This window comes from Heteronotia binoei, chromosome 1, assembly GCF_032191835.1.
Source record: "Heteronotia binoei isolate CCM8104 ecotype False Entrance Well chromosome 1, APGP_CSIRO_Hbin_v1, whole genome shotgun sequence".
NCBI lineage: Eukaryota > Metazoa > Chordata > Lepidosauria > Squamata > Gekkonidae > Heteronotia > Heteronotia binoei.
In genome coordinates, this window is record NC_083223.1 from 21,196,889 (window position 1) to 21,340,703 (window position 143,815).

The 143,815-nt window shown below is 47.5% G+C and overlaps 2 protein-coding genes across 3 annotated transcripts; one reads left to right on the top strand and one right to left on the bottom strand.

Moving 5' to 3' along the window:
• Positions 1–16,598: 16,598 nt before the first annotated feature.
• LOC132566758 (uncharacterized protein DDB_G0272718-like) lies at positions 16,599–32,551 on the top strand. The gene is made up of 4 exons (XM_060232130.1): positions 16,599–16,753; positions 29,065–29,102; positions 30,926–31,257; positions 32,174–32,551. The coding sequence occupies exons 2-4, from the start codon at positions 29,084–29,086 to the stop codon at positions 32,210–32,212; spliced, it is 390 nt and encodes a 129-aa protein (XP_060088113.1). The 5' UTR covers positions 16,599–16,753; positions 29,065–29,083; the 3' UTR covers positions 32,213–32,551.
• Positions 32,552–33,967: 1,416 nt separating this feature from the next.
• Positions 33,968–113,935, bottom strand: COL6A2 (collagen type VI alpha 2 chain). 2 transcript variants are annotated; one of them, XM_060232143.1, is made up of 28 exons: positions 113,755–113,935; positions 100,654–100,785; positions 97,893–98,491; positions 95,130–95,150; positions 93,240–93,305; positions 90,199–90,252; positions 87,892–87,936; positions 85,898–85,924; positions 84,301–84,327; positions 84,167–84,211; positions 81,533–81,586; positions 80,469–80,531; positions 76,439–76,501; positions 75,210–75,299; positions 72,733–72,795; positions 70,489–70,551; positions 69,193–69,255; positions 68,288–68,350; positions 66,666–66,716; positions 65,266–65,301; positions 63,750–63,812; positions 59,119–59,181; positions 57,816–57,851; positions 56,871–56,916; positions 55,646–55,798; positions 52,782–53,234; positions 52,232–52,270; positions 33,968–37,192 (listed from the first exon to the last, which is right to left on the bottom strand). In XM_060232143.1, exons 2-28 carry the CDS (start codon positions 100,754–100,756, stop codon positions 36,585–36,587), a joined length of 3,057 nt encoding a protein of 1,018 aa, XP_060088126.1. In that variant the 5' UTR covers positions 100,757–100,785; positions 113,755–113,935; the 3' UTR covers positions 33,968–36,584. The 2 variants fall into 2 exon arrangements, with proteins under 2 accessions (XP_060088126.1, XP_060088134.1); XM_060232151.1 differs by lacking the exon at positions 33,968–37,192 and adding an exon at positions 46,433–46,845.
• Between the last annotated feature and the right edge of the window lie 29,880 nt (positions 113,936–143,815).

The window sequence follows — 143,815 nt, forward strand, 5'->3', positions numbered from 1 at the left end:
GAATTCTATTGTTTGGTCCTCCCAGTGGATGTCTGGCTCATGTTTCGCTAGCCATCCCACTCCTAGAACTACACCATACGAGGAGGAGGGGGCTATCATGAAGGCCTCTTGGTCCCAATGGTCTTTAATGCCCACGGGAACCAACTGAGTTTCCAGTATACAGGGTTCCACCTCATCAATGACCCGTCCATTTGTTCGAATTGAATGGGCCAGGGTAGGGCTGCAGTGGGTAGCCCCAAAGCATCCACTAATTTAGGGGTGATTATGTCCCTTGTGCACCCCAAGTCAATCACGGCTCTCACATGGATGAACCACCTGAGTTTGCTGTTTAGTAAAGACACTGGGACAAAAAATAATGACCCCGTTACTCTCACCCTGAGTGGTGCCGGTTTGTTGGCGACCTGCTGGTTGGCACCATTTAGAGCAGGACGTCCTCGTTTCCCGCCGGCTTGTCTTCCCAGGACATCTCACTCAGCTCATCGATGATGATGGTCTCCTCTTCCGAGATCAAGCTCACCGCCGTGCTGCTCTTCGCCGCATCCTTAGGGCAGCTGCCTGCTTCTTCGGTGTTGGGGTTCTTGTCTTGGTGGTGGTTGATGCCAGTCGAGGGGGGTTGGGGCAGTTGCTGGCCAGGTGGTTTGGGTGCCCGCAACGGAAGCATTAATGTGTTGCCGAGGGCTTCCCTACTCCTCCACCCACCTGGGACTTCTCCGCCTCCATCTTCACCCCAGCCTTCGGGTCGTGGCCCCCCTTTCCACTTTGCTGTTGGCGTTGTAGGGCCACCCTTTTTATGTTGGTCTCCACTTCGCCCGCCAACTGTATCCACCCTATTAGGGTGGTTGGCCTCGCTTGCTGTAGGGCCCGGTCCAGGACACTCGTGTTCAGCCCCCAGGTGAAATGCTCGATCTTCATCAGCTCACTCCACCCCCTCACTTTAGCCGCGTTGGAACGGAACTCGGCCATGTACTCGCGGATCGACTTGGATCCCTGTTGTATGTCCCTCAGGGTGGCCAGTGCGCGGGTCTCCTGCAGTGGAGCCTCGTACTGGGTCAGTAATGCCTGGAGGAAGGTGGCCACGTCATCCAGCTCAGGGCTCATTGCCTCATACATACAGGCTCACATACCAGCGTTTGGCCACTCCCTTTAGCTTCGACCCCAGGTAGTCGACTCGGCTGAACTCATCAGGGAAGGTGTTTCCCCAGTAGTGCATGTAGCTATTAGCTTGAATGGTGAAGTACTCCACCTCTTCAGGGTCCCCGTCGAAGGTTGCCTCCAACTCCCTTCCTCGACCACCTTCCCATGGGGGTAGCGGCCCCGCCGGTTGTGCTTGGGGCGGTATAGCCGAGGGTCTAGCCGCGGGCGATTGCGGGATTCTTCTCTGGTCCGCCGGCCTCAGGAGATGGTCGACCTGCCTGTTGAATTCTCTGGCCATCATGGTGGTCATCACTTGCATCTCGTCCCGTAACCCCTTGGTGACCCTTTCAACTTCTTTTCTCACCATCAAACGGAATTCTCGTGCTATTTCATCTTCCTCTTCCCCAGGACCTGTTGGTTCCTGGGTCCCTTCCGCCTTCACCTCCAACAGAGGGGGTTCAGCCTCTGTGCACATCGCTGCCGCGCTCCTCTCCTCTCCTTTCTGGGCTAGGTCGCCTCATCGGCCCCCATGGTCATTCTCACCCGGCGCATGTGCCTGGTTAAGATGGCATCTCTGCGCGCTGGAGCCTCATCCATCGTTGTGGTGGACATGCGCGGTTGCCACTGACAAGGGGTGACCGAGAGTTGCTGAATGTGGAGAGATGAGCCTTTCCCTGCGACTCTCCAGGAGTCCAGCACGTGCCATGGTGGTGTTGGTGCTCTCGCCCCTTCTTCGGGTTCTGGAAGTTCACTGCTCTCTGGAACCTTTTCAGCCATCCGGTTATAAAGTTGCGAGGGCCGTTAAACTTCTTATAGGATCACTCTCAAAATGTCAAGTATGCGGATTCAAAAACGAGTCAAGTGGACCGATATGCTCTCCTGGTACAGGTCCTTGAGAGTGATACTGAAAATACATTGATACAATTCTTTTAAGGCATACTTCAAAGGATTCCCAAAGGTGGGGGTGAGGGATGCTCTCTAACACATAAACTATCATAAATGTCTACATTCTCACAATGTTATCAGTGTCTCATCCTTGCTTTCCCCAGATGTCTCACACTCCATGCAGGAATGTATGGGAAGGTGTTGATTGTTCTTTCTCTTACTAGTTTCATTTCTCACTACTCTACTTCACAAGCAATAAAGCAAGAAGGGGGAGGGGGGAAAGAATAACAGAGCCAAAATACTTTGGTCCTCCATGATGTTTCACAAACCAGTTTTATGGAGGACCCTAAAACCATTATTTACCATTAGAATTTTACCATGCTTGACAATATGTGGGTGATTTGGAGTTGATGTGGAAGTGAATGTGGGGGTCATGTGAAGGTAATCTAGACTTGATCTGGAGGTGATGTGGAGGTACTGAGGATGTGATGGGGTGATGTGGACTGATATGGGGTGATGTGGAGGTGTTTTGAGGGTGATGTGTGGGTGATGAGGTGATGTTAAGGTGATCCCCTTCACATCACCTCCCCATCACTTCCACATCACTCACATATCACCTACACATCAGCCAAACATCACATACATGTGATCTCCATACCACCTTCACATCACCACATCACGCTCACATCATCCACACATAACCAACAGATAGCTCCCACATCACCTCCAAATCACATCTCCCCCAAATCACCACATTGTGGGGATCTTGTGTGGCTTATGTGGGTGTGATGAGGGTGTGATGTGGAGGTGATATGCGGTGATGTGAGGGTGATGTCAAGGTGATATGTGGTAATGTGGGGGTGATGTGAAGGTGATATGAAAGCGATGTGAAGATGACATAGGTAATGTAGAGGTAATGTGGGGATGATGTCCCCCATATGTCCACCACAAAACCAACACGACACCACATCTCTTCCACATCACCTTCACATCACCCCCATATAATTTCTGCATCACTGCCACATCACGTCCACTTCATCCACACATCACCCCACACCCCCACATCACGTCCTCAGCACATTCCCATCACCTCCACATCACTTCCACATCACCTGCCCATCACTTGCATGTTACCTCCACATCACCCTCACATATCCCATACATATCCCATGACCCCCTTAGCACCTACACATCACCTCCAAATCAACCCAGCATCACCTCCACATAGCCCTATACATCTCTACCAAATGACCCCCACATCCCCTATACATCAACCCCACATCACCCTCAGATCACCCCAACATCCTCCCCACATGTCCCTATATCACCCCCACTTGTCACCCATATCTTTTTCATAACCTTCACCTAATCCACACCTGACCCCCACATAATTTCCATATCACATCCATATCACCCTCACATCACACCCACATCACCTCCACGTCATCCACATATTACCACTGTACCATGTTCACATCACCCACATATAATCCCCAGAGCACCCTAACATCTTCCTATATCCCCTCCACATCACTCTCATACCACCTTCATGACACCCACATCGCCTTCACATCACTTCGACATCACCACCTTATCACAACATTACCCACATAACCCACACATGACCCCCACATCGCCTTCACATCAGCTCCACATCACCCTCAGATCACCCCATCACCCCCACATATCCCCCAGATCACGTTCTCATTACCTTGACATTGCCTCCATCACATCAATTTCACCCCCACATCACCTCCACATCAACTCTAACTCCTTCCCACATCCCCTTCACATCACCTCACCATCACTTCCACATCACTCACATATCACCTACACATCAGCCCAACATTACATACATGTGACCCCCATACCACATCACGTTCACAACATCCACACATAACCAACAGATAACCCCCACATCACCTCCAAATCATCTTCACATCTCCCCCAAATCACCACATTACCTTCACATGACCCCACATAACTCCCTTATGTTCCACACATCAGTAAGCATCAACTCCACATCACCCTCAGATCACCCCTTGATCACCCCCAGAACACCTCCACATATCCCCCAGATCATGTCCTCATCACCTCAACATCACCTCCAGATCACATACATTTCACCCCCATGTCACCTCCACATCACCCCACAGCACCTCCACATCAACTCTAAATCACACACACATGACTTCCACATCATCTCCAGATCAACCCCAAATCACTTTCACATCACTCTACTTCGCCCTCACATATCCCCACATCCCCTTCACGTCACCTCCCCATCACTTCCATGTCACCTCCATATCACCTACACATCAGCCCAACATCACATACGCATGATCCCCACATCATCTTCACATCACCATCTTGACATGACACCCACATCACGGTCACATCAATGCCACATAACCCATATATGACCCCCAATTCACTCCAGATCAACCCAATATCGATCCCACATCAACCCCAGATTACCCCACTTGACCCCATATCTTCTCCATCACCTTCACCTAAACGATACCTGACCATCACATCACTTCCATATCACCCCCACATCACTTCCATATCACCTCCAGGTCAACCCCACATCATCCCACATATCACACTTGCATCATCCCACATCACCACAACATCACCGGCACATTACCACTCTATCTTCATCCATCCATCCATCCATCATCTATCTACCCACCTACCAATTAACTATCATCTACCTACTTACCTACCTATATACCCACCCACTTATCATCCATCCATCTATCTTTCTCTCTCCTTCCATACAACTATCTACCTACCAACCTATATACCAATTTACCTATCATCCCTCCACCTCTCTCTCTCCATCCATATAACTAAATACCTACTTACTTACCTATCTACTTTTCTACTGATCCATCCATTGATCAATAGATCGATCCATCTCTGACCTACCTATCTACCCACCTACCTACCTATCATCCATCCATCCATCCATCCATCCATCCATCCATCCATCCATCCATCCATCCATCCATCCATCATCTATCTCTCATCATCTATCCATCCAACTACCTACCTACTTATCTGTCTACCCATCTACCTATCAAATATCTATTACCTACCTATCATCCATCCATCCATCCATGCATCTCTCTCTCCATCTATCCAACCAACTACCCATCCAACTACCTACCTACTTACCTATCTATCCCGCCTTCCCATTCCGAAACCTCAGTGCCATCCTACCTTTTGTGAAATGCTGGTCATCTTGTTCTTTCATTTTTGAGGAATCCCAGATGGGACTTCTGAGTTCACTCTGATCTTCAAGCCTGCTGGCTGCCAACTGAACCTATTGGTTTGTTTAGATGCCTGTAAACTGATCTGTCCCCATAGAGACCAGGAACTGGCCATTGTGACATCAGAGGTAGTGTCACAGAATACGTTACTGACTGGAAGGGGGTGATGGGGGAGGCAGTTTTCAGAGCCTACTGGTCATTGAAGATGCTTATATAATTCTCTGTCCCTAGAAAGTTGCCATTGTGACATTAGCTAACAAAACACAAGGCACCAAGTTGGACAAAAACAATGAGAAGACCATGCAATTCACAGCAAACATATATATAAGTATATTACAGTGTAGAACAGTAAGACAATATAGATGAAGTTACAGTCCATGAATGATGAAAAACCTTTTCAGTCCCAAAACAGGTGTTCTACTAATATAGTCGGTGTGGCAGGATTTATTTTGGGTTAGCCCTCTTTATGATCTTAACCATACTCTTTATAAAACTGGCTATAAGAACTCTTTCTGAAAGTAGCCATACTCTTATGAAATGGGCAGTAAGAGCTCATCAGCTCTAAGCTCTTCATTAAGCATCTCTGTTTCTCTCAGAGAAAAGCATGAGTAAAGAATCTAGGTTAGTGTGTGAAAGTTCATAGCTGTTTCTCTTGCCGGAAAGGCCTTATATGGTATGGTCCTTATTTGGTATGGCAGGAAGCAAGATAACTAGCCATTTGTAAAAGTAGGTTAAAAGTAGAAGTGAACTGAGGGCAATCGCAGCCTTAAATGTTTTCATTTGGCAGTATGATTGTTGATATTAAAATACAGCTGGAGAGATACTATCTGATAAGATAAAGATGGTAAGATACCTCCAAAATTTAAAAGCTCTGGATTTTGGGCAAAAACTGCACCAGAGGCTACCTCTGGGTTGGATCATGCCAAGTTAATTGGGTTGGCCTGCATGAGAAACAGTCTCTCTGCTGGACAATCCAACAAATGAACAGCATTTGCTGATTTTAAGTCATCTCCTGTTTGAGGCCTCAAAAATAGCCTAATGCTCAACCTTAGAATTTAGAGCATAGCTCTACTAGACTTGGGACTTAGATTTTAAATGGGAAAATGTAACTAATAAGGTGAAGTTCCTTGTTGGGACTTATATTTTTCATTATGCTCTTTGCTTTATTATAGAACTATGCTTTATGCGTGACTGAATTCTGACTTTGTAACTGTTTTCTGAAAGTTATCTAAACTGGTTTGCTTTTCTATCCATATATTTTAAGCCTTCTGTCTAAAGGAGAAACTTGGAGTCTAATAAAGCCTATCTGTTATTAAGTGTGTATTAGCCTTCTGATAACTGCAGGTTGTTTTGGTTTTGGGGTTTTTTGGTTTTGGGTTTGTGTTGCTGGGGATACAAAAATAATTCTGGCAACAGTCGCATAGAGAGTGCTTTTCTCCTTTCTTCCACTAGCCAATGGGACTTCTCTTGAACAAGAGACAAGCTTCCAAATAGGAGAGAAGGATCCCTGAGCCCAACTTACTATTCGAATATAAGCAATTTTATGTTTTCATTAAGAGCTCTGTCCTTTCTCATTTAGTGTCTCAACCAAGTTTCTTTCAAATGGAACACAGTAGCCTCCAGCAATCACACAGACCATAAGCTAGTATCCTTTAGGAGTGGACTGATGCTCCAAACTAGACTTGCATACTGTCAAACCTTGTAACTAGACTTTTGTTGTTGTTGTTCAGTTGCACAGTCGAATCCGAATCTTTGCGACCCCATGGACCAAGTCACACCAGGCCCTCCTGTCTTCCACCATCCTTCGAAGTCTGCTCAAATTCGTGTTAGTTACATCAGTAATGCTGTCCAGCCATCTCATCTTTTGCCGTCCCCTTCTTCTTTTGCCTTCTGTCTTTCCCAGCATCAAGGTCTTCTCCAGGGAGTGCTCCCTTCTCATTTGGTGGCCAAACTATTTGAGCTTCAGCTTCAGCATCTGACCTTCCAGGGAACAGTCAGGGTGGATTTCCCTTAGGACTGACTGATTGGATCTTCTTGCAGTCCAAGGGACTCTCAAGAGTCTTCTCCCGCACCACAGCTCAAAAGCATCTATTCTTCTTAATGCAAATTATGCAAGATACAGACACAACCCCAAGGCAGTATCTAACAACTTTAAAGTATCTAAAAGGGCAGTATAAGGTTGTTATTAAAAAGAAGAAACAGGAAGACATCCTGTTGATGTAGCCAGTCCTCCAAGAGTTTACAGGGCTCTTAATACAGCGCCTGCTGTAAGCTCCAGGAGGATTGGCTACATCAGAGGAGTGTGGCCTAATATACAAAACAGTTCCTGCTGCAAAAAAAGTCCTGAGTCTTAAAAGGCTACAGTTTGGCCTGTAGCCTTTGAGATCATTGGAGAGAGCTGCAGTTTCTCCACAGGCTGCCTCATGGCCTCTCTCTCAAAATGGCTGCCCTGCAGCCCAGCGCAGCCAAAGGCCTGCTCTCCTGGAAGGCTCTTCCCCCACCTTCTCCCTCTGTGGGGAATATCTCTTCCCTCTCCTTCCCGCCCAGGGACTGGTCACCTTTTCCCTGGAGCACTCTGGGAAGAAAAGTCCCAAAGCATGTCTGCAATTTCCTATTTACATCCTCTGCAAATAACTCCCTCCCTCCTCTGTCGTTAAGAAGGCAAGGAGGGAGAGAGCCCTTTGCTGCCCTTGTGAGCTGACTCCCTCTTACGGAAAAAAACAGTCCCTTTTAAAAAGAAAGTTCCAACAATGAAGACATTTTGTTACATAACCACATTTTTACTTGGTTCTATTTCAGCTAGGTTGTTGTTATTGTTGTTGTTTTAAATCACCCTGGTTCTCGTCAAGGCAGTCAAGTTGCTCTAATCTGAATTCTATTAACCAGTTGTCATGAGGGTCAAGATCCAGAACCTCGAACTTCCTTTCCTGTGGGAACGAATGGCTCCCTGCATATATGGAGTTTTTTCATCAGGACTCAGGGCTGACTCTGCACTAGGCAGACTAGGTGATTGCCTAGGGTGCCAGTCTCCTGGTGGTGCCAAATTAGGCACCCCCATTTGTGACATGGTGACATTATCAGTGCAAGGGGGGTTTGCCAGAAGTTAACCTTGCCTAGGGTACCAGGCAATCTAGGGCCAGCCCTGTCAGGACGTTTGTAGTGCTCTCATGGCTTATTTCCCCAGTCTGTATTATCAGCGAAGGTTCATTGAAGTTACCAATTGAGCAGACTTGTTTGAAACAAAATTGCATTTATTGTATACTCCAATGTTACTCCAGCATGATAGGGATTGGAACTGATAGCAGTTCACGTTGTTAGTATTTAACATCTAACATCAAAGCAATAGCATCTACACCCCAATTCCCATAACAAAGGCTTCTTTTGCATGTGAGAGTTTCACACGGCTTCCCCCCTTATGTTTTTCCGTTGGTGGTTACAGTTCCCGGCGGCAATGTCCTTGCTGCTTCTAGGGAGGAGGTGAGAGCCTGGCAGACACTTTCTACTTCAAAGCATGCCTGGCAACCTTTGATATTCCTGGGAAGCTACTCTCTACTTTCCGCCCCCCCTACTGTTCTATGGCTATATATTAGTGAGCATATATGCAATGATCAATATGGTTAGTAATCAGCAGTTAGCAACAACTTCAATGAACAGCACCTGACATACTGCCCCCCCCTAAGCTCTTGCTCAGGGTTTGTCTGGGTGCAGTAGGTAAAATTGCTTTAGCAGTTGCGGAGCGTTTAGATCAGAAGCTTTAACCCATTCATCACAGCTAGGTGGGAAATAGCGCCAATGTACTAGATAATACAGCACCCCCCTTTGGATCTTAGAGTCCAGGATTTCCTTGACTTCGTGGTGCTTCTGCCCCTTCACCAAGATAACTCTTTGGGTTGTTTCCCACCTGGAGGTTGGCAACTCTTGCTGTTGTGAATAATCACCCCCCCCATCCCACCCAGGCCCAAGCTTAGCAAGACCCCCGGCACAGACCACCAGGTACAAATACTCACGGGGGTGGGGGAATCAGCAGTGAAGCCAGAGAGATTCCATGAAGTAAGGAAGGAGAAGACAGAAGGATGATCCTGACGCTCATACATGCATTTCTGTTTTTAAAAACCCTACTGCTAACTATCAAACAATAAAACAAACAATAACAATAACAATAAACAATAAAACAAACAATAAAAATAACAAACAAAACTCATCGTGAAACATAAGAAGATTCAAACAAAATGTTTACCGACTCTCAATGAGGAAAAATCTCGCACAAATTTGTCTCTAAAATGGAACAGTAAGAATTGTTGAAGTTATACCTATGAAACCGATTTCAAAAGCCACAAACCAACCTATACCTCTCTCTAGAACAAAGTGTGAGTCCAGGGGCACCTTTAAGACCAACAAAGTTTAATTCTGGGTATAAGCTTTTGTGTGGACATGAAAGCTTGTACCCAGAATAAAGCTTTGTTGGTCTTTAAAGGTAGCACTGGACTCAACCTTTGTTTGTTTGTGCTACTGGACTCAAGCCAAGATGGCTACCCACTTGAATATACCTACCTTTTAAGCTTTACAGAAACTCAAAATAAAATAGAACTATTAAACTATAGCCAGAGAAGCTTTCCCTAGCTCTTTAACTGACCAGCTCATCTGCTGTCTTCTTGGTCCCAACTGCTCAGAAAGCGAGCAGGGGGCAATATCATAAAGGGGACATGTCACTGTTTCCTGGGCAACCAGATCAACAATGGACGCTACCTGGCCAACCTCACCTCAGTCTGGAGTCTCCACATGGCCTGTATTTTTTAAACAACTGGTTTCCTGTTGAACCAATTAAATTTTTTAAAAAGAATTTTACAAAGATTTGTGCCAATGTTGCTTTGCATCTTCCTGAGATTTCTGGCATGGCCAAGTGTTAGTGTGTGTGTTTGTCAGCAGGAGACTGTGGAGCTCTCCTTGATTCTAGTGGTCTCTTCCAAGGTGGCAGATGAATATCAAATGCTCCTCACCTGTCTTCAGTACCAGGAGGAGGGTGTCTCAGCCACGTTGTGCCATGAAAGAAATGGAGGGGCCGTTTTGTAGAAAAATAGGTGGTGGAGCTCATTAGCTAGGGCTGCCAATCCCCAGGTGGAGGCAGGGGATCCCCCGGTTTGGAGACCCTCCCCCCGCTTCAGGGTCATCAGAAAGCGGGGGAAGGGGAGGGAAACGTCTGCTGGCAACTCTATTATTCCCAATGGAGATTTATTCCCATAGAAAATCATGGAGAATTGATCCAATGGTATCTGGGGTTCGGGGGGGGGCTGTTTTTTTGGGGTAGAGGCACCAAATTTTCAGTATAGCATCTAGTGCCTCTCCCCCAAATACCCCCCATGTTTCAAAAAGATTGGACCAGGGGGTCCAATTCTATGAGCCCCAAAAGAAGGTGCCCCTATCCTTCATTATTTCCTATGGAAGAAAGGAATTGAAAAGGTGTGCCGTCCCTTTAAATGTGATGGCCAGAACTCCCTTGGAGTTCATTTATGCTTGTCACACCCTTGCTCCTGGCTCCACCCCCAAAGTCCCCAGATATTTCTTGAATTGGACTTGGCAACCCTATCATTAGCATATGCTGCCGCCCCCCCAGTCAAAAGCAACCCAATGCAAGAAAGGAGAGCCCTGGATGAGTGAGGTCTGCTTAGGCTGGCTAGAGATCCAGCCAGCCCAAGCAGGCCTCACTCACCTGGAGCTCTCCTTAGCTGCCCCAGTCAAAAGGTCAGCAAGCAACCTGTCACCCAAAATCACATAAGAAGTGGAGAAAGGGTGGCATGGGCTTCTCCGGGGTTTAATGAGGGCTGCTGGGGGTGTGGCAAAGCTCCTGGTGACTGGCTGGCTGCCCTGCTCTCCTCATCCAGGGATTGTTATGCAGCTGCACCTACTATTCAATGGACAAGGTAGGTGGGGAGGAAGAGGGGGAACCCTCAGAAAGGTTCAGGAGCTGTGCTCCTGTGAGCTCCTGCTGAATTCAAGGCCTGGATGAGAGATAGAAAGGCAGCAGAAAAGGAAACAGGATGAATGATGGGAATCAAGAAAGTACCGTAATCTATACAGGAGGGTTCTGATGAGGTGGGTTCCAGGCCACAGAAGCCTTGGCTAGATTTATCTCCCACCACTGTACCTTCTACCACACAGCTACACAGAAAAAGTAGTATCGTTGCCTTAGGGTTGCCAACTCTGGGTTGGGAAATACCTGGAGATTTTGGAAGTGGAACCTGGTGAAGATGGGGTTTGGGGAGAGGTTTGTCAAGCTGTTCAATATTGTTTAAAGTCTTTCTGCTGAGGCTGTTTGGCTCGCAGTGGGTGAGAGAAGGGATTGATGAATCTGCTCATTTCTCTGAAGGCCCAAGACAGAGCAAGAAAGCCTAAGGAGGAGCAGCAGGGGGAGAAGCAGCCCTGCACTTTTTTATGTTCACATTTTGGACTTTTCTTTGTGCTGCTGGCCACCATTTCTTAGGACGTGCCTTTGTTCAAAGTGCCCTTTCTGCAAAGTTCCTGTCTCTGCAAACATTGCTGTGTTCATAGCAATTATGATTCAATTATACCTGTGGGTATAAAGTTCTTATGATACATGTTTGTTACCTTGAAAACGAGAATATCCAGCTTCAGGTGGGGAAATTCCTAGAGATATGGGGGCTGATTCTGGGAAGGGTGAAGTTTGTGGAGGGGAAGGACCTCAGCAGGTTATAATGCCACAGAGTCCACTCTCCAAAGCAGCTGTTTTCTCCAGGGGGACTGATCGCTGTGGTTTGCAGATCCGTTGTTATTCTGGAAGATCACCAAGCCCCACCTGGACCTCAGCAATCCTACTTGGATGTCTTTTCTTTTTGAAGAAATGTCATGATCATTGGTCAAGCCACAACAAAAGTGCTATCATTTATTGACTTGAACCCTCCCCCCCCTCAGCTCCAATTGAAAAAAATACTTTAGGAAAGGGATGTCACCTAGTTCTGATGGATTACACGTATCCAAGCCACTGCTCAGTATTGGTCAAACCACCACATGGTAACAGTTCAGGGGTGTCAAACATGTGGCCCAGGGGCCAAATCAGGCCCTCGGAGGGCTCCTCTCAGGCCCCCGAGCAACTGGCTGTCATCTAGTTCCTTCTCCCTCTCTCTTTCTTCTTTCTGCATAACAGCTTGCTTTCTATGGCTTCCTCACTTGCACAGGAGCTACAGAGCAAAATCTCTATTTTCTCAATTGGCTGAGGCTCCTCCCTTGAGGAGGAAGGGGGAAGGGAGAGCTTGCTTTGCCAGGCTCTCTCAATTTTACAGCAGAGCTACTAAGCAAAGCCTCTCTTCCTTCTATTGGCTGAGGCGCCTCCCCCTCTTGGCTCCCTGGAGAAGGAAGGCACCAGAGCTTCCTTTGCACAGTTCCCTGGTTCCCATGGGAGAGATACAAAGAAAGCACCTTTAAGACTGAGTGCTAATGTTTTCTGCATATTTTATTTTAAGTTTTTTAACAAAATCTTTGTGTTTGTCTGTGTTCTTTATAACGTTTATATATCTTCTCTCTAACCTTAAATAGGTACACACACAGCCCAGTCTGACATGGCCCGGCCTGACAAGGTCTCATGTCAGATCCGGCCCTCATAACAAATCAGTTTGACACCCCTGACTTAGTTGATTCAACACAGGATAACTTAGTCACTCCACTTGATGTGTCCAGGTCTTCCACCCATATTTGGATTTCCATTTTCCCCTGAATATATACCTTAGTTTCTCATCCTTCTGGCCAGGGCTTGTTAAAAGAATCATTTGCATATTAGGCCACACCCCCAATGCAAAGCCAGCCGGGATTGCCTGCCTGCTTAAAAAAAAAAACAAAAACAAAAGAAACCCTGGCTGTTGCACTAAAAGTTTTTACAATTCACTTGTTCTTGAGCACTTATAATAAACCTGTTGTTGTTATACTGTCTGGGTCCTCGTGCCTCTTTAGTCACAGATAGTGTTTTGTTAAGATGGAAGACAGGGGTCAGAGGTGGGTGCTCTGGGCTCTCCCAGACAGACCCTTTTCAGAGTGGTGACAGCCAGTAAAAAGCCCTTCCTGGACCCCTGCTCGTGACAAGGATAAGAACTGAGAAGCCTTTGCAAATAGAAATGTATTCATCTGGCCACCAAAGTAAGCCCCAGGAAAACTTCTGAGAGAGCGTTCCGTTGGCAGCTGCCACCACTAAATTAATTGTTTCTGCATCTCTGGAGCCTCTTTGATTAGACCTTTGTACTTTGCTCGGTGATTTCTTGCCAGTGGGAGGAGGCACTTCCTGATACCTCCTGAGTAAACAAGAGAGCACAAAGTGCCACCCGACCCAGTCCCGGGCTGAACAGACTCCCACATCATCACCTGCTCTGATCTTCACTCTTGCTTAGGGTGTGTTAAAACAGGGATGACCACTGCAGGTTGGGCCTATGCTGTTGCTGGTCAGATCCAAGCCAGGAAGCCAAATCCCTGTGGCATTGCCGCACAAGGTGGAGATGGGCCCAGGAGGGTAGATCAGTCGGTCACCTCCAAGGCTGTGGATGTTTGAGAGCCCAGCAAGCCCCTACAGGGCACTGGTTTCCTCTTTGTTGTGCTGCCCCATGCAGTTTCTTGGATGTAGGGTTGCCAGGCATGACATGGCAAGCTGTGGGAGATGAGGGAGGTGAGGAAGCTCCCAGGCTGGTGATACAGTCAGCAGCTGCTAAACTTTTACTTGCAGCAAAGTGGAAAGACTCTTCCATATCTACTATTGAACAATGGGCCAATAAATTACGGGACCTTTTATAAAGGGAAAAATTAGTAATGCATCAATTCCTATTGAATTTGGTAGACAAAATAAATGTATTACATTGTGGTCTTCTACTGTTGAATATTTGTCTGCTGCAGAAATATTCCCCTCTCATCCTTATTTTCATAAAATGTGTTCCTGTGATAGACCTCTGTATGCAAAATGTTTTATATCTTCGGATGATGATAAGTTTTGAGCACGTAGATAGGTTTTTTTTTTTTTTAAATGAGTAATAAAAAAAGGAAGATCCCAGCATTTCTAGCACAACTTCGAAGTGACATCATTGTGTCAGGGGACAGCTCTAGCATTTGACCCAAATTTTATGGTTTCACCATAGAATTTTGGGCAAATGCTAGGGCGATGTGATGCCACTTCCGTGTTGCACCAGAAGTTGAGTTGTCATGCTGGAGACACCAAGCGTGTGCTAGGGTTGCCAGCTTTGGGTTGGGAAATTTCTGGAGATTTGAAGGTAGAACCTGGGGAGGGTAGAGGCCCAAGCAGGGTGCAATGCCATACAGTCTGTCCTTCAAAGCTGCCATTTTCTTCAAGGGTACTGATCTGTGTAGACTGGAGATCAGTTGTAATTCTTAGCCCCACCTGGAGGCTGAGAACATTAATTGCAACCTGCATTTTGCCTGCCATTTCTATCCCATAGCCCAGCTGAGTGGTAAAAGCAGGGGTCGCTTTGTAGAAAAATAGGTGGTGGAGCTCATCCAGGGATCGTTATAATAATAATAATATGCAGCTGCACCTACTATTCAATGGACAAGGTGGGGAGGAGGAGGGGGAACCCTCAGAAAGGTTCCGGAGCTGCCCTCCTGTGAGCTCCTGCTGAATCCGAGGCCTGGGTAAAAGGATAGCGGTGTGTTTGAGGGGAATCTCATGCTTTTAGGAGGAATATGGCAACTCTTCTTGGGTGGCTTGGCAAGAAAACTGGCTCTGTGTTTATCTTGGCTTATCCTGTCATTTTGGGCCAACAGCACCACTTCTGCTCCCCTGACTGCAGACGTTGCCCTTCTTCCTCTGCAAACATACTGAGAGCATACTGGAGATGTCAAAGGGGGTGGCTTCACACTGGGACCAACCCACAGAGAGCTATTTCTGTAAAAATGCCTGATGCTAATGATGTAGCAGTGCTTTGTGGTCTGAGGTACTACACATTTTTTTCCTGTTGTACCTCAGAGTCTGACTGTAACAACCACCTTAGAGGGAAGATTATCTAGTCGTTTTTAGGGTCTAGGATACACTCTACTAAAAAAAAAAAAAAAGGTAAAGGTAGTCCCCTGTGCAAGCACCAGTCGTTTCTGACTCTGGGGCGACGTTGCTTTCACAACGTTTTCACGGCAGATTTTTTACGGGGTGGTTTGCCATTGCCTTCCCCAGTCCTCTACACTTTCCCCCCAGCAAGCTGGGTACTCATTTTACCGACCTCGGAAGGATGGAAGGCTGAGTCAACCTGAGCCAGCTACCTGAACCCAGCTTCTGCTGGGATGGAACTCAGGTCGTGAACAGAGAGTTCAGACTGCAGTACCGCAGCGTTACCACTCTGTGACATGGGACTCTTACCCTCTACTACATATTTACAAAAGCATCCCCCCACTGGAGCTCAGGGCCTCATATCTGTCTTTCCTCTCTCCGCTCCGCTCCCCTCCCTTGTTTCATAGTGAGGTAAGGCTGGGTTGTAAGGCTGCCAAGCCTCTGGTCTGGGTGGGGATTCTTCCGCCTGGGAGGTTCCCAACCCACTGGCCCACACTGGGCCCGCGGGGGGAACCTCCCCTGTCGTCGCTGGTGCGATGACGTCACCCACGAGTGACATCATCATGCTGGTGATGTCGTGTGCCAGCTGCTCTAGGTGTTTTGGGGAAAGCTCTATGGTTTTCCCAGACGCTGTAGTAATTTGGGAGGGAAAACTCTATGGTACAATAGGTACCATAGAGTTTTTCCCTCCCAAAATGATAGAGCGTCTGGGAAAACCATAAGAGTTTTCCCGGAAACACCTAGAGCAGCCGGTGCGTGACATCACGGGTGTGGTGATGTCACTCACGGGTGATGGCATCGCACCGCGTGTGCCAAGTGCATGCGAAACAAGTTCCCCGCCAGAGGCTGGGGAGGACTTGGCAACTCTACTGAGTTGTGGGAGAGTGATGTACAGATCTCAGTCACCTGAGGGGTGGCTTTGGCCAAGACTTGTGGGGATTCTTGGGATAACAACAGTGTTGGGAGATTCCGCCTGATACCCTTACCCCGGGAGAGAAGATTTCTTGCATGACACTTTCTAGGTGAAGCATACAGCTGCTTGCCATACCATAATGCTAAATCTCCTTTCCAAGTCTGGGTATAGAACAGAGATGACTCATTGATCAAGTGATTTGCAAAAACATACCTCCCTCTGACAGATTTGCATTGCCACTGTGCTGAACACGCCCGGGTACCGTGCTTTTCACCTTTGTGCTTAGGCGTGGACTTTGATATGAAAGACGAGCTGTACAGGAGGAAAAGTCAATAAAGGCCCTTTCCTTAGTGGCGGTTCCCTCTCCCAGGGCAACCCGGGCACTCCCATTAGCAATCAAGGAGACAGGAGGTGCAGGCCGCTATATAAGCAAACACTGTTTCCTGCGGGGCCTGTCAAGAAAGAAGCAGCCCTGCAAAAGACTTCGCCTTTGGTACAGTATGTGGCTTCTGATTTGTTTGCTATATTAAGCTTGCAAAAAAAAAATGGGATGGGATGAAACAGTGGTTTTTTTTGTAGGGGGGGGCGGGCGTCCAGGGGAGGTCGCCAAACTGTTAGTACTAAAAGGATTTCGTTTCAGAAGTGCAAGGATTCAGAGGGCTGGTTCCAGGGGGTTTTTTTTGTAGCTGGAACTCCTTTGCATATTAGGCCACACCCCCCTGGTGTAGCCAATCCTCTTGGAGTTTACAGTAGGCCCTATACTAAGAGCCCTGTAAGCTCTTGGAGGGTTGGCTCCATCAGGGGTGTGTGGCCTAATAGGCAAAGGAGTTACGGCTACAAAGAAAGCTCTCACCGGTTCCATGTTTAAGAACATAAGAAGAGCCTGCTGGATCAGACCGGTAGCTCATCTAGTCCAGCCTCGTTTAATACAGCAGTCAGCTAGTTGCCCATTGTGTGAAACAATGGTGATGTCAGGGGGTGTGGTCTAATATGCAAATGAGTTCTTGCTGGGCTTTTTGTACCAAAAAAGCCCTAGGTGGGCTTAGTAACGGCCCTGAGAAGGCTATAAAGATCTGGTCACTCCCAGGTGAAGCAGATTTGATGCAGGACTTTCATGCTACTATTTCCTGTCTATCAATAAAATTAACCATTCTTGCAAACTGGAGGTCTGCTTGAATTGAAGATATTTCCAGAGCTGAGTCTGGGAGGTAGACAGGGCATTGCTTCCCTGCTGACTTCAAGCACTGGTGTTTGCAGGTTTACTGCCACTGTAAATGGAGGCTCCCTTCAGTCTAGTAACCATGGGTGGATCTTTCTTCCCTGAATCGTTTTAACCCTCTCTTAAAGCCATCTATGTTTATGGCCATCATAACTCCATTGGCAGTGAATCCTACCATTTTGTTACTCACTGAGTAAAGAAATATTTCCTTTTGTCTGTTCTGAACCTGTTCCCCCACAATTTCGTTGGGTGACCTCAAGTATTATGGGAGAGGGAGAAAGAGCTCTGGATATCCACTTCCTCTACTCATTTCTTTTGCTGATTGATAGGATCTGTTGATACACTGAGTTGAGTAGAAATGACAGTGTTCATTTAAGCTTCCTGTTGTTGTTGTTGTTGTGTACGCTCATCAAGTAGACAGAGAAGGCTGTGATTTTGAGGGGACAGTCATTTGACTCAGCCTCTGGATTCTTTCATACGAAAAGTTGAACGAGTATACAGCAGCTCTAGCTTTGGGTCTGTTGCTGTCTGGGACATGAAGAACAATAGCATTATAGAGAAATGTGATCTTTCCAGTTCATGTGTGGCTGTTTTTTTTCTTTTCGGTAACAGTGAATTTGTGGATGTCACTGTACTTTTTTCCAACAAAGAATACATGTGAGATCCTATGCTATCTTTTATCGGTTCATAGCTGGGACAACAGAAGGTGCTTTTGAACTTCAGTGACGTCATCTTCCCCCTTGATATTGGACTCAAAAAAAGTATCGCCAGACTCACCTTGACTATCTCCAATGTTTATTCTTAGGCTACAGTTGGCTGGTTATTTTCTTATTTTCCTTCTCTTTTAAAACCCTGCCAAACTGACGATCATGGGGATTCAGTTGCAGTGGCTTTGCTGATCCAGACATATCTGAAATATCACAGAGGTTGATGGAACTGAACTTATTTATTTGTTTATTTGTGTCCCACCATTCTCCCTGGTTGGGATGCAAAGCGGCTTACACCATTCACCTCTCCTCTATTTTATTCCCCTCCCCAAAAAAACTGTGATGTAAATTAGACTAAGTGTGTGGCTGTCCAAAGGTCACCCAGCAAACTTCCATGACAGAGCAGGGATTTGAACCTGGGTCTCCCATATTCACATCTGATATTTTAATGCTGGCTCTTTTCCCTCCAATAATGATAATTATCTGTGATCTAGAGGGCCCAGGCTAGCCCAATCTCATCAGATCTTGGATGCTAAAAAGGATTGGCTCTGGTTAGTATTTGGATGGGAGACCACCAAAGAAGCCCAGGGTCACTACACAGAAGCAGGCAGTGGCAAGCCAACTCTGAACGTCTTTTGCCTTGAAAACCCTGAAAGGTCACCATAAGTCAGCTGCAACTTGATGACACTTTGCCTCTACCAGTGCTGATATGTGTACATTCAAACCTTTGCATCCATTTTGTTCCACACCCAAGCACGATATTTTTGGTTTTTTTTAAAGTTCGAAGTCCACACACTTTCACTGTTAGGCTAGCAAAAAGAAGATGACGACATTGGATTTATATTCCGCCCTCCACTCAAGAGTCTCTGAGCGGCTCACAATCTTCCAAGGACAAGCTCTGTGATAACTATGGCTGACCCAAGGCCATTCCAGCAGGTGCAAGTGGAGGAGTGGGGAATCAAAGCTGGTTATCCCAGATAAGAGTCTGCACACTTAACCACTACAACAAACTGGCTCTCAAAATAGGGTTGCCAATCCCCAGGTGGGGGCAGGGGATCCCCTGGTTTGGAGGCCCTCCCCCCGCTTCAGGGTCATCAGAAAGCAGGGGGAGGGGAGGGAAATGTCTGCTGGGAACTCTGTTATTCCCTATGGAGATTTATTCCCATAGAAAATAATGGAGAATTGATCCACGGGTATCTGGGACTGTGGGGGGCCTGTTTTCTGAGGTAGAGCACCAAATTTTAAGTACAGCATCTAGTGCCTCTCCCCAAAGTATCCTTCAAGTTTCAAAATGATTGGACCAGGGGGTCCAATTCTATGAGTCCCAAAAGAAGGTGCCCCTATCCTTCATTACTTCCTATGGAAGGAAGGCATTGAAAAGGTGTGCTGTCCCTTTAAATGTGATGGCCAAAACTCCCTTTGGAGTTCAATTATGCTTGTCACAGCCTTGATCTTGGCTCCACCCCCAAAGTCTCCTGGCTCCACCCCCAAAGTCCCCAGATATTTCTTAAATTGGACTTGGTAATCCTATCTCAAAAGCATACTTATATCAGTTAAGTGTATGTTTTTTACAGACATTGGTTCTGGGAAATGTGGTCCTATGAATCTCCTAGGGTTCTCTCACAGAATCTTCTCAGCACCTGGCCCAGAATATCACCTTCAGTTTTCTCTGGAGAAAGCCAGTTCAGTCAAACTGGCATAAAGCTGGTGTAAGATTATTGTAGCTATGAGGACCATAACTATGGCCTCTCACAGATATGAATGTGATTGTTTGCTTGAGAAATTTGCTTGCCACAGCCTTGGCAGTTTACAAAACCATTAAAGATACACAGTCAAGAGAGAAACTAAAATAAAACAACAGAATAAAAACACTAATTGCAGACTAAATCCCTTAAAAGTCCTCAGAAATAAGTATGTATGTTTTTCAGGCCTGCCTGAAAAAAGAGGGAACTCTGCACTTCTTCTGGAAGATTATTAAACAGTTTGCAGCCATGTTGCCAAGTCCTCTTCATCCCCCAGCGGGGGACATTTGTGCGCACGCTGCGTGATGAAATGATGTCACCCGGAAGTGACATCATCAAAATGGCGGTGCCCCTGCGGGGCTGCTCTAGGTACCTATTGTACCATATTTTACCTCTGAAATGGCTAGAGCTTCTGGGAAAACCATAGAGTTTTCCCAGAAATGCCTAGAGTGGCCTCAGTGTGTGCCCCCATTTTGATGACATCACTTCCGGGTGACGTCATGGTAGGGTTGCCAAGTCCAAATCAAGAAATATCTGGGGACTTTGGGGGTGGAGCCAGGATACTTTGGGGGTGGAGCCAGGAGACATCGGGGCGGAGCCAGGAACAAGGGTGTGACAAGCATAACTGAACTCCAAGGGAGTTCTGGCCATCACATTTAAAGGGACAGCACACTTTTTAAAATGTCTTCCTTCCATAGGAAATAATGAAGGATAGGGGCACCATCTTTTGGGGCTCATATAATTGGACCCCCTGGTCCAATTGTTTTGAAACTTGGGGGGTACTTTGGGGAGAGGCACTAGATACTATACTGAAAATTTGGTGCCTCTACCTCAAAAAAACAGCTCCCCCAGAGCCCCCGAAACCTCCAGATCAATTCCCCATTATACCCTATGAGAAACGATTTCCATAGGGAATAATAAAGACGTTTCCCTCTCCACAAACACACACACACACACACACACACACACACACACACACACCTTCTCGCAAATCTGATGTAGGGGATTGCCCTCTCTACTCACCAGCCAGCTTATTTCAGGCACAGAAAGTTGAAGCCTTTCACCACCTTGGAGGTGCAAAGTCACATGGTCCTTTGGGGCGGGGCAGGAAGCAGCCTGGGAAAGCTCCGGCTGCTGCGATAGAGCTGGGTGGGAAGGGGAGGGGCAAAGAGAAGCTGCTGCAATCGAGGTGAGAAGAGAAGGGAAGGGAAGGGAGGAGGAGAAGCATTGGGGATCGGTGGGAACTGGAGATAGGGTGACCATAATGTCTGAAGGCCAGCCAGGGACACCTTGGGGGGGAAGGGGGGAGGCAGGGGTGCGCCGCCGGAAACAGGAAGTGACGTCACTTCCGGTGACGTCACTTCTGGTGATGTCATGCCACCGCCGGAAACAGGAAGTGACACCACTTCCTGTGACATCATTTCCCCGCGTCACCTGCCGGAAATGGGAAGTGACATCACTTCCTGTGACATCACTTCCCCCAAATGACATCATTTTCCCCAAATGCCACTGCCGGAAACAGGAAGTGACTTCACAGCACTTCCTGTGACGTCCCCCAAAATCCCCCAAATATCACCGCCGGAAACAATTTTGTTCTCAAATCCTGTATATACTTCATCAGTATATGGGATAAGGCACTTTCTCAACTGTGCTGCATAATGCAGCCTATTTATTTTGTCCTGTTTGCTCTGTTGGCTCTATCTGCGCCACCTTCATCACTTTCAGGGTGTGGATCCCCCAGTGGGGTGGTCTCCCGACTCCCTCCGCCGGCTGTTTCTGATAGCCCTGCGCCCCCTCTTTCATTTGATATGTGTCCCGTGCGGGTGCCACCCTCCCATCGGTCCCATCATTGTGGGACCCAGGGGGCCGGCGCAGCGGCCCGCCGAAGCAGCCTGTCACTAATAACACAGGTCGAGATGCAGGACAGGAACCCGGAAGTGACCGACAGGCTGCTTCAGCGGGCCGCTGCACCGGCCCCCTGGGCCCTACAACGATGGGACTGATGCCACAGGGACGGGCTCGAAACACTCTATAACCCCTCAAAAGAACAGCAGTCTAGCTCGCTTCCCCCGAGCCCTGCCGCCATAAGCCTCAAGGGGGCTCATTTTGCGGCATCTCCCGGCGGGAGGGTGGCACCCGCACGGGACACATATCAAATGAAAGAGGGGGCGCAGGGCTATCAGAAACATCCGGCGGAGGGAGTCGGGAGACCACCCCACTGAGGGATCCACACCCCGAAAGTGATGAAGGTGGCGCAGATAGAGCCAACAGAGCAAACAGGACAAAATAAATAGGCTGCATTATGCAGCACAGTTGAGAAAGTGCCTTATCCCATATACTGATGAAGTAAATACAGGATCTGAGAACAAAATTGCACCAGAAGACACAAACACAAAGCTCCCTTACACTGAATCAGTGCTTGGGTCCACCAAAGTCAGTTTTGTCCACTCCAGTCACAAACACAAAGCTCCCTTACACTGAATCAGTGCTTGGGTCCACCAAAGTCAGTATTGTCACATAAGAACATAAGAGAAGCCATGTTGGATCAGGCCAATGGCCCATCCAGTCCAACACTCTGCGTCACATAAGAACATAACAGAAGCCCTGTTGGATCAGGCCAGTGGCCCATCCAGTCCAACACTCTGCGTCACATAAGAACATAACAGAAGCCCTGTTGGATCAGGCCAGTGGCCCATCCAGTCCAACACTCTGCGTCACATAAGAACATAAGAGAAGCCCTGTTGGATCAGGCCAGTGGCCCATCCAGTCCAACACTCTGCGTCACATAAGAACAAAAGAGAAGCCCTGTTGGATCAGGCCAGTGGCCCATCCAGTCCAACACTCTGCGTCACATAAGAACATAACAGAAGCCCTGTTGGATCAGGCCAGTGGCCCATCCAGTCCAACACTCTGCGTCACATAAGAACATAAGAGAAGCCCTGTTGGATCAGGCCAGTGGCCCATCCAGTCCAACACTCTGCGTCACATAAGAACATAAGAGAAGCCCTGTTGGATCAGGCCAGTGGCCCATTCAGTCCAACACTCTGTGTCACATAAGAACATAAGGAGGAAGGAAGGAAGGAAGGAAGGAAGGAAGGAAGGAAGGAAGGAAGGAAGGAAGGAAGGAAGGAAGGAAGGAAGGAAGGAAGGAAGGAGGGAAGGGAGGGAGGGAGGGAAGGAAGGGAGGGAGGGAGGGAAGGAAGGGAGGAGGGAGGGAGGGAAGGGAGGGAAGGAAGGAAGGAAGAAAGAAAGGAAGGAAGGGAGGAGGGAGGGAAGGAAGGAACGGAGGAGGGAGGGAAGGAAGGAAGGAAGGGAGGAGGGAGGGAGGTAAGGAAGGAAGGGAGGGAAGGAAGGAAGAAAGGAAGGGAGGGGGGAGGGAAGGAAGACCGCCCCCTCCCGCCAGCCCCCCCCGCTTTCGGCCCCCACCCTCCCTGCTTACCTTCTTCCAGGGCGGGTGACGGCCTCTCCTCCCGGCGGCTGGTGCTGCTGGCGAGGCTGGCGGCGGCTGCGGAGGCCGGGGAGGGCCTCCGCTGGTCTCTGGAGGACCTCCAGCGACCAGCGCCGGCCTCTCCGCGGCCTCCGCGGGTCGGCGCTGGTCGCTGGAGGCCCTCCAGAGTCTCTGGAAGGCCTTCCGGGACCAGCACCGGCTGCTGCGCGGCCTCTCCGCGGCCTCCGCTGGTCGCTGGAGGCCCTCCAGAGTCTCTGGAGGGCCTCCAGCGACCAGCGGAGGCAGCGGAGAGGCCTTCGCTGGTCGGCGCTGGTCCCGGAAGGCCCTCCAGAGTCTCTGGAAGGCCTTCCGGGACCAGCGCCGGCTGCTCCGCGGCCTCTCCGCGGCCTCCGCTGGTCGCTGGAGACCCTCCAGAGTCTCTGGAGGGCCTCCAGCGACCAGCGGAGGCCGCGGAGAGGGCTTCTGGTCGGTGCTGGTCCCGGAAGGCCCTCCAGAGTCTCTGGAAGGCCTTCCGGGACCAGCGCCGGCTGCTCCGCGGCCTCTCCGCGGCCTCCGCTGGTCGGCGCTGGTCCCGGAAGGCCCTCCAGAGTCTCTGGAAGGCCTTCCGGGACCAGCGCTGGCTGCTCCGCGGCCTCTCCGCGGCCTCCGCTGGTCGGCGCTGGTCCCGGAAGGCCCTCCAGAGTCTCTGGAAGGCCTTCCGGGACCAGCGCCGGCTGCTCCGCGGCCTCCGCTGGTCGCTGGAGACCCTCCAGAGTCTCTGGAGGGCCTCCAGCGACCAGCGGAGGCCGCGGAGAGGCCTTCGCTGGTCGGCACTGGTCCCGGAAGGCCCTACAGAGTCTCTGGAAGGCCTTCCGGGACCAGCGCCGGCTGCTCCGCGGCCTCTCCGCGGTCTCCGCTGGTCGCTGGAGACCCTCCAGAGTCTCTGGAGGGCCTCCAGCGACCAGCGGAGGCCGCGGAGAGGCCTTCGCTGGTCGGCGCTGGTCCCGGAAGGCCCTACAGAGTCTCTGGAAGGCCTTCCGGGACCAGCGCCGGCTGCTCCGCGGCCTCTCCGCGGCCTCCGCTGGTCGCTGGAGACCCTCCAGAGTCTCTGGAGGGCCTCCAGCGACCAGCGGAGGCCGCGGAGAGGCCTTCGCTGGTCGGCGCTGGTCCCGGAAGGCCCTCCAGAGCCTCTGGAAGGCCTTCCGGGACCAGCGCCGGCTGCTCCGCGGCATCCGCTGGTCGCTGGAGACCCTCCAGAGTCTCTGGAGGGCCTCCAGCGACCAGCGGAGGCCGCGGAGAGGCCTTCGCTGGTCGGCACTGGTCCCGGAAGGCCCTACAGAGTCTCTGGAAGGCCTTCCGGGACCAGCGCCGGCTGCTCCGCGGCCTCTCCGTGGTCTCCGCTGGTCGCTGGAGACCCTCCAGAGTCTCTGGAGGGCCTCCAGCGACCAGCGGAGGCCGCGGAGAGGCCTTCGCTGGTCGGCGCTGGTCCCGGAAGGCCCTACAGAGTCTCTGGAAGGCCTTCCGGGACCAGCGCCGGCTGCTCCGCGGCCTCTCCGTGGCCTCCGCTGGTCGCTGGAGACCCTCCAGAGTCTCTGGAGGGCCTCCAGCGACCAGCGGAGGCCGCGGAGAGGCCTTCGCTGGTTGGCGCTGGTCCCGGAAGGCCCTCCAGAGCCTCTGGAAGGCCTTCCGGGACCAGCGCCGGCTGCTCCGCGGCCTCCGCTGGTCGCTGGAGACCCTCCAGAGTCTCTGGAGGGCCTCCAGCGACCAGCGGAGGCCGCGGAGAGGCCTTCGCTGGTCGGCGCTGGTCCCGGAAGGCCCTCCAGAGTCTCTGGAAGGCCTTCCGGGACCAGCGCCGGCTGCTCCGCGGCCTCTCCGCGGCCTCCGCTGGTCGCTGGAGGCCCTCCAGAGTCTCTGGAGGGCCTCCAGCGACCAGCGGAGGCCGCGGAGAGGCCTTCGCTGGTCGGCGCTGGTCCCGGAAGGCCCTACAGAGTCTCTGGAAGGCCTTCCGGGACCAGCGCCGGCTGCTCCGCGGCCTCTCCGCGGCCTCTGCTGGTCGCTGGAGACCCTCCAGAGTCTCTGGAGGGCCTCCAGCGACCAGCGGAGGCCGCGGAGAGGCCTTCGCTGGTCGGCGCTGGTCCCGGAAGGCCCTCCAGAGTCTCTGGAAGGCCTTCCGGGACCAGCGCCGGCTGCTCCGCGGCCTCTCCGCGGCCTCCGCTGGTCGCTGGAGGCCCTCCAGAGTCTCTGGAGGGCCTCCAGCGACCAGCGGAGGCCGCGGAGAGGCCTTCGCTGGTCGGCACTGGTCCCGGAAGGCCCTACAGAGTCTCTGGAAGGCCTTCCGGGACCAGCGCCGGCTGCTCCGCGGCCTCTCCGTGGCCTCCGCTGGTCGCTGGAGACCCTCCAGAGTCTCTGGAGGGCCTCCAGCGACCAGCGGAGGCCGCGGAGAGGCCTTCGCTGGTTGGCGCTGGTCCCGGAAGGCCCTCCAGAGCCTCTGGAAGGCCTTCCGGGACCAGCGCCGGCTGCTCCGCGGCCTCCGCTGGTCGCTGGAGACCCTCCAGAGTCTCTGGAGGGCCTCCAGCGACCAGCGGAGGCCGCGGAGAGGCCTTCGCTGGTCGGCGCTGGTCCTGGAAGGCCCTCCAGAGTCTCTGGAAGGCCTTCCGGGACCAGCGCCGGCTGCTCCGCGGCCTCTCCGCGGCCTCTGCTGGTCGCTGGAGACCCTCCAGAGTCTCTGGAGGGCCTCCAGCGACCAGCGGAGGCCGCGGAGAGGCCTTCGCTGGTCGGCGCTGGTCCCGGAAGGCCCTCCAGAGTCTCTGGAAGGCCTTCCGGGACCAGCGCCGGCTGCTCCGCGGCCTCTCCGCGGCCTCCGCTGGTCGCTGGAGGCCCTCCAGAGTCTCTGGAGGGCTTCCAGCGACCAGCGGAGGCCGTGGAGAGGCCTCCGCCACTGCCGCCGGGCCCCGCGCGCGGGCGGGGAAGGCGGCGAGTGAGGGAGGGAGCATCCCTGCGCGTGCGCAGGGGCCCTGCGCACACGCAGGGACGCTCCCTCCCTCACTCGCCGCCTTCCCCGCCGGCGCCCGCGGCCCACCGCCTCCGGGGCTGGCTAAACCGGGACCTCTAAATGGTCCCGGTATAGCCAGCCCGGGAGGCGGGAATAGGGGGCCAGAACCGGGACATTCCCGGGCGCCCTGGACGGTCTGGCCACCCTAACTGGAGAGGAGAAGCTGCTGGGATCGGGGCTGGGTGGGAAGGGCTGCCATTCCTCCCGCTTTCTGAATTTTTGGCCAGCGGGGGGAGGATGCTCCAAATCGGGGGTCCCCCGCCCAGGCGGGGGATTTGGGAAGTCTATGCCATGGTGCCAGCGACGCAGGGGGAGGTTCCCCTCCGCCGGCCCAATGTGGGCCGGCGGGTTGAGAACCTCCCGAGCATGAGATTCCCCGCCCGGACTGGGGGTTTGGCAGCCCTATGTTGGAGGATTTTTTTTTAAAGTAAAGTTGGAGACATTTTGAGCATCTAATACCCAGTGAACAATGACACAACCTGCTGTGGACAGGTCCATATGGCTTCAAGCTGAATATTTGAAAGGAAAGTGGGTTTCCAGCTTTTAGCAACCCCTGGGAAAATGTGTTGGCAGAGCAGGACTCCCCAAAATGATTAAGCCTGTAGGCACTTTTGGAATTCTGACAAAAGATGGTGGGTGTAACCACAAAATGGCTGCTTCAGGTGGCAGAGCCAACCACAAAATGGCTGCTGTGGAAGTTGGAGTCACATACACAGAGGAAGCCCAAGTGCTGGGGAGAAGAAGGTACTTTCAAAAATAGACTGGGAAAAGCCAACGTTGTGAGTAAAGTTGCCGCTGAAACACCTTCACTTCAGTCTGCATAACCAATCAGAACTTCTGTGGCCAGTCAGAAGACCTGTTGGGTAACAGCCTAGGGAAACCATTTCCCATGTGGGGTGGCCCCTAGAGCTGCCAAGCTTTTGGGCCAGGCGGGGGTTCTCCTGCTCGGGAGGTCTCCAACCACATGGCGGCCGCTCTAGGAGCTTCCAGGAAAACTTTATTGTTTTCCTGGATGCTCTAGCAATTTGAGAGGGATACTATGGTATTTAGCCCCCGCTTTTGCAGGCTTTTGCCTGCCCCCGGCCACTGGCTGGCAGGAGGAAATTCCCCCATATCCCAAGTATTAACTCTGCCATCGTGTTAACAACACCTGGAAGTGATGTCACACATGGGTGACGAGGGGGAGGGGGCAGCAAGCTCAGTTTTTCGACCAGAACTGCGGTTTGAGGCCAGTTTTACCATAGAGTTTTGTCCAAAAACCAGAGCATTGCCCCCCTACATCGCCAGCGGGTTGATGTGACTTCTGGGTGATAGCACTTTGCGTGACATCCCCACCCACTGCCGGAATGCTCCCCAAATCTCCTCACTGGTGTGACAGAGACTGGGAGCAACAGCCTGACATGTCCCACTACTAAAACCATTAGATGGACACTGAGAAAGGTGTTGGTGGGCACCATGGAAGCAATGGCCCTCACATTAGGGACTCCTGGGGCAGAAACTCACCAAAAAGGCATCCCACGTCGCTGCAACATTCTTCCAGGCTGCTAACCTGGAAGTGACATCATCACATCTTGGGAAATAAAGGTTAAAAAAAAAAGGTAAAGGTAGTCCCCTGTGCAAGCACCAGTCATTTCTGACTCTGGGGTGACGTTGCTTTCATGTTTTCATGGCAGACTTTTTACAGGGTGGTTTGCCATTGCCTTCCCCAGTCATCTACACTTCTCCCCCCACCCCCGCAAGCTGGGTACTCATTTTACCAACCTCAGAAGGATGGAAGGCTGAGTCAACCTGAGTCGGCTACCTGAACTCAGCTTCTGCTGGGATCGAACTCAGGTCGTGAGCAGAGAGTTCAAACTGCAGTACTGCATCTTTACTACTCTGTGCCACGGGGCTCTTGGGAAATAGGAAACCCTTAGCAATACGAATCCTTTTGAGATTAAATTATGAGAAAAAGGCAGTTAATCCTATGCAGAGAGGGGCATGCAACAAACCAATTAGTTTTAACGAGAGCCAGCGTGGTGTACGGAATAGAGCGGTGGACTAAGACCCTGGGGGACCTGGGTTCGAATCCCCACTTCTAGCAGGGAAGCTCACTGGGTGACCTTGGGCCCATCTGAGACTCTGTCTGGGCTACTTCACAGGGATATTGTGAGAAAATGGAGGAGGGGAGAACTCTGCGCTAAAAGCTGCTTTGTGTCCTGACTGAAGGGGAAAGTGGAAATAAACAAATTCATGCAAACAGAAATAGATCCAGGCTTACTTAGAGGGTAAGCTGATAACGTTCAAAAGACCCCTGACAACCATTTGCTATGATGGAAGTCACCCTGAGCCTGCACTGCAGAAAATGGTGGGATATAAAATAAAATCAAATAAAAATAAACAAACAAACAGATAGATAAAAGAAAATGTAAACTACCCCTTGAACTACCATTTAGGAGGGAAATATGAATAATTTCCATTTCAGTGATAGACAGAAAATAATCACAGCAATAATAAAGAGCCTAACCTCGTGGATCCTGTACTTTTCTCTCATCATTGCATCTCTCCATGCTGGAAATATTCACGTAAAGCCCAGGAGGAGCCCAGGTAGGGAGGGAAAAGGTGGTAAAGAGAAAGGGGGAGAGGGAAATCCTTCTAACCATGTGGTGTTTCTACATTGCAGACTGAGACCATCTCTTGACATGTGGAACCCTAACTCAGGTAAGAGTTGCATGTCTAAGGCTGCCAGCTCCAGGTTGGGAAATACCTGAAGTTCTGGGGGGGGGTGTGTGTGGAGCCTGAGGGGGCAGGGTTTAGGGGAGGGGAGGGACTCCAGTGGGGTATAATGCCATACGGTCCACCTTCCAAAGCAGCCATTTTCTTCAGGTGAACTGATCTCCAAACACCACCTGCAGGCTGGCAGCCCTATAGCATGTCCCATATCTGACTTGCTCCTGGGGAAAGTGAATTTGGCAGACTGCGTGCTATTGGAATAGCGTACAAAGAAAACGACTGCATTCCAATATTGTTTGGGGTGTTAGCCTGTCACTAAGCATGCTGCATCTGTGCATGCAGATTACAACATAAGGCCTAAAGTTCTGAAACCAAAAATAGGTCTGACTTCCACCATTCTTAAAATGCCTGTGGAGTATGTTAGTATTACGACTGAATAGGCTTATTCCCCCTGCCAACAGTGATGCATTCCTTCAAATATGAAGCTGCAGCTTTTGCCCCTTCTCCATGGCAGGGCCTGTGGTTCAGTGGTAGAGTATCTGCTCAGGATGCAGAAGGTCCCAGGTTCAATCCCCAGCCATCTCCACTAAAACGATCAGGTAGTAGGTGGTGTGAAAAACTGCTGAGAACTTGGAGAGCCACTGCCTGCCTGAGTAGACAGTATAGACCTCGATGGACCAATGGTCTGAATCAGTGTAAGGTGGCTTAATGTGTTCATGTGATCCCTAAATGAGGGTCATTGGGCTTTGCACAGTCAATCAAATTTTCTGTGGCCAATCAGAAGCCTTGCTGGGCAAAAGATTCACCTTGCCCTGCCCAGTTTCTAAAAGCACTGGGCAAGCATCATGTTGGAGACCCCTGATCTAGAATTAGGTCCTTGATCCTGCTAAAATCTAAAGAGCTGCATCGTCCTCCTGTGAGAGGCCAGAGCATGGGAGACCCCATGCTGCCAAGCGTGCACTCCTCTGCATAGTTCTGACTTCAGCTCTTGGCAGCCACCCTATCTTCTGAGAGCCAGTTTGGTGTGGTGGTTAAGTGCATGGGCTCTTATCTGGGAGAACCGGGTTTGATTCCCCCCTCCTCCACTTGCAGCTGCCGGAATGGCCTTGGGTTAGCCATAGCTCTCGTAGGAGTTGTCCTTGAAAGGGCAGCTGCTGTAAGAGCTCTCTCAGCCCCACCCACCTCACAGGGTGTCTGTTGTGGGGGAGGAAGATAAAGGAGATTGTGAGCCACTCTGAGATTCGGAGTATAGGGTTGCCAAGTCCAATTCAAGAAATATCTGGGGACTGTGAGGGTGGAGCCAGGAAACTTTGGGGGTGGAGTCTGGAACAAAGGTGTGACAAGCATAATTGAACTCCAAAGGGAGTTCTGGCCATCTCATTTAAAGGGATCACACACCTTTTAAATGCCTTCCTTCCCTAGGAAATAATGAAGGATAGGGGCACCTTCTTTGGGGGCTTCACTACCTGAAGGAGTCTCAGAGCAGCTTCCAATCTCCTTTCCCTTCCCCTCCCCACAACAGACACCCTGTGAGGTAGGTGAGGCTGAGAGAGCTCTGACAGAACTGCTCTTGAGCAGAACAGCTTTGAGAGAATTTGTGGCTGACCCAAGGTCACATCAGCAGGTGTTTGTAGAGGAAGAGTGGGGAACCAAGTTGTCGCAGACAAGAGTCCACGCACTTAACCGCTACACCAAACTGACTCTCATAAGCATTAGCCTGTCCCATAATCTTGTAGTGAGAAACTAGATTATCTGAAGAGTTGCACAGGTGACTTGCCCTGATTCTATGGCTTTGTTTTGCTCTCTTCCAGGGATGCCGCCTCCTTATCCTGGACAACCTGGGCCATATCCTGGTCCAGGCATGCAGCCATATCCAGCTCCAGGGTTCCCTCCCCAGCCTCCTCCATCCTGTGTGCCCCATCCACCTGGACCACATCACCACGGACATCACCATGGGCATCACCCACCACCCCCTGGCCCACCTGGAATGTTTCCTGGAGGGCCTGGATGCGTTCCAGGAGCACCACCACTACCTGGTTGCCCTCCCCCAGGACACCACCATGGGCATCACAAGAAGCACAAGCATCATAAGCATCATGAGCATGGCGGCCATCATGGGCATCATAAGCATCATGGCAAGAAGGTAAGGGAGGGATTTGGCTGTTATTTGGAGGTGTTGAAGGTGGGCTGCTAGACTAGGTACTGATAAATTTAAGATTTTATTCAGTAGGACTAGGTACTGATCAATTAAGATTTTATTCGGTAGGACCATTAAGCCATATGCTCTGTGTCCTGCTTTGTATGTTCACAAGTGAGAACAGCCACCCAAAAAGGCAAAAATGAAAATCGAGATGGGGTTGAAAAAAGGGAAAGCTGTGTTTTTGTATATAATTATTGATGATATCTGTAAACTTTTTTACGAATCATCTTCCCTAATCCCTCTTTCCTTTCGAATCCCAAAGTTTTGGGGGTTTTTGAGGAAAATATATATTTTTTGAGGAAAATAAAAATTTATACCTGGGAGTGGGGGGCACAGCTTTCCCACATTCTCCTGTGGGGTTTTTTTTTTTTTTTGGTTTTTCAGGGAGGGAAACTGTTCCACAAATGTTTTGCTGCCTCTATTGGCTGATCTGGTATTACACAAGTTTGTTTCCAGTATATCTCTCTGCAGATTTAAACTGCAGGTTTTCATGTTGGAAATAAACCATTGCAATATCAAATTGACCCCTAGAGGGAGCAAAACACATGCAGAACAGAATATCCCTCAAAGAAACAGGTACTTAGAAGCAAGGAAAAGGAGAATGCTGAAAAGCCAACAAATTTGGGTCAACAAAAGAGTGATGGTGGTGGTGGGGCATAATAGAAATGATCTAGTACAGGAGTGGCCAACGGTAGCTCTCCAGATGTTTTTTGCCTACAACTCCCATCAGCCCCAGCCATTGGCCATGCTGGCTGGGGCTGATGGGAGTTGTAGGCAAAAAAACACCTGGAGAGCTACCGTTGGCCACCCCTGATCTAGTGAAACAGCCTGAATGTGCTTCTCTTTATTTTTCTTCCAGCACTCAAGCAGTTCCAGTAGCAGTTCCGACTCAGACTGAAGGCACCTTTTGCAACACCTCAGCCAACCAGTGTGAAGTGCTAGGGGGCTAGGACGTCCTTGAAATTCCCTCATCTCTTTCCTTACATTGTCTCTTTGTTCACATGCACTGTGAATGGCACCATGTTACTTTTCATGGTTCTCACAGTCACAACCCTAGTATGAAATCATACATATGACAAGTTTAGCTGCCCATTTTCATTCATCTTCTTATTGCATTCATCTTCTTATTCATGCTGATTTAGAAGTTTAGCTTGGCTAAAGAGGATAGCATAGCACCTTAGATAAAGAGTGTTAGAAACTCTGCAACCAGAGCAATAAACTCATTTGCACAAACAGGCCACATGTCCCATGACTGTATTACATGCGTCACAGATTCTTTTGCCCTCTTGTTGAATTAAGGAATTACTGTTTAATTTTCATTTATACCTCACCTTTCATCCCTGTGGGAACCCAAAGTGGCTTACCTTGTTCTCTCTGCTCATAACAAGCTGGAAAGGTGAGTCAGGCTGAGAACATGTGACTGCCCTAAGGTCACCCCACCAGCTTCCATGGCAGAGCATGGATTTGAACCTGGGTCTCCCAGATTCCAGTCCTGCAATCTAACCCAGAGATTCTCAACGTGATGCCTGTGTGTGCCATGGCGCCCACCAACACTGTTCCTGGTCCCTGACAAGTTTTTAGCCAGTGGGCTGGGCGAGGTAGGGCTTTTTCCTGGCAACACTTCTAATTGGCTAGTGGAGATCAAATGGATTAAAAATGTTCCTTTGGCTGCAGCTGCCACCAGGGGTAGAATTCTAGCAGGAGCTCCTTTGCATATTAGGCCACACACCCCTGATGTAGCCAATCCTCCAAGAGCTTACAAATAAGAGCCTTGTAAGCTCTTGGAGGATTGGCTACATCAGGGGTGTGGCCTAAAATGCAAAGGAGCTCCTGCTAAAATTCCATCCCTGGCTGCCACCATCGCGCAAGTCATCTTCACTGTGTGACTGAAGGTGAGCTGTGGCAGCCATTTTGTGGGTGGCTCTGCTTCCTGCGGCATCTTTTTTGTGGCAGCCATTCAGTGGCTGTGCCCCCCACCTAATAATAATAATAATAAATTTATTCTTATATCCCACCCTTCCCTGCTGAGGCGGGCTCAGGGCGGCTCTCTGTCAGAATTCCCTACCCTCTGCCAGAATTCCCAAGGTGCCCATAGGCTCAAAAAGGGTGGGGACCCCTGCTCTAACCACTGCACTACACTGTGCTGAAATGCCACATGTGCTGAAATGGTAATCTCTGCTGGTTCAATACTTTAACATGGCTGTCAGGCCTGATCATCGCACTGGTAGAGGAATTTGGGGGGGGGGGATTCCAGGAGTGGGTGGGGATGTTGCATAATGAGCATATGTCACCCGGAAGTGACACAGGCACATCAGTGATATCAGGGGCGACACTATAGTTTTTGGGCAATACTCTATGGTAAAATAACCATCAAACCATAGAGTTTTGCCCCAAAACCAGAGCATCACCCCCAATGTCACTGATGCATCTCTGTCTCTTCCAGCTGATGTCACTGCATTGCACACGACATCACTGCTTGGGGTGGGGCAGGTGGAATATTCTCCCAGTGGTCAGCTGGCTGCCTGTGGGAAGGAGCCTGTGAAAGTAGGGGATTCCCTGCCCCTGCCTGGGGAATGGTAACTCTACTTTAACTTAACATACAGTTTTCCTTCCTTTAAAATACGTTCTAGTGCAAAAATGATACATTTCACCATTTTTAAGGTAGTGTGAAAAAAAGGAATTTATTTAACGAGAGTGCAATTTTGGCTCAAGTCAGGATGTTGTTCCAGAAACAGCAATCCCAAGAATACACAACAGTTTGCAGTTTCCTTGCACACATCAACAGACATGGTCTTGCGCCTTGCCTGACCTGATGCTCCACACCACGTTCCAGAGGAGGAGTGAGTGGCGATTAACAGGAGGGAACGGCTGGGAGCAGACAGAAGGGGGAGATCTATTTTCCACAGGTTGATTGCATACGTTTTAAAGGCACTGCATGGGATGTGAGCAAAAAGCTCCAATCAGAAAATCTGCCTGTGGCCCAGTTCAAATCCAAACTAACAGTGTTGTGATTGGGGAATGGAAAACAAGAGCCTGAAGCAAATAATAAAGGAACTTCCAGATTCTTAAGGGAGACAGTTGCAGAAAGGGAAACCGCATTGTGGTGGTGAAGTCACAGGGGCAGCTGGAAGACAATCCCACCTGATCCTTGTGCTGTTATCTGCAGCGGAAGCCCCACAGCACCAGCATACGAGGCCAACCACATTACCCATTTCCTTTGCATAGGGAAAGATTCCCTTCCATCGCTTGCTGCAGCCCAACCAACAAGGTGCATTTAATGCACGTGCCACCAGGGCTTTTTTTGTAGCAGGAACTCATTTGCATATTAGACTACACCCTGCCCCTCCCCGGTGAAGTAGTCAATCCTTATGGAGCTTACAGTAGGCCCTGTAAGAAGAGCCCTGTAAGCTCTTGGAGGATTGGCTACATCGGGGGGGGGGAACGCCTAATATGCAGAGGAGTTCCTGCTACAAAGAAAGGCCTGTGTGCCACCATGTGCCAAAGAATGGCCTGTGTGCCACCATGTGCCAAAAGCTGTTTGTGGCTGCAACCACTGGGAAGAAAATAACACCACAACAGTAGTAGGAAAAAAGAAGCACAAGGTGACAGGGAGAGCAGTTTACGAGCCAGGGAGGTTTTTGTTTGAGATCTCCTGACGAAGCTTATCGCAAAATGCGTCGGGATCAGAAAGGCGGGATAAACTGCTCTCCCTTGCACCTTGCTCTTCTTTTAGCTGCAACCACTGGTGCGAAAGGAAGGGTGGCGAGGTGGCGATGAGTGGCACAGACCAGAGTCCAGCACTCACAGCTGCTAACAAAACTTTCTGTTGCTATGTCCACCTTGGATTCCTCAGGAAGGTGGGAGCCATTAGCACCTGGGTCGGAGCAAAAACTAAATTATCCCTGCCAGCCAATAAAGGAGTAGAACTTCAGAAATAGATAGGACTGAGGGACAGAGATCCACTGGCAGCTAGAAAGGATTTATCTGTGATAATGTCTGTTCTAACTGTTTAACTTGAAAGGGGCACAATACACACATGCCGTTTCTGTGGAGAATTCATATGGCTTCATTGCTAACCCCTTGCATTGCAGTGATTTCTGCATTTTTGGTGACTTTATTTAAGACCTGATTGGGGTGGTATTTTTTGAAAAACTGAAAACACAAATACAAGTACCACTGATGGGCAAAATGCTATGAAGGCATCCAGAGGTTACTGTCCCTTTAAAATTTGGTTCTTCCCTCTCTGCTTTATATATCATTGTCCACTTCCTGTTCACCTGAGTAGCTAAAGTATTCCTGAACTGTTCTTTAATCAGTTTTTTGGGGGGAGGGGTTTTAACCATGACTTCTCTTTGAAGCCAAAGCAGCTGTTAATTTTAAAAACACATACACACATGACTGCAGAATCAGAAAATGATTTTTCACAAAAAGAAAACATTTTTTTAAAAAAAATTAAAAATAAACAATTGTTTTGGCTACAAAGGGCAAAGCAGTAATTAAAGGCACATTAACAATTAGTTTAGGAATACTCAGGAAAAATAGGTGGTGGAGCTCATCCAGGAATTGTTATGCAGCTGCACCTACTATTCAATGGACAAGGAGGTGGAACTCTCAGAAGGAAGAGGTGGAACTCTCAGAAAGCTTCAGGAGCTGCACTCCTGTGAGCTCCCACTGAATCTGAGGCCTGGGAATACCACAACTAATTCTAGTTAATGGGAAATAACTAAAAAATGAAGCTGGTAAGTGGAAACGACTGTACAACAACCAAGAGAGAGGAAACGAAATGCAAAGGGATAGTTTCAGGCAGACACGGGGCAACTGCTGAATAGAACTTACTTCTGAGTAAACATACAGTAGGCTCTTTCCTGTGGAGATGGGTGTGCCTGGATTTTTGGGAAGAGCAGAATGTGCTATCGTGCTGTGTGGAGCCAATTTAATTCCGCTTGCAGACACTCAGCGTGCTCCTAGAGCAGAAGCAACCTTGGTGTTGAATACGAATCCTTTGCCATTTCTTTGTTTAGTACTTAGAGGATTACAGTACGAAAACTGTTTAAACGAACTAAAGCTTTTAACACATGACAAAAATTACACTGGGTGGGTTCTGGCTCCTTTCTCTGTCTTGGTTTTAATTAGCACCATAAGCATGACTTTTCATCATGATGAAATTTAAAATACGCCTACAGGTTTTTGGCTATAAAAATAAATCCTTTGCGGACATTTAAGGACATTAATATCTGTGGTGCTTGGCGGGAGACTGCATTTCCCTGAAGCTAACAGATCCACCTAACGAATCTGTCAAAGAAACCAGGCTGGGAGAGGCTAGCATAGTCCTTCTCCCGGAAAATGGCCGCCCGGTCCCCTAGACCGATCTTCAGTAGGACATCCATGTCCACATCACTGCCTAAGGCCACCACAGTGGGTACGACGTTCTGCTTCTTCATGGAGTCGATGGCCTCGTCCAGATTTTTGTTGCCTGTGATGCCGTCTGTGATGAAGACGAAGGAGAGCTCTGCATTGCGCCGGGCTCCCCTCGCCCTGTCTCGGGGGTTGATGACAAGGTTGTTGACAGCATAGATGATGGCAGAACCCAGGTTGGAAGAAGAGTCCAAGTACTTGATTTGTGCTATAGAATCAGAGATGTCCGTGAGGTTGTACGTTAACGGGAAAACTATCACGTGTTCATTCTCGCTTCCGTACTGTAGGAGGGCAAGGCGCGCGTTCATGTTCTCGGTGTCGCTTCTGGCCAGCGTGAGGCGACGGGCCACGTTTTCCACAAAGTCGTGGGCTCTCTGGAAATTCAGCTCGCCAATTCTTTCAGAGCCGTCTAGGAGGAAGACAACATCAACGGGCCGTTGTGTGCACTGAGCAACAGCGAGCTCTGTGAGAAGAAAAGAAACAGACAGTGAGCATTCCGGGATAGAACTGCCTGGCTTAGAGCTTTAAGATGGTCCAAAGGAGAGACTGATTCAGATATGTAACTGACAGCCACTTTTTCCGACCAGAAGTGTTAAACAGGATTCACCACCAGAGAAGTCAGAGCCAGTAGGTTAGCCATCCAGTCCAATTATTGATTCGTTGGCTTGTAAGGACTTTGAATCAACGTAGGTCCTTGCTGTTCGTTACTTTCTGTTATGTTATCATTGCTGCCTTGCCTGCCAGGCATAGGGGAAAATATTCTGTTTGTGCACCTTCACATACAAACAGTGCTGAGGTGGATTGAGAGAGAGAAACATTGTATTTACACTGCCATTGTTGTGGGCAGTGCAGCAGAATGGGGATGGGAGGAGATAAATACTACAGTTCAGGGCTTTTTTTGTAGCAGGAACTCCTTTGCATATTAGACCACACACCCCTGATATAGCCAATCTTCCAAGAGCTTACAGAAGGCCCTGGAATAAGAGCCCTGTAAGCTCTTGGAGGACTGGCTACATATGAGGGTTGTGGCCTAATATGCAAAGGAGTTCCTACTGCAAAAAAAGCCCTGCATACAGTTTTTGCCTCCCTGACACAAATCACATACATTGCCTTCTTTCAATGCCCCTGCAGTCGGCAACAGAGCAGGCTGCTATCTCTTTAAAACTGGGGGCCTGCCTGAAAACATTTTATTACTGTCAACAGTATTTGCATCCATTCTTCCATGATACCTTTCTTCCGTTGCCAACTGCCTCCTTCTGTAAAACGCTGCCTGGGTGTAAAAGAACTTACATGGCGGATTTAATGAAATTGACTAGAGCTTTTAAAAAGGCCCCCCCCCCTCCAAAAACAAAAGAAAACACACTCCTCTTGACTTTAATCTTTTCCTTTGTGACAGATCAATGGACAATTCAAGGCTTCCTGGTGACTTGCATTCACACAATTGATTTTTGCTCTTGTGGTAACAAACCTTCGTGCTTGGATATTTGCAAGAAGTAAATGTGAAACTGGCAGAGATATATTGTTCCTCATTTGTTATGTAATGAGATGAAAAGGATTAAGGCATAACAGGGGCTGTGTCACTGAGTTCCTTTTCACCTCCTTTGCACCTTTGTGAAACCACATTTAGAGAGAGAAAGAGGGTAGTTTCAGCATTGCCTTTTCCCTTCCTTCCTCCTGCTAGCTGAAGAGCAATAAATATTCCTGCCTAAAGTTTAAAAGGAGAATGGAATGCACTTTTCTTAGCAAGTGGGCAGTCTGGGGCCTGCCACTTAAGTGCTACGGATGTGTTTAAGTCGGGGCTTTTTTTGAGCAGGAACGCACAAGAACACAGTTCCGGCTGGCTTGGTGTCCTGGGGTGTGGCCTAATATGCAAATGAGTCAGTGTTGGGCTTTTTCTACCCAACCACCCAGTGCAAAACAGTGGTGTGACCTAATATGCAAATGAGTTCCGGCTGGGCTTTTTCTACAAAAAAGGCCCTGGTTTATTTATTTATTTTATTTATTTATTTAAGATTTATATCCCGCCCTTCCCACAAGTGGCTCAGGGCGGTTTAAGTGAAGGATATCACAAAACCCAGGAAAAGGTGCCACTAGAGCCCAGAGGGGGGCTTCAATGTCTGTTAAACACCCCCTTCGACACAAAGAGCAGAGCTTTCTTTGAAACTTGGAGAAGGAAAGAGCTTCGTCTCCTCCCAGCCAAGACATTTTGTCTGCAGAAAGGACGGGAAGTTTGCCTGTGGGCTCCCGGCACAGCACCGTTGCCAGCATACAGAAGACCAACTTCTTTTTCACCCCAGACTATAAAAAAATACGTATTCTGGCATTTACAGAGCTGCACAGGGAGAAGCAACAGTTCTGGAACAGGGGCTAGCAAATTGGAATGGGGTTGGGGGAGTCACAAGTGACTTTGCACACAGCTTCAGAGCTTACTCATGTGCAGAGCAAGGAATGGCCAAACACAGCCATGCTCCAAATGAGCAATATGTGGGCTATCGGCAGGCCAGTCAGTTTAGGATGAGATGCTTGGGAGGTCTTGGAGTTAGGCTCCAGCACTTGGCCTCCTGCAGGACTTGATGACTCTTCCTCAAGGAAATTACAACAAGATATAAGACCAACTCCACCAAGCCTGAAAAGCTTGGTGTTCAGGCAGTGGTCCCCAGCTCCACCAAGCCTGAAAAGCAATGCCGGATTAAACCCCGTGGAGGCCCTAGGCAGTCGCAAATTATCTCAGAGTCTGAGCGCCTGCCTACTACCCATGTCCCCTGGTGCAGCCTGCTGTGGGCGAGAGGCAGAGAGAGGCAAATGCAGTTGCACCAGGCAAGCTGGGCAAAGAACAGCTCAGTTGTAGACTGTGCATGCAGGCTGGGAGGACTGCGAGCAGGGGGGAAATCAGGGAGTGGGGAGCTGGCCCGGGGCCCCTAAAGGCATGGGGCCTATTTGGCCTAATTGTTAATCTGGCTCTGCTGAAAAGACTCTTGACTCCTGGTTCTTTGTTCCAACAACAGTGCTACTGGAGAGAAGCCCACTAGAGCCAGGGCTTGCCTATGCCCCTCCTCCACATGGGTGCCTTCAGGTCACCCTTGATTTCAATACCTGCTTCTGGTTCTTCTGTTCTGATCTTTGCTTGCTCTTCCTAGAATCTGACTTCTGGCAGTTCCAGGCTGCACAACCCTTAGACCCAGAGCTGACTTTTGGCCTGACTCCAGTGGAGACTGGCACTAATTTAGGATGCTTTGATGGCATTAAACACGGGTTGGGTGAAGCAGGCAGGACCCCAAAGCATTAGAAGTTCCCAGCTGTAGATTCTTCAGGGCCTTGGGTTGGAGAAGAGGTCTACAGCAACTGATTGCACAGGAACACCTAGTTCTGTAGCTTTCTTAACTTTCCCTTTCCCTCAGCATCAAGTTCTTGCTTCGAAAGCTTGGATGAGGCTAGAAGCTACAAAAGGAAAGGCTGGTCATTGGTGCGAAGCTCAATTCCCCCAAGTTCCATGTTGTGCATTTGTGAGCTCTCACACTTCCCCTTCTCATGTTTAGAACTTGGATGAAAAGCAGACCAAATACCAAGGAGGCTCTCATACCTAAGGTTGTGCACCTGGAAAATAAGGTATTTTTCAGACTTGAATTTTGGGAAGAGCATAAATAATGGTATCTGAAGTTATTGGATTTATATCCTACCATATACTCTGAATCTCAGAGCGGTTATAATCTCCTTTACCTTCCCCGCCCCCACAACAGACACCCTGTGAGGTAGGTGGGGCAGAGAGCTGCCCTTTCAAGGACAACTGAGAGCTGCCCTTTCAAGGACAACTGAGAGCTGCCCTTTCAAGGACAACTCCTGCAAGAGCTATGGCTGACTCAAGGCCATTCCAACAGGTGCAAGTGGAGGAGTTCTCCCAGAGAAGAGTCCACGCACTTAACCACTACACCGAACTGGCTCTCAAAGTTTAGTTAAGGTTAGGCCGTGTCCCTGTCTTGGTTACATCGTGTCACTCCAAGCTATCTGCGTGGTGCCACTGATAAACCTATTCATGATCTTTGATAAAGGCAGGCATGCTTTTTGCGAAAGCAACTTTGTCTGTTCCCGAGCATCTGGTTTTGAGTGGCTCTTGAGAAAAGAGGATGACTCCTCCTTGGCTAGGATGTTTCCTACTTCTTAACCAGGTGGGTTCCTCTCTATCCATCAAATCAAGGGTGGCCAAACTTGCTTAACATGAGAGCTGTAAGACAGGAAGGGAAGGGAAGGGGAGGGAGGGAGGGAGGGAGGGAGGGAGGGAGGGAGGGAGGGAGGGAGGAAGGAAGATGGGTGAGAGAGGAGGGAAAAGAAAGCAACTTTAATTTTAAATGCATTTTCCAAGCCTCCAGCTGGCTTGGAAAAGTGATTTAAAGAGAGAAATGCCTTCTCCAAGCTGGCCAACAGGGGTTTTGAGAGCCACACAATACGAGCCACATGTGGCTTCCAAGCCACAGTTTGGCCCCCCTGCATCATTTGCTTCCTATCTTCTCTATTTCAGAAACTGCAGTGTGTGTTGGATATATATCCAAATGCAGATTCTGTCCATTTCTATCTGGGAGAGACACATTAAAATACATTTTCAGGTTTCCATCAGCTTGAATAAGGTAGTTACAGAAGATAACCATGTTGGTTCTACAGTAGAAGAGGTAGATTCAAGTCCTGTGGCAGCTTAGAAACCAACAAGATTTTGGGGGATCTGAGCTCTTGAGAATCAAATTTGAAAGTTTATACCTTGAAGAGCTCTAAGGTGCTACTGGACTCGACTTTAGCTTGAATGCTCGTGTATTCAAACAGGGGTTTCCCTTGATGGAAAGTGAGGCAGAGAGAGGGTTTGGGAACCATTGGGTGTTTTTACATTGTTTGATCCAGAGTTTTAGAGTCTTCAAATTGCCTGCCACCATTCCGCTTTAATTATTTTCCTTTTACATTGGTAAATTTACTCTGCTCATTTTGCGTAGCCAAATTTCTATCTTTCCTGCTGAAAGTGTTTCAATTTGGGGGGGAGGGTCTCTGATCAGAGGGCAGCTGGAATACCAGCGCTTAGTTAAATGTATACGATTGCTTGGAAATCGTGTCAACACTACAAAAACAATACAAATTTAAATTACAAGCTGAGGCAAGCAATGATATGTGGATTTCAAGTGCTGTCAGTTCCCATGCAAATTACTGCACCTTGTGGCTTTTGGAGGAGTTTTTTTAAAATGCATGAAAACTTCTACAATACAAGAAATGACCAGATCAAAACTAGTTTCAAGAAAAACGTTGCAGAAGCAGCACCAGAACTCATCTCACTGAAACAAATGTAGATGCTTTGGGCAGCAACAATGCAAAACTGTTGTGAGAATGTTAGGTAATGTAAAAGATGAGTTTCCAATGCGATGACAGTCACAAACTGTCAGTATAAAAACACCCATTATCCGCACCAGCAGAATGACAATATCTGCTCTGAGAATCAAACCTTCTGGATTCCAGGAGAATCTCTACTCAGTATGCTAAGCCAGTGATGGAGAAAGTCACTCAGCACATTCAACACATGTTGTAACCAATGTTCCCTCTAAACTGCAGAGTCTTGTGAGTAAAAATTCTACTTTGTGAGCTACTGGTATTAAAGTTGTGAGCTACTGGCATTAAAGTGGTGAGCTGCTGCATAAATTAGTTTGCTCTGGGGCTATCCTTCCTGAGCTAAGACAAAAATGTGTGAGCCGGAGGCTAAAAATCTGTGAGCTTGCTCATGCTGACTCAGCTTAGAGGGAACACTGGTTGTCACTGAGACGCTTCTAGAAGAGTGAGGGAAAACACCAGTCCAGACCAGCACATTGCTCTCTTCACATTAAAAGTTTAATTGGAATATGGTTTCTTCTCATATACTTTATACAAACAAGATATGGGATATACCATCAGCACTAGTTTGTACAGGCCCACAGAATTCTACATAATAAGGATGATCTACAACAGAATTGCTCCAAGCAGCTTGCGCTCTGCGAGTCAGCTCACACTAGGCACAGGTCCAATGACTACAAGAGGAGGCCTTCTTCTAAAAGTGGGGAATGACCGGGCAGATCTCCAGTTTCACAAATAGCTCAACATGTATTCTGATCTAAAGCCACTCGCCATTCAAGCATTCGAATGACATGGTGCATTGGCTACCACTATGCATTGTGAATTTGCAGGAGGAAAGTCTCATTTGTGTGTGTGTGTGTGTGTGTGTGTGTGTGGAATGTCAATGAACTTGGTTTTTGAGTCCATCCTCATTTAACAGAGATAGGTCAAGATGGGTAGCCATTTCAGTCTGTCTACAGCAGTACCTGAAGAAGAAAGTAGTAACACGCAAAAGCTCATACCCCCTGCCACAAATTTTGCTCATCTTTAAGGTGCTAATAGAGCTAATGGAAGAAATACAGAGAGAGAGAGAGAGAGAGAGAGAGAGAAAGGGTGGTTTCACACTGTGAAATTGACGCAATATTATCCCATCGCCAAAAAACCCACTTGAATTTGGTCCATTTCCGGCAGGGCTTTTTTTGTAGCAGGAACTCCTTTGCATATTAGGCCACAACCCTCTTATGTAGCCAATCCTCCAAGAGCTTACCGGGCTCTTCTTACAGGGCCTACTGTAAGCTCATGGGGGACTGGCTACATCGGGGGTGTGTGTGGCCTAATATGCAAAGGAGCTCCTGCTACAAAAAAGCCCTGGTTTCCGAGTTATCCAACAGCCGCTGTTGAAGTGGCAGGATCCCGGCAGCGGTCCGTGGTTGCCTATTCACACTGCTAGTGCAGCAACTACGGACCCGTGCCAAATCTTTCTTTTACATTATACAGTTCAGCAGCATTCCAGATTCCATTGATAATTTCCCACCGGGACTATGGGTTGTTGTTGGGTTTTTTAAAGTCATCCGGTGTGTGTGCTCAAGCAGAGAAGCGCACAAGCGCTCATCTGAGAGGGGTTACGGGAAACCCCCCCCCCCGACCATGCCAGAAACGGTTTGGCTTGATCAAACAGTTCTTCCGCTTATGAGTTGCACCCGGGCATTCAGACAGCTACTGATTATGTGACCTAGATGCAATTCAGAGGGAAACTACCGGGAAAATCCAGCTGGCTTTTAAATCTGGATAGGAGACATCTGGAGACGGGGTGAGAATGGGTGCGACTCAGAGGGCAAATGTGGTGTGATCATGTGCTTTTAATCCGAATGGGTGGCGGGGCTAGGTTGGGCCAAATCTCTTGTGTGAAACCACCCAAAGAGAGAGATTGAACTAAATTACTGACAATGAGAATGGACTTGAAGAGCCAGTATTGAATTTTGGATTCCCCGAGCAGAGGAAGGTCATTTGAAATTAGGTTGTCCAGCAAGCAATGGATGATCTGACGATTCCACTGGACCACTTCCTGTTAGTGATGGCTGGGAAACCCATTGCTGCCTGGATCCCTTCAGAACACACTTGCTTCCTCAACACTCACCAAAATCAATGCTAGTTAGAGAAGAAACCACTTGTTTGACTCCATGCTGGCTGTTTTTCACTTGCTCAGAAGCCACGTGACATGAAATGAAACACATACTGGATGATTGCCAAAACGAAAATTCTGGAAGATTTTGGCTGACGCATTTGTGGCTTCCAGTTCCTTCCCAATGTACTATACATTATTCTGTTGGAAGGCATAAATTAAAAGCCCCATCAAGGGGCTACTTTTGCTACAAGGTGCAAAAATATACACTTGCTACGACAGCACTGCTGCGAACTGCTAATATCCGAGTTAGCTTAATTCTTACTGGCTTGTTTGGGCCGCCCCAGCTACAATATCCTGTTTATATTTTGCTTACTCAAGGGATAGCTCTAGTCCCCAAGATATAAATTTTCCATGGAGAAGTTTCTCCCCCACAACCCAAATCGTTCTTTTATATTATGCAGTACATCAACAACCACTGAGATTCCAGCTTCCATTGATAATTTCCCACTGGGACTATGGGTGGTATTAACTAACAGGAAGAAAGTGCAAAATGGGAACACCCATCGATACAAACAGAATAGCCAATGGACAAAGAGGAATGTCTAGAGTTTGCTAGGAATGGTCCCTTTTGCTCCCCCCAGTTCTCTGTTTCAGTGGATTCAGAGCTGGGCTTGGATCAGGGAGTTTTGGATTGCAGTTTTGAATTAGAAGCTCTAAAGACCACAGAGAGCTTTAGCATGAAGAGAGAAAAGTGTTCCAGGCGTGTTGGAGGTTCAGTTGAACACACATTTCCAAGCACCTTGGAAGGCAACAGGTGTGTGTTCAAAACCACTTCTGCAGCAACTTAAAATCTTCCACCTGTCATCTCCTTTAGCATCATGGATTCCATTGAATTAGCTAGGAAAGCCCTTGCAGCTAAAACTGGCAGACCCAGCAATTTCCAGGCAATAGAATAAAGGAACACCCTGACCTGGATGGCCCAGGCTAACCAGATCTTGTCTGATCTCAGAAATGAGGCAAGGCTGGCCCTGGTTAGTATTTGGGAGGGGGGTCACTAAGGACATCCAGGGTTGCTACATAGGGGCAGGCAATGGCGAACGAACCACCTCTGAAAACCCCACAGGGTCGCCATAAGTCAGCCGTGACTTGACAGCACTTTCCACCTCTAGCTTAGAACCACATTGCCATGCCTGCAGCTCTGAAAGACCAGCTGATGGCATGGCAAGGCTCTTTTTCTAGCAGGAGCTCCTCTGCATATTAGGCCACGCCCCCCTGATGTAGCCAGTCCTCCTGCAGCTTACAGTAGGCCCTGTACTAAGAGCCCTCTAAGCTCTTGGAGGATTGGCTATGTCAGGGAGGCGTGGCCTAATATGCAGAGGAACTCTTGCAAGAAAAAGAGCTCATTGGCGCCCATGCTGCTGATGTCATTGATTCTAAAAATCTTGGCCACAGTGGCCCCTGAGCAGCTTTCCATCTGGTAACTGTGAGGGTTTAGAGAAGTAGTCTTGGGCAAGTATGTCATGAGTGCTCCTGTGTTCCTCCCACTGCTTGGCAATCCAAAGAAGTGAGAAGCAGGTGTGGTTTGTGTGCATGGCTGCTACTGCCACATGATCAGAGCCTGTGAGGGGTCATGGAAACAAAGAGAGCAACCAGTGTGGCTTATGGCACTATTAAAGAGCTCCCCATGCAAGTGTCCTTATTCCAACCTCCATCCAGGGAAGGTCAAGGAAAAATGCTGACCCTTATACTTTTTGCATTGTGTGTGTGTGTGTGTGAAGTGCCATCAAGTAGGAAGGTTGCCAGCTCTGTGTTGGAAAATACCTGAAGACTTTCAGTGGTGGATCTGGGAAAGGGTGGGGTTTGGGGAGGGGCCACAGCGTGGTGCAATGCCATACAGCCCACCCTTCCAAGCAGCCATTTTCTCCAGGGGAGCTGATCTCTGCCAGCTGGAGATCAGTTGTAAAAGCCGGAGATCTCCAGGCCCTACCTGGAGGCTGGCAACGCCACTCCCATCCAAGTACCAACTCTGCTCAGTTTCTGAAATCTGACAAGATCAAACTATACCCTACCATTCCACATCCTTTCTTTACATATTGTGTTGCGTTATTCAACGAATGCATACGGTCTTTAGCACAGCCTAAATCCTAGGGATGGAGCTGAATTGCTACTCTACAGTCAGCTTGCCTTCCTGCCCCTATAAACTTCATTTCCTCAAAATATAATAGCTAGAAGTTCTAGAAGTTTCCACTGCTGTAATGCCCTAGTACTAATGGGAGTTCCAGGAAGATTTCTAATAGTCAAGTAGCTCTTCTGACTAGCTTTATGCTGCACAAAGCCAAACCAAGAAGCACAGAAGCAGTCTCAACAGAGGCCTAGTACAGTTTCTGGATCCCCCACAATCTCTCTGTGCACCGTTTTGAAAGTGTCAATGAACAGGTCCATCCATTCCTGCCGCTCATGTCCTGTGGCAAACTTGGCTTTTTCGGCCGTATAGGCCAAGATGGCCACCAGCCTGGGGTACGAGCTGGGGTCCTGGGCCACCTTCGTGAAGTCCAAGTACTGGGCGATCATGGGTTTGCTGGTGGGAAAAGTTATCTTGATTCCCTCTTCCATTGGGCGGGAAGTAACTGGGTTTTCGATCCCAGGGTTCCTCCCACCTGCAAGTGAGTTCCAAAAGAATATTTTCAGGGCTTTCGAGAATGCCACGGACCTCTGATTTCTACGCACTTTGATTTTGCTAGTGGGTTTAAAAAGGACAGGGCCTCAGATGAAGCCAAGGCAGGTATATCCAGGGCAGAACCTAGTGGGTTATGGTCAACCTGGCACTAGGGGTGTGCAATCAGATAAACAGTTTGCAAGCCCATTCTTTTGTGATCTCACTGGGGCAATTTACTCACAGGAGTCGCAAGACTTCAGACTAACAGAAAAATGAAAGTAGTGAGCAGAGCAGTGTAGGGGTGGAGTTTTCCTTCATCACATAATCAGGTTCTAGTTAACTCTTTATTCTCTCTTTTACTATACAAATGACTTCTGAAAGGAATGCAAAACAAACAGAGGGACTGATCTCCCTCTCTCTCTTCCTCTCTCCTGGACTCACTGGGAAGAGTCACTTGGCTCTGCCTGCTTGCCCCTCCCCCAGCTTTAGTCTTGCTGAGATTTAAAGGCACACACCCCCCTTCCAAAACACAAGCAGTTTGCAAGTTTCTAAACCTGCCGAGATGGAAAGGCACATCATAGCACAGGGAAGGGTCTGCAAAACCGGGGGATCCCCCACCAGGACCTGGGGGCTGGCAAGCCTACCCAGCCCTGTCAGACCAGTACTAGCTGATTATCAATCCTGTGCAAGTGATCCTACCAGCTTGTCTGATTTGTAGCGTTCCAGTATATATTCCGATTTACAGTATTCTGCAATACCTGGATTCCCAGTATTTTTAGCCTGTGGGAACTTTTGGAATTCTGACATAGAGTAGTGGTTAGGGTTAGGGTTTGTGGACACAACCACAAAATGGCTGCCGCAGGAGGCAAAACTAATGACAAAATGGCTGCCACAAGAAGTAGTGCCAGCCCCAAAATGACAGGGAATGGGGTCCTGCATAGCTGAAAGCCCTGCCCACTTTCTAAAAACAGTTGGGGGTAGAGTTACCAGCTCCAGACTGGGAAATTCCTGGAGAGATAGAACCTGAGATTTGGAAAGGGCAGGGCTTCAATAGACTTGGGGATGGGAAGACACCAAGGGTGCGGGGGAGTGAATGCCTTCACTTGGGTGGGTGGGAAGGCAGCAAGGGTGTGAGAGCACTTGCCCAGAGCCTCCTTCTAGAGCCCGTTGTATTTTTCTCCACAACAGGCCTTATTCCTAGTATTTAATAATGAGGCTTCTACAATGACAAGGTAAAATATTCCTAACAATCACACCCCATGCAAACTCTATGCCCTTTCTATGTCTTTCAAACATTGAGTTGTCCAGTCCATTATTGTCCTTTCCATGTGAAGGAACAAAGGAGGAAATATCCCCCCCCTCCCATTTGAGGAATGGCAATTTAAGGAGCAAAACGTACCCCATTCACTGGATTAACTGCGCAACTGACAATGCTGTCCCAAGCAGAGCTATAGCTTTCTAAAGACCCTGAAGTCAGTGGCCACAAAAGGGTGCAACTCCACTTAGGACCCCAATATTCATGGCATGCAGACGTTTTCAGTGCAGTTTTGCTTTGCTTAATTCCACTGTTGAGCTTCACTTTGAATTTTGCATGTGAACAAATACTCAAGTCAAAGCAAAACTGCTCTGAAGCTGGTGGTCTGCTGGAAAGAAACTTGCATGGCATCTCCACTGAATTGCAGGCTCCACCCCCTCCACCCAGGTTTCCTTCTTATCCATTCCAACTTTGGACTCATCAAGGTTAGCCAGTGAGAACAAAAGACTTGCCTTCCACTGCATCATTACAAGCCATACAGGTGGAGCAAGTTGTTCAATGCCCTCTAGTGTTTGGATAAAGTACTTCTTCAGCCCCTTCACTGTCACAATGGCCCATTTTAACTAGCAAGCCCTCAACATTCTGCCCCTTCAGCTGGCAAATCCTCAACATTCTGCCACCAACTGGCAAACCCTCAACATTCTGTCCCTTCAGTTGGCAAACCCTCAACATTCTGCCCCTTCAGCTGGCAAATCCTCACCAACTGGCAAACCCTCAACATTCTGCCCCTTCAGCTGGCAAATCCTCACCAACTGGCAAACCCTCAACATTCTGCCCCTTCAGCTGGCAAATCCTCAACATTCTGCCACCAACTGGCAAACCCTCAACATTCTGTCCCTTCAGTTGGCAAACCCTCAACATTCTGCCCCTTCAGCTGGCAAATCCTCACCAACTGGCAAGCCCTCAACATTCTGCCCCTTCAGCTGGCAAACCCTCAACATTCTGCCCCTTCAGCCAGCAAACCCTCAACATTCTGAGCACTTCCTTGCTCTCCAAAAAGGAAACAATGATTTCGTCCATTCCTTGAAGGAGAGAAGGCAAGATGCTCCGATATGCTGTTCCCCTCCAGTGCACATCTATCCTGAGTTCCCCCCTAAAAGCAGCAAATGATTGACTCTCCTTTCCCTACTATAGGAAAGCCATCCCTTGATATGCTGGGATTCTGGGGTCAGACTGGAGCTAGAACAAATATAGCAAAAAGGACATGCTTCTGTATAAGGAGTCTTTATGGCTAAAAGGAAGGCACAGCATCTTCTGTATTCACCTTTAGAGGTCTAAAGTTTAATTTTTTTTTAAAAAATAACAGTAATATATATACAAGAGCAGGGACAGAAAACCTGATTGCTTTTATGAACAAAGAAAGGGTTAAATTCAAAACCTAAATAGCAATTGCACTTTTGAGAGAAAGACCAGTTGAAATCCTGGTTAGTTAAAATCCAATAACTGACATAATTTGCATCCCTTCTTTTAGCAGAGCAGCGTTCTGATCTCATCATTTTTGTCTCTTTTTTTCTGTCAGTTATAAAATTCAGAGTTTCTCCTAAACTGATCCCCCCCCCCCCCCAGGCTTATGCTCCTCTTCTCTGTGGGGCTTCCGTTGGATTTCACGCTATCTGCCCTGGGGCGGCAACTTGCTTTGTCTTTTTCACGCGGCAAACAGAAATCGTTTTTTAGAGGATCTTGCTTGCTGCGCGAAAGAGGCGGAGCAAGTTGCAGCCCCGGGGCAGAGAGTATGAAATCCAATGGAAGCCCCATGGAGAAGAGGAGAGTGAGAGCGGCATAAGGATAGTGGGAAATCAGTCCTGCTGTTCATTCATAAGGTATCAGCAAAGACAAGTTCCTCATACACCAATCAATCACTCTGATTTTACAATGCTGAGCATGCTCCCCCCTCCCTTGATTGAGAGTTGTGACTGTGTTGTGTGGCCAAGGACAAACTGCATTCTAGGACAGACCATGAGGTTTGCTAAAATAAATTCAGGAGTTTATGTAAGTGGGTCCAGCCAGCAAGATGCGGAAGACAGAAGAAACTAGGATTGTTCTGTTCACCCTGGCAGTAGACAACCACTAGCTGTAAAAATGGCTGTTCTGAAAACTGTCAAAACTATCTGCCCCAAATCCACCTTGCAGCCATGGTAAATGCAACAATCCTTACATTTGCCCAAATGTAGTACGCACCACAGCTGTATCTATTAAATACTTACCTGATGTCAATCTCTGGCCCAAGAGGACGGGATGTTACCCCCAGAAATGGAGCCAGTTTGAGGGTAGAAAACCTAAGGGCCAAGCTAGCTGTGATGGCGTCCTTGTGGCCACCACCATTCTAAAGCCATTTTAAATGTTGTGATTCCTCCCCCACCCCCGGTGGCTGATGGGACCCCCGATATGGTTGCCATTCCCTGGTTGGGAACAGGGGATCTCCCTTTTGAGGGGCTTCTGCCCACCATCACCCAGCTAGCCAGTGGGAGGAAATCCCATTCCCAAATAGCATCGGTGCCGAAAATAAACACAATGTGCTGATGTCACACGGAAGTGACATCAGCAGGGGTGGTATTCTAGCAGGAGCTCCTTTGCATATTAGGCCACAGCTCCCTGATGTAGCCAATCTTGGCGCTTACAAGGCTCTTTTTTATAAGCTCTTGGAGGATTGGCTACATCAGGGTGTGTGGCCTAATATGCAAAGGAGCTCCTGCTAGAATTCCACCCCTGGACATCAGGACACCAGGGATGTCAGCATGGTGATGTTCTTTTTTGGGGATAAAACTCCATGATTTGAGGTTGATTTCGCAATACAGTTTTGCCCCAAAACAACCGCTTTGCTGAGGCAACATCCTGAACATGCTGACATAACTTCTGTGTGATGTCAGCACATCGCGATGCTCCATCCAACTCCCAGAAGGTTCCCTCCCAGCTCTCGCCGGCACAGCATTTGGACCTGGCAACCCTAGACCCACAACATGGCGCTCTTGTTTCTCCCACCCTTTCAAGCGTTGAAATGGCTGCCGGGCGGGGGGGAGGACAATGTGGCCATTTTGACACTTGATAAGGTGCAGTTGGGGAAGGAAACAAGAGCACCTCAGCCCACTGCACTGCGGACTCAGTGAGGACAGGGCCCTCATGGCATTTCCAAATGACTCTGAAATGTGGTTGCCAAGTCCCCTGCAGCTTCCGGTACCATAGTTTTCCCTCCCAAATTGCTAGAGAGTCCGGGAAAACCATAGAGTTTTCCCAGAAGCTCCTAGAGCGGCTGGCGCACGACGTTGCTGGTGTGATGACATCACTGCAAGTGACATCATTGCACCAGCGACATCGGGGGAGGATCCCCTCATGCCGACTCAATGGGGGCCGGTGGGTTGGGAACCTCCAGGGCGGGGTAATCCCCGCCCGGCCCGGGAACTTGGCAGCCCTACTGTGAAACGGTGGCAATGTCTTCATGACAGTCATGTCTAGTTTGGCCCTGAGTGATGAGGAGTGGAAGGGTTTTTTGGGGGGGGAGGGAATGCCCTTGTGGTGTCAAGTTTGACCTGGCAGAACCACATCAGCAGAATGGGTCATAATGCAAAATATGTACTTGCTTATGAAGATAACTTGCAAAGACAGATAACTGACTGGGAAAGAATAATGGTGGAACAGAAAGTTCTAGTCAAAATAAATTCCCCCCTTCCCTTTTCAGAACCTCTCACACGAGCCCTTTTCAGTCATTACAGTGTTGATCTTCCAGCCTCCCATAAAGGGAGTACCCACAATCCTCCTAATATACCTATTTTGTATGAACAGGACAATAATAACCCATAATATCCAGCTGAGGTATGCATGAACTCTTACCTTTCATAATATTGGTTTCCAACTGTGTATGTCTGAAGCTGGAAAAACGTATGCCTTGCCTTACTCACACAAAATGGCAACTGTACCCTTTGAAAATATGGCCCACAGCAAGATCTCTTGAACTGGGCAGTTGGACTGGCAAAACTGTACCAACTGAAAAGGGCTAGTTTGACTTCCTTGGGCGCTTTCCACATTCTACAACAACAACTGTGGTGAACGTAGGACTGGTCATTCCTGGATTTTTTACCTGTTTGGCAGGGCAATTCAGGACAGACAATCTGAGGATCTGAAATGAGAAGTGAAAACATTAGACAGGGCTGTGAGGAGAAAATGTCTCCCTAACTGCTGCAAACAAAACAGAACATTCTGGCCCAGTAACACCTGCGACGTCACCCCAGAGTTGGAAATGACTGGTGCTTGCACAGGGGACTACCTTTACCTTTTTACACCCCCCTCTCCTCCCGCTGTGCCCACACAATCTTATCCCATGCATATGATCTCATAAACTGTGAAAAAAATATTTCTTTTCTGAATCTGAAATGATGTCAAATAGAGTAAGGCCTAGTAATGGACTTGCAGAATCACACAGACACCCCTCTCCCCCCCCCAAAAAGTGCACTCTTTCCCCTCACCATTTCTATCTTTTCCAAACTAGGCCTGATCCGCTGGGCATGTTTTAACTATTATTGTAAGCTGCCTTAAACCAAGAGGGAAGGTGGGATATAAATGTTTTCATAAATAAAAACAAATTAGATCTATTCTCTTCAGTGGGACCCTCGGAGGCAGTGATGACAGACCTGGACAGAGTTCGTGCTCCATGTTGTCAATGAACTCTTCGGCCACCAGCTCCGTAAACAGCTTCATCTTCTGGACTCTGCCGGCGTTGTCACAGGCGATGGATGTCAGGGTCTCGTCCTCCTGGGCCTTGTGGAACATGTCGCCAATCCCGATGGCGGTGACGGTGACATCCCCGCCACAGAGGGCCTGCAAGTGGGAGTCGTTGTCCCGGGGGTCGTGGCGCCCATCGGTCACCACCACAGCGAAGACCCGGGCTTTCTCCCGCCGGCTTTCCTTGATGAGCTTGTTGTAGGCAAACTGAAGCGCCGAGAGCGTCCAGGTGCCCCCTGCGATCCACTCAAGCCTCTTCACCGCCTCCTTGAAGCTGGAGAGGGAGTCGATGTGCTCGTCATTGAGCTGGATGGCTTCGAAGGTGCCCTCGTGGCTGTACTGTACCACCCCGACCCGGGCCCCTGTCAAGGAAACCACACCGTCCTAAGTAAAAACAGCTTCTTGGCTTCCTCTCCAGGCATTCACCGTCACACCGCCCCACAAGGCAGCCTGCCGAAATCTGTACTCACAACTACCCTGCAGCCTGCTGAAATCTGCACTCACAGCCAATGTTCCTTTTAAGCTGGAGAGTCTTGAGAGCAAAAAATTCTACTTCATGAGCTACTGGCATTAAAGTTCTGAGCGAGCAGTTTGGCTACTGCATAAATTAGCTTGCTCAGGGGCCATTTTTCCTGAGCTAAGACAAAAATTTGTGAGTCAGAGGCTAAAAAACTGTGAGCTAGTTCACACTAACTCAGCTTAGAGGGAACACTGCTCACAACCCTGTTCACACCAGGGGCAATAATCAAACTGAGCAGGATGGGTTTATCAGCTTAGGGAAGAAATGAAGTATTGACAGTCTTTTTTAAAGTCTATCCTTGATTTTGTGCTAAATTTAGATGTTTATTGTTTTAAATGGCATTTTCTTTTATAATATAATTGTATTGCCTCCTACTTCCTACTATCAGGATTCTTATCAACAAATGCCTAATAAAGGTTTCAGTATCAGTAGGCAGGGGTGGAATTCTAGCAGGAGCTCCTTTGCATATTATGCTACACCCCCCTGATGTAGCTAATCCTGCAAGAGCTTACAATAGGGGAGGGACGGTGGCTCAGTGGTAGAGCATCTGCTTGGGAAGCAGAAGGTCCCAGGTTCAATCCCTGGCATCTCCAAAAAAGGGTCCAGGCAAATAGGTGTGAAAAACCTCAGCTTGAGACCCTGGAGAGCCGCTGCCAGTCTGAGAAGACAATACTGACGTTGATGGACCGAGGGTCTGATTCAGTATAAGGCAGCTTCATATGTTCATATGTACAAGGCTCTTTTTTGTAAGTTCTTGGAGGATTGGTTACATTAGGGGTGTGTGGCCTAATATGCAAAGAAATTCCTGCTAGAATTCCATCCCCGAGTATCAGCCAGGGGGCAGTCATGTCATTTGAAAAGGTGTCTGGAACACGGACTTTGGATGGGTCTCTTGCTACCCCAGCATCTCACAAATCCAAAGAGAGTGGCATGCAATAGAGCCCACCTGCATTTCAGGCTCATTTCAGACACACAAGGGTGGCAACTGCTTTGCCCAGAGCCACAGTCAGGTGGTACAGAGAGAGGGTAGCATAGTGGCAGAGGCCAGATGGGAAGGCTGCCTTCAGGCAGAGGCAGGAAATTTTACCTGTCCTTCATGCTGACACTTGGAGCAGACAAGAAACAAGAAGAGATGCTCCAAAGATTAATTTTTTCAAATGTCATTGCAACGTCATTGCAAATGGATCCCTCATGATCTTTGCACATGCTCAGAGAGCTCAGGGGCAATGCTGGATTAAACCCTGTGGAGTAAAAATCTCCCCCTTGTAAATTATCTCCTAATATGCTTTTAATTTTATCAACCAACAATTTTAATTAACCAATTTTATTACACAAAACAAACATTAACAACCGGGGAAAACTGGGGGCGGGGAGCCAACCCGGGCCCCCTAAAGGTGCGGGGGCCCAAAGGCCAGTGCCTACTCTGCCTATTTCTTAATCCGGCCCTGCTCAGCAGAAGATGTGGGTTCGTTTGTTACATGCAGTGAAGTCTGGAGAAAATAAGAAACAGCGAGAGCATCTCCCGCTATTTCTCCCCTTCTCCCTTCACCAGGCCAAATGAGAGAAGTTCAAGCTTCTCCCACAAACCCTTTGCGCATGGGGGTGAGCACAAACAGAGGCTAGCTAGGAGGCCAAGCTTTCTGTGGATCCATGGCTACAAATGAAGATGATGATAGTGATTAATAATAACCAGGGCTTTTTTTGTTGGAGGAACTCCTTTGCATATTAGGCCACACACCCTTGATGTAGCCAATCCTCCAAGAGTTTACAGGGCTTTTAGTACAGGGTCTACTGCAAGCTCTTGGAGGATTGGCTACATCAGGGGTCCTAATATGCAAAGTAGTTCCTGCTACAAAAAAGCCCTAACAACAACAACAGAAAAAGTACATTACATACAGAATAATCTCTTTTTTGGTTTTTTCCCTTCCCCATTAAACAATACAAACTTCCAAAGCAGAACAATCTCATCCTTTCTTCTGGCTTCCAGGGTTGTCACAAGGTGAGTCAGGAATATCCTGAGAGTTTCAGAGAAGCTAAGAAGTGTCCTAAAACCCACATTAGAGCACACAGCCCAGTGCAAAGGCAAATAGCCTGCACACCTGGAAGCTCAGAGGTTTCCCTTCACAAAAAAACACACAACAGTAAAGCTCCCAGATCTTTCCATCTGAGAGGCCTCTGTTGTGGTTGGGGAAAGAAAACATGTACCAGCTCCTGATGTTTCGCTGTGGCATCCAATGCCGTCGCACCACTGACCTGTCTCCGATTTGGGATCTTTGGCAATGGAACCCAGCCTGCTCACGACGTTGATGACAAAGTTCTTCTCCAGGGAGAAATTGGTGTAGCCGATGCTCTCTGAGCTGTCTATGATGAAGACTATGTCCAAGGGGCCACAGACCTTCTCACAGTCTATGGAGAAGAGAGACCAAGTAGTCAGAGGCCTTACATGCACGGGCCAGAAAGTCAGGAGGTCAAAGACAAAGGAGAGGTCACTACCAGGGCTTTTTTTATAGCAGGATCTCCTCTGCATATCAGGCCACACTCCCCTGATGTAGCCGATCCTCCAAGAGCTTACAGGGCTCTTCATACAGGGCCTACTGTAAGCTCCAGGAAGATTGGCTACATCAGGGGTGTGTGGCCTAATATGCAAAGGAGTTCCGGCTACAAAAAAGGTCTGGCACTACATCCTTCTTTACAGACAGGGAGATGCTTTGCCTCAGTTACTTGCACCTGCTGAAATCCAGCGGAACAGAGATTGGCAGGGAAACAGATGATTTGGGCAGGGAAATGGCGGTGCTAAACCTGGCTCATCTACAATCCCCAAAGCCCTCTCTAGGCCGCTATGATCCTAAGCAGGTCTACTCAGAATCCTGCTCTATCAAATGGAGCTTCCTTCCAGGAAAGTGTCCTTAGAATCGCACTGCAAAGGACAGATGAGACCAAGAAACATGTGGAACTGGCAGTGACCAATAGAAGCCTCCCCATGACCCTTTTCTGCTAGCAAAATTGCATGGAGAGGGAATGAAGAATCCCTTCCTACTGCTGTGTTGCACTTGGGAGCAGATTTGGGCTCCCATCCTCCACTATTTTTCTTGGGAGTAGATCTGGCCCCACACACTAGTTTTCTCCTACCCAAGTCGCATTTAATGTCTAATCTGATCAGACCCTAAAACCCAGCCAGGGGCCTCCTAATCAGAGTTATGCCCTTTTAAGTCCCTTGACACCAATAGGCTTCGACAGGTGTAACTCTGCATAGGATGGCAGAGTGTGCAACCATTACTATGCACAGAAATTTATCAGCACCGTCTTCTTTGGTGCTGTTTCTCGACTTGTTAACATCCAGTTGCACGTCTCTATACCACAGAATGGCTTACGAAAATTGACTGCATAACGACAATCAACCGGTTGCACGTCTTCAGCCGAAGGGATGGGTGGGTCTCAAAAGCGAGGGAGTTCTCAAAAGCACAAAAGGGAAACTAACCGCAACAGCCACAGGTCTCTCGGATGTAGGTCATCACATCACAATCCTATCAACAGAAGACAGAAAGGAAAGCATTGTGTGGGCTGAATCTCACCTGGTATGCTGGGTGTGGCATCAGGACACCTTCCAGTAGGACCTACATCCTACTGGGTTAGCTGTGTGGCCAAAGACATGGCTCCTTAAAGACTAATACATCAGCCTTTAAGGTGCCACAAATTAACTGCATAACACAAGGCCCTTCATGTTTTTGTTTCTCTACAAGGCCCTTTGTGTTTTTGTCTACCTTCACAATTTCTATTGAAATTCAACGGGCCAAAAGAAATTACACCAACAATGTCTCCAAATTCTGCTTATGGTTATAAATGGAGGCTTGCTACAGATTTCTTGGTGCTTTGGGGGGGGGGGGCAACAGTGGGAGGGCTTCTAGTGTCCTGGCCCCACCAGTGGACCTCCTGATGGCACCTGTATTTTTTGGCCACTGGGTGACACAGAGCGTTGGACTGGATGGGCCATTGGCATGATCCAACATGACTTCTCTTACGTTCTTATGATTTTGCCAGGAATCTCACCCACATAGAATGAGAAGCAGTGTTTGGGATGCCTTACGAATTACGATTACCGTTTTCGCACACAGCTTACCTCGCAGTCACAATCCTGTTCCCTCCGCAGCGTCTGTCGGATTTCCCACCATCTGCGCCGGAATTACAGGAAGTGCCGCAGCTTTTGCGCAGCAAACGTAAACTGGGTTTTAGCGGTTTACGTTTGCTCCGCAAAAGCTGTGGCACTTCCTGTAACTTCGGCGCAGATGGTGGGAAATCCGACCAGACACTGCGAGTTAAGCTGTGTGCGAAAACAGTTGATATTCCCCAACCAACTAGCACCAATGTGAAGTGGACAGTCTCTGAGGAGGAACTGTCAGTCAGAGCAGCCAACTGGGAAACCTACCGTTAGGCCGGGATCTCCAGGAGAACCGGGGCCTCCCTGTAACGAAAGGAAGAAGAGAACATGGATGCTTTTGCAGCAGGGGCTATGCTTCTGCCAAGTTTTTGCAAGTAAAGGTGAAATGACCCCTCAGAAGTCACCCAACTAATGGCAATCCCAGGAGCATGGAGTTTTCAAGGCAAGAGATAAACACTGGTGGTTTGCCATTTAACTTCAGCAGCTATAGTCTTCCTTGTGATCTCCCATCCAAGACCTAGTCCTAACTGACCCTACTTAGCTTAGATTACAGGGGTGGCGAAACTGCAGCTCAGGAGTCCCATGCAGCTCTTTCACATATATTGTGCGGCTCCTGGAGGTTGAGGAGGAACTTAATACAGGCTTACTCTCAAGTAGGCGTACTTAGCATTGGGGCTTTAGTCAGCCTCTGAGCGCTGTCCTATAGGTAAGCGACTATTTCTGCCATGTGTGAAGTGAGCAAGGAGGGGGAAATAGGCAGGCTCATAAGCTCTTTTCCTCCACCACAGAGGTCACCTGGAGACTTAGAGCAGGGAAAGAGAGTGCAATAGCCAAGGGAGCCATTCAAAGGAGAGACGAAATTAAAGAGGGCTGCACAAGGTTTCCCTGAGTTTCATAGCATTTGTAGGAGCTATATTTACTAACCTTAGTGTCAAGGCAAAGAGACATGCATAATGATGCAAATGGTGGTCAGTGATTTATATCGTACACATGTATCTCCTTTTCCCACTGGTGCCAAAAAATAATTCCCTAACCTTTTCCTATGCTGATCTTATGGGGACTGTTACTCCCAGCTTTTTTTTTTTTTTTAAAAGTCTCCTTCTAGCACGGTCGTGTTGTAAAGTGCATACATGTGTACTTTATCTTTCTGTGCTAAGAAAGTATTTGGTTATGCCAATAAAGGTGTGATTGACTGATTGATTCTTTTGGTCATACTCTTTTGGTTCAAGCAACGTTCCCTCTAAGCTGCAGAGTCTTGTGAGCAAAAATTCTACGTTGTGAGCCACTGGTATTAAAATTGTGAGCTACTGGCATTAAAGTTGTGAGCTACTGCATAAATTATTGTGCTCTGGGGTCATCCTTCCTGAGCTAAGACAGAAATGTGTGAGCTGGAGCCTAAAAATCTGTGAACTAGCTCATGCTAACTCAGCTTAGAGAGAACACTGGTTCACAGGTGTCCATTTTTCTACACAAAGCTGGTGAAAATCCTGAGAATCAACCCCAGAACACCCACGAAGAGGGGGCACAGAATGGTTCTCATGACCTCCCCCCTAACACAGAGCTGGAGTACCTCAGGGCCCAATTCACCAGGAGGTCCTCTGGGTCCAGGTTCACCTTCTGGTCCAGCATCAGCCTAGAAAGACAGAAGTGGATTAATGGGTATCCATATTAGTGTCTGCAAATCACAAATGCATTCAAGTGAAAATTGAAGGCTGTTGACTTCCCTGGAGAACAGTTGAATTTCTGCATTTCTGCCATTCCTTCCCCCCCTCCTCAGCCCATTTACTTCTGGTGGTGGAAAGTACCATCAAGTTGTGGCCAATCTATGGCAACTCCATAGGGTTTTCAAGGCACGAGACATTCATAGGTGGCTTGTCATTGCCTGCCTCCTGATAGCAGCCCTGGACTTCTTTGGTGGTTTCTCATCTAAGCTGACTAAAAATGACTGACTCTGCTTCGCTTCCAGATCTCACGATGTTGGGCTAGGCTGGGTTATTCAGGCTGAGGCCTATTTGAATCTATGATGTCTAAAATATTACCAGGTTCAGGTGGGTAGCCACGTTGGTCTGAAGCAGCAAGACAAAGTTTGAGTTCAGTTTAAGACCAGTTCTGTAAACCTCCATTCCAATTAGACTGAGGAAGTATGTGTACATAAGAAAGCTCACGCTTTGAATAAAACCTTGTTGGTCTGAAAGGTGCCACTGGACTCCCAATGTTTGATATGGATGAAAAGCCAGTTGTTTTAAAAAAATACAGGCCATGTGGAGACCCCAGACTGAGGTGATGTTGACTAGGCCCATTGTTGATCCTGGTTGCCCAGGAAACGGTGACACATCTGGCTTTGTGATGCTGCCCCCTGCTGGTTTTCTGGGCAGTTGGGACCAAGTAGGCGGCAGATGAGCTGGTCAATTAGAGAGCTAGGGAAAGCTCCTCTGGTTATAAGTTTATTTATTTATTTTATTTTATTCGATTTATATCCCGCCCTCCCCACCGAGGTGGGCTCAGGGCGGCTTACAACAGAAAAAAAAGCTAACAGAGATCAGTTTAAATACGTTAATAATTATACAATAAAATACACAAAAACCTAAAAATACATAAAACTCACATCGATATACACTATGCTACCTTTCCTTAAATCAGTCTTTCAAATTTTCCAGTATTCAATAATCTGATGTTCGAGATTTAATATTCAGGCATTCCGATCACAATTAATTATATGCCAACCGGAAGAGGGTTGTTTTACAGGCCCTGCGGAACTGTTCAAGGTTCCGCAGGGCCCTCACCTCCTCCGGGAGCTGATTCCACCAACAGGGAGCTGCAATCGAGAAGGCCCTGTCCCTGGTCGCTTTCAGACGGGCCTCCTTTGGCCCAGGGATTGTAAGGAGGTTCTGAGACCCCGACCTCAGCACTCTCTGGGGAACATGTGGGGAGAGACAGTCCCTAAGGTAGGCAGGTCCCAGACCATAAAGGGCTTTAAAGGTCATAACCAGCACCTTGTACCGAACTCGGTATGTTATCGGCAGCCAGTGCAGTTCCTGAAGCCCCGGCTGAATATGCTCCCGTCTAGGGAGCCCTAACAACAGCCAGGCAGCGGCATTCTGCACTAGCTGCAACTTCCGGGTTCGGCACAGGGGCAGCCCCATGTAGAGGGCATTGCAGTAGTCCAGCCTCGAGGTGACCGTTGCATGGATCACTGTTGCCAGGTCGCCGTCCTCCAGGAAAGGGGCCAACTGCCTTGCCCGCCTAAGATGAAAAAATGCGGACTTGGCAGTGGCTGCTATCTGGGCCTCCATAGTTAGAGTAAGCTCCAGTAGCACCCCCAGGCTCCTAACCCTGTGCGCCGCTGACAGAGGCACACCGTCGAGTTGAATAGCTTTGTTTTATTTTGAGTTTCCTTAAAGTTTAACAGGTAGGTATATTCAAGTGGATAGCCATGTTGGTTTGAGCCCAAGGGCACAAACAATCAAACAAAGTTTGAGTCCAGTGGCACCTTTAAAGACCAACAAAGTTTTATTCTGGGTTTAAGCTTTTGTGCACATGCACACAGTGTGTCTTGGCAGTAGTAGGTGTAAAAAGGGATCTAGGGGTCTTAGTGGACCATAAACTGAACATATCAGCAGTGTGATGTGGTAGTTCAACAGGCAAATGCGATTTGGGGCTGTATCAACAGAAGTAGCAGTCATTTTGTAGAAAAATAGGTGGTGGAGCTCATCCAGCTGCACATACTATTCAATGGACAAGGAGGTGGAACTCTCAGAAAGGTGCAGGAGCTATGCTCCTGTGAGCTCCCACTGAACCTGAGGCCTGAACAGAAGTATAGTTTCCAGATCTTGTGAAGTGATGGTTATCTCACCTAAAGTATTGTGTTCAGTTTTGGGTGCCACAATTTAGAAGGATATAGGCAAGCTGGAAAGTGTCCAGAGAAGGGCAACGAAGATGGCGAGGGGTCTAGAGACCAAGTCCGATGAGGAAAGGTTGAAGGAGCTGGGTATGTTTAGCCTAGAGAGGAGATGATTGTGATATGACCACCATCTTCAAGTACTTGAAGGGCTGTCATACAGAAGAATTGTTTTCTGTTGCCCCAGAAGGTAGGACCCATGGTTTGAAATTAAACCAAAAGAGTTTTTGGTTAAACATTAGGAAGAACTTCCTGACAGCTAGAGCAGTTCCTTAGCGGTTCCTCACAAGGTGGTGGGATTTCCTTTTAAACAGATGCTAGATGGCCATCTGACAGCCATGCTGATTCTGTGAACTTAGGCAGATCATGAGAGGGAGGGCAGTAAGGGTTGCTTCAGTGCTTAGTTCTTCTTGCTCCTTTTTACATGCCGAAGGAAATGTTTTTCTCCAGGCCTTTTCTCCAAGGGATTCTGGAGGGTTTTTTCTTTTTTTTTTGACAACTTCTGGGCATGGAACAGGGATCACTGGCCATGTGTGTGGAAGGAATTTGTGAATTTCCTGCATTGTGCAGGGGGTTGGACTAGATGACTCTGGAGGTATCTTCTGACTCTGTGATTCTAAGGCAACTCATAGAATCCATAAACACAATAAAACAAAATTAATAACGAAGAAAGAGAAGGAAAATGTTTGCCTCTCTCATTCTTGGCCTGTCCTCAAAGTGGTGACATCTCACAGTGTTCTAGAGTCCAATGGAGCAACAGAATGCTTTTAAGGTGAGTTCCCCAGTTCACGCATATCTGTGAGTTGGGTCAGGCACCCCTTTCATTTAATAGACTACAGGGCTTTTTTTTTTTAGCAGGAACTCCTTTGCATATTAGGCCACACACCCCTGATGTAGTGAATCCTCCAACACCTTAAACAGGCCCTCTTGGAGGATTGGCTACATAAGAGGGGTGTGGTCTAACATGCAAAGGAGTTCCTGCTACAACCCCCCCCGGCTAGTCTGTAAATACTGGAAACATAGACTAAATGGAAGACTTTTACTGGTAAACAGCCCCCCCCCCCCTTTTTAGCAGGAACTCACAGGAACGCACTTACAGCTGGCTTGGTGTCAGGGGTGTGTGACCTAATATGCAAATGAGTTCCTGCTGGGCTTTTTCTACAAAAGCCCAGGGTAAACAATGGTGATGTCAGGGTGTGTGGCCTAACATGCAAATAAGATCCTGCGGGGCCTTTTCTACAAAAAGCCCAGCGTGAACAATGGTGATGTCAGGGGGTGTGGCCTAATATGCAAATGAGTTCCTGCTGGGCCTTTTCTGCAAAAAAAGCCCTGCGCAAACAATGGTGATGTCAGGGTGTGTGGCCTAATAGGCAAATGAATTCTTGCTGGGCTTTTTCTACAAAAAAAGCCCTGCTGGTGGTAAGTCTGTTGTCTCCACTGAGGGGAGAGTAAACAACTTTTAACCTTTAAAACAAAGCCAGCAAATAATAAACAGGATCAGAAATGCTTCTCAATCTTAGGACCTAGAAAGGGTTAAAAGTAAGATTGGGTGAAGAAGGGCGGCTCAAAATACTGTTGGGGGTGGATGTGCGATAACAATATTTTTTGTAGCCAGCACAATGTGTGACTGCACAGGTCTTTAGACACCATCGTAAGCCAGTCTGGAACAGGGCATGCCCAGATTTCCTACAGACTCATGTTCATAAAGACGTGTGAACCTTATTTGTGTAACACTGGTGCCTTCTGAATCAACTGTCCCAAAGCAATTCAAAATCCATGTGGGAAGGAGAAATGTCTGTGGGAGACATGGGGGTATTCTCTTGTTTTCCAGAGTAATCTTGAGCCAAATTCCTGACAAGTGGAATGGCTTCATGCAGTCTTTTCCTTTGGACGTGGCTTTTTGTGTAGCAGGGACTCCTTTGCCTATTAGGCTGTATACCTCTGATGTAGCCAATCCTCCAAGAGCTGACAGGGCTCTTAGTACAGGGCCTACTGTAAGCTCCAGGATGATTGGCTACATCAGGGGTGTGTGGCCTAATATGCAAAGGAGTTCCTGCTACAATAAAAGCCCTGACTTTGGGATATATTCTGAGATGAAGGGTCACTTGCACCATTGAACCCCCTCCCTCCCTCATGTGCAAACAAAGAGAGGTGCATGGCAACATGAACTGGGAAGCAGCTATCAATGCCTTTTGCATATACAAAAAATGTCCATGAGGTCTAGATGGCACTCAGCCTCATCAAAGGTTGATACTGCCTTACTGTCTACAACAAATAATGGGATTGTAAAAGGATCTACTTACAGGTTCACCTTTCTCGCCTTTTGAACCTGGAGGGCCTTTTAGTCCAAAGTCGCCTCTTCCGCCCTGTTTCAAAAAATGGTATCAAGAGTTAGGATGTCTCTGGGTTTTATTTTCTGCTCCCCACGCTCCTCTGTGTCAAACCACCACATTGTTTCCTTTCACTCATCGAGGGACATTTCCATGGGTCTGTTCTTGGTGCTTCTACATTAATAGGGTCAAGCAAATTGGAGATACACCAAGTGTATTGGATGGAGAAGGTAACTTTTCATGAAGAAGAAGAAGAAGAAGACTGTAGATTTATACCCCGCCCTTCTCTCTGAATCAGAGTCTCAGAGCAGCTTACAATCTCCTTTATCTTCCTCCCCCACAACAGACACCCTGTAAGGTAGGGCTGAGAGAGCTTTCTCAGAAACTGCCCTTTCAAGGGCAACTGCTGTGAAAGCTATGGCTGACCCAAGGCCATTCCAGCAGCTGCAAGTGGAGGAGTGGGGAATCAAACCCTGTTTTCCCAGATAAGAGTCAGCACACTTAACCACTACACCAAACTGACTCTCCAATTTGGTGATGGAGGGAAAAGGTCATTTATGTTGATGGCACAATCCATGCCAATGCTGGTTTATTGAATATCACAGTAGTTGTGGGAATCTTTCTAACAGAACTAGCATGAGTACAGTCTAAGTCTGGGGTCCCAACATTGTGCCCATGGGCACCATGACACCTACTGACAACTTTCATGGCACTCACCAACTTTTTTTAGAAAGTAGGTGTGGCCAAGTGGGGCACTTGCCCTGCAGATCTTATGACTATCCACTGGAGATCTGGTCGGCTGGGCAGATTAAAATAATGTTTCAGCAGCAGCTGCCCCCACAGAATTGGTTTTACTGTCTCACTCCTCTTTCCCAGTGTATTTTTTAAAAAAACATATCCCCCTCCTCCCCTGTACTTACTTCCTATGTGTGGTTGGCTCGGCATCTGATGGCAGCCATTTTGTGGTTGGCTTGGCCTCTTGTGGCAGCCATTTTGTGATTATGTGCGCCACCTGTGTCAGAATTCCAAAGGTGCCCACAGGCTCAGAATGGCTGGGTACCCCTGGTCTAAGAAGCAGTCCTGCAAGCATTGTATGCACTCCCATGAGAAGAAGAATTGCAGATTTATACCCCGCCCTTCTCCTTGAATCAGAGACTCAGAGCGGCTTACAATCTCCTATATCTTCTGCCCCCACAACAGACACCCTGTGAAATGGGTGGGGCTGAGAAGGCTCTCACAGCAGCTGCCCTTTCAAGGACAACTCCTGCGATAGCCATGGCTAACCCAAGGCCATTCCAGCAGGTACAAGTGAAGGAGTGGGGAACCAAATCCAGTTCTCCCAGATAAGAGTCCGCACACTTAACCACTACACCAAACTGGCTTTCGAGTTTGAGGGCTGTACAGAGAAGTTTATCAGCTACTCATTGAAGAACATCATTTGTTATCATAATTTTCAGCTGAAGAAACAGACAAATATATCATACTCTACCTCCAATCCTTGTACACCTTTCTCGCCCTTTTCACCCTGAGAACAAAGAAAAGCTAGTTAGAGTTTACTTTTGTGTGGCCATGAGCCTACTCTGAGGTAACACCAAAAGGCTCGTGAATAGACAGAACTCATGGAATAAGGGGACATGTCCTCTTACACAGAATAGTATCTGGTGAAACAACAGGAAGCAGAAGAGAGGAATAAATTTACAATTTTCATAATGGATTTTTATGGAGGCTTGAACATATGAAGCTGCCTTCTACTGAATCAGACCCTGCGTCCATCAAAGTCAGTATTGTCCACTCAGACTGGCTGCGGCTCTCCAGGGTCTCAAGCTGAGGTTTTTCATGCCTATTTGCCTGGACCCTTTTTAGTTGGGACTGAATCTGGGATCTTCTGCTTACCAAGCAGATGCTCTACCACTGAGATGGGATTGGTTTTGAACTGGTGCTATTTGGCTGGTTCATAAATGATCTGGAATCAGGAGAGGACTGTAAAAGATGCTACATTTGCAAACGTCACCAAATTATTCGGGGCAGTGACGACCAATGTAGAATGTGACAAGCTTGAAAATAATGGCAAACTTCACGTGCAAGGATGAGGCCCCAAAGGCTGGCAAGTCAGAGCTGTAATGTGAGACACCCTTGGCTAGTTAACCCTCTATGGGAGGTGGGTCCCTGCACTCTGCACTATTCTGCTGACTGAACATTCTTCAAGTGTATGACTAACAAACAGAATAAAAATACTCATAGGAAAGGTAGTCAGGAAACTTAACATTGAAAAAACATAGTTCAGCTTATTTTGTACATTTGTCAGTTAACACAGTGTGGTTTATTCCCATCTCCCCTTTTGCTGAAAAAAAATCATGAACAGGATTATAAATAATACACATAAGAATGTCAAACGAAACATAACCAGTGGCATTTCTGCCTCTAAAGTCTTCTTCAGTGGCCACTGATAAATTGTTACACAGCCTGTAGCAATTTATCAGGGATGAGTGAAAGAGGCTATACGGTGTGGTGATTATGATGTTTGTTCCCAAACAGGACCTTTCTGGCATGTGATTCAAATGACCCAATAGTTGAACAGCTTTTCTCAGCCTCTACCAAGGAGCAGAGCTGGTCTTGATGGAGAGGACAAACGAAACATCTACATAAGCTGGGGGTGTCTAGGTACCCCAACTGCAGCTCTTATGCCTCATGGGCAAAAGGAAAATGGAAACAGTGGAGGACAAAATCTGGAACCTTATCTGTACTAAGTACACCAGATGAGCTCACTCTCTTTCAGTGGCTTGCTGGGTCACAGTCTACAAGACGGCTTTCCTTCTGTTGGCCAGTGTGCTTCAGTTGCTGTGGAAGCTTTCCGTGCAAGCTGAAATATAGCATGTAAAAGAAACCTACCGGGAGTCCTCTGGTGCCAGGATAGTTAAAGCCAGGTCTTCCTCGGTCTCCCTGGAGTAAAACAAAAAAGCAAAAAGAATGAGCTGACTCTTCAGAGAAAATGTAGTGTGCCAGAGGCTCCCATTTATTGACAAAACTAGCCATGTATCTGTTGTAGGGCACAATTAATAAGCCATTATGGAAAACATGTATGAAGCAGCTGCGGAACACCAAGAACTTAATTCAGGTGGTTAAAAACAGGACAACAAGAGCATGTCAATGGGCAGACCTGGCCTCTGCTTCCCATTTCAACTCAATGCGTGGACCCGGTGTTTTAAATCATATTAAAATCCATGTTTAAATCATATTAAAATCTCCCTGGAGTAAAGAGAAAAAAAATAAGACCTGACCCTTCAAAGAAAATGTAGCATACCAGAGGCTCCCATTTATTGCTCCATATTGGCCTAAAATGGCCATGGATTTGCTGTAGAGCACAATTAATAAGCCACAATGTATACAGCAGCTGCAGAATACCAAAGACTTAAATCAGGTGGTTAAAAAAGGGAACATAAGAAGAACCCTGCTGGATCAAACCAGTGGTTTGTCTAGTCCAGCATCCTGTCTCACATGGTGGCCAACCAGTTGTCCTCGAGGGCCAACAAACAGGGCATGGAGACCAAGCACTGGGATTCATAGTGTTGTGTATGTGGACTTTGTGTTTCATGCGGAGTGACAGTTCCTGCCTGGCTCATTGGAGCCTTTAGGACCGAGCTTGGGGACTTGGGAACAATGGGAAGCAGGATTCAAATCTCTGCTTCCCCAGTCCAATCACCAGCCCCCTGCTGGTTCAAATGAACCAATGGCATTCTAGCGTGGGGACTTTGGTGTGTATATAGTTGGCCCTGTTTAGCTGTCTTAGTCTGCTTATTACCAGGCCTCAGATTCAGCAGGAGCTCACAGGAGTGCAGCTCCTGAACCTTTCTGAGGGTTCCCGCTCTTCCTCCCCACCTACCTTGTCCAATGAATAGTAGGTGCAACTGCATAACAATCCCTGGATTAGGAGAGCGGGCAGCCAGTCAGCCACCAGGAGCTTTGCTACACCCCCAGCAGCCCTTATTAACCCCTGGAGAAGCCCACACCACCCTTTCTCCACTTCTTATGTGATTTTTTTTGGGGGGGGGGTGGCTTGCTGGCCTTTTGACTGGGGGGAGGGCGGCCCAGGAGAGCCCCAGGTGAGCGAGGCCTGCTTGGGCTGGCTGGATCTTGAGCCAGCCCAAGCAGGCCACGCTCGCCCAGGGCTCTCCTTTCTTGCATCGGGTTGTTTTTGGCTGGGGGGGGCATGGCATATGCTAATGAGTTATGCTAATGAGCTCCACCGCCTCTTTCTCTGCAAAACGACCCCTGCTTATTACCACGCTGTAATCACAATAAAAGAGCTTTGATTCACTGCTAGCAGTCTCCTCATGCATCGAACCCACTATTTAACACATAGGTTTGCTGCCTCTAGATAAAGGTGTTCCCTTTGGTCACCATGGCTAGCCACCATGGTAGATCTCTCCTCCACATAGTCTAAAGTGCATGAGGAGGGAAAAAAGAGATCCTCCATTAAAGCAGGCTTGTGCTGACATTCGGGTCCACGTTACCTTTGGTCCGGGAAGGCCTGAGTCGCCTCTTGGACCTGCATCACCAGAATCCCCTCGAGAGCCCTGCAATTGAGTAGGAGAAAGTGAAGAAAGTAGTGAGCACATGAGTGTGGAAGTGTTCACTGGTCTCCAAGAACTGGTCCCCTGTTTACTGATTTGCATTTTTCTCCTACAGACTCTTCAATGAGAAAGTTGCTCAGACAGGAGCAGGGTTTCTTTTTGTAGCAGGAACTCCTTTGCATATTAGGCTACACCCCTCTGATGTAGCCAATCCTCCAAGAGCTTCCAGGGCTCTTAGTACAGGGCCTACTGTAAGCTCCAGGAGGATTGGCTACATCAGGGGTGTGTGGCCTATTATGCAAAGGTGTTCCTGCTACAAAAAAAGCCCTGGACAGGAGTCTCCTGTTCACAGGTAACATTTACTGCCAATTTTCACAATTTTCACATTTACTGCCAGCTCAACGATCGTGAGATTCTTCTCTGTTCTGTAGTACCATTCTGCCATACTATTCTGTTAGGCCATCTTGCTGGACTATCCTATTGTACTGTCACTAAATGTTGCAATTAGTTTTATTATGATGCTATTGTGATTTTACTGTGATTTTATTACTATTTATGATGTACTCCGCTCTGAGCCCCCAAACAGGGGAATGGGTGGAATATAAATAAACTAATAATAACATTGCAGATATCTGGGAGAACACAGCAAGGACTTCCCCTGGTGAACTGACTCCCAGAATACTCAGGATGGGAGAAGGGAGCAAAGAATTTAAATCCAAAATGCTGTTGGACACTGAATAATTTGGTGGCCGCCAGAAAAGCTGGGATGATAAAATACATGGTTTTCTGATTCAGGTTCGAGGAGAGAATGTTGATACATCCAGATGGATTCGGATGAAACTTACAGGTTTGCCCGGCTCTCCCACATTCCCTTGTGATCCTCGTGGGCCAGGCAGCCCCCGTTCCCCCTGTGAAAAAAAGAAATGAAGACGGAGTTAAAGAGGATGATGTACTCGAAGATGTAGCTAGGAAGTGCTAGCATCTGTAGGGTTTGTTATAGCTACCCTGCTGACAGGGGTGGAATTCTAGCAGGAGCTCCATTTCGTATTAGGCCACACACCCTGATGTAGCCAATCCTCCAAGAGCTTGCAAAAAAAGAGCCTTGGAAGCTCTTGGAGGATTGGCTACATCCAGGGGTGTGTGGCCTAATATGCAAAGGAGCTCCTGCTAGAATTCCACCCCTGCTTACTGATCCGATTAATTCAGGACCACGTTGGGAAAATATCAAGAAATATCATAGCATATGAATGTTACTTGTCTGAATTACTAGGATGTCTGTACTGGCTACTGTGCTCTCACATTGCCAGTTCAGCTACCTTTGCCAGCTGTGATTTCATAGGACATGTTTGTAGAACTTGAACCTTCCTTTGAGATCCCAACTCAGCTGCATGTGGAGTAGTTAACTGAAGCTAGTTCCAGTCAACAAGGAATAATGGTTAGACTGACTTAGTGGTAGGGACCAACGGAGATGACACTCAGAAGAAGAACTTCACAGGCTGGCAGGGGGGAAATTCAGGGTTTTTGCCAGCCTCTTGTGTCACCAGAAATGACATCTTTGCATCATGGCAAACTCTAGGATTCACCCAAGCCTCTATAGTTTAACCACAGAGTTTGAGGGGGATCCTAGAGCACCACCCTGACGCAAAAATGTTGCTTCAGGTTTTGTGCTGGAAGTGAGGTTATTTGTCAATGCAATGCCAGCATGACTATTTCTGCCCTTCAGCATTTCTCATCTGCAAATGGCAACCCTAACCCCCACTGATGGAGTTCAGTACTCCCCCAGACTTCTGGCTTTGAATTGTTCATTGATTCACTGCTATACTTAACTCAACTTCAACTGATGAGAAAGATGAAGGGGTGGAATTCTAGCAGGAGCTCCTTTGCACATTAGGCCACACACCCCTGATGTAGCCAATCCTCCAAGAACTTACAAAAAAGAGCCTTGTAAGCTCTTGGAGGATTGGCTACATCCAGGGTTGTGTGGCCTAATATGCAAAGGAGCTCCTGCTAGAATTCCACCCCTGGAAAGATGGAACTATTCCTACTGATGCCAGTGTAGAAATCTCCTGTAAGCTGCCACCTGCTTGGAGAAGAAAAGAATGAGCAGAAGAATTGGCTGGAATCCTGTCATATTTCCTCACCCTTCCTCCTTTGCTTCCAACTTCTCCTGCGAGCCCTCGGGGACCTTCAGGACCAGGATCACCCTATGAACAAAGAAAAAGTGATTTAGATTTACTTGCCAAAGAAAGGAGGCGGGGCCTCCACACATGAGCCTGAACAGTATCAAATATTAGGAACTCCTTTGACACTTCTTTGGTGATGGAGAGTGCATGTGAAGTCCAAATCTTTACTATGGTTACTCATAGCACCTCCCCAGAATTTGGGTTTTTAAAAACGTTATATGGCCAGGGGCCAGCATACCTACGGGACTGCCTCTCCCAGTATGAGCCCCGTACGTCTTTAAGATCAGCAGCTCAACAACTTCTGGTGATACCCGGCCCCAGAGATGTCCATCTGGCCTCGATGAGGGTCAGGGCCTTTTTGGCCCTGGCCCCTGCCTGGTAGAATGAGCTCCCCTTGGAGATCTGGGCCCTATGGGATTTGCTTCAATTCTGCAGGGCCTGTAAAACAGAGCTTTTTCAGCAGGCTTTTAGTTGAGGCAGTGGACATCACTTGTTATCGGCGTCCCCCCTTCATTCCATCCCACCGCTATAAGACTTGCTGGACCTGGACAACTGGCCATGTCTGTAAGGCAGAATTTGACATTTTAGTACCTATTGTTCTCTGTATATTCATATTGTTCATATATTTTAATTTTTTTTTTTACTGTTGATTGCTTTTATGATGCAGCCCACTCTGAGCATGTTCTACAAGAAGTACAGGCTAAAAATCAAATAAAATAAATACATAAATAAATCTTAAAATGTTGAATACTACAGAAAACAGTATTATATATTAAAAAACAGTCTACATATTAAAAGTTATATTTCTAACAAATAAAGGGACACTATAAATAACAGCAAGTACAGTGGATATTTAAAAAAAAATGAGATGTTTGTTTCTAAGAACTCCTAGCGGGTACAGTGATAATAAAGAATTAAAATAAAGCCAGAGAAGCGGAAAGCTAATACTGTCAGAGAGATCACAATTTCAGTTTTGGAAACGTGTCAAATTTCAACCAAATTAGTTCAAACATAACAAAACGCATGGTCATGGGTCCATCTCTGTTGAAAATTTCTTTTTTGTTGATATTTATAAGTAGCACAATTTGATGCCGTGTTTGCTGGTGAAAAGTGCCATCAAGCTGCAATCAATTTATGAACTCTTTACGGGGGTTTTCAAGGCAAGAGACATACAGAGGTAGCTTGCTATTGCCTGCCTCTGCACAGCAACCTCCAACTTGCTCGGTGGTCTCCCATCCACATAGTAACCAGGGCCAGCCCTGCTTAGCACTTCTGAGGTCTGACAAGATCAGGCTAGCCTGGACTGTCCAATTAAGGGCATGCCTCATTAACAGACACACAAACTGTATCCAGCAGCAGTCACCCACAAGGCTGGGCAACTGTTTGTGACAGATTATGAGCAGCAAATCCATTCTGTGCCCTTTTTAAAAGATAGGTCCATGTCTGGCTTCAGGGCATCTGGCACCCGAGATGAGGTCCCACCCCACCCCACCCCTTCTTCCACCTTCGCCCTCAGTGAGGGTGAGCACCATGGTGATGGTGCAGCATGATTCCTGCACCTCAGAGCACATGTGCCGCCCACCTGCCATCATTCAGCCTCCCCTGTGCTTCTGGAAGTGCAGCTCCGGGAGGCTGAGCGACAGCAGCCAGGCGGCTCTACTCAGTACCCCCCCAGGACTGTGCCCTAGGCAGCCACCTAGGGCTGCCCAATGGATGGGCCAGCCCTGAGTGGTTCTATTTCCACATGTAATCCCCTCCTATACCATTTAGTCATGGGAGCACAGCTGCCGCTAGACTGGGAGTATATAGCTGACTATAAGACAGAGATAACGGAAGTTTTTTATAGTTGAACTGCAGTGGGAACCTTGCCTGGAAGTGGTGTAGAACAATCTGGAAGTGACAATGGGTAGCTCTAGGAATAGCCATAAACTCCATGATTAAAACCGTATGGTATAGAACACTCTCGTCCCAGCAAACAAACAAGAGGTTAATGAATTGTATAATTGCCCAGTTGCTCCTGGAGTTGCAGACGTTCAATTGTGCCTGCCTTTAACAAAAGCCCACCCCTGCCAATATGCATTCACATCATTTGGGACTCCCTAGACTTGGAATCCAAATGCACAGGGATGCATTTCTCTCTTTCTCAGCCCTGTCAATGAGATGGGAACTCCTAACATAGCTTTGGAAAGCTGCCAAACTTACCCTCTCTCCTTTAGTTCCAGGACCTGCAGGGGTTCCCTTTGGGCCCGGATCACCTCGACGGCCCTTGGGCGAAACAAGGAAACAGTCAAAGCAAAATCCAGACATTGGTTCATTCGTTGGTGTTTCACTGGTCTCTCCTCACTTGGTTCTCCCAACGGAACTGTGTGTTATGAGGTAGGGATGAGGCCTCTAGCCGAATCGACTTCTTGATGGAAAAGCAGAGCCTCTGAGCTGAACCAGGAGTGGCGTGGGAGACCCATGACGATATCCAAGTCCTGATTATTTTTAAAACAAGCTGTGCTTTTAACTGGGAACAGGTGTCTGATGACCTGATTGGGGCAGCAGCGCTGGAGCCAAGGATATTTCCTGGTTTTAAATTGTCTCCTGAAGTGAAAAATATGGGCTGGACATGCCCGTTGTCTCACTGCTTCTCTCACATACAAACCTTGCTGATAAGAAAAACATGTCACACCTTAAGATTGTGGTCTTTGTTGCTCCCTTACACTCCTGGCGAACAAATGCACTCTTAGATGGCGCTGTTCCCAAGATGCACAGCAGGAAAGACATAGACTAGTTGAAAGGTCACCTAACCACAGTGGACAGGTTCTGTAGAACCACCAAAGGAGCAAGTTCAGGGAAGAGATTTTTTGATCCTTCCTCCTTCCCACTTAATTCATCTATGCATTCCCTATTCCTCCCCCATGCTGATCTGGAGGGAACAGTGTGTGTGTGTGTGTGTGTGTGTGTGTGTCTATGGGAGCTGCAGCCAGATGGCAGAAACAAGGGAAATCATACACCCCACCTTAGGGTCCCTGGTCAGAGTGGGGGTTCCCCCGATTTCTGCTGGCTGGCGGGGGAAACCCCACCCCTAAACAGCCCCCTCCTGTGTTGACTTCATCAGTGCAGTGATGTCATCATGCCAAGCACATCAACGCAGTGGCCCTCTAACATTTTGGCCAAAACTCTATGGTAACCATAGAGTTTTGACCAACACGCTAGAGTGCCACCACACGATGTGCCCGGTGTGATGTCACCACACCAATGGCATTGCACACAATGTCGCCCTGCTCTCCCTACACCCAGAAGGCTCCCTCCCATACCCTGCCAGCTGGGTAAGTAGACCTAGCAATCCTCCCTCCCTGCCAGCAGGAGTTTTTGGGATTTTTGCAGATTGTGTCAGCTGAAGTGATTGCTGTTGACGCCCTCTTCTTTTCTTCCACCCTTTTTCTTGGACACAGAAATGCAAAAAGGAAAGGAAACAACATGCAGGACTGTGAATTCGGGCTTCCAAGTCCCTGGGCCAGCAGGGGAAAAGCACAAAAGCATCCACGAACAACCAACAACTCTGGAAAACTTGTGCAATGATATATTCAATACAAAAACATATATGATAAATACAGTGTACAAAGTCACACCAAGCACATTCCCCAAGACACAGTCTTATCTTTCACGTGCAAAGTTCATAAATAAAGTGAATGTCCGGGGAAAACTTTCCTGAAAAGCTGGGAGCAGGGATTCCAAGAGTGGTCTTTTCCATCGAAATTGATATATAGCTGTATTCCGCTGAGGCGACACAGCGCACTCTGAAATTTTAGAAGCGGCCTCTTTCTTCTGCAGAAAATGTATTAAGCTAATGCTTTCTATGAACTTTAAGGATTAGTGAAGCTTGTTAAAGCCTCCGGTGAAACAGGGTTATAAGCGCCTCCCTGTCGCTCCAATGTGCTCTGCTGCTTTTGTGTAACAGTGATTTATCGCTTTTTGTTCATAAATCTGCCGCTTCTAAAATTTTGGAGTTGTGCTGTGTCGCCTCAGCGGAATATCGTTATATATCTATTTCGACGGAAAAGACCACTCTTGGAATCCCTGCTCTCGGCTTTTCAGGAAGGTTTTCCCCGGACATTCACTTTATTTATGAACTTTGCACGTGAAAGATAAGACTGTATCTTGGGGAATGTGCTTGGTGTGACTTTGTACACTGTATTTATCATATATGTTTTTGTATTGAATATATCATTGCACAAGTTTTCCAGAGTTGTTGGTTGTTCGTGGATGCTTTTGCCCTGCTGTACCTTTCCACGTTGCACCCTGGGCCAAGCAGGGGTTCTCCTGCTCTGGAGGTTCCCAACCCACCAGTCTACATTGGGCTGGCGGGGGGAACCTCCCCCGATGTTGCCGGAGCGATGACATCACTCGGAAGTGAGGTCATCACACCAGCAATGTCACGTGCCAGCTGCTCTAGGCATTTCCGGTAAAACTCTATGGTTTCCCTGGATGCTCTAGCAATTTGGGAGGGAAAACTCTATGGTACAATAGGCTAGAGGATATGAATAGAAACCAGTAGACAGAATGTTCTACCATCTCCATTAGAACCTAAATCCATGCCAAGAGTTGACACTCAGCCACCTCCTGTGCACAGCCTGCACTGAGATCTCCTTCTCTGAACAAAGCAGTGAAACAGGAACTGCCAAAAGTCTTACAGGTTCTCCTTTTGGCCCAGCAGGTCCAGGGCCGCCTTTGCCTCCCTTGTTGCCAGGACTACCAGGGGCTCCATTGGTTCCTTTTGGTCCCTTTGGGGAAAAACAAACAGAAGGAGAAATCAGAATCCGTGGAGGGGCAACAAAGACCATGTTGTAGCTTCGCCAGCACTGGACACTGGCAATTGTCAGGAACGCAATCCATCCCCAAAGGCCTTGGCACAATTCATGGTCCCCTCTCCTGCTTTCTCCCTGACTCAGCCACTAAGTCATTTTCACCACAGCAGCAAGACGAGAGCAGCCAGGCAGGGCACATTCTCCTCCAAGCCCAGCTTGCCTTGCAAGGGAAGCCAACCTTGGAGGAGAATTCCTGCGAGTGCGCTCTCAGAAGTGCTCTGACTCGGATTGCTTCTGAGAGCACAGGCGTGGCTCACCCAGAGCCCTCCCTCCCCTCCCTGCCATGCTGCTGCCCTCCCCTACCCAAGGGCGGGGCTGCAGCGGCAGGGCAGAAGGGGGGGGGCAGGTGCCAGCAAGGGCACCCGAGGCCCTAGTGCCGGGCCTGCAAGTAGGGCTGACCCTGCTTAGCTTCTAAGATCTAATTGGATTGGGCTACCCTTGGCCATCGTGAGCTTTACCTCAGGAAAGATTATACCTTGGGAAATTCTGCTGGCCTTAGGGTGTTAGAGGGCTCAAATGCTGCTCTACCTGGTCATGTTAGAACGGATAAAAGGAAGTCCTTCTTCATCCAAAGGGTGATTAACACGTGGAATTCACTGCCACAGGAGGTGTTGACGGCTGCCAGCACAGACAGCTTCAAGAGGGGATTGGATAAGCATACAGAGCAGAGGTCCATCAGTGGCTATTAGCCACAGCTTATCGTTGGAACTCTGTCTGGGGCAGTGATGCTCTGTATTCTGGTGCTGGGGAGACACAGTGGAAGGGCTTCTAGCCCCACTGGTGGGCCTCTTGATGGTACTTGGTTTTGGGGGTTTTTGGCCACTGTGTGACACAGAGTGTTGGACTGCATGGGCCATTGGCCTGATCCAACATGGCTTCTCTTATGTTCTTATGTGACACAGAGTGTTGGACTGGATGGACCATTGGCCTGATCCAACATGGCTCTCTTATGTTAGTTGCCTAAGTCCCTGTTCTCATGAGCTTGGTAATGGTGAGGCAGCTACTGAGCATATCCTGTGGATTCCAGCAATGTAAAAGCCCCAAATGATGCATACCCTGCCTCCTCTTTCTCCAGGAGGTCCTGGTGGTCCACTACGGCCTGGTCGGCCAGGATAACCCTGAAAAAGAGATGCAGAGGGCAATGGTCACACACACCATACCAAATTTATAGATACATGCAGACGAAAATGACTTTGCATGCCAGCACATACAGGCCAGAGGGCAGATTAAATCACTTCGCTGAACCTCCTGTTTGGGTTCTGGTGTCAAATATTCAGTGGCTGTTCACAGACTGGACATCTGACACCCGCTTATCAAGAAGAAGACGAGAAGAAGAGTTATTTTTATACCCCTCCGCTACCCCCAAGTTATCTCAGTTCAGCTTCCCCCTGATTCTCTTCCCTCCAGTGCTTATCAGCTGACCTCGCCTGGTCTTCTTAAGACTTCTAATCTTGCTACAACGAATGCCCATTCAATGACAGGAGAGCCGGTTTGGTGTAGTGGTTAAGTGTGCGGACTCTTATCTGGGAGAACCGGGTTTGATTCCCCGCTCCTCCACTTGCAGCTGCTGGAATGGCCTTGGGTCAGCCACAGCTTTCACAGAGGTTGTCCTTGGAAGGGCAGCTGCTGTGAGAGTCCTCTCAGCCCCACCCACCTCACAGGGTGCCTGTTGTGGGGGAGGAAGGTAAAGGAGATTGTGAGCCACTCTGAGATTCTTCGGAGTGGAGGGCGGGATATAAATCCAATATCTTCATCTACCTCACAGAGTGTCTGTTGTGGGGGAGGAAGGGAAAGGAGATTGTGAGCCGCTCTGAGACTCTTCGGAGTGGAGGGCAGGATATAAATCCAATATCTTCATCTACCTCACAGGGTGTCTGTTGTGGGGGAGGAAGGTAAAGGAGATTGTGAGCCGCTCTGAGACTCTTCGGAGTGGAGGGCAGGATATAAATCCAATATCTTCTTCTTCATCTTCTTATGAGAGGCTGCTTTTTGCATCTTCCCTTCTCTGAGATGACACCCAGAAGGGCAAAGGCTGCCTGGGAATTGCTTTTTAATGGCATGCATTTAAAAAAAATCACCCAATCTACATCACAAAGGAGATGAGGCAGGCAAGGAGGTCAGAAGGGAACCCCCCCCACAGTAGAGACAACTAGTGAAACTCCTTGACAACAGATTATCTCTATGATATCAGAGGCCCTATAACATCACAAAGGAGGTAAGGCAGGCAAGGAGGTCATAAGGGGAAACATCCCTCCTCCGCTCTGAGTAGTGACAGCTAATGACACCCTCTGGCAACACACATGCGCTATGACATCAGCTGCCCAGTCAACATCACAAAGCAGATGAGGCAGGCAGGTGGTCAAAAGAGAAAGTGCCCCCTGTAGAGACAGCTAATGAAACTCCCTGACAACACAAGCTCTCTATGACATCAGGGGCCATATTGACATCACAAAGTAGATGAGGCAGACAAGGAGGTCAGAAGGGAAAGCCCCCCACTCCCAGTAGAGACAGCAAGTAAAACTCCCTGACAACACATGCTCTCTATGACATCAGGGGCTTGGTCGACATCACAAAGGAAATGAGGCAGGCAAGGAGGTCAGAAGGGAAAGGGCCCGCCCCACCAATATCCCAGTAAAGACAGCTAGTGAAACTCCTTGACAACACACGCTCTCTATGACAGCAGAGGCCCTGCTGACATCACAAAGGAGATGAGGCAGGCAAGGAGGTCAGAAGGGAAAGCCCCCCTCCCATTACAGACAGCTAATGACACTCCTTGACAACATAACCTCTCTATGACATCAGAGGCCCTCTTGACATCATGAAGTAGATGAGGCAGGCAAGGAGGTCAGAAAGGAAAACCCCCCTTTCCAAGTAGCGACAGCTCCCTGACAACACAAGTATGATGTCAGAGTAACAGGGACAAAAGTGACCGGAGCATTCAAGCAGGGCTCCCTTCTCTCTCATCCAGCCTCCTGCTTCCCTCATTGAGTGTTTTTGCACTGACAGTTTGTTGCTCTCTATCTCCGCATTGGAAACTCACCTTTTACACTACAGAATGTGCTCACAATTGTCTTGTATTGGGGAGGGACGGTAGCTCAGTGGTAGAGCATCTGCTTAGTAAGCAGAAGGTCCCAGGTTCAACCCCTGGCATCTTCAACTAAAAAGGGTCCAGGCAAATAGGCGTGAAAAACCTCAGCTTGAGACCCTGGAGAGCCGCTGCCAGTCTGAGTAGACAATACTGACTTTGATGGACCGAGGGTCTGATTCAGTAGAAGGCAGCGTCATATGTTCATCGTTGCTTCCTAAAACATCTACATTTGTTTAGGCGAAATGGGTGCTGATTCTGCTGTTGCCTTGTTTTTCTTGAAACTAGTTTCGATCCCGACATTTCTCAAGAGGTCTATCAAATAAATGGTTGTAGAAATTTTCCTCTGTATTTTCAGACCCCACTCCCTGTCCCTCCGAAAGCCACAAGGCGCCATCAATTTGGATGAGAATTGACAGCACTCATTGCTTGCCTCATCTTGTTACTTGCCTCAATTTACATTTGTATGGTGACTGTAAGCAATCATATACATACCTGTACTAAGCACTGGTATTCTGGCTGCCCTGATCAGAGCTCATACTGTAGCTCACAAAGTTTAATTTTTGCTCACAATAATCCATATCATGGATTAATAAGGAAACTGTGAACATTGGAAAGATCTGCAGAATGTAGCAATCAGGCTTCAGGATAAAATGTGATGTCTCAGAACCATCTATCTGCAGTACCTGTAACTGACATCAGCAGTCTGTGCATGAGCTGCAATACAGAAGTTTAGCTCCGCAAAATGAGCAGAGCAAATCCACAAATGTAAAACGGAAATAAAGCGGAGCAGTGGCAGGCGATTTGAATACTCAATATCTCTGGATCAAAACTGAATGTAAAAACACCCATTGACCAGCCTGGTGCTTCTGGAAAGTCACAGAGGCCACACCCTCTGCCACAACTGGGGTCTGGAGCTGTGCTGCCTCTGAATCTGGAAGCTCCGTTTATAAGCTTGCCTGTCCTCCTGCTGATCTTCTGCGTGGCCTGCAGCTACTCTGAGCAGCCACAGGAGAAAAGTAAAGGAAAAAATAGCTTCCAGCCTCTTCAACAGTAAGTCACCCGGAAGTGACAAAGGGTGGCTCTAGGAATTGCTGGAAACTCTATGGCAAAACCACGTTTGTAACTGGAAGTGACATAGTGACATCTATGACATGGCTTCCTGTCCCCACCCCTCACCTCCTGCTGGTTACTGAGTTCGGCAAAGCAACCCTATCCATTTGGCTCTGATGGCTTCAAAGGGCTCAGAGTCCTGTCTTCTAGAAGTTTGGTCCATCCCCTTTTGTTGACTGCCATTGACTGTAGCCCTGTGCACGTGATACAGTGAATGCACCTACAATGCATGCATATTGCATACAAGATTTTTTTTTAGCATGGTGCAATTCTTAACATTACACCCGAAGTGCATATGACAGAAAACACACGTTAAACCCTTTTTGTTGCTGTTCAGTTGCACAGTCGAGTCCAACTCTTTGCGACCCCATGGACCAAGTCACGCCAGGCCCTCCTGTCTTCCACCAACCTCTGAAGTCTGCTCAAATTCGTGTTAGTTACATCAGTAACGCTGTCCAGTCATCTCATCGTTTGCCATCCCCTTCTTCTTTTGCCTTCTGTCTTCATCAGGGGCTCCTCCAATGAGTGCTCCCTTCTCATTTGGTGGCCAAAGTATTTGAATTTCGGCTTTAGCATCTGACCTTTCAGGGAACAGTCAGGGTTGATTTCCCTTAGGACTGACTGATTTGATCTTCTTGCAGTACAGGAACTCTCAAGAGTCTTCTCCAGCACCACAGCTTGAAAGCATCTATTCTTCTGTGCTCGGCCTTCAACATGTATGTTAAACCCTACATGTATCCAGATACTGGATCCAGGTTTTATATACAAAGCAGATACACATCGGCTCTTTCTGACAAATAGTGCACATAGTTGCATGTGCCCTCACTACTATGTTTGGAGTGGCTTCTAAGGCACTATCAACCATCTCTTTAAGGAATGGTCCATACCTTGACTCCTGCATCTCCTGGTGATCCTTGATCCCCCGCCTCTCCTGGATAGCCATCAGCACCCTAAGGAGGAATTCAACAGAAGCCCAATCACAACACTAATCACCACCTATCATTCTCAGAAAACAAAACAGCAGCAGCAGGAATGGGCTCTGGGATATCACAGAATATAACATGGACATCCTGTGGTTCAATAAACCTTAGGGATGCCAGCTGCATTGTGGGAAACTCCTGGAGATTGGGGGATGGAGCCTGAGGAGGACAGGGAGCTCAATGGGGTACAAGGCCATGGAGTCCTCCCTCCAGAACATCCATTTTCTCCAGGGCCAGGGTGGCAAAACTGGGGCTCGGGAGCCACATGACACTCTTTCACATATATTGTGTGGCTCTCAAAGCTCCCACTGCCTCATCGGCCAGCTTGGAGAGGGCATTTGTCTTTATAAATCACTTCTCCAAGCCAAGTCAGCCAGTTGGAGAATCCATCTAAAGTAGCTTTCTTTCCACCTCCCCATCTATTTGCCTTCCTTTCCTCTTTCCCTCAGACATTTGTATCTTGTGGCTCTCAAACATCTGACATTTATCTGTGTGCCTCTTACATTAAGCAAGTTTGGCTACTCTTGCTCTAGGGCAGGGGTGGCCAATGGTAGGTCTCCAGATGTTTTTTGCCTACAACTCCCATCAGCCCCAGCCATTGGCCATGCTGGCTGGGGCTGATAGTTGTAGGCAAAAAACATCTGGAGAGCTACCATTGGCCACCCCTGCTCTAGGGGACCTGATCTCTGTAAGTCTGGAGATGAGCTGTAATTCCAGAGGATCCCCAGGTCCCATCTGGAGGCTGGCATCCCTACCCCCTTCCATCCTTGTTTGATGTTCACATCTCTTTTTCTCTTGCCATGAAGCTCAAGGGGCATCACATACTGAGTTTAAACAGGGTCCAAAGTGCTCACTCTGTGTGCTCTTTATTGTTAGAATAACCGCTACCATCGGACTTCATCTCAGTTATTCAGAGGGACCCTGTGGTCAAAGACCACAGCTGGAGAACATGTCATTGTGCTTGTTCTTACCCTGTCCCCTGGGTCGCCCTTACAGCCAGGAGCTCCAATACGTCCAAGCTTGCCCTAGAAAAATCCAACAGAGGACAAAGACATATGATTAGAGAAATAGTTGTAGATGTTTGAACACACATATGAACCTGCCATATCCTGAATGAGACCACTGGTCCATCGAGGTCCATATTGTTTACTGAGACTGGCAGAGGCTGTTCAGAATCTCAGGCGGACATCTTTCATATCACCTACCGTCTCGTCTTTTTAACTGGAGAGGCCAAGGACTGAACCTGGGACCTTCTGCATGCACAGCAGAGGCTTTTCCTCTGAGCCACAGCCCCTCCCTTCTGTCTGTTCACAAAAAATCCTGTCACAATTAGTTATTTGGACTGTTTTCTACCAAGGTGTTCAGGGAAGACATTTAGGGATGTGACCAGGGCTTCTTTTTGTAGCAGGAACTCCATGGCATACTAGGCCACACACCCCTGAGGTAGCCAATCCTCCAAGAGTTTACAGGGCTCTTAGGCCTACTGTAAGCTCCAGGAGGATTGGCTACAGTAGGGGTGTGTGGCCTAATATGCAAATGAATTCCTGCTACAAAAAAAGCCCTTGATGTGACTGAATTTTGTGACAACTCTCATTCAAGTTGAAAACTCAAGTCTCCTTTTATGGTTTCTACACACTAAAGAGGAAACTGCAGGTTTTTTCTGGCCCGTGTTATTAAAGGAAACTTGACAGAAGATATGGCTTTGGATATATTTGGGTCCACAATGTGGCCCAAGGCGGGGAGCAGGCAGAGGGGAAGCACACTGTCAGCTCCATTCCAGCAGTGAGTGGTTTTGAAGAAAGGCAGGGCCGCAACAGGCTCTTCCTCAGGTGGGCCAGAGGAGAGGGCGGAGCTTCAAAACCACCTGGCATACGGAGGCTTGATGCTGGTCTGCCCTCAACTGGCTCCTTGCCCTCAACTGGCTCCAAGTTGCCCTCCCACCCACCCCTTGAGTCTCGGTTGTTACAGGCTGTGTTTCAGTTTGTTTTGTTATGGTCTCTATATTCTGTCACAGCTTGGTTGGTGGTTTGGACATTGGGACAGATCCACTGTGGGAGGAAGCTGTGTCTGTGAGCCTGCCTTCCCCATTTTGGGGATTCCCTTTAGGGGTGTTGGAGGTGGAGCCATTCAGCGGCATGCCCAGATCAGGGGCTGTTGGCTGGCTCTCACCATCACGTGGCAAGGGAACCATGCAGGGGCTTGTACCCATTTGGGGTCCCAAGCCTTGCCACTTTGTGGTTTCCTGCCAGCAGACATGCTGGAGGTTATATTGGGTGGCAGGCTGGTCACACAGTGCTGGATCCACCCCCTTGCTGCCCCAATAATCCTACAGTTGTAATCAATATTTCCTCTAAACTGTGGAATCTTGTGAGCAAAAATTCTACTTTGTAAGCTACTGGCGTTAAAGTTGTGAGCTACTGCATAAATTAGTTTGCTCTGGGGCCTTTTTACCTGAGCTAAGACAACAATGTGTGAGTTGGATGATAAAAAACTGTGAGCTAGCTCACACTAACTCAGCTTAGAGGGAACGCTGGTTGTATCCAATACAGCCGCGGCCTATTTTTCCCAATCTGTTTGTGTGATGGTTCTCTTCCTTGCCCTCCCTCCCTCCCTTGTCCCTGAGTTCACAAATATTGACAGTCAAAGTGATACCTGTTTGTCAGTTAAACATATCAAGTGTAAAATTGTGAATAAATGGCATAACATAAACACACAGAGACACACAATGGGAGATTTTGCAAAGAAAACAGGTTATGGTCTTCTTTAGCCTTCTTCACCATGCACAAAATTGACAAGTGGAAAGAAAATACACATTTCTACTTCCATCCAAAATTGGCACACTTGAGGCAGCTTCCCACACTGATGGGTGTGCAACTGAATAAGAAACTGAAAGAGCAAGAATGCCAGAACCAATGTTCTCGCTAAGCTGCAGAGTCATGGGAGCAAGAATTCTACTTTGTGAGCTACTGGCATTAAAGTGGCGAGCTACTTCATAAATTGGTGTGCTCTGGGGTCATCCTTCCTGAGCTAAGACAAAGAATGCGTGAACCGGAGGCTAAAAATCTGTGAGCTAGCTCACACTAACTCAGCTTAGAGGGAACCAGGTCTCGGATTCAGCAGGAGCTCACAGGAGCACAGCTCCTGAGCCTTTCTGAGGGTTCCCCCTCCTCCTCCCCACCTTGCCCATTGAATAGTAGGTGCAGGTGCATAACAATCCCTGGATGAGCTCCACCACCTATTTTTCTACAAAGCGACCGCTGGAGGGAACACTGGTCAGAACACAAGAAGAGTACTGCTGGATGAGAGCACTGGTTTATCTAGTCCAGCATCTGACCCTGCTTAGCTTCCAAGATCTGATGAGCCTGGGTCACCCAGGTCAGAGTCTCTTGCCGACTATCTTACATAAAGCAAGGAGCAGGGTGATGAAGCACGCCAACCTCAAGACTGGTGTCTGAGGAAGGTTCAGAGGTGCCCAGTGATGCAACAAGGTGATCTTCTTTAGCAGCCATGTTCCCTTGCCCTATGCAGAAGGAGCAGCGGACTAGCGCTTGAAAGGATAAATGGTACAACTCCCAACACAAAAGAGTTATCCCAACTTTTCCTACCTTCTGTCCATCTGTGCCATTCCTTCCTGCTAAGCCACCGGCCCCCTGAAATAAAAGAAGCAGGGCATCAGAAACGGCCTGTCCCAAAAATTTAGAGCTGGAGTAGCAGGTAACATTGGAAGGTTAGGCCTTACCTTTCGGCCGTCTCCACCAAATTCACCCTGCAAAAGAAAAGGGGGAGAGCAATGAGTCTGGTTGAATTACTTGCTTAAGGCCAGTCCCAGTGGAATGGCAGACTGTCGAACAGTATCATGTCATTTCTACAAGTAAAGAATGATCTGGAAAATCAGACCAAAAATGAGATACACGGTAATAACTATTGATATGGAAATAATGCGTAACAGAGCCTAAACGAACATCAAATATCTCATATGAGAAATGAAGAATATTAGCGAAAACTGATACACTTTGTATCATTTATAAAAATGGGAGAAATATAATTCCATCTCTAGGTATGTAACAAACATAAGGGGAAAACAAATTATGGCTGCTAACCGACGGGCAGTTAGGGGCAATTCAGAGATGCCTTAGAAACTAACTTGGAAAACCCGTCCAAACGCGCACATCTGCCATCTGTCCCCGTTCCGTACTCACCCTGTCCTCCAGCGTCCTCAGAGCAGCTCAAAAAGCTACTGCTTTTGAAATGGTAGCAAATTTCTGAGCTGCATGCCAGTCACCTCTTTGGCATCTGGCCATGGAAGTGTGCAAGCGAGAGGCGCCTTTTAAAAAAGCTGCACGAGTGTGCATATGCACATGACCACTAAAATGTATGGAAAAAAAAGAAACCCAAACTGCGCCAAGGGAATGGGGCACTACAGCCATCTGACCATGCCAAGGCACCTCATGGGTGGGATGGGAATGGCTTGCAGGGGAGCATGTGGGCAGTTCGGGATGGTTCTTTCTGAGCCGGCCCAATTTGGGATGCCTCCCGTGCACCCCCAAATCCCTGACTGTTAGCATCCTATGTGAGTCAAATCAGTACAAAAAGTTTTCCCATGAAAAGCCCATTTAGTCAGAGACCCCGCTTAACAAAATCCAATGAGGATTAATCCTTCTCTTGCACAGAGAATTAATTAATCCTTTTTTTGCTCTCTGGTACTTCCTACCAGTGTAGGAGCCCCGTGGTGCAGAGTGGTAAACTGTAGTACTGCAGTCCAAGCTCTGCTTTCAACCTGAGTTCGATCCCAGCGGAAACTGGGTTCGGGTAGCTGGCTCAAGGATGACTCAATCTTCCATCCTTCCAAGGTCGGTAAAACGAGGTCTCTGATAAACAGGTGATTAGGAAATTGGCAAAAACTATCTTCCAGCACAGACTTGCAAACCGATTTCCATGCATACCCTGCCATCACATATGCCCCTTAGTTGAAAATAACTCAAAGGAAGCCTTTCTTCCAGTACTTGCTCCCACAAAACATTCTGGAGTAATGACAAATTGCCAGTTGCAAAGTTCTTGGTAGAACAACACTTCACCTAGGAATCGTTTCTATTTCCTGTTTCATCTGTGATGACTGAAACATTAATTACATTTGCCACACAGGCACAAACAAAATCTCACTTCCAAGATTTATGAAAACCTATTATCTGATTTCCCTTCTGTTAAAAAAAAAACAGTGACATTTATATTGACATCTTCAAAGACACCAATCTTGAAACGAACAGGGTACAATCTCTTTTTGAAAAGCACAATGTACATTCCAGAATTTTCTGAAAAACAAGGAAAAAATGCTTTACCTTTTCTCCTTTTAGCCCATGAATTCCCTGGAAGAGAGGAGGGAAAAGTCAGTTAGTGCTTACTGAAATGAATTAATGATACCATTCTTCATGTCTACAACAGATATAGTATTATGACCAGGCTGGATGGATTTCAGCCAGGGATTTAATACATACATACATAGAAAGAGAGGGAAAACAAAGCCCTCTCAAGATCTAGGTGCATTTTCCACTAGGCATCCAGTTTGCAAACCTCATCCGAGGCCACTCCCACACATCTAAGAGAGCCAGACGCAAGGGACTTGCAGGCTTTCTACTTCATCTCCTCCGTCATGCCCAAATACGTGATTCACTCTGAGTATGTGAAGTCTAAGCTTAAATAAAGATTATTTCAAAATTAAAAAAAAAATATTATTCCTTTTCTAGCAGGAACCGACTGGTTCTGCTGATCCTCAGTTCTGTATGCAAATATTCATAACATGAACTCTTTAAGTAGCGGTGGACAGTGACCGCCAACTTATCCCAACCCCCATCATGGGGCTTTCAAGGCAAGAGACATTCAGAGGTGGTTTGCCATTGCCAGGAGCGGAATTCTAGCAGGAGCTCCTTTGCATATTAGACCACTCCTCCCTGATGCAGCCAATCCTCCAAGAGCTTACAAAACAGATCCTTGTAAGCTCTTGGAAGATTGGCTACATCAGGGGTGTGTGGCCTAATATGCAAAGGAGCTCCTGCTAGAATTCCACCCCTGGCCATTGCCTGTTTCTGCATAGTGACCTTGGGATTCCTTGGTGGTCTCCCATCCAAGTACTAACCAGGGCTGGATCCTGTTTAGGTTCTGAGATCTGACAAAATCAGGCTAGCTTGGGCCATCCAGGTCAAGGCAATATTTATAAGTTTTGTGCTGAACAGTCATATTTTTAAAGATGAGACCATCATGTTCGCAGCTCGTATTTATTTTACGGCACATCAGCACATGTAGTTTCTTCTTACAAACCACCTTTCTTTCTGGGAACTATCTTGCATCTCTTGGACTGCTTTCAATCTCGTATCAGGATTGGTCTCACTTTTCCTCTGGATTTCAGAACTTTCTAAATTCTGATTCATTTGTTTGAAATTCTTCTGCCTTCTCTTTCTCCCCTAAAGTGGCTTATCGCAAAGTTTAAAAACCACACTCCTAAAACACAATTGCAACAGCACAAGGACAGTTCAGGTAAAATGAAACCTGTGGCCTCCAGGGCACCTCAAAAGCCTTCTGAGTTTGATCTCACAAGCCCTCCTCAAGGTGAAAAGGCAACCGTCCACCTGACCTACCCACAGGATACTGACCGGAGGGGATGGCAGGGAGGCACAGGTAAGAAGACTGGAGGTACATCCTGGATTGATACAAGGAGAGATGACCTTTTGTTCACCCAGATCGACTCAGCTTGGTGTAGGATTCATAGGGTAGCTCTGCAGCCCCTTCCAATGTCTCTCCTGCCTTTCAGTGTTCTGTGGGTTATTTTCCTCAGATTGTTCTCATATTCCAAATCCAGTACAAAGCCTGGGTGTAGACCGGACTGCAGTGAACTCTGATTTGGGACCCTACTTGGGTATTGGTCAAGATCATGAAAGTGTTGCATCAACACGCAGGGCCGGCCCTAGACTGTCTGGCACCCTAGGCATGGCTAACTTCTGCCCCCCCCCCAGCACTTATAACGTCATCGAGTAACATGGGGGCACCCAATTCAGCACCCCCAGAAGGCTGATGCTCTAGGCAATTGCCTAGTTTGCCTAGAGGCAGGGCCAGCCCTGTCAACATTGCAGCCATTCACAGCGGGATATTTTCTTACCACAGTTCCTGTTGAAGGGCTAATTCTTTTCCTCCTCATTTGCCACATGGGAGTGAGAGCGTGATGCCACTGAACAAGGGCTAAATTGGCGATGGGTGAACTGCTGAGATGAGTTTAACCCCCCCCCCCCTCCATGTTCCCTTGCTTAGTAAAGAGAGAGATGACAAGAACAAAATTCTGTACCTTGGGACCGGGATGTCCAATCGGTCCTTCAATTCCTGGATCACCCTATATTAAAAAGATACCATGTTATTAGTGGTAGTCATTTAAAGAGCATTTAATGCATTTCTCTTTCATCACTTGCATACTTTGCCTGTCTGTCTCAACATATGAACAACATATGAAGCTGCCTTCTACTGAATCAGACCCTCAGTCCATCGAAGTCAGTATTGTCTACTCGGACTGGCAGAGGCTCTCCAGGGTCTCAAGCTGAGGTTTTTCACGCTTACTTGCCTGGACCCTTTTTTGGAGATGCCAGGGATTGAACCTGGGACCTTCTGCTTACCAAGCAGATGCTCTACCGCTGAGCCACCATCTCAGCTTTCATTCTGTAAGTGATGAAGCTGGGAACATGCTGGAGACACAACACAGTTCTGGAGAGATTCTGAAGAGGTTTGAAATAGGTCTGGCTTTCCTCAGGGCTTACCCGTTTTGGCTATCCTCTTTAGCCAGAGCAAATGAGGGATGACTGTTTGTATCAGCAGCTGAGCTCCCTCTTTAAAATTGGATTCAGCTTTCCGAAAAAGCCATCATCTGTCTCCAGTGCAATGCTTTCTGGGAGAGACCACCCTCAGCTTCTGGATGCATTTGTAAAAACACCAGCATGTACCCACTCAGGATTACAGATTTAGTATCAGTAGAGTAGTTGTGTTGGTCTGCACTGAAATAGCTCAATTCAAGTCCAGTCATACCTCAAGGACCCACAAGATGTTTGAGGTATAAGTGCTCAATAAAGGGAGCTCTGACACTTGAAAGACTTATATTTGTTGGTCTCTGTGGCAGGGTGTCGAACTCATTTGTTATGAGGGCCAGATCTTCACCTTATTGGGCCGGGCCATTTGTGTCATAAAATGTAATGCCAGGTAGGGGAGATAAAAACTTTATAAAGAACACAAACACACACACTCGGCCTAATCCACCTCATTGACTTGTTGAGCCTCAGCCAATAGAAGGAAGAGAGGCTTGGCTCAGTAGCTCTGCTGTGCAATTGAGAGAGCCTGGCAAAGCTAGCTCTCCTTCCCCCACCTCCTCCCCAAGGGAGGCTCTGTAGCTCCTGTGCGATTGAGCAAGCCTGGCAAAGCATGTCATGCTGCAGAAGGAAGCAAAAGAGAGGGAGAATGAAGCAGACAACGGTGAGTTGCTCATGGGTCTAATAGGAGCCCTCTGGGGCCCTGATTTGGCCCCTGGGCTGCATGTTTAACATCCCTGCTCTAAGGTGCTACTAGATTTGAGTCTAGATTTGGTATCAATATAGTGTGTTCTGTAATCCTGTGTTACTTGTAAAAAATTTTTTCAAGCAGGTTCTGTGCCTGGTTGAATTGTTCCATTTCTGTGCCACAGCACAGGTGTGTGTGGGGGGGGGGGAGCAGGCACAGGTAGAGATGGGAGTTTTGCTTCAGGATAAGACCCTCCCCATCTGCAATAGGAGAGTCAGTGTGAGGGCCACTCAGCAAGGAGCGAATGTCAAAAAATCTGGAGCTCTCTAAAGCTCTCAAATACAACTTCCCTGCCTCAAGGACTTTCTCTTGTTCATTGAATAGAAGTATAATAGGGTCTATAACAGCGTCCGAGAAAAAATACATCAGAATCTCTGTTAACCCTGTGGATTTGGTGTTCCTTGCTTTTATATGCTGAGAATATACAATTACTATACACCACACCACTACATGACATTGTTAAATTCCGGGGTTTTTAGACTAACAATTTTATCACCAGATCCAAATACCAGATCTGAGGATTACGGGCTGATTGTGAGACTCAAATACCAACCCCAAACTGGAATGGAGGGCTATGTCTGACAGGGTTTTCTAACCCGGGTTGGGAAATTTGTGGAGATTTGTGGGTGGAGCCTGGGGAGTGCGGTTTGGGGAGGTGAGAGGGCTCAGCAGGGTATAATGCTATGGAGTGCACTCTTCAAAGCAGCCATTTTCTCCAGGGAAACTGATTTCCGTCATTTAAAGATCAGCTGCAAATCCAGGAGATCTCCAGGCCCCACCTGGAGGCTGGCTGGCAACCCTATCATCAGATATGATCCTAATACCTGAATCATAGAATCCTAGAGTTGGAAGGGACCTCCAGGGTCATCTAGTCCAACCCCCTGCACAATGCAGGAAACTCACAAATACCTCCCCCTAAATTCCCAGGATCTTCACTGCTCTCAGATGGCCATCTAGCCTCTGAATGTTCAATGTCCAAAGTGGCTTCAGTGGTTCATATAGCATATGATCAATGGGGGAATCATTTGGATTTTTGCATTTTCCAGTTACTCACCTGTCGTCCTTTCACACCGGGAGCTCCGGGGGCTCCCATGTTACCTTTTGCACCCTAGAAGGAAAAAAAAAAAGCCAAAACCAGTAAGTATAACATTTCTTCCTTATTTCTACTGCAAGAAAATGGCAAATAAATTTTGTAGTGGCCTTCAGCAATATTACACTGAAATGCAGAGCTAATATGGCCACATGGTCAGATTCCACAGGCAATTGAATCAGTTCCTGGTAGGGGCACAACACTACTTAGCAGCAGGCAGGAAGAAACCCGCTCTTCCTGTAACCAGAGTCAAACCACTGTGGTGAGTGAGAATGTCACTCTACAGATGTGGGTTTCTGGTTCCTCCTACTTCAAGAAGACAACAAGTTGGATCCAACTGGCTTCCCTACTGATGACAAACTAGAGGAACTGATCCCATTTGACTGCTGAAAAGGCTATGCCAGGCATAAAGGGATCTACGTTGACAAAAGCCATGTGGGATGGGGTGGTTGTGTAATAAGGATGGGAACTGGATGTGATTGGGCAAAAAATTGGTGGGATCCAACCAGCGTTCCCTCTGAGCTGAGTTAGTATGAGCTAGCTCACAGTTTTTTTTAAGCTTCCAGCTCACATATTTTTGTCTGCTCAGGAAAAATGGCCCCAGAGCAAAATAACTTATGCAGCAGCTCACAACTTTAATGCCAGCAGCTCACGGAGTAGAATTTTTGCTCACAAGACTCCACTGCTTAGAGGGAGTATTGGATCCAACCCATTTTTCAGATAATGCACAGCAACAGTGAAATAATCATGGCCAATTATGGAAATTACAGAAATCAGTCAATCAGAGACTGTCTGCTCTGTGCCTCAACAGCAAGGTCCCACCAAGGGCCAAGGTTCTCTGAGTACATAGTTGTGTTATGCCCGTGGGTCAAAACACTCCTGAGCAGATTGGCCCCAGGCCTCTCGAAAGGCTGTGGCAGCCCTTCAGCAGGGACCACTCCTCATTCTTTCTTTTGATATTGAAAAATGTATGGGGATACAGAGAGTTTGCAAAATGCTGATGCTGCCCTTGCAAACCTGCCTTTCCAAAGAGCACATGAGACGGTCAATAGGACTTGTTCATTGGTGGCTTCCTAGTTTACTAGCTTCAGCAGCCATGGCCTCACATCAAGGAGCAAACATGGGGCCCTGGAAAAGTCACAGGTAAGAATGTGTGCTGTCATCCACATCATCCTTCTACACAAATTTCTGCTTTTAAAATGAAGCACCCAGTAAACATTCTATTATTCTGCAGAATCAAGCTGGTTTTTTCCTCAGACATGACTGGGTTTTTTTCCCTCAACTGAGGTGAATGAAATAATCTTGGCAGTCAATAATAATAATAATAATAATAATACTTTTTATTTATATCCCGCCCTCCCCGCTGAAGCAGGCTCAGGGCGGCTCACAACATATTAATTCAATATAATACAATAAAATCATATAATTCAATAAATACTACATTATAAAACCATCGTTTAAATCAATGTTCCAATTAAAATTAACATTTATGGTGCTAAATTTCAGGTTTTTAATAAATTGATGGCGGAATACAACAGCAGCGAATCTATCATTAGCTCAGCATTCAGCGAAGGCCATCTTAAAAAAGAGTAGTCTTGCAGGTCCTGCGGAATTGCTCAAGACTCCGCAGGGCCCGCACTTCGTCTGGAAGCTGATTCCACAGGTGTGGAGCTGCGATAGAGAAGGCCCGTTCCCTTGTGTTCTTCAATTTGGCCTCCCTCGGCCCAGGGATGTTCAGCTGGTTCTTTCCCACTGACCTCAGTGCTCTCTGGGGTTCGTATGTGGAGAGATGGTCCCTCAGGTAGGCAGGCCCTCAACCATATAGACCTTTAAGGGTAATAACCAGCACTTTGTACTAAACCCGGTATGCAACCGGCAGCCAGTGCAGCCCACGCAGCCCCGGCTGTATGTGCTCCCACTTCAGGAGCCCTAACAATAGCCTAGCCGCTGTGTTCTGCACCAGCTGCAGCTTCCGGGTTCGGCACAAAGGCAGCCCCATGTAGAGGGCATTACAGTAATCCAGTCTTGAGGTGACCGTTGCATGGATCAATGTTGCTAGGTCCTGGCGCTCGAGGAAGGGGGCCAACTGCCTCGCCTGTCTAAGATGAAAAAACGCAGACTTGGCAGTGGCCGCTATCTGGGCCTCCATTGACAATGAAGGCTCCAGTAGGACCCCCAAGCTCTTGACCCGGTATGCCGCTTTCAGTGACACACCGTCAAAAACTGGGAGAGCTCTCCCAGAGCACCACGACCCAAGCAAAGGACCTCTGTCTTTGTTGGATTCAGCTTCAACCCACTCAGCCTGAGCCAACCTGCCACGGCTTGCAGCGCCAGGTCCAGGTTTTTTGGGACGCAGTCAGGCTGGACGTCCATTAGTAGATAGAGCTGGGTGTCATCTGCATATTGATGACACCCCAGCCCATACCTCCGGGCAATCTGGGCAAGGGGCGCACACAGATGTTAAATAACATCGGAGAGCGAACTGCTCCCTGCAGCACCTCACAATCTAGCGAGTGCCTCTGGGACAGCTCTCCCCCAATTGCCACCCTTTGTCCCCATCCATCAAGGAAGGAGGAAAGCCACTGTAAGGCCAATCCCGACGCCTGTGTCGGCGAGCCAAGTGGTCACTAACCGATGGTTGATCGTGTTGAACATGGCCAACAGCTCTAACAACATCAGCACCGCCACGCCGCCTCGATCCAGATGCCGCTGGAGATCATCCACCAAGGCGACCAGCACTGTCTCCGTCCCATGGCCTGGGCGGAAGCTGTAAGCCACCTTGAGCAGGACTCTGCTGTAAGCCACCTTGAGCAGGACTCTGGAGAGGCAGCTTATAAATTTTCCAAATATATAAATATTTGGAATAAACAAATATATTTGGAGGGAGTGGGCTGGATTGGGGATGAGTCATCCTCACAGCTGTTACATTACAAATTGCCTTCACACACCTTGGTTTTTTTTCTGTCACCCATACATTTCATATTGACCGATATCATTCAACTTACCTTTTGTCCTCGGAAGCCCTTGGGACCAGCTGGGCCTTCAATTTCTAGGCAGCGCATTTTGTAGCACTGAAATAAATTAGAACCAAAATTCAATGAGGTTTCCGTAGTTAAGGAAGTGATATATTTTATCATTTCAGGAAAAAGACCCTGGAACTATGGGGGAAAGGTGACGTTTGAATGGCAGACTTTGTGAGTTTCATTCATCTCAGAGGTCTACTCAATGACTATGAGGTTTCTACACTCCAGTTCTGTCGTACGTTTCCAAGAAGGAAGGCCAAAATCATGGCTGTGTACAGAAGCGACTCTTTCTAAGAATGTCAAGCAGGTATATTTTCCACAGGAACTTGTGCTTTGAACTGGGCACCTACTGAACTTGGCCTTTAGTCATTGTTCTTCTTTTCTCACTCCTAAAGAACAATTCATATGCGAACACTTACAATACACACAATGCTGAGTGTGTATTGTAAGTGTAATCTGACAATCTACAGACCTCAAACAGTGGGATTTTCCATTTTCCCTTCCCACGGAACTACATTGATTCCCCCGAAATTTGTTTCTGGGTGGGTGGGTCAATGGGCCCTCAGGGAGAACATAAGGGGCAAACTGAGGATTTCCAGTTGGAGGGGAATTGGCAGAAATCACCTTCCCTTCTGAAGACCTTCAAGTCTTTGACATATTTGAATTCCTGCTGTTGTAATTTGGAGGTTGCAAAATCAGAGATCTAATCATGGGCGGAGCTGAAAACTGAAAATTACTCTTCTCATAAAAACCGTTAATTCACCACAGCAGCATAGCAGTCTTTACCAGGGATGCAAACAATTATTCAGTGAAGACCAAATGACAAACTATCTGGAGTTATTATCCATAAAGCAATTAAGCTAGAGTATATGAATTCAGACAGGTTTGTAAACCTTATATCATGATTGTTTTCTTGCTAAGCTATCTAAAAGTCCCACTAAGTTCTTACCAGGACTCTGCACACAACACACTGTGTGCTGCACTGGCTTCCAGTAGAGTAGTGGATCAGGTTCAAGGTTTTGGTGTTGTCCTTCAAGGCCCTTAACGGTCCGGGACCCACATATATTCAGGACCGCATCTCCCAGTATTCCCCCAAAAGAGTGCTGAATTGGTAGATAAAAATCTACTGGTGGTCCCAGGCCCAAGGGATGTCTGGCTGTCCTCGACTAGAGCCAGGCTTTTTTCCACCCTGGCTCCAACTTGGTGGAACTCCCTGCTGAATAAACTCCGTACCTTGCGGCACATGCTACAGTTTCACAGTGCTTGTAAAGCAGAGATGTTCCACCAGGCATTTGTTTAAGGACAGCAACAGTTGCATCCTATTGGCACTGTCTCCCTGCCTCCCCACAAGATGGCGGCACTGCTGTAATTCTTAATGCCATCTTTGAAGGTTAGTAATTGTGTTTTAGTGGTTTTAAATTTTCAATCCTGTATTATGAACTACCAGGGTGGAATTCTAGCAGGAGCTCCTTTGCATATTAGGCCACACACCCCTGATGTAGCCAATCCTCCAAGAGCTTACAAGGTTCTTTTCTGTAAGCTCTTGGAGGATTGACTATGTCAGGGGTGTGTGGCCTAATATGCAAAGGAGCTCCTGCTAGAATTCCACCCCTGTGAACTACTATGTTATACACAACCCTGAGCCCTGCTCTGGCGGATGAGGGTGGTCAAAATGCGGGTGAGGGTGATCAAAATAAAATAAAATAATGGCATTTACTTCTAAGTATGTATGTCCAGGATAGCACAGTTTGTCTGTTAGAAGCTCACAGCCATGCATGTGGCTCTGTAGAGCTCTGGATGTACTTTTGAGGTGGCATTTTCCACTAATACATAGAGCTATGCTGTTGAGAAAGATGAAGTCGGCAAGCTTACCTCTCCGTAGGCTTCATGTTTCTGTTGGGGGAAGAACACAAAGAAAAATTCAGATCATTATGGAAGACATAAGAACATAAGAGAAGCCATGTTGGATCAGGCCAATGGCCCATCCAGTCCAACACTCTGTGTCACACAGTGGCCCAAAACCCAGGTGCCATCAGGAGGTCCACCAGTGGGGCCAGGACACTAGGAGGCTTCCCACTGTTGCTCCCCCCCACAAAGCAGACACAAATTTCCCCCCAGTTAAGACATAAAGCAGACACAGCTTTTCCCTCAGTATAGATGTGAGTCTTCTCTGGGCAAACACCGATTCTCACACTGTACTTGGATTTTTTAGAACCTGTTTTCCTGTTCCAAAAAGTGGCTGCCCAGAAATCTTTATGTGGATGTACTCTAGCCAACAACTAAGGGACTGTGAAGTGTCAAGGACATTACTCAGTTTCTGGTATCTGTCTTTGGGCTCTCATTCTTGGTTCTGATAGCCATCCAATGGGGCACCGTGCCCTTTGGTATTCTGATGTCTGCCATTTCAGTCCCTGTCAGGAAAATACAAATTCTGTCAACAATTTGGATTTTGCTGATGAGGGAAGTATTCCCCCCCCCCCCTGCAAAGCTGATCTTTTTGCACTACTGAGAGCCATACTGGTGTACTGGTTAAGAGGGTTGGAGTAATATCTGGGTTTAAATCCTCACTTGTGCCATGGAAGTTCACCAGGTGACCTTGGTCCAGTCACATTTCCTCAGCCTGACCTTCCTCACAGGGTTGTTGTGAAGGTAAAATGGAGGAATGGAGAATGAAATAAGCCACTTTGGGACTCCACTGGGGAGAAATTCATGGTATTAAATAAATAAATAAATAATCTGTGAGATTGATCTTTTTCAATAATTTTAGCCAGGTTCCACGGCCTGGGAAAAACCTTCAAAAAAGGGACTTAAAAGTGGGAAGTGAGGAGTCCTTTGTGGACACACAAATGAGCATTCACAGACACACCCACGGCCACCATACAACAATCACACCATGGAATGCAAGTAATGAACTTTTTCACACAGCCTATGTATTCCGGTATGGAAGATGGTCAGTTACTGAACAGTAACGGGTTTCTGCTGGCATTTCAGACAGACCCGACTCAGTAACTGGCTGCTACCGGAATACTGTCACCTTTTCACACAGTCCCGCGGCTGTCCTGGTAGTGAGGCATGCCTGAGTCGTTACTAACAAAGAGCAGCTTCTTCCAGTTTTCAACCCCTCCTTCCGGGTTGAAATCGGTATGGGGCGCTGTGTGAAATGTCCAGTATCTAATCCGGGAGCAGTTTTCGCGCCCTTTTTTGCCCACCGGCGCGCAATCTCCATCTTTTTTTTGGGGGGGGGGAACGTTGGGCTAAGATTGCTATACCACTGTAACGCTACAGCGACATATCAAAACAGCATCACCATAGGGATGCCTGGGTTCCATCATGATGCCAGAGATCGCCGCCGCTGAAACTTGGTAACTTATCTCAGTGGAGCCTAGCCATCTCTATGGTGGTGCTGTTGTGATACGTCGCTATAGCTCGACGTTCCCAAAAAAAAGATGGAGATCGTGCGCCAGCAGGTGAAAACGGCTGGCGCTGGTGGAAGTGAGATAAAAGCGGAACTGTGTGAAATGGCTTGCTCCAATCACGGAACCCTACCGGGAAAAAAAACATGTGTCTGAAAACTCCCATCGCTGTCTCGGATTACTGCAAGGCGGCACAATACCGACTCCCTTCCAGTTTCCACCGGTAAGTGTGAAAAGGCCCTTTGTCTCAGAAGTCTCATCCAAACAGTCCAAACTAATAAGCAAGATTAACTCTTAAGAAATTGCATTCCTCAGAATACGAGAAGAGCGCTGCTGGATCAGACCAGTCCATCTGGTCCAGCATCCTGTCTCACACTGTGGCCAACCAGTTTCAATGTCTTCCCCCTCATGCTGCCTCCTGCCACTGGCTTTCAGAGGTTTACTGCCTCTGAATGTGGCGTTTCCCTTCAGTCATGACGACTAGTAGCTCTTGATAAACCTATCCTCCATAAATCAGTCTTGTCTCCCTTTAAAGCATGGCTAGTGTATGGGAATAGGTGAGGTAGGCGGCCCCCTCCCCCTGCCCTGCTGCTCTCTACTTCACAGGGAAGCTGAGAGCTGTGGGGCGGCGCATCAGTGTGTGCTCTCCTCCGACTGAGCTGGGCTTCCCTCACAAGGAAAGCCTGGCTTGGCGGAGAACACCCCCCCCCCCAGCTGCTCTCGCCCTCAAGGCGAAAGCAGCCAGGTGGGCGTATTGGAGTGGCTTCTCCGAGGGCTCGAGAGATAAAAACAAAGATTTTAAAGATTTTAAAATTTTAAAAACGGTGAATTAAAAATGTGAAAAGTTTCAAGTTTGGTGTTCTCCATTTTCCCTACATTTTTTTCTGTTGTTTAAAATGGGGGGTGGGGGGGGTGGGTGTTGCTAGTACAAGTCTCACTTAGGGCTCCAGAAAGCCTAGCACTGGCCCTGTTTTAAAGATATCTATGCCTGTGGCCAGGGGAGGTATTCTAGCAGGAGCTCCTTTGCATATTAGCCCACACACCCCTGATGTGGCCAATTCTCCAAGAGATTACAAGGATTTTTTTTGGTAAGCTCTTGGATGATTGGCTACATCAGGGGTGTGTGGCCTAACATGCATAGGAGCTCCTGCTAGAACTCCACCCCTTCCTGTGGCCAGAACAGAAGAACATCGCTTCTGAAGAGACAGATTTCAACCCTTACCATAACTTGGATGATCCTATCGATGGTGTCCACGTCAATTTCGATGGCATCTTTCTTTGTGGTGGCATAGCTGTTACGGTAAAGTTCATGAGGGGAGTTGGCAATCTCTCGGAGCCCGCTTTCGTAGATGTTCTGACTTGGGGCTACTGCAAAAAGCTTGATCCCAGCATCTCGCGCTCTTTCGGCCTGCATCTTCATCCCGCCACAGGGGCTGCCCGTCACATGACCATCGGTGATGACAACTGCATAATTCACTCCCGGAGCCGCCTTACTGAGTATCTGTTCCGTCATGTTAGAGAGAGCACAGTCTGTAAAAGTGCCTCTGCCAATGTACTGAATGTTGGTCAGCCGATTTAAGTAGATGTCCTTGCTGCTGGTGAATTCGCTGTAAATCTTCACCACATCTGAAAAGTGAAGTCCTGCGAATTGCCAAGTGATTGACACTTGGTTCTGGTAAAGTTCGCTTTCTAGCCTAGCGATGAATTCAGGGATAAACAGCTTGATGTGATCCACCAGACTCTGGATGGGCATTGTCTGCAGAGCGACGCTCTCTGAGGTGTCAATCACAAAGTACACGTTGATTGGGCAATCAGTTTTATCTGTATGGAGAGACAGAGACAGTGAATTCACTGAGGAGATCTCAAAGTGACAATGGCAGATGTCATCTTTGGAGCTGGATATGGTGAGTCTGTACTAATTCTCCATAAAAGCACAAACAGCAGTAAAATTCTTGAACAGAAAATTCCCGATTTCTGATGCTTTTCAAAATATTCATGAGGGAAATTTGCTCCCTGAGGCACCTTACAGCTCCTTGTTGTGAGACACGGCCAGAAATGTTCAATCTCCAAACATTATGAAAATGTTTGAAAATTACCATGTAAGAATTAATAACAAAGATAGTAAATGTAACAGAATAGTTTAATAAAATGCTGAAAATTGCTACATTTATTTCTCCAGTTTTTTCTTATCTGTATTAATAAACACATATCACATAAAATAGCACAATTATGATTGGTGTAGAAGTAAGCATCTAGAAAAAAACAGAGTGACGTCCCCTATTAATAGTACTGATTTCCAAAAGAGGACAATATCACTGAGTCCATAAGCTATCAAACTTCTCCGAACATATCTTCCTAAAATATAATGGATCACTGTTAGAGGACTTCTAATAATCCTGAAGATTGCAAAACATCACCAGGAACAAGTCTCAAATCAACAGACATTTGACACCATCCGTTTCAAATCGGTTTACAACATCTCCAAACGTGGCAAGTGTTTATCTGCGTCACAAGTTCCCTTATGGTCTTGAAATGTGTTCGAAGAAGAGTAGTTTTTTGTACCACACTTTCCTCTACCTTAAGGAGTCAAAGCAGTTTGCATCATCTTCCTTTCTGCTCCCTACAACAGGCACCTTGTGAGGTGGGTGGGGCAGGGAGGGGTCTGAGAGAACTGTGACTGGCCCAGGGTCACCCAGCTGGCTTCATGTAGAGAAGAAGTGGGGAAGCAAATCCAGTTCCCCAGATTAGAGTCTGCTGCTCCTAACCAGTACAGCAAGCTGCCTCCTGGAACTGGGAATTATCAATTGAATTCAGGTCCGTAGCCAGAAAATTTTAGTTGGGGGGGCCCACGGAATTTTTTTTTGGCTGGAGAGCCCCCCCTCTGGTGGCCCCCCATCTATCTGCTGCCACTGCTCTTGGAAAAGCTGTGCTGAGGCTGGCGGTTCCTATTCCGGCTTTCCGGCGTGCTCAGCATGTAGCATGTTCAGCGCTGGGTGAGTGGGAGGGAGGGGGAGGCGCCATGCAGAGGGGAGTGGGGGCTGCCGGAGTGGCGAGGAGATCAGAGGCTGCCAAAATGGAGAGGAAAGGAGGGGCCATAAAGGTCAAAGGAGGGGGTTGGGTGGGGAGGCCAGCCCCCGCCCCCCATGGCTGTGGGCCTGATTAAATTACTCTGTACTTTACTTTGATTTTTTTTAAAACTTTCCCATTTTTTGTACACACCACAGGGCTGAACTTCAAATCAGGATGTACCCTGCTCAAATTTTGCGTCTTCTATGAAATTCTTAAATTGTATGAGAGAAGCTGTGGTTTTTATAGGGTTTTTAAAATAATTTTATTGCCTTTTAATGTTTTGTTCATATTGTAAGCTGACTTAAGTTTGGTAAGGAAGAAAGGCAGCTATTAAATGTTTTAACTAAATAAATAAGCACCATTTTTATTTCTTCTAATATCGTGTCACTGTCTGAGCCCTGCATATAATGTAAAACTGGTTGTGCACTTTATATGAATACCTTGAATCCACAGAAGCGATCTACAATTTAGGCTACTATGTCATCCAAGTGTAGCCACAGTATACAATTAAAATATATCTCTGCAATTTCTTGAAATTCCCTCTTTTCTGTGTCAGTTTCTTCCCCACATCCTTTAATATTCATTTGTGCAATTTCCCCAAATTTGGATCCTGCGGGGGCTTTTTTTGTAGCAGGAACTCCTTTTCATATTAGCTTACAGAAGGCCCTGTAAGAAGAGCCCTGTAAGCTCTTGGAGGGTTGGCTACATCAGGGGTGTGTGGCCTAATATGTAAAGGAGTTCCTGCTACAAAAAAAGCCCTGGACCCTGCAATTTCTTCCCAGCTGTATTCATGAAACAGATGGAACTGGCTTGCCTGGAAAAAGGAAGCTGATTAGCCACAATAAGGCTCCAAAAAGCAAAATCATGTCAATAAATATGCCAGAGCCTGATGGGATGGTATTAAGCACTTTTACCTTCACAGGTAGATGAGGTACGAGATACATCGACATCATTTTGAGCAAGGAGGGGAACCGCAGCTGAGTAGAGCAGAATGGCTAAAAAGGCCTTGGAGAACATCTTTGCAATGCTACTGTAGCCGCTGAATCCTGTCAGGAAAACAGAGCAACACAAAAGTGAAACTATATGGCAGAGGCAAATTGACTAAGATGGGGAGATTCTGGATGAAGCTAAAGGCAAACTCCTTGGTTTTCTGGATGCAACCTGGATCATGAAAATCTACATCAGGGTTTCCCAACACAGTGCCTATAAGTTCCACAGAGTCCAGAGATACGTTTCCTGGTGCACGCCAAGTGTTTGTAGGAAGTGGGCAGGGCCAAATGGGGCTTTTGTTCAGTAGAACTTCTGATTGGCCACTGGAGATTCGATTGGCTTTTGTCCAGCAGAACTTCTGACTAGCCATTGGAGATTTAATTGGCTTTTGTCCAGCAGAACCTGATCTGCATCTATGAAGACCTGGATCTATAAAAATCCTATTTCAGTGATAGGGTTTCCCCTGATTTCAGGGGCTCCAATCCACTGCCAGCCAGCTGGCTGACGAGGGAAGCCCCATTCCTGAACAGCCTTCTCTTGCACAGACATCACTGGCATGATGATCTTGCACGGAAGTGATGTCATCACACCAGGGCACACCACACAGTGATGCTCTAGCATTTTGGCCAAAACTCTGTGGTAACCAAAGAGTATTTGACCAAAATGCTAGAGTGTTGCCATGCAACATGCCTATCATAATGACATCCTCATGAAGTCATCATACTCACAATATCATACGCAGTGACCTTGCCTCGCCCTCTACACTTCAGCGTGGTTTTCTGGGGAAAAGTCACATTTCAAGGTATGATTGACACAGGCTGGTAGCAAAATATAATGGTGGAAGAGGAGGCTGTCTAGCTATTGGTGAGAGAAACCGTGACAATGTGTGGAAGAGTCAGGGCTTTTGGGGGGGGGGGGGGAGTGGCAGAAAGGAGTTCCAGAACTTTTTTGTGGAAACAAAATTATCAAAAAACATTTAAGAGCTCATGAGGGGCAGCCATGTGTTTCTCCTTCATTCCTTCTTGAAAGTTCTGGCACCTCTTTTTCCAGAAAAAAGGCTCTGGGAAGAGCCATTTATAGGTAACAGGTAAAAAGTCCAAGCAGGCCTATGACCACAAATCGAACAGAGAGAGGGTCTAAATGTATACTTAGGGCAGGGGTGGCCAATGATAGCTCTCCAGATGTTTTTTGCCTACAAATCTCATCAGCCCCAGCCATTGGCCATGCTGACTGGGGCTAATGGGAGTTGTAGGCAAAAAACATCTGGAGAGCTACCGTTAGCCACCCCGGACTTAGGGGATATCTAGGTTTGCCAGTTTCCAGGTGGGGCCAAGAAATCTCCTGTTATTACAACTGATCTCCAGAAGACAGAGATCAATTCTCCTGGAGAAAATGGCTGCTTTGGAGGGTGGTAGGATTGCCAGGTCCTCTTCATTCCCTGGCAGGGGGTGGGAAGAAGAACTCCAGGAGTCTGGGGGGCAGGATGACATTGCAGGATGCAGGATGACATCACATCATCACACCAGGGTTGCCATGTGATGACACTCTGGTATTTTTGGCAAAACTCTATGGTTACCATAGAGTTTTTCCTAAAATTCTAGAGCGTTGCCATACAGCATCCCCAGCATGATGATGTCACTTCTGTGCGACATCATCACTCTGGGGACGTTATGCTGGGATGTGTGGGAGGGCTGGGTTCCCCCTGCTGGCCAGTTGGCTGGCAGTAGATTGGAATCCGCCAGATTGGAGGATCCCCCGCTCTCACCTGGGGTCTGGCAACCCTAGAAGGTGGACTCTATGACATTGTAACCAGCTGAGGTCCCTCTCCTCCATGAACCTTGTGTTCCCCAGGCCCCAAAATCTCCAGGTATTTTCCAACCCAAAGCTGACAACTCTAGGGATATCACACGCCATCATGAAAGAGGAAAACTTCAGATCTAAGTCAATATCCTTAAAATAATTTACAGTAAGGGTAAGTTAGGCCAGCTCCAAGATAACTTACAGTTAGGCCAGCTCCAAGATGAGAAATACCAGAAGCTTTTGCAGGTCGAGGCTGAGGGGAATGGGGCTTGAGGCATAACACCATAGAGTCCAACTTCCAAAGTGGCTTTTCCCCCCAGGTGGACTGAACTCTGTTGTAATAGCAGCGAAGGGGAGCCCCTGAATAATTAATTAATACCCCCAATAATAATATCTGTCATACTGAGTAAAAATATGCTTTGTCTTAAAACTAAGGGGTCTGTTGTAAAACTGCCATTAGAAACTGACTCTACCGCCCAGCGAGTGTGAGCTCCAGCTGTAAGATTAGAAGAAGAAGAAGAAATTGGATTTATAATCTGCCCTCCACACAAGAGTCTCAGAGCGGCTCACAATCTCCTTTATCTCTGCCATAACAGACACCCTGTGAGGTGGGTGGGGCTGAGACGGCTCTCACAGCAGCTGCCCTTTCAAGGACAACCTCTGCCAGAGCTATGGCTGACCCAAGGCCATTCCAGCAAATAAGGGAACAGCCTCCTACAGGCGACTTGCTGTATGTAGATAAGTAAGGAAACTTAGTCATGGAATTTTACCAGGGGGAACTTAGTGGAGGTGGGGTCCTTTGAAATCAGATAAGCTTGTGTGCCTGCCTGCTGGTTTCTGTGTGAATAAAACTGTCTGTATGTAGAATGATTGGAACTCAGTCATTTTGGGGCCCGTGCCCGACTGGATCCTACCTTCTGCTACCAGAAAGTAAACCTCGCTTCATACCAGTAAGTCTGTGCGGACCTCGTTATTTTTCTGCTTCAGCAGGAGATCTCCATCTCGTTATTTCTCTGCTTCAGCAGGAGATCTCCAGCTTCAGCAGGAGATCTCTGGAAACCGCATCGCAGTACAATTATGAGTGTAGTGGACTTTAAAGTGTGTAATTCTGTTTCAGTTATTACATTCCAAATATTTGGGTTTTAATGTCAAGACCCAAGGTCACTTCTAGACCTTGAATTCTAAGGTGACCACTGACCGATACTTCATGTCCAAGGCAAACCTAGTGTTATCTGACTGAATAATTTTTACACTTTGCAGGTATATCACCACAACCTCAGTGGTTGGAGTAATAATAATTTCACTCAACTAAGGTGGCCATCGGTGTTCCCTCTAAGCTGAGTTACTGCGAGCTAGCTCACAGTTTCTTAGCCTCCGGCTCTTAGTTCAGGAAGAACAACCACAGAGCAAACAAATTTATGCAGTCGCTCACAACTTTAATGCCAGTAGCTCATGAAGTAGAATTTTTGTTCACTATAGCCTAGAGGGAGCATTGGTTGCCAGGTCCCCCCTAGCCACGGGCAATGATCAGGGTGGGTGGGTAGGGTTACCAGTTCTCGGTTAGAGATTTGAGGATGGAGTCTGGACAGGTTTGGGAAATTCCTGGATATTTGAAGGCAGAACAGGATTTGGGGAGGGTTTGGGTTGGGGAGGGGCCTCCACAGGGTATATTGCCACAGTGCCCACCCTCCAAAGCAACCGTTTTCCCCCAGGGAAACTGATGTCTGTGGCTTGGAGATCAGTTGTCATTCCAGGAGATTGCTAGGCCCCACCTGGAAGTTGGCAACCCTATGCTAGAGACATAATTTCTGCCATGGAAAAGCTGGAACTTCACAGAGGGGGCCAAGGAGCCATTCCCCCACAATTCCACTGTACTTCCCAGCCTGGTCCCAACACAAGAAGATGTTGAATTTATATCCCGCACTATACTCTAAATTTCAGAGTCTCAAAGCAGTCACAATCTCCTCTACCTCCCCCCCCCCCCCTTACAACAGACACAATGTGAGGTAGATGGGACTGAGAGAGTTCTCACAGCAGCTGCCCTTTCAAGGACAACTCCCGCGAGAGCTATGGTTGACCCAAGGCCATTCCAGCAGCTGCAAGTGGAGGAGTGGGGGATCATTCCGGTTCTCCCAGATAAAAGTCCGTGCACTTAACCACTGCACCAAACTGGCTCAAGTGAATAATACCCTCTTAGTTGTCTGAGCAGGGTGGTGTCTGGTGAAACTTCCTGAATAACAGGCCGGGATTAACTTAAACCATCTTGGTTCAGAAAGTACAACACACAAGGGGAAACAAATCATACGTGAATAATATAGCAAAAACAAGAGCAGAATTCTCTGTGGCAATTTCTTCTAAGGGCTTGGAAAGATTCAGGTAAGGAGAACTGGAAATGTATTTCCTGTCAGGATCATAAGGCAGCTCAACAGAAAACTGTCTTTAGAGAAAGCTTCTGAACCTGAAGACCACATGCAATGAACAAATTTGCCATATGCGGCAGTAGAGGCCTCCCTGTTAAAATATGCCTTATTTTTTAGTTTTGTTTTCTCCTCCCTTTATATGCAGTTCTCGTCAAGATTAAAAGACACTGACTCAAATGGTTCTTGAACACACAAGCCTCCTTTCCCCCCCTGACTACCTCCTGACTCTTAAATCTCCCCCTTGAAAAGTATGTTTTTCAAGTGATGCCACCATTCCATTTAATCCCCTTTGGATCTTAGTTTTTTAAAAACACCAGCACACCTATTTCCACCCCACACAGAATATCTTAAGTGGGCAGGCCTCTGCATGGCAGTTGGTAGAATAAATGAACAAAAGCGGCTCAGCAGGCAACGGACACACCAATACTTCTATCTGCAGACCCACCAACATGGGCCCTTCTTATCTTTCCTACGTCTTCTCCCTCAGGGAAGACACAGACATGCTTCCTATGGTTGCCACCTCTGGGCTGGGAATCACCTGGAGATTTTTTGCGGGGGGAGTGTAGGGCTGCCAAGCTAGGGTGCCAAGTCCAATTTAAGAAATATCTGGGGACTTTGGGGGTGGAGCCAGGAGACTTTGGGGTGGAGCCAAGATCCAGGCTGTGACAAGCATAATTGAACTCCAAAGGGAGTTCTGGCCATCACATTTAAAGGGACAGCACACCTTTTCAATGCCTTCCTTCCATAGGAAGTAATGAAGGACAGGGGCACCTTCTTTTGGGGCTCATAGAATTAGACTCCCTGATCCAATCGTTTTGAAACTTGGGGCGTATTTTGGGGAGAGGCACTAGATGCTGTACTGAAACTTTGGTGCCTCTACCTCAAAAAATAGCCCCCCCCGAGCCACAGATACTCACGGATCAATTCTCCATTATTTTCTATGGGAATAAATCTCCATAGGGAATAACAGAGTTCCCAGCAGACATGTCCCTCCCCTCCCCCCGCTTTCTGACGACCCTGAAGCGGAGGGAGGGCCTCCAAACCGGGGGATCCCCTGCCCCCACCTGGGGATTGGCAACCCTATGCCAAGCTGTCGCCGGGAGCTGGGGATCCCCTGCCCAAGAGGGCCCCAACCCACCAGCAGGGAGCAGGCCGCTGAAGAGGTCCCCACCCCCGAAGGGTCCTGTCAGTGCGCGCTGTTCCTGGTGCAATGACGTCACCCAGAAGTGATGTCAACACACCAGAGACGGCGCATGGGGACACTCTAGGACTCACACTAAAACTCTATGGTACGCCACATTGGTACGTTGCATCACATTGGAAGTGCTCTAGGATTTCTGGTAAAACTCTATGGTACCATAGAGTTTTTAGTGTGAGTCCTACAGCATCCCTGGCGCAATGATGCCACTTCTGGGTGATGTCATCACACCACACATGCTTTATGTGTGCAAAGAACAAGTCTCCCACCGGAGCAGCAGAGGGCTAGGGTTAGGGAGGGACTTGGCAACCTTAGGGTGGAGCCTGGGGAGAGTAGGGATTGAGGAGGGAAGGAACCCCAGAGGGGTATAATACCACAGAGTCCACCTTTCAAAGCGGCCATTGTCTAGGGTTGCCAGCTCTGGGTTGAGAAATACCTGGAGATTTGGGGGTGGAGCCTGAGGAGGGCAGGGTTTGGGAAGGGGAAGGGCTTCCATGAGGTATAATGCCATAGAGTCCGCCTTTCAAAGGAGCCATTTTCTCCAGGCAAAGTGATCTCTGTCACCTGGAGATCAGTTGTAATCCCAGGAGATCTCCAGCCACCACCTAGAGGCTGAGTACACACTTGAAACAACCATCTATAGTTAATTCTCAATACTCAGATTAAATAATCCTCAGTTTCCATAATGACTGCTCAGCACATATCTATATTTCATTAACATTTACAACAAGAGTAACATATAAGGAGGAAAGATGCTTCTACTTTTGTGGAGAAGGGGGGTGCCTAGGAGCACAGGTTCCTCATTACTGTTCAGATTCAGTCTGTTCCTTCTAATTTAATTTCCCAACACACTCAGCAACTGCTTTAGCATCCTGTAGGTTTGCCAGGTCCAACTCAAGAATTATCTGGGAACTGAGGGTGGAGCCAGGAGACTTTGGGGATAGCCAGGAATCAAGGTTTGACAAGCATGATTGAACTCTGAAGGGAGTTCTGGCCATCACATTTAAAGGGACCACGCTCCTTTTAAATGCCTTCCCTCCACTGGGAATAATGAAAGATAGGGGTACCTTCTTTTGGAGCTCATGGAATTGGATCCCCTGGTCCAATCTTTTTTGAAACTTGGGGAGCGGGTGTTTTGAGGAGAGGCACCAGATGCTAGGCTGAAAATTTAGTGCCTCTATCTAAAAAAAAAGCCCCCCTAGAACCCCAGATATCCACAGACCAATTCTCCATTATACCCTATGGGAATCAGTCTCCATAGGGTATAATGAGTGCCCAGCAGACATTTCCCTCCCCACCCCCCACTTTCTGATAACCCTTATTCCCAAACTTGGAGGTGCCCTGTTCCCAACTGGGGATTGGCAACCCTAGCAACTTCCAAAGGCACTTCACCAATCACTGCCAGAGTCCATGGTAGGAACTGTTTACTATTTGAGGAATCCTTCACATACTCCTATCAGTCCATGTAGAAACTGCAAACAGAGCAAACAGTGCTCCCTGCTGGTTATGAAAATGGTACAAGCTTCCCTGGGTGGAATTCTAGCAGGAGCTCCTTTGCATATTAAGTCACACACCCCTGATGTAGCCAATCTCCAAGAGCTTACAGGGCTCTTTTTTTGTAAGCTCTTGGAGGATTGGTTACATCAGGGCTGTGTGGCCTAATATGAAAAGAAGCTGCTGCTAGAATTCCACCCTTGGTATCACCCAACCTTAGCAGCTTGGCTGGGGAGAATCTAGAGCCCCAAGGCTGAAGGCCAGAGAACCCCTCACCCATCCTGGACCCCACATCCCATCAGGTAATGGAGGTTGCCCCAAGCCCCCCACCCCCCCACAGCTGGGTGGCTTCTCTGAGATCCATACACCAAGAACAGCTCCTCATTCTCCTGGTTGGCCATCCTCCCATCAGGAAAGCATCTCATCCGGCAGGAAAGCGAGAACTCAGCTCTCCTTTTCCACCTGTAAGGAGAGCTGAGCCACTTGTGGGAAGGGCGGGATATAAATCTCGAATAAATAAATAAATAAACAACAGTCAGGGCCCACTTTGTAGCAGGAGCTCCTTTGCATATTAGGCTACACCCTCCTGATGTAGCCAATCTGCCAAGAGCTTACAGTAGGCCCTGTAAGAAGAGCCCTGTAAGCTCTTGGAGGATTGGCTACATCAGGGGAGTGTGGCCTAATATGCAAAGGACCTCTTGGTATAAAGTGAGCTCTGACAACAGCACTATGGGGAAGGGGTCAAATGGGGGCACTGGGATGCAGGAGGAGGAGGAGGAGGAGGAGGAGGAGGAGGAGGAGGAGGAGGAGGAGGAGGAAGAAGAAGAAGAAGAAGAAGAAGAAGAAGAAGAAGAAGAAGAAGAAGAAGAAGAAGAAGAAGAAAAGGAGGAGGAGGAGGAAGCAGAAAATGCTGGAGAAGGGGAAGGGGGGAGTGTAGCTTGAAGACCATCAGCTGATCAACACTGGTTCCTTTGCCCATTGCGCTCTTTCAAGTGGGGATGTTTGGGACTGACTGTTGGGCCTCACATGCACCCCGCCTCTGAAGCACCAGCTCTTTGCTTTTCTCTGGAAGACAGTCTTTCCACTTAAAAGAGGCCAGGACATAACATTCCCAAAAGAAAGTGATTCCCCTGTGGATGACAGAAGAAAGCCCAGCTCCCTTTGCACAGGGACAATGAGAGAGTGCTCACGTTGAAGAGAAGAAGAAGATGATGATGATATTGGATTTATACCCTACCCTATACTCTGAATCTCAGAGTCTCAGAGCGGTTACAATCTCCTTTACCTCCTTTCCCCTCAACAGACACCCTGTGAGGTGGGTGGGGCTGAGAGAGCTCTTACAGCAGCTGCCCTTTCAAGGACAACTCCTACGAAAGCTCTGGTTAACCCTAGGCCATTGCAGCAGGTGCAAGTGGAGGAGCGGGGAATCAAACCCGGTTCTCCCAGATAAGAGTCTGTGCACTTAACAACTACTCCAAACTGGCTCTCTGAGAGGTCCTAAGTTCAAGTGTGTTGGAAGGAATGGACTGTGCAATGTTGCTGGGTACTAGCCTGGACATCAGATTCCAGAGGGGGCAGCAAAGTCAGAAAGGCTACACGGGACAGTCCTGGCACCTTTCCTTTGGTCCTCTCTGCTGCTGCTCCTTTGTTTTCCCAGAATGCTACTCTTGCGAGTTCCTTCCTTCTGGCTTCCTCATTCCTTCTCTCTTAGGGTTGCCAGCTCCCCCACTGGAGGAAGGAGATCTCCAGCCCCCAGCCCCTGCCTTTCACTGCTCATCAGTTGGCCAGGGGACTTCTCAAGAGCAGGAAGGAAGCCCAGACTACATCACCAGCAATGTGGCAAGGCTACTTCCGGTGTCTTCTGGAAGTGACATCATCATGTTGGGGATGTCTGGGGGAATTTTGGGTATTTGGGCAAAAACTCTATGGTAGAAGCCATCTTTACCATAAAGTTTTTGTCAAAATACTAGAACAGCACTGAGATGTCTCAAAATGATGACATCATTTCCAGAACATGCTGGTAGTGACAGTGCCATAATGACATAGCTGGGGCCTTCTGGTTCTGATATTCACACTCTGTCTACCCTCCCCCACCCCCCCATGTCCACCATGAGGGCTAGATATGCTCTCTGCAATCATTTCCCATCCCACCTTATACAGATAGCTAGGCACACTTACTTTGCCTTTCCTGTCTAGTATGGAGTTCTATTTCCTTTCCAAAGTAACAAGCCTCAATCCAGCCTTATTCATGTTCTCAAAATGACTCCTGGTGTCACGCAAACTTGACAGAGATGCCAACTCCAGTTTCAGAAATACCTGGAGATTTGACAATGATGATATTGGATTTATATCTCACCCTCCACTCCGAATCTCAGTCTCAGAGTGGCTCACAATCTCCTTTATCTTCCTCCCCCACAAAAGGCACTCTGTGAGGTAGGCGGGGTCAAGAGAGCTCTCACAGCAGCTGCCCTTTCAAGGACAACCTCTGCCAGAGCTATGGCTGACCCAAGGCCATTCCAGCAGCTGCAAGTGGAGGAGTGGGGAATCAAACCTAGTTCTCCCAGATAAAGTCCATGCACTCTTGGAGAGTGGGGTTTAGGAGGTAGGGTATAATGCTACACAATCCACTTTCCAAAGCAGCCATTTTCTCCAGGACAAATGGAATAAATATTTTCAAAAAACAAGTAATAAATAAATGATTTATGCAGTCTGGAGATCTGCTGTAATTCTGGGAGATCTCCAGACCCCACCTGGAGACTGGCACCTGGAGACTGGCAACCCTAGCAAGACAACAAATCCTTCTTCTCCCCTCCCCTTGTAATATATCATCCCATAACAGGGACCTACCATAGCCTGGGATGGAATTCTAGCAGGAGCTGCTTTGCGTATTAGGCCACTCACCCCTGATGTAGCCAATCCTCCAAGAGCTTACAAGACTCTTCTTTGTAAACTCTTCGAGGATTGGCTACATTAGGGGTGGGTGGCCTAATACGCAAAGCAGCTCCTGATAGAATTCCACCCCTGCTTATAGCATAGTAAGGATCATATCTTGTATGTCATGTGTTGAGAACTCAAAAATAGACTGTGGGGTTAAGTCAAGATGGTGGCCCCCTGGTTACGGGCTCCTCCCCAGCAAGTGTTCTACATCACTCCCTTTGGCAGTGTGGTTTTTGATCAACACTGCACTCTTCCGGGTCTGCACACAAGCAGCTGCCATATGCAGAGTGGGTCCCTTGGCAGGTATCTTCCCCCGGCTCTTGGGCAAGCCCTCACACCTGAAGCTGCTCTAGGGGCTGGATCTTTGCCATGCCACCCACATCCTACCCTCTACCACCTTTGATTCATTCCTGGAATCAAGACCTATCAGAGGAATTCAGGAGCTTCAGGTCACTCAGCACAGCCTGTCTCCTGCCTGAGACTGTGACTTCCCATCTCCAGGGTTGCCAAGCTCCAGGTAGTAGATGGAGATCTGGGGTTGCAACTGATCTCAAGGTCACAGAGATCAGGTCCTCTGGAGAAAATGGCTGCTTTGGAAGGCGGACCCTACCGCATTATACACCACTGAAATTCCTCCTCTCCCCAAACCCCACCCCCCTCAGGCTCCATCTCCCAAATCTCTAGGTATCTGCCAAACCAGAGCAGGTAACATTTGTTAACTAGCTCATGTGCACAGCCTGTTGGCAACTGTGATTCTCTGTCTTAGGCTCAGGGGTGGAATTCTAGCAGGAGCTCTTTTGCATATTAGGCCACACACCCCGATGTAGCCAATCCTCCAAGAGCTTACAGGGCTTTTTTGTAAGCTTTTGGAGGATTGGCTACATCAGGGGGTATGGCCTAATATGCAAATAAGCTCCTGCTAGAATACCACCCCTGCATAGGCCTACATGTGAAAGGCCTGTAGTCCTTTGCCTGGAATATTAGCGCACCTTATCCCTAAAATGGCATTATTTCTGGCCTCTGGATACAGTTTCCACTGGAGTTTTCCCATGACAATTTCATGGTCTTAAATTGAGCTTGCCCAGATTTCAGAGAGAACAGAAATGTGGCCATTAATCCCTCCTATGCTTCTATGGAGCAATCATATATGGCTGCAGGCCTTTCCTCAGGACAGTGAGTTCAAGATAATAATTATGAGCCCCTTAAAAGGAGATCCTAACCAAGATCTGGGTTCAGGGCTCTTCCTGGAGCACAAAACCAGGGCCTATCTGGAGCCTTCTCTAACACGGAGTATTAAGAGGTAAGAATTCTTTCATCGTCCTCCCTCAAACTGTTTTCTGTGCAAATGTTTCCCAACAGAATATCAGATTCTACATTTGTGGAAAATCACTTTTCAAGATTACCTTGGGATGCAGGCACAGCCTTCTTGTACCTGACAGTTGGGCTCTTGCTATTAAGTCCACTGGAGACGTGTTCTGCTGATACGTCTCATCAGGGGCGGAATTCTAGCAGGAGCTCCTTTGCATATTAGGCCACACACCCCTGATGTAGCCAATCCTCTAAGAGCTTACAAAAAAGAGCCCTGTAAACTATTGGAGGATTGGCTACATCAGGGGTGTGTGGCCTAATATGCAAAGCAGCTCCTGCTAGTATTCCACCCCTGCGTCTCATGGCCCCACCACAGATGGAAGAAAAGAAGAGAAACCAGAGACCTCCCGGAGAAGCCTCTTCTTCTCAAAACCCGGACACCGCAGCCTGCCAGTGGTTGGCTACACAGCTCAGATTCCCAGAGACAAGGCCTCCTATTCCTCCTCCACCCCCACCTCCCCCATTTTGGACAGTCAAACTGACCACAGTGCCCACCACAACAGCGCAGAAACAGGGACCGATGTTGAGCCCCCTTTGAGAACAAGGAAGAATCCGTTTCCCAAGATGAAAAGACTTCATTTTGGCCAAGACAGATGTGTCCTATACAGCGAGGGGGAGGAAATATTTGCACATGAGCTGTCTTCCTGATACCAAACTAGAGGATAAAAATATGCCAATTGGTGAACTGGTGGTGTACTAATTGGAAATTGAAATAGGGGCCTACTTTTGGAAATCACAACTTGTTATACCAAAGATAACAGAAATAGCTCCTAAAAAAGGAGAATCAACATTCAGCTGACAGACAGAGGCTCCAACTGGCCAAGTTTTCACAAACCCCATATATTTGCAATATTAACAGGACAAATCTCATTGGCAGCTATTTTATTCAAAGACGAAAAACCACTTGCCGAAGTAAAGGCAAGGCAGTGGATCAAAAGTATTTTTGTCTATTTATTGTTATCTGTTCCCCCTTCCCCTTAGGAGATCAGGGACCACGCTTGGTTCTTCCCTCCCTCATTCGATCCTCAAAACAACCCTGTGAGGTAGATTAGACTGAGAGAGTTTGACTGGCCCAAGGACACCTGGGAACTTCCTGGCAGTGGGGGGAATGGAACCCGGATCCCCTCGGTCCTAGTCCAATTCACGCGGCACTCCATCTCCTCTTAATTCTGGCCCATCAAACATGAAGGCCAGCTTTCTCCTAACATCGTCCCAGAGGGCAACAACAAGGTCTCCTTCCCAGCACAGGCTACCTGGTATTGGCCTGGTTCTTCAGTGCCTCTTTTCTTGTGGAGCACAGTGTCGTTCGGGGTTTTAGGGAGGGAGGGAAACAAAACAGAAAAGGCAAGCTCTGCCCCCAATAACTTCTCCTGTCTGGAGACAGGAGGGCAGACAACTCTGTCTCAAGGGCCCGTGGATGTCTGCCGATGAGACACTGCTCCCAACCGCCTGAGAGCTACTGTTGGCAGATTGTTCCTCAAAAACTCTCCGGCTTGTTTCTCAGACTGCCTGGGCTCTGGAGGATCTCCCCCCAAAAGCAAAAATAAAGAATGAACAGAGCCAGTCACGGTTAGCCCACCTTTCCCTTACTAACGCCTGCTGCTCTAACTCTGACTCTTTCTGTCCGCTGCATTGTTTGACATAATACCACGCTGGATACTTTTATTCCACTGTTTCCCATTTTTGTAAGTGCTCCTAAACTACCTCTTGCCCTCAGGCTGTTTAAATCCATTGCCCGAGACCGCTTAATCCTCAAGTGCGAAAAGAAGGCTGTAAATCAAGCCAGCAAGTAAAAATAACTGAAATACCTGTGGGACAAGAAGACCTTCAAAACTTTGCGAGGGGGGGAAAGGAGTCCCTGAAGAAGGGTCGTCTTCGTCCTTGGACTGTCAAGAGGGGCTCAGCATCTTCTGAGAGAAAAGGGCCAAGTTTCCTGTTCTGGATTTGTGAGCGAGGCGAAGGAGCCCATCGGGTGTGGCAGAGAGGTCTCTCCCGTTCCAAGCCTCCGCTCCTTTTGCAAAAAAAGAAACTGCCTACTTTATAATTCTCCTCCTTCCAAAAGCAGCCCTCCAGAGAGGGGGAAGCGCGGGGCCGTCAGCGCTCCGAACGCCCACCAGGGGTCGCTGTGGATCCACCGATGCCGCAGGGTGGGGTAAGGCATTACCCTCCAGCACCCCCACTCGACCCCCAAATCCCGTTCCTACCAGATTGGGGATGGGGCGGGGGGAAAGTTGTAATTTTGGGAAGCTGCTGGGCAGGAATGCAACGTGTGAAGCGGAGAGCTGCGTTGGGGACTTTCGCCTGAGTTGGTGTTTTGCAAAAGACCCACAAAACAAACTCACACGATTTCTCCCCAGGTTTTTTGCCCTCAACCGGGTGAAAAAGAGCAAGAGCTGCTTGTGCAGTTTTGCAGACGGGAAGCCCCGCTTATCGGTTTTTGGCCCAGCTGGTGGTTTCCTGCAGCGGTCCTGCCTTTCTTGCTTTTTACAGGAGTCCCTTAGGAAACAACTGGGAGCCTACAGGGAAAGAGCTGGGACTAGGGCTGCCAACCTCCAGGCGGGGCCTGGAGTGCCCCTCAGAACTAGGGTTGCCAAGTCCAATTCAAGAAATATCTGGGGACTTTGGGGGTGGAGCCAGGAGACTTTGGGGGTGGAGCCAGGAGACATTAGGGGTGGAGCCAAGATCAAGGCTGTGACAAGCATAATTGAACTCCATAGGGAGTTCTGGCCATCACATTGAAAGGGACGGCACACCTTTTCATTTCCTTTCTTCCATAGGAAATCACGAAGGATAGGGGCACCTTCTTTTGGGGCTCATAGAATTGGACCCCCTAGTCCAATCTTTTTGAAACTTGGGGGGTATCTTGGGGAGAGGCAGTAGATGTTACACTGAAAATTTGGTGCCTCTACCCCAAAAAACAGAGCCCCAGATACCCGCGGATCAATTCTCCATGATTTTCTATGGGAATAAATCTCTATAGGGAATAACAGAGTTCCCTCCCCTCCCCCCGCTTTCTGACGACCCTGAAGTGGGGGGAGGGCCTCCAAACCGGGGGATCCCCTGCCCCCACCTGGGGATTGGCAACCCTACTCAGAACTATAACCACTACTCTCCAGACTGCAGAGATCAGTTCTGCTAGAAGCAGGGGAGGGGACACGATGCCATCACATCTCTCCTGAGCGCCTTCCTCTCCCCAGACTCTCACCTCCCCAGGCTCCACCCCCAAATCTCTGGGAATTTCCCAACCAAAAGTTGGCAACCTTCAGAATGAACACCTGCAGGATGGAGCCCAGCCCTGGCTTCGAAGACAACCCACCACATTTTATAACCCAAATGACTCACTTCCTTTCTGGGCTTAATACTTTTCAAACTAAGTGTTTAGCAATGGTGAAAACATTTAAAATGCAGACATTTTTGATTTTCAAGGAAAGCTGGGACCTTCCCCAAAGTTATCCCGGCTGCTCCCTGGTGAATCTGCACAGGGAGCCCTCCCTCCCCTGGAATACAGGAAGCTGTCTTACACCAAATCCCTGCTGAGGTTTCTCTCCCCTCTCAAACCTCTGCCCCCGCCCCCTCAAATCCCCTGGGATTTCCCAACCCAGAGATGGAGACCCTAAAACGACCTGTGTTTGAAGCAAACGTGGATGGTTTTGTCAACAAAGTGCAGACTCGAACCTGGGTGATCTTTCGCAGGCCTCATTTTGGACAGGAGCTCACAGGAGCAGAGCTCCGGAACCTCTAAATCTTATTGTGCTCTTTCTTTCTTACCCCCACCCCGCAAATAATTGCTTTTGGCTCCTTTGTTCAAACCCCCTGTGAGAATTTTTGTGAACTCTTAAGATTTAATAAACTTTCTAATATTTCTCCCCCCACAAAAAATGGGAAAATAATCAAAACATAAAGCAGATGGGAATCTTCATCGCGCCACTGTTGTCATATAGGAGAAAGAAATTTAAAAAGCACGATGGGAGTAAGGTTTTATGATGACAGTTCTAATTCAAGAAGCATTTTAAGGAAGATGCTGAGCTGATATAATTTAGTACACTATCTGGTGATGTCAGGGATGATGTGGCATATGCGAGTGAGTTCTGCTAATGAGCTCTGGCACCTCTTTTTCCACGAAATGACCCCAGGGCTTTCGCCAGAATAAGACCCTTGCTTTAGAATTCCCAACTGAACCAGGGTAAATTGTTGCATTCTGTCTCCTGCCTGGATGACTCAGATAACATTCTGTAATGGTGTTGTTCCCTAATAGGCCACGGAGAGGAATATGGCATTCCAATGAAGGTCACTAAGCCGCTTGTTACACCCAATGCTATCATTGGGTCCCGAGTCATCATAGCAAGTGTCTGTTCATGGGGGAGCTTGGCTTTCACATAACGAGCTTTAACTTGGCAGGGCAGGTGCTAAAGGAATATGATGTTCCTGAAATATTGCTGGTGAGGATCCATTGCTGCTACTGACCATAAACGATGGAACTCCATCCCTCAAGGGTGAGGTCACATTTCAGTGACTTTGCATTCAGAAGGTCCCAGATCCAATCCCCAGAATCTCCATCTCAGGTCTAAGTGATGAAGAAGATGATATTAGATTTATATCCCACCCTATACTCTGAGTCTCAGAGCGGTCACAATCTCCTCTGCCTCCCCGCCCCCATACGCACAACAGACACCCTGTGAGGTGGGTGGGGCTGAGAGAGTTCTTACAGCAGCTGCCCTTTCAAGGACAACTTCTGCGAGAGCTATGGCTGAGCCAAGGCCATTCCAGCAGCTGCAAGGGAAGGAGTGGGGAATCAAGTCCGGTTCTCCCAGATAAGATTCTGTGCACTTAACCACTACACCAAACTGGTGAAAGACCTCTGCCTGAGACTGCAGAGAGCCACTGCCTATTAGAGGAAGCAAGACTAAGCTTTGAGAGCCAGCTTGGTGTAGTGGTTAAGTGTGCGGACTCTTATCTGGGAGAACCGGGTTTGATTCCCCACTCCTCCACTTACAGCTGCTGGAATGGCCTTGGGTCAGCCATAGCTCTTGCAGAGTTGTCCTTGAAAGCGCAGCTGCTGTAAGACCTCTCTCAGCCCCACCTACCTCCCAGGGTGTCTATTGTGGGGGAGGAAGGTAAAGGAGGTTGTGACCGCTCTGAGACGCTGAAATTCAGAGTATAGGGCATAATATAAATCAAATTTCTTCTTCTAACTCAGCAGTCCCCTTCATGCGTTCATGCAAGGGGTGACTGTCCCAACATTGCTGTGTTCCAAAAAACCTTTGAAAGGATTGTTGTCACCTTGGATTTGAATGGCTCTTGGTGGTGGTGGTGGAAAGTGCCATCAAGTTGCAGCCAAGTTATGGCAAGCCCTCAAGGGGTTTTCAAGGCAAGAGACATTTGCCATAACCAAGGATGATCATGCTTAGCTTACAAAATTAGATTGGGGGTGGAGCAACAGTGGGCAGGCTTCTAGTGTCCTGGCTCCACTAGTGGACCTCATGAAGGCACCTGGAGTTTTTTGCCACTGTGTGACACAGAGTGCTGGACTGGATGGGCCACTGACCTGATCCAACATGGCTTCTCTGATGTACTTATGTGATGCAGAGAGTTGGACTGGATGGGCCACTGGCCTGATCCAACATGGCTTCTCTTATGTTTTTATGATAACACTAGGATAGGCTGCGCTGTCCAGATCAGGACTGAATGACTCTTATAATAATGTAATGCTTTAATGGTTGTTTTTTAAATAATAATTTTTAATGTTTTCTGTTGTAAACTCCCTTGAGCATCTTTGACAGAAAAGCAACTGAGGCATTTTTGATATGATTAAGTAAATGAGCAGGTGGTTGAAAGACCCATTGGATCCATTGTGTACACAGGCTTCTGAAACCCAATTGTATAAACCAGGGGTGGCCAAACTTGCTTAATGTAAGAGACATACAAAATAAATGTCAGATGTTTGAGACCCGCAAGGCAGGAACGTCAGATTTTGAGGGAGGGAAGGAGAGAAGGAAGACAAATAGATGGAAGAAAGGGGAAAGAGAGGTGGAAGGAAAGCAACTTTAACTTTAAATGCATTCTTTAAATGCTGGCTGGCTGGCTTGGAGAATGATTTATACAGACAAAAGCCATCTCCAGCTGGCAGATGGAGTAGTGGGGGCTTTGAAAGCCACACAATATGTGTGAAAGAACCACATGTGGCTCCTGAGCCACAGTTTGGCCACCCCTGGTCTAAACAAACCCAATTATCATTTTGGATTTTGTTACAATGGCTCTCTTCCTATGCTTCCAAGCTAGCTGTTGAGCATTTCTTTTTCTTCACAGAAATTAGGTATGATAATAAGCTTGGTGTGTAAATTTTAAGAGGATCTGTCATAGTCCCAGTAGCCCACTGAGTGAATTCTGAGAATATCCCCCACATACCTTTGAGATTCTTGGGAAATTCTTCAGTTTTTTTCGGTCATGACATTTGTAGCAAACCCAACGGGACTGAACTCGGTTTCTCAGGAACTCTACCACAGGCCTGTCTAGAGACCAACAGTATCTGGATTTAAGCTGTATTCTCTCTTCATTTAAATTCCAAGGGTTTTTTTTCTTATTAGCTTCCAATATAAACTCAGCTAATTAATGTAAACGTCTTGCTTTAAGGGCTCAGACACAGTTTACATCACGTTGATGTAAATTCAGGCATGGAAGCAGTTGAGACAGTGCCATAATTTGAAACCATTCAAAACTTTATTGATTCTTGTAATAAAGAAACCCAGACACCAAATAAAGGAAAACTGTAACAGGGTGCCAGAAATAGAATGGTAAGCTTAGGATACAAGGCATAGTTACAGAGAAGCACAAATAACATGCTTCTGAAATGGGTCACGTGGTGGTATGGGGCTGTACTGATGGGTGCGGTGGGGAGCGGCCTTCGTTCTCACAGCTTTGAAGAGACAGTGCTACAATTGAGGATTCAGGTTGAGCTGTGGGGCAAAACCTGGCCTGGATTCATAAAATGGCGCCTGGCGACCAAGTCTGTTCCTTGCCTGCATCTGGTTTACATTCTCCACAAGAGGAGAAGGTTTTTATAACCCACTTTCCCACTACCTTAAGGAGTCTCAAAACAGCTTACAATCTCTTCCCCTTCTTCTCCCTACAACAGGTACCCTATGAAGTAGATGGAGCTGAGAGAGGTTTGAGAGAACTGTGACTGGCCCAGGATCGCCCTGCAGGATTCATGTGGAGGAGGAGTGGGGAATCAAACCCAGCTCTGCAAATTAGAGTCCACTGCTCTTAACCATAACACCATGCTGGCAAAAAACACTGTCTTGAAGCTTTCAGGTTCTTTGGGACAAAATGAGTGCATTACAACCAGGGAGACATTTGGGGTAGGATTGGACACTGCCCCCTTACTTGGGCACTGATGCCAGGCTGCCACCGTTGTATTCCTCGTTGTAGTATGTTTACTTTGACACAAAGCCTTCAGTAGCAGCCACTGAGAAATCCCAGGCCTTCTTGTGTTGCTAGACACGTGGGAGGCAAAAGGCTCCAAAGGAATAGCCATGTTGGTCTGTTGCATCAAAATAAAGCAGAAGTCCAGCGGCACCCTCAAAACTTACACAATTGATTCTTTCTGTGAGTCAAAGTTCACTTCATTGTGCGCACTCTTTTGTCCACTTGTGTGCCTGACGAAGCAAGCTCTGACTCACAAAAGCAGGGGTGTCAGCGGGGCTTTTTTGGTAGCAAAAGCTCAGCAAGAACTCATTTGCATATTAGGCCACACACCCCTGACATCACCATTGTTTTGCATAGGGCCTTTTAGTGGGAAAAGCCTGGCAAGAGCTCATTTGCATATTAAGCCACACCCCTGACACCTAGCCAGCTGAGATTGCGTTCCTGTTAAAAAAAAAAAGCCCTGGGTGTCAGACATGTGGCCCAGGGGCTGAATTAGGCCCCCAGAGGGCTCCTACCAGGTCCACAACCAATTCATTGTCATCTGCTTCCTTCTCCCTCTCTTGCTTCTTTCTGCATCACCACTCGCTTTGCCAGGCTTGTTCAATCACACAGGAGCTACAGAGCAAAGCTCCTAACTTGGGGAGGAGGTGGGGGAAGGAGAGAGAGCTTTGCGAGGCTCTCTTAACTGCACAGCAGAGCTACTGAGCCAAGCCTCTTTTTCTTCTGTTGGCTGAGGCTCAACAAGCCAGTGAGGTGGATTAGGCTGAGTGTGTGTGTTTGTCTGTGTCCTTTATAAAGTTTATATATCCCCTACCTTGTATTACATTTTATGACACACATGGCCCGGCCCAACAAGATCAAGATCCAATGCTCATAATAAATGAATTTGACACCCCTGCACTAAAGGTTCTTCTGAAATCACTTTCACCAGTCTTTAATGGGTTCCTGGGCTCCCGTTTAGCTTGGGTGGCTAGTAGCAGAAGGCAAGTTGAGTCCTCAGCTGAGCTGTATCTGCAAATTCACCTCCTCATCCCTGCCCCGCCACCCCCCCCCCCCGTCCCAGTAATTCTCTTGCCTTCACTCCAGCAAGATAAAATAAACTCTGTCACTGGCCATAGAGGCGCATAATCTAACTTTAACTTTGGACCCCACAAAGACACAAAATCTCTCACCCTAAAGAGTACTCAGAGGTGCTTTGAAATATTCCTTCAATGTGGGTCTTCCTGAAAAGACTGAAATGGGAAGTGTGCTTGTCATGACATCTTATACCTATCAGTGAAGGATTTCTGTCCTTGGCCACATTTCTTTTCCAATGTCAGACACCTTCCTTTCTGCTGTGAGGCAGACCAGGGGCAGTGGTGGGCTCACTGCTGACAGGAATCTCAGAGCTGTGCTGCTGTGATCCAGATGAAAAAGGGGCCAGTGTCTGTCATGGGGTGGGGGGAGAGGGGAGGTATTTGTTAATATCCTGCGTTGTGCAGGGACTTGGACTAGATGACCCTGGAGGTCCCTTCCAACTCTATGATTCTATGAGCACTTTTTTTTCTTGCCTTCTGTCCTTGCAAGAACCTGAGGAGATGCAGCCTTTTGGCCAGAGTGTTGCAGAATGCCACCAAACTCTATGGTTTTTTTACCATAGAGTTTCAGGAAAACAATTGCACATCCCATGACACAATGACACCAGGTTACATGGATGGAAATGATGTCACAGTGTTATGGGTTGTGCTCCCCCAGTCTCCAGGGGTCTCCAGGGGTGACTACCAAAGGGCAGGGCACCATACCCAAGGAGTAACTGCTCCTTAGTGCTGAATCTGATTTTATATAATGTTTATTGACTTTAACTACAAAGGAGAAAAGCAAGAGCAAAGATATATGAAAGGGGGGAAAGGGCATTTACAGAGTAGGAAGAACAGAAACAGAGAAAAGTACAAATATATCAGTTATAATTCTACCTCCAAATAAAATACCCAGATCATTTTACCTACAAGTATGAAATTCTCCATATATTTTACCATCCTTGTATTTCATTATAGAAAATTTTTACTAAACTACTAGCAATATAAATCTAAACAATTCTTCTTGAACACAAATAAGTATAAGTATATATATATAAAAATTCAAAGCCATCTCAACACAAAGCTGTCCAATTTAGCTTAACCATGTAAAAAGCACAGACTAATTTGTTGGTTTAACAATATCCTTATTAAAATAAGCACATAAAAACCATCTCTCTATCCTTAACAAATTAAAAAGATACAACATAGTAATTTGTCTATCTCAGTATAAACAGTTTCTCCAAAGGAGCGTATTAAAAAACAAATCTACCAAATTAAAAAATAATTGTACTGTCTGCCTTTTTAACAATTAATCCAACTCTTATATCAATATGAACAATTTCACCAAATAAGCATACTAAGAATAAATCTGCTATGTAAAAAATAATTGTGTTGTCTGCACTCTTTAGCATTGATCCAAATTAACTGTATATTTAAATAAAATATTAACAACACCCTTCCTTCCTTAGGATCTCCCTTAGTCTTCTAAAATCACATATCAATTCAGTATTAATACTTCCATAATTGTTTACGCCCAAGGAAAATCAGAACTCAGGAATCCTTCTTCCCAAAATTTAAAAACTTTTAAGTTCCTTTAGTTTCTATATCCATATTACGCCAGAGAAAACCAACTTAGTGAAACCCAGACAACAGACTTCGCCTTTTAAAATCGTGTGTTAGTTCTTGTTGAGAGTTCCATATCCAACTATCCACAAAGAGGGAAAAAGTTCAAGAGTCCTTCTTCCTGAAAGATTTACACATCTTAATTTGCTGGTTGGGATGCACCTTCTCTCTTCTCAGTGTAGCCTGCCCGCTCTATAATGGGAAGAAGAATTCTATGCCATTTCTTCCTCTCAGCATGACTTCACTCAGTCTTAATTTCCGGTCTTGTTTTGTAGCTGCACCATAAGGAACCATTTTGGTTTTCTTTTGTTCGTTTCGGAATGGATCACTTTCACATTCTGATTCCGCAGATGTCACCAGAATCTCTTTAGCACTCAGCTCATGAAGATTTGAAAGTTCACTAGCTTTCAGCATAAAAACTCCCATTTGCTTTCTAATCAGCTGCATTAATGAGCCAAGATCCTGTTTCAGAGAACTAATATTCCATAAAATATCTTTTTTATAAGACATTTCACTTGGCAGTACCATTTTTCTCTGTCAGCAAACTCAGTCTCTTAATCCAAGTTGAAAAGTAGCTTAAAGATCCTGTTCAATCATCATTCCAAATCAGCTCCAGCTGAGATTTCAAATGTTATCATTTCAATTTCAGTCAAACGACAGGGACAGATCTCTCTAAAATATATCTCATTTATGTTCAGATCATATTGCAGCCGAATAATAGTCTCTTTAACATATGTCCAATTATAATCCGGGTTGATTTAAGTATTTGTATTCAATCCAATTCAAGTAATTGCCGATACTTCAAATTGCTCTTTGACTTTTCGAGGCCTCATTCGCAAGAGAAGTAGGCATATAATCAGCCTCTATCTCTTCCTTTGAGCTAGCTGCTCGTTGTTATGTAAAACGACCCATTAGCCAGTGGTATTGAACGCTCACTTACTTGTCAAGTAGAATTGCCATGTTAGAAGTAGAAAGGCAATACATCAAAAGCTTACTGAAAGGAGTGAAAGAAAGCGGTCAGGCGTTCATCTTTTTCCTGCTACGCGAGCTATCATGGCAGCAGAGCCTCAGGACATGCAAGAAGCACAGGAGCAGTTGCCGCTGTACCCCTAGCTTTGTGCAAAAGTCCCATGCCAAAGAAAAAAACCTCCAGGGTCTTCCTATGGGGGCGCCACGTCTGTGACACCCCTCCAACTGCCAGATTCAAAGGTGCCACAGGAGGACAATCTGCAGACACCCCTGAAGTCAAGATGACATAACCTGGAAGCTCCCTTAGTGCTGAATCTGAGAAGGTCCCAGGTTCAGTCCCTAGCATCTCCATTTAAGGATCCAGTCTTTGGTGACGTGAAAGATCATGGCTTGAGAACCTGGAGAGCTACTTCCAGTCTGAGTAGACCACACCAATTTTAATGGGCCAGTAATCTGTTTCTCTGTCAGGTAGATCTATGTGTTCATGTGAATCAGTACACCAAGTCTTCTTCCCTGTGCCACATCACCAGCTTGCCCTACTTCTTCACAGACTGTTATTGAACACTAACAAGAAACAGCTGCTTTGTTAATAAACCAGTTTGTAGCATATAATTATCCAATCTCTCCCGCACCCTCCCCCCCACCCCACACACAAGCATGTATTTATGTATAAGAAGAAGTCCCCCCTGGTGATCTAGGAATTTACTCAGGACAAAGAGTTCCTTCATGGTGGTCCACAAAATGAAAAACTGGGAGAACAGACAGGGCAGATGAGGCAAAGGTTGATGTTGGCAGCCATGCTTCTAGAATGTTCATCCTGCACAACAGGCACCAAGCTGAAGAAACCAAACGTCTATAGAAAGCATGGAAATGTCTTTGGACAAACTGTTTATTTCAATGGGGAAATACATTACCGCCTACAGTGTATATTACTGTTTTATGATTTCATTGTGTAGTTATATGGTTTTAATTTGTAAGGTTTTAACTGTTGTCTAATCTATGTTGTTATCTGCCCTGAGCCCGCTGGTGGAAAAGGGTGGAATATAAGCCAACTAAAATAAATAAATAAAATTTCAGTCTCTAGTCTTGTAGTGAAATACTTAGGGATTGTAGGCCCTCCCCGAACCAAGGGACCCTTCTAGCTTCCACGCAGAAAGTGTTTGAATTTAATAGGCAATTCAAATTGGACCTGTATGAATTATATGAATATAACTCATACCATAGTATTCCTTGTTACTCTTTTTGGTTGCGCGAGTAGGATAGTGAAGAAAGCCGAGACGAAGAAAGAGTAGGATCATGAAGAAGGCTGACAGGAAAGCTGACAGAAAGTTGATTAATTTGAAATGTAGTGTTGGAGGAAAGTTTTATGGATACCACGGACTTCCAAAAAGACAAATAAGTAGGCTGTAAATCAAATCAAGCCTGGATTCTCCCTAGAAACTAAAATGAGCAAACTAAGGCTATCATACTTTGGTCACATTATGAGAAGACCAGACCCACTGGAAAAGGCAACAATGCTGGTTAAGTGGAAGGCAGAAAGGAAAGAGGAAGCCCCAACACGAGACAGATTAACTCTATAAAAGAAGGAATGACCTTCATTTTGAATGAGAGGATGTTTTAGAGGTGGTTCATTCACAGAGTCATATTTTCTTGCTCCAGTGCCTGAATTTATCCAGCCACCTTTGTGTTTTGTTGTGTAAAAATGGATTCCCACTAGGGTTACCTGGTGGCTGGAGAGCTCCCGCTATAACAACTGATCTCCAGGCTACAGAGATAAATTCTCCTGAGGAAAATGGTCACTTTGGCAGATGGACTTTGTGGCATTATACCACATTGAAGTCCCTCTCCAAACCCCATCCTGCTAAGGCTCCACCCCCAAATCTCCTGGCATTTTCTAATCTGGAGCTGGCAACCCTACCTCCACCCTCCATTTTCTTATAGATGAATGGCAGCTTTCCTGTTATTGTGGTTTTTGGATATGGCCATCAGATACTTCTGTTATATCCTGCAAAAATTAATTTCTTTGTCTTATAGTTTCAAGAATGGTTATGATATTCTGTGTTGTCCCCAAGGGAAGACATGGATTTCAGATGGATGAGAGGTTTATTAATGGACAGATGGGTATAAATTGGTTTAAGATTGCACTGTTTAAGCTGGCTAAATTAACTAAAATTTTAGGTAATTAATCAGGAGACACCAGTTTCATCTGCAGAAAGGGAGTAAGAGACAATGAATGGGATGTTACATCTTGCTACATGATAGCCAATCAAGTTTGACTGTGTGATGACATTAACTGACAGCAAATGGAATCACTTGAGAGTAAGAAGACGACATGGGAAGTGGACAATACCACCCCCCCCCCCCCGAAAGTCAAAATATTAAGCCTTCTTTTAAAATAACACCAACAATGTTCACACAAAAAAAGGCACCTGTAAGTAATCTTGATTGAATTTTGGGTAAAAAGAAGGTAATTGGTTGAAATTCTTTCATTACTTTTCTTCAGCAAAACAGTAGAGTTATTGAGACTGGGAAAATGTGGCAGTGGAAAGGTCTAGTGGGTCTCTGTCAACACAGATACAACCTCCAAAGGTGAAATAGAGCCTGCCTCCTTCCCCCACACCACAGCCCCAATCCCAGCCAGGCTCATGGGACATTTGAGAACTGAGTTCTGACCAGCGTTATCTGCCTGTGACACAATAGAAGAGTTGGGTTGAAGGAACCCGGATCTGATTCATGGGGAAATGTCTTATCTTGTTTGGCCACACCCTAACGTAGATAGCCCAGGTAGGATTGCCAAATTCAATTCAAGAAATATCTGGGGATTTTGGAGGCGGAGCCAAAAGACTTTGGGGGTGGACTCAGGAGACACTGGGGTGGAGCCAGGAGAAAGGTTGTGACAAGCATAACTGAACTCCAAAGGGAGTTCTGGCCAACACATTTAGAGGAACTGCACAGCTTTTAAATGCCTTCCCTCAATGGAAATAATGAAGGATAGGGGCAACTTCTTTTGGGACTCATAGAATTGGACCTCCTGGTCCAATCCTTTTAAAACTTTGAGGGTGTTTTGAGGAGAGGCACCAGATGGTATGCTGAAGATGTGGTATTTCTACTTCCAAAAACAGCCCCCACCCCAGAGCCCCAGATACCTGCAGATCAATTCTCCATTATACCCTATGAGAATTGGTTTCCACATAGGGAATAATGGAGCCATTTCCTTCTCCCCTTCCCCGCTGTCTGATGACCCTGAAGTGGGGGGAGGGTCTCAAACCGGGGGATCCCTTGCCACCACCTGGGGATTGTGCAACCAACATATGTATTTGGAAATTGTCCATACTGAATAGAAATGACTGTAAGCGTCATTTGGAAGGTATGCTTTTATTTTTTAAAATGTGTATAGACAATTTTTCAAAATATGCTTAAAATATTTTGTATGGTTTATTGTTACATTTATATTTATGTACAGCTCCTAGAAGCAATCGCGAAACGTGGAATAAGTACAGCCGCATCGCATTTCATTCTTTGTGCCTTGCTGTACAGAAGAGATCATCAGGGACATTGGTCTCCGTGGAAAACTCTACCTGTGGAATTACTACCTGCACCCATCCTCCAAAGAATTTTGGACATTGTTTGCCTTTGAAGTGACTTTGGGCGAGAGGTTGATGTTCCTTATGTACTTTTCCTATGAAATGACATTGTTCAATATGGAATATTAGTTTTGTATGTTGTTTAGTAAATTGAAGCTCGTATAATTTCTGAGGCTGGTTTATGCGGAGGTTTGTTAACCTGCTTGTCCTGTACCACCTGGGGACTGGCAACCCTAAGCCCAGGCTAGCCTAATCTCATCAGATCTTGGAAGCTAAGCAGGGTTGGTTCTGGTCAATATTTGGATGAGATCTGCCCTGAGACCGCTTACGGGAAAGGGTGGAATATAAGCCTACAAAAACAAAGACAAATCTTCCTGGAGCTTACAGTGGGTCCTGTACTAAGAGCCCTGTAAACTCTTGGAGGATTGGCTCCATCAAGGGTGTGTGGCCCAATATGCAAAGCAGTTCAAACTACCTCTGAATATCTCTTGCCTTGAAAACCCTAGGGGGTTGCCTTGAGTCATCTGTGACTTGATGACCCACTGCACAAATGCAGTTTGGGTATATGGTTGCCAACTCTGGGTTGGGGAATTCCTAGAGAACTGATACTAGCTGTTTTCTGCATGGAAACTGGTCTCTGTGATCTGGACATCGGCTGTCAGTCCAGGAGATCTCTGAGCCCCACCTGGAGCTTGGCAACCAGGTGCTTTCCTCCAGGTACCCAATGAAGTGTTCTGTTGCTCTCCCCCCATTCTTCAATAACTCCATTTGTCTCTAAAGTTCTGCTAGACCCCTTCTGGAGAGTGGAACAAATGGGAAAGTTGCTGAGGAATCTTCATAGTAATCTTTCTAAAGGAAGCAAATATAAGCAGGGACGACCCTACTGAGCAAATATTTTTGTTAAACTGTGTGTCTTTCCTATGGTGTTTGTTTGTTAATCTGTTCTCCTTTATAAATACAAGTCGAAGCGAAGCTGAGGCCATGGAAGGTCTGAATGGTTGTTTATCAGCTCTCTGTGACTTTGGGTTTCTCAGACTCAGGTCTGGCTCATTTTGTAAAAGAAAAAAAATGTTTAGACTCTTTAGTACTGTTATCATGTATTTGGGGTTAATCCGTGGGATCAATTCCATGGGTTTCAACAGGAAACACATTTCTATTAGCAGTCTTCCCCAACTGGGATAAAATTCTGAGGGATTGGACCCCTTGCCCATTGGATCCTCCTCATATTTCAAACAAATAGGGGAAGTGTCTGCATTCATGGGACAATGATACAGACAGCCAGGGCTTTCTTTGTAGCAGGAACTCCTTTGCATATTAGGCCACACACCCCTGATGTAGCCAATCCGCCAAGAGTTTACAGTAGGCCCTGTAAGAAGAGTCCCGTAAGCTCTTGGAGGATTGGCTACATAAGAGAGGTGTGGCCTACTATGCAAAGGAGTTCCTGCTACAAAAAAAAAGCCATGCAGACACACAAGACATTTCCAGCTCGAATTCCCTCTTCCCCAATGCAACTGGGATTAAATTCTCAAGAGACTGAAACCCTCGTCCAAGGGATCCTGTTTTAGGGTTGCCTAGTCCTTTTTCAGTCCTGGTGGGGGATTTTCATGCGTGCACGAAATAACGTCACCCAGAAGTGACATCATCAAAATGGTGGCGTGCACATGGGCTGCTCTAGGTGTTTCCAGGAAAACTCTATGGTTTTTCTGGACGCTCTAGCCATTTGGGAGGTTAAAACTCTATGGTACCCATTGTTTCTGAGTTTTCCCAAAAATGCATAGAGCAGCCTCAGTGCAGGCCGCCATTTGGATGACGTCACTTTCGGGTGATGTCATCGCGCCGGCGATGCAGGGGGAGGTTCCCCCCACTGGCCCAATGTAGGAACCTCCCGAGCAGGAGATTCCCTGCCCAGACCAGGGGCTTGGCAGCCCTATCCTGTTTACTAATTGGTAGCGAGAGAGGACAAAGGGTTACAGGCAGGGGTGGAATTCTAGCAGGATCTCCTTTGCATATTAAGCCACATTCCCATGATGTAGCCAATCCTCTAAGAGTTTATGAGGTTCTTTTTTGTAAGCTCTTGGAGGATTGGCTACATCAGGGGGTGTGGCCTAATATGCAAAGGAGCTGCTGCTAGAATTCCACCCCTGGTTACAGGCCACCCTTAGCTGAGTAGAGGGTTGAGTTTTTCTCTTTCTCCCTTTTTTGATCGGCTGTGCAGAGTTTTGAAAATGTTTCTGACACTATAGCATAAGGATCTTTGTGGTATGGTTAAAGGTAAGCTGCAGGAGGCATTTTGTGGCTGGTTTTGTCTCCTGTTGCAGCCATTTTGGAAGAGATTGGATTTAAACCCTGCCCTTCACTTGGAGTCTCAGAGAAGCTTACAATCTCCTTTCCCTTCCTCTCCCCACAACAGACCCTCTATGAGGTAGGTGGAGCTGAAACAGCACTGAGAGAACTGCTTTTGAGAGAACAGCTCTGAGAGAACCGTGACTAATCCAAGGTCACCCAGCAGCTGCAAGTGGAGGAGTGGGGGGATCAAACCCAGTTCTCCCAGATTAGAATTCATGCTCTTAACCACTACACCACACTGGCTTTTTAAAACTGAGAACCCCTGAGTCTGCTTGGGACCCCTGACTCAGACAGCTGCTCTCCGAAGTCTCAAATAGAGGTCTTCCACATTATGTACTATCTTATCCTTTTAACTGGAGATATTGAGGATTGAATCGAGGACCATCTGCGTACCAAGCAGATCTTGGAAACTTTCCTCTTTCTTTATCCGCAGCATGGCCACCATGCATGGCATAGACAGCCCCGCCTATTTTAATTTTACTGAATCAAGCAAGTAGCAGCAATTTCTCAGCTTCTGGAAAGGCAGAAGAATCTCAAACCGATGCAGTCCCAACAAGAGCAAGGTGTTACTGATCCTTCCTCCATAATTTATAGTCCAGTTGGCATTTCTGACTATATTTTCTCCCACAGTAAAGTGTGAAGTGTCGAAGAAAGCTGTGAATTTGGTGTGTTGTATTTTTTCCGTGTTGCCTGATCAGATGTGCACGGGACTGGAAAGTGCAGCTGCATTTGTTTTGTTTGCTGGTCACCAGAGAAACCCAAGGGAGAGATCTTGAAATTAGCTTTCCAAGGAATTCCAGCAGGACATATAGATGTTCTGCTAAGAGCTCACTACATGGGCTTTCCTTCTGTATTTTCCCCAGTGCTGGTTTGGAATGTGTAATCTCTTTTAACTCTGCTCCAGGCATCCCTGGACATTGTACACTTCCCCCAAAGTACTACTTGTGCATTTTGTCATCGCCCTGAAAGGTTTCCTTTGCCTGACACCACTCTACTGAAAATTCTTTGGCAAAAGCTGTCAGAAGAATGACCATGTTTCTGATGTCCAGCGGTCAGAGGGCAAATGCGTACTTGTACCTTGGAACAAGGTGGTCAGAAACAGAGACCACCATTTTGCAGTGACTAATGGGGAGGAATTTAGGAAAAAGGGTTAATTATGGAATTAGCCAAAAGGAGAGACGGAGACAGTCTTGGGAAAAGAGGGGGCTGCATTCTGCAGAAACAGGCAAAACCCAAGGAACTGCTCTGAATCCAAGAATGTGGGTTTCCCCCCTGAATCCTGTGGTTGGAAAGAAACCATATTTGACTGGAACAAGCACCTAAGCTCCTTGCCTTTATTTCTTATAGGGTGCGGTCACACGTCACATTAAAAGCGGGCGTGCAGCGCTCCAATTTGAACCACTGAATATTGGTTCAACGTAAGGGCCGATCAGACAAGCATCTAAGAATGTGACTCATCCTGATATCATCCTGTTGCTGAACGATCAGACATATTGAATGCTGTCATGCTCTTTTCTTGGATCATGTGCACAACCGATCAAGCAGATTCAAAGTCGTCTCACTCTCATTCAGTTGCTGAGCAGTCATACGGTTATTCCTGCCGTGGTGTTTTCATTAAACATACACCCAAACGTTGGGAGGTGGGGAATCAAACATTGCTTCAATGTGTGTGTGTGTGTGGGAGTTCTGGGAATTAACGTTGCCGATTCAAACTAGGGGACTGGCAGGAACTAATTTTCTGAAAATGGGCAGTGACAATGATATCTGGAAATCCTCCACATTGAAAAAAAGATTCCCCCCCCCCTTGTTCTTCCGCTCATGTGGATTCTGTGTTGATCAGAGAATCAGAAGCCTCACCTCAGATTCCCGATGATCTGGTTGTGGGCATGTTTGCTCGGGCTTGCTTTTTTTTTTAACGGTGGGAGGGGCAGAAGGCAGATGCCGAACATCCTAAGGGGCAGTATCCCGCGTGTGCTGTCCAAATGGGAATAAACCGAATGTGTCCCGCTTCAGTGGAAAAGGACCAGACTTTCTAATAACGCTGACATCAAACCGGGGCAAGTCGGGATGCTGACGAGTTGCATTCGAGGGATAGATGTGGTCATCTGAACGTGCCAATAAAATCCAAGCAGGAACCGTGGGTAAGACAGAGCTAAAGGCACGTGTGAACACACCCATAAACTGTGAAGTTTGTAGCCAGTGGATGTGGTGAGGGCCAGTAGTCCCGATGGCTTGAAAAGGAGGTGAGACATGTTCATGGAGGAGAGGTCCATCCATGGCTACTAGCCATGGTGCCTGAAGAGAACCTCTGTATACGACGGTAGCAAACTTTCTGAATACCCATGCTTAAGAGGCAACATCAAAGAAAGCCCTTAGCCTTACTGTTGCTCATTGGCCCTACAGGAGAACTGTTTTGGCCACTGTGGGAAATAGGATGCTGGGACAGATGAGCCACTGGTCCAATCCAGCAGGGCTTTTCTGATGTTCCTTTAGGGGCCAACTGCTAGCCAGGAAAAAATGGAAAGTTTGTATTAAAGTGTCCCTGATGTAGGGCTGTTGCATACACACAACCTCAGATGTTGTCATGGAATCATAGCCGCCCTGAGTCCGCTTGCGGAGAGGGCGGGATAGAAATTTAAAGTAATAAATAAATTATCACCCTGTTACTCGATACAATTCCTGGCCACATAAAAACAAAGCAAGGCTTTGCTGTTTTTTATATTGAATTGTATGCTCGTCTAAAGACCATAATAAACAACTACTAAAGGTAAAAAAACCGTAAAGGTAGTCCCCTGTGCAAGCACTAGTTGTTTCTGACTCTGGGATGGCGTTCCATCATGACGTTTTCATGGCAGACTTTTTGCAGGGTGCTTTGCCATTGCCTTCCCCAGTCATCTGTGCTTTACCCCCAGCAAGCTGGGGACTCATTTTACTGACCTCGGAAGGATGGAAGGCTGAGTCAGCCTTGAGCCGGCTACCTGAACCCAGCTTCCGTCGGGATAAAACTCAGGTGGTGAGCAGAGAGCTTGGACTGCAATACAGCAGCTTTACCACTCTTCACCACGGGGCTGTTAAGCAAGTACTACTACCGCCTAACTAACCAGAGACGACTTTCAGGAAATTACCTCATGTCACACATGTGGCACTAGTACTTAGACATTTCCATACTGTTCCCAAAAGGGCTGGCATCAGCATACCCTGAGTTGCCTGGGCCTAGGACTTCTGGTGGGCCCACTGCCACTGACCCTCCCCCCCACCTATACCCTCCCCTGTCACATATCTGTACCCTTACTCCCCAGAGCCATTTGCCTATACCCTGCTGGGTTTCTTCTTCTCCAGAACCCACCCTATGTAGGCTTCACTCTCAAAATCTCCAGGAATTTCCCAAGGCAGAATTGGAAACTCTAGTTGGAACCCAGCCCTGCAGAAATATCTCATAAGAACATAAAAACATAAGAGAAGCCATGTTGTATCAGGCCAATGACCCATCCAGTCCAACACTCTGTGTCACACAGTGGCCAAAAAAAAAACAACAGGCACCATCAGGAGGTCCATCAATGGGGTCAGGACACTAGAAGCCCTCCCAAGCACCAAGAATACAGAACATCACTGCCCCAGAGAGTTCCAGCTATACCCTGTGGCTAATAGCCACTGATGGATCTCTGCTCCATATGTTTATCCAACTCCCTCTTGAAGCTGTGTCAGTTAGAACAGCTTCAATGACCATGTAAGTATCAGGTGGGAAAGTTCTTAGGAAGTAATGGTGGACACAGAGCATTTTCTTTATTTCATTCCCTTGTTCTAACCCAAAAGCTGTTTAGGTAAGCAGGCCATTTTCTTTCCCACAATATCATACATTTCAGTCCTCCGGCAGGTGGGAAAGGGACTTTCCTTCAAGATCTTTTTTTAAAAACCACATTCCATCTCCAACCCTGTAACGTATATTTTTGAAGCAGGCCACCTTTTTGTTTTTTAAAAAACCCAACGGCTTTCTCAAAGGAGTTCTGATGACCGTTTTCTCCAAGACAGACCATCTGAATGAGGTGATGGTATTTTTAGTAAAAATAACATGGAAAAGTTGAGGAAACCCAGAGTACTTTCATACAGTGCCGCCTGAATCATGCTGTTCCTTAGGTGTGTGCCTGCGAGTGCCAAAAGCCTAGATCGAATCTGCAATGTTATCATTTCTCCATATGCATCCACCATAGTGCTGTGAACAATGACTGTCCCGGGGGGCCTGAAAGAAGATGTCATTCTTCCCCACAGTACACTGAGACAACATGTTAATGATAGCTGTCTGTAAAGTAATTTCCTAAAAACTGACCCCGTCCCCCTTACTTGCTGGGGCAGCTATTTGCAAGGAGTCTTTTAACTAGGGCTTTTTTTGAGGAAAAGGCCCAGCAGAAACTCATTTGCATATTAGGCCACACCCTGACATCACTATTATTTCACACAGGGCTTTTGTTGGAGGTTCAACAGGAACTCATTTGCATATTAGGCCACACCCTGACATCGCCATTGTTTCACACAGGTCTTTTTTGGAGGTTCAACAGGAACTCATTTGCATATTAGGCCACACACCCCTGATGCCAGGCCAGCCAGAACTGCGTTCCTGTGTGTTCCTGCTCAAAAAAAAAAAAAAAAAAAAAGCCCTGCTTTTAACCTGGGGTGGGGGGGACATTCAAAGATGTGCTCCTCTTTCCAAAGTAGCAAGGAACTACCTTTACTTTTTAAGGAAATCAAAGACTATATTTAAGCCAGAAGATGGTAAAAAATCCACAACAGAAACAATCCAGCAGCACAGTTACATCAGTTAGGAGTAATCACACAACAACACATTGTGTACAGAAGAACCAAAAACAGCATAAAGAGGGATAACAAAGCAAACCCTTACCCTAAAACCACATTTTTTCAGCCTAAATTCTTGTAAACGTTAATTTAATTTAATTTTCCGATTTATACCCTGCCCTATCCCACAAGCGGGCTCAAATCAACCATGTAAATTGACACAATCCAGAAATCAAGAGAAGGCATGTTGCCAACTCCATCCCAAGAAATTCCTGGAGATTTGAGGGACAGTGTCTATAGACAAATAGTGATTTGGAGAGGGGTTTCACCAGGAATCTATGGTATACCATAGAGTCTGCCCTCTGAAGCTGCCATTTTCCACCAGGGAAACTATCTGTGTATTCTGGAGAATAGTTGTAATTCCAAAGGAACTCCAGTTTCCACCTGGAGGTTGGGATCTGTAAGGCCTGGGTGAACTGAAACAGCTTTATGTGATAGTAGATCCACCATGCTACAAATTAGTATGTAGCCAGAGCTGCTTTTTTCCAGCATTTCTTTGGTAAGAGGGGTTAAGTAAATCCAGATGTGGCTGCACTGGAGTGAGTCATCATCCACTGAAGCCAAAATGTGGAATTAAATGGATGGCCAGTCATTTCCTGTTCTGAACGCAAAAAGATGGAGCATCTCTGTTCCAAAACTTTGGGAGGTGGGAGAGAGAAGTCAAGCTGCCCCATTTGACTCAGAAATCGGAAAATAGTTGTCTCCCTGCTCTCGCCAGCGATCGCCCGCTTTATTTAGGTTTATATACAGCCTTTATAATTTAAAGCAAACGCACACACACAACACCACGCAAGGGGGCTCACAATTCAACAGGACAAAAAAGTACATATAGCAATTATAAAAAGAATGCTAAAAATTAAACCAGTAACATATCAGTCCAGAGCAGGGGTGGCCAAACTGTGGCTCGGGAGCCACATGTGGCTCTTTCACACATATTGTGTGACTCTTGAATCTCTCACTGTCCCATCAGCCAGATTGGAGAAGGTATTTGTCTCTTTAATTCACTTCTCCAAGCCAACCAGCAACTTGGAGAATGCATTTAAAGTTGCTTTCTTTCCACTTCTCCCTCCCTCTCCATCTATTTTCCTCCCTCCCTCCCTTCCTTGCAGCTCTCAAACATCTGACGTTCATGTCTTACAGCTCTCCAACATCTGATGTTTATTCTATCTGGCTCTTAAGCAAGTTTGGCCACCCCTGGTCTAGAGTTTTAAAATTCTTTCAAGTCAGGATAGAATACTTAGGTCCATTATGCACACACATCTTACTGCGGATTTTCAGAGCAGTAAGCAGGTAATCTTGATTTTGGATTCTGTGCCCACCTTACACTACGTTCTTTTTTCTCTGGTGTATTTATGCTGTAGCTACAATTTTAAAAACCCTGCACATTTCTAAATCAGGGTGGAACGTCACTTGTGAATTGTATGTGTGTGTGTGTGTGTGTGTGTGTAGGAGGAGGGGGTGCCAAAAAAAATTATGCAATTGTCTTAACGCAGCTGCACAGCAGTGATACAATATGATAAAGGTTTATTGGCTATGTGCAAAGGTTGTTACAATCTGACATGTATAACAATGTAATTACAAACATCAGCATTAAAACAATCTAACCAAAACGTACAAATCAAATAAAAGCATTGCCCTCTATAGATGCACCCAGGGTTTTTTTTTTTGTGGCAGGAACTCCTTTGCATATTAGGCCACACACCCCTGATGTAGCCAAGTCTACAGTAGGCCCTGGACTAAGAGCCCTGTAGGGTTCCTGCTACAAAAAAGCCCTGCTTCTCCCCATTATTGGGAACTGAAGTCCTGGTTTGGCACTACACAAGATCTCTGCTCAGGAAGCCCTAAAGAAAGAAGATGGTGAAGACAGGTTTTGTCCTTAGTGTATGATGTCACTCACTGCCCCTCAGCTGGCAGTGGTGGCCAGCCAGTGCAGGACACAGGGTTTTTTTTGAACAGGAATGATTAGGGACACAGTTAGGGTTGCCAAGTCCCATTAAAGAAAGATCTGGGGACTTTGGGGGCAGAGCCAGGAGACTTTGGGGGTGGAGCCAGGAGACATTGGGGGTGGAGCCAGGAACGAGGATGTGACAAGCATAATTGAACTCCAAGGGGGTTCTGGCCATCACATTTAAAGGGACAGCACATCTTTTTAAATGCCTTTCTTCCATAGGAAATAATTAAGGATAGGGGCACCATCTTTTGGGGCTCATAGAATTGGACCCTCTGGTCCAATCGTTTTAAAACTTGGGGGGTATTTTGGGGGGAGGCACTAGATGCTATACTAAAAATTTGGTGCCTCTATCTCAAAACATAGCCCCCCCAGAGCCCCCAATACCCACGGATCAATTCCCTATTATTCCCTATGGGAATCGTTCTCCATAGGGAATAATGGAGTGCCCAGTAGACATTTCCCTCCCCCCGCGCTTTCTAAAGGGGGGGGGAGGGCCTCCAAACCAGGGAATCCCCTGCCCCCTCCCTCTCTCTCATACACAAATACTTACTAGATCTTTTTCCTGCAGAACTTTGCTTGCTGTGAAAACGAAAGCAAAAGAAAGGGAGGGGCCGTTCTCCATGGAAATTGTTACTGACCCTTTCCAATGAAGCCCTTCCTGTTTCCTGTGCAGCTTTAAAGGGGCACACATTTTACAAACGGATCAGGAGCTCTACAACAACATGATGCTTACACGTATGTTCTCCCTCCCCCTCCCCCCCCCGCTTCCGGATTTTTGGAGAGCGAGGGAGGAGGCCGCAAATTCGGGGGTCCCCCGCCAGGGTGGGGGTGTTGGGAAGCCTAGACACAGTTCCGGCTGGCTTGGCATCAAGAAGGTGGCCTAATATGCAAATGAATTCATGCTGGGCTTTTCTACAACCCCCTCCTGCATGAAACAATGGTGATATCAAGGGGCGTGGCCTAATGTACAAATCGGTTCCTGCTGGCCTTTTTTCTATTAAAAAAGCCCTGCTCTTATCTATGTCTAGCATAGACTTGCCCCATTGTCTCTGGTGTGCTTGGTATTTGTAATGTACTGAAGTCGGAGACTTTCAGATGGCAACATGCTTTATTAGCGAGTACATCGCAAAGACAACATGGCGGGTCCGGGTCCCCTGTTATATACATTTCCCGGAACAACCTTCTTTCTGGTCAGGTCCAATCCTGGCCAGTTAAACTTCCCGCCACTGATCATCATAGGCGGGCTGTGTTCATCCCTTCCAGGCACCACCCACATGTGTGCTGTGCTATACTTTCCGGGACAAACGCCAGACACAACACTTCTCCTCCCCTAGTTCAAGATACATAGTCTTTCAAATGAGTGGGTGGCTGCTGCTCTCTGAGCGACTGCCAAGGTTCGATCTGGGGAGCTGTGGCTGCTGCCAGAGGTTCTGTAACCTCTGGTTCCTTGCTTTGGGCTGTGGTCGGAAAGCGTTGTCTTGATCCTGTGGCGTTATCTCCCTCACCCTGTATGGCTCCTCCACCAGAGACCCCGGTGAGCTCGGAAGGGTTGCTTCTTGCGGCAGCCCTGTGCTCTCCCCGTTCCCCACTCCCCCTGGCCCTGCTGGTTCCTCTGGCAGGATGCGGCAGTGGAGTTGGTCTATGTGTCTGCAGAGGAGCTGCCCCCCTTCTGACGAGACCTCGTAAGAGCGGGACCCGGTGAGCCGCAGCACCCAAGCTGGTATCCATTCTGGCCCACTCACAAAGTTCTTGGCATAGACTGGATCCCCTGGAAAGAACCCCCTTGTGGCCTCCCTGGTCTCGGAGGAGCTGCAGAGGTCCGTGTCCTCGTCGGGTGCAACCTATCTAGCCGGGTGGTTAACCGCCTGCTCATGAGTAACTCGGCAGAGCTTATGGCCATAGCCAGGTTGGGGTTGATTCTGTTCCCAAACAGGAAGGCGGACAGTTGGTGGTCCCAATCCCCTTGGACTATGTGACCCAGGGCCTCTTTGGTTATGTGAACCATGCGCTCTGCTTGGCCATTAGTGGCTGGGTGAAAGAGAGTGGACCGTATGTGGCAGATGAGGTACCTATTCAGGAATTCCTGGAACTCCCAGGAGGTAAATGCAGTGCTGTTGTCCGTCACTATGGTATCATGGATTCCATGAGTGCAAAAAACCCTCCGTAAGGCTCTGACTGCAGCCACGGTGGAGGTGGAAGCGACTGGGATTACCTCCAGCCACTTCGTGTAAGCATCCACCAAGATAAAGAATATTGCTCCTGGTATGGCCCCGCAAAGTCTAAGTGTAGCTGGGACCATTGGATTCCCAGCGGTAAATGAGGGTGCCAGGTGGATTTGGCAGGGACTCTTGGCAGGGTGGGCACCTCCTAACCCACCCCTCAATCTCGTCATCCATTTCCAGCCACCATACATAGCTCCGCACCAGAGCTTTCATATGCACTATCCCCGGGTGCATCTCGAGCAAGACTTCAAGCACTTTCTTCTGGAGTGGCAGAGGGACCACCGCTCTGCTGCTCCAAAGAATACACCCTTTGTGTAAGGAGAGTTCTTCCTGGTGGGAAACAAATGGTCTGAATGCAGTATCCAATTTGCCTGTAGGCCAACTCCTCCCCACCCAGTCCAAAATGCATGCAAGGATGCGGTCTCTGCCCGTGAAACTGGCTACCTTCACTTCATGGAGGGGCCGCTCCGGCAGAGACTCCAGGAGCATCACATGGTGGGTCCATCTGCAGCAGTGGAAGGCAACTGAGGGCGTCTGCGTGGCCCATTGCCTTGCCAGGGTGGTAGACGAGCTTGTAGGTGTATGAGTTGAGGAACTCGTTCCACCACAGGACCTGCTGCGACAGAATCTGCGGTGTCTGGCAGTCTGGGGCGAGTAGGCCGAGCAATGGCTTGTGGTCTATGGCAATCGTGAAGTGCCTACCATACAGGTAGTCATTGAATTTGTATACGCCCACCACAATTGCCAATGCCTCCTTATCTATTTGGGCGTAGTTGCGCTCAGCCTGGGTCAAAGTGCAAGAGTAATAGGCCACGGGGACCTCTCTCCCATCTGGAAGTTGGTGGCCCAGGACGGTGCCCACTCCATAAGGGGAAGCATCGCATGCTAAAATCATGGGGAGGGACTCGCCATAATTGTGGAGTACCTCATTTGAAACCAAGATGTCCTTGATCGCCTGGAAGGCCATGGCCTGCTTTTTACTCCAGACCCATGAGGTCCCTTATCTAGGAGTCTGTGTAGGGGTTCGGCCAGGGCTGTTTTGTGGGGCAAGAATGAGTGGTAAAAGTTCAGGAGCCCCAAAAAACTTCGTAGCTCCGCCCTGCAAGTGGAGGTCAGGGCCTGTACTATTGTCCTGGTCTTGTTGGCCGTTGGATGAATTCCTGCGGCGTCCACCGCAAACCCCAGGAACTCCACCCTTGGCACCCCAAGCGAGCATTTCTCCTGCTTCACCTTGAGACCCACATTCTGGAAGCAGCAGAGCACCTCTTGAAGGCAGCAGCAGAACTCGTCAGCGTCTGGTACTGATATCAAAATGTCATCGAAAAAGGGTTGTACTCCGGGAATCCCTTTAAGGAGAGAGTCCATTAAGCTTTGGAAAATTCCTGGAGCCACGCTGACCCCAAATTGTAGCCTCTGTACCTTGAAAGCCCCCCAGTGTGTAACGATGGTCTAAGCCTCAGCCATTTGCTCATCCACCGGAAATTGTTGGTATGCTTGGGCCAAATCCAACTTCCCGAAAATCTTGGAACCGGCCAGGGAGGTGAGGACATTGTGTGTGCGTCTGTCGAGTCATGGTGTGCAGACTGGGGCCTCCTGTTGGGTCTGGCCTTCAAGCTCTGGCAATGTGGCCCACTTTTCCCGCTTTACAGACTGCAGACCCAACAGGGCAGTTTTGGCACTCGTGTGGGTCCCCACAGCTGGCGCACTTGGTGCTCGGCTTCTCCGCTGCCCGTGGTTGGTTTGGTGTTTTCAGCCTGCTGCGTGGCTGGTGGCGAAGCTGATGTGCCCCTTCCTCGTCGGAGCCATCTGAGATCGAGGCAGCGGCGGCTGGTTTGCAGAAGGGCTGGTTTGTGTCTGTTCGGAGGAAGTTGCCTGTCAGAGCGCTTTTGCGAGGTCGATGCCTTTGTCCCTGTATGCTACCTACTTCGGCAAATTTTCTCCTCCTGGACGCCAACCGCAAAAAGGTCCAGAAGGATCTCTTCCAGGTCCCCAGTGAAATCGCACCTAAGGACTAATCCACGGAGCTCTGCAAGATACTCGGCGGCAGACTCAGTTTGTCTCTGCTGTCTTGTGTAGAACGCATGCCTGCGTGTGAGATGGGACTGCTGTGCTGCCATGTGGTTTGTCATCGCCTTGACCAGCTAGTTGTAGGTTGCCCTTGCAAGGGTGGTCGGCGCAACGAGTAGCTCCATCACTTGGATGGTTTCCACCCTGCACGAACTCAGGAGAAGCGCCTTCTTCTCTGCCGCTGTCTCCATTTTGTGCAGCTCTATGTAGTAGTTGATCTGGTCCACCCATGATTCCCCTAAGTCGGGTTGGCTGATGTCAAATGCTGGTTTGTCCAGGAGCAGTAGCCATGACATCGGCCGCAGAAGCACTAGAGCTCGGATCACAGGGCTTGCGGGCAGCTGGAGGCTGCTTGCTGCTCACCGGTATCCCATCCTCGTTGCTAGTGTAATGTACTGAAGTTGGAGACATTCAGATGGCAACATGCTTTATTAGTGAGTACCTCACAAAGACAACACGGTGGGGCCGGGTCCCCTATTATATACATTTCCCGGAGCAACCTTCTTCCTGGTCAGGTCCAATCCTGGCTAGTTAAACTTCCCACCACTGATCGTCATAGGCAGGCTGTGTTCGTCTCTTCCAGGCACCGCCCACAGGTGCGCTGTGCTGTACTTTCCGGGATGAACACCAGACACAACAGTATTGCTACCTTGTTGCCAGTGGCTTACTGAATGCTGAAATCTAGCCCTGGCTCTAAGGCAGGGGTGGCCAAACTGTGGCTCAGGAGCCACATGTGGCTCTTTCACACATATTGTGTGGCTCTTGAAGCCCCCACTAGCTGGCTTAGAGAAGGCATTTGTCTCTTTAAATAATCTCTTCAAGCCAAGCCAGCCAGCAATTTAGAGAATGCATTTAAAGTTAAAGTTGCTTTCTTTCCACCGCTCTCTTCCTCCCCCCTTCTATTTTCCTTCCTTCCTTCCTTCCTTCCTTCCTTCCTTCCTTCCTTCCTTCCTTCCTTCCTTCCTTCCTTCCTTCCTTCCTTCCTTCCTTCCTTCCTTCCTTCCTTCCTTCCTTCCTCATCTGATGTTTGATGTCTTGTGGCTCTCAAACATCTGATGTTTATTCTATGTGGCTCTTATGTAAAGCAAGTTTGGTCACCCCTGCACTAGGGCATTCGATGTACCCCTATCTGCTGCTTGGACTCAGATGCATCATCCTGTAAACTGCTTCCTCAGCACAGATCGGGCTGTTGAGTGCTGTTGAGCCGCCAGCATAAGGGAGCCTTCAAGGGACAGCTGGTTGTGCTCAGTTTATTTCGTGGAATCAACATCTGAAGACCAGGACGGTATGCAAACTCATTCTTCACTCTCAGTAAATTATTTATTCCTCAAGGTTTGGAATAAATGACAAACTGAGCCGGTTCTGACCCAGACAGTGCCCCCCCTTTCCCTGGGTGTCCTCTGCTTCTTTGGAAGATGCTACTGGGGAAACAAAGATTGATGTGTTCTCATTGTTCAACTTGTTTCCATTACTTTCTGAGCAACATTACAAAATATCCACCCAGCTGGGTTCTCTCCTTGGGCCACATGGTCTTCTTTTCACATTGTACACCAGAATGCTAACATGGAGATTAGCAATCTTTCCAAAAAACACTGGTTGCAACTAATTATGCTTCTGGAAATTCTGTCTTCCTGGGATCCTGATCTCCTGCTAAGCCCAATGCAAGATGTTGTTTTTGTCCTTTAAAGCCCTTCATGGCTTGGCACTGAGGTATCTGAGCGACTGTGTTCTCCCAGATGCTCCTTCCCCAGAATTAAGCTTTCAGAGAGAGTATCAAGCATTGGTATTTCGAATAAACGAGCTATTGTTTAAATCAAAGACTCATTTTATTGATAATCTCATACTTGTCCAAGGTAAGATACCTTGAAAGTAATACAGATTGAAACATAGCATGGCCTCTTAAAGGCTACATCAAAGGCACAGTTCAGATAGTTTCAAAACATAGCATACAGATGTGAATTGCATCAAAAGTTCAAAGCTTGCTATCTATTAACTATTGGGTACCATAACATCCCTCAGTTCCCACACATTCCTAGCTTGCTGCTATGTATGGGAATACAGGGGAGGTGCTTCTACTTTGCATTAGAAAGATTACTTGCATATTCTGTATCCTTGAGAGTCCACATGTGGGGGAGCTTTGAAGAGGAGTCTTTATTCAAACAGAGAAGTGAAAAGAGAAGAAGGGAGGGGGGGAGCATAACCTCTAAACTGAATATCAGAAATATCATGCTTGGCATACTGCCCCCCTCTAAGATTTTGCTCAGGGTTTGGAAGGGTGTAGTTTGTAGAATTTTTGCACTAGATCTTTGGCGTGCACATTCGAGCTTTCCACCCACTCATTGAGACTCGGTAAAAAATGCTTCCATCTAATCAGAAAATATAACACCCCTCGTCTTAATTTAGCATCTAAGATTTCTTTCATTTTGTGATGACTCTGACCCCCAATCTGGATAGGATGTGGGGCTTGTGGTCAAGGGTGCCAAGGCGTAGCTCCAGGGTCCCTGCGGAGGAGACTGCAATGAAAAACAGAGTGTATTTTACTAAATAATTTTGGTAATTCCAATTCTACAGTCACTTTGTTGTATCCTCTTTATCTTGAAGGGACTGAGAAATTTATACACCAATTTTTTAGATGGTTGTGGTAATGGAAGGTTCTTGGTGGACACAAAAACTGTCCCCTACTTTGAAGTCCCACACAGGAGTATGGTTCTTATCATAATGTCTCTTGTAGCTGTCTTTAGCTGCTTCTAGATTCTCCTGTATTATTTTCCATGTCTTTCCTAATCCCCCCCACCAATGTTCGAATGAAGATTTTGGGGCGGTTCCACCCGGCAGTACCCATTTACTACTAAGAAAGGGGAAGTTTTTGTGGAACTGTGCACACTGTTATTGTATCCATATTCCGCAAAAGATAGAAGCTCCACCCAATTTGACTGTTGGTAGTTAATGAAACACCGTAAATGCTGTTCTAGAAGTGCATTCATTCTTTCCGTCTGACCGTCAGTCTGTGGGTGACAGGCTGAGCTTAGTCCTTGTTCTATCCCAGTCAACTTGCAGAACTCCCGCCAGAAGTTGGCAACGAACTGAGGTCCTCTGTCACTAATGACCTTATCTGGGAATGAATGAAATTTAACCACGGAAAAATAAGTGGGCTAGTCTCTTGGCTGTGGGCAGTTGAGCGCATGGAATGAAGTGCGCTTGCTTTGAGAAGGTATCTACCACTACCAAAATGACACTTTTCCCTTGAGACATTGGTAGTTCTACTATAAAATCCATTGATACTACCGGCCATGGTCGGGTAGCGGTCTCCAGTGGCTGCAATAATCCTGGGGGTTTCCCTCCCCTCTTCTTTGCCATTATGCACACTGGGCAAGAAGCTACATAGTTTGAAATGTCCTTTTTCATGGAAGGCCAACAGAATTGTTGGTTCACCAAATGCAAAGTCTTTACATACCCAAAATGTCCAGACAATTTACTGTTATGGCAAAACTGTAACACTTCTTTTCGTAGACTTTCAGGGACATAAAGTTTTTCCTCCTGGTACCAGAACCCCCCTTCTCCTTTGGTAACTCCGTGGGGTTTCTGGTCACCCTCCTTCTCTACTTCTGTCATCAGTCTCTCCCCCCCCACCTTTGCTTTAGACTTCCGCGCTTTGCTTTGGAGTGGTTAGTTACAGCCCCTCCCAGGTGGCTTGGCGAGATAATGGAGTCAATGATTTCTTCCCACTGACTGTTATGTTGGGGAAACCGAGACAAGGCATCTGCTAAAAAGTTCTTTGA

What these genes read in the sequence shown, in the direction of transcription:
- LOC132566758 (XM_060232130.1), top strand. An exon ending in ATAAGCATCATGGCAAGAAG is followed by an intron (nt 31,258 to 32,173) that starts GTAAGGGAGGGA and finishes TTTTTCTTCCAG; the next exon opens with CACTCAAGCAGTTCCAGTAG.
- COL6A2 (XM_060232143.1), bottom strand. Translation starts at nt 100,756, where the DNA reads ATGTTCTCCAAGGCCTTTTTAGCCATTCTGCTCTACTCAGCTGCGGTT. An exon ending in TTGGTGGAGACGGCCGAAAG is followed by an intron (nt 84,212 to 84,300) that starts GTAAGGCCTAAC and finishes CTTTTATTTCAG; the next exon opens with GGGGCCGGTGGCTTAGCAGG. An exon ending in AGATCCCAAATCGGAGACAG is followed by an intron (nt 53,235 to 55,645) that starts GTCAGTGGTGCG and finishes TTTCCTTGACAG; the next exon opens with GGGCCCGGGTCGGGGTGGTA.